The sequence below is a fragment of the Lissotriton vulgaris genome, chromosome 1_1 (assembly GCF_964263255.1).
Source record: "Lissotriton vulgaris chromosome 1_1, aLisVul1.2, whole genome shotgun sequence".
Classification (NCBI taxonomy): domain Eukaryota; kingdom Metazoa; phylum Chordata; class Amphibia; order Caudata; family Salamandridae; genus Lissotriton; species Lissotriton vulgaris.
The window spans coordinates 954,360,530-954,504,708 of NC_141685.1; the positions used below are offsets into that span (position 1 = coordinate 954,360,530).

At 44.4% G+C, this 144,179-nt stretch overlaps 2 protein-coding genes across 2 annotated transcripts; both read left to right on the top strand.

The window, feature by feature from the left end:
* The first annotated feature begins 1,025 nt into the window (after positions 1–1,025).
* On the top strand, positions 1,026–64,063 carry LOC147748266 (aquaporin AQPAe.a-like). The gene is made up of 5 exons (XM_086927599.1): positions 1,026–1,100; positions 42,874–43,230; positions 52,109–52,273; positions 62,641–62,721; positions 63,851–64,063. Exons 1-5 carry the CDS (start codon positions 1,026–1,028, stop codon positions 64,061–64,063), a joined length of 891 nt encoding a protein of 296 aa, XP_086783725.1.
* Positions 64,064–92,217: 28,154 nt separating this feature from the next.
* LOC147748267 (lens fiber major intrinsic protein) lies at positions 92,218–121,151 on the top strand. Its single transcript, XM_086959567.1, has 4 exons — positions 92,218–92,732; positions 104,063–104,227; positions 108,545–108,625; positions 113,841–121,151. The coding sequence occupies exons 1-4, from the start codon at positions 92,373–92,375 to the stop codon at positions 114,021–114,023; spliced, it is 789 nt and encodes a 262-aa protein (XP_086815693.1). The 5' UTR covers positions 92,218–92,372; the 3' UTR covers positions 114,024–121,151.
* Positions 121,152–144,179: the final 23,028 nt, after the last annotated feature.

The following is a 144,179-nucleotide window of genomic DNA, read 5'->3' on the forward strand; positions in this document are numbered from 1 at the left end:
CAACAGTGCAACCAGTCTAGTTTCTGCCCATGTAGGGGCAGAAAGCATGAATAGCAGCTGCCTAGAAGATACGTAGAAAGTACTCTGGCTCCAAGAACTACTAGCCGGAGAGCTGAGGCCTCTGTGCACTCTCTAGAAGCTTAGAGTACCCTGGCAGGTCTGCCGTGGGTCGATAGTTCTGTAAGTTTCAGAATCGAGCTCAGCTATGTTAGGTATGATTTTGCCAAGACTTTTTGATAATATATATAATATACTTAGAAGGGCTTTCCGCCAGGACTCTTCATCCTTTGGTTTGGTGTTGTGTCGTTCCATTGATCTTCCGCCCAGTCCAGCATGCAGCATGAGACATTGAGGTAGCCAACTTCAGCCCTTGGCTAACTTCACTGGGAGCGACCACATTCCGCTCTGTCACGAGAGCATACCTGCACATAAGTAGTTTCCTTCCTGCCAGGGTCTACTTTGAAAATGTGTGCTTTTTAAAGCAAGAAATATTTTTGTTGCAGCCTATTTTTTCATATGTAATGGCGAGAGTAGCTTCTTCAACTGCAGCGTTTTAAAAAATGACAAAACCGCCACTCACAAAGGCAAAAAGATTGGCAGCCAGCGCCACACATGTTGTCTTTGCCAATGCTTGTTTCAGTAAGTATTAACTTTTTCTTGCCTTTGTAACTGCGACGGCGGTAGATTCTTTGGGGCTTATTTACAAGCCCCTTGCGCCACTTTCGCGTCACTTTTCCCATGTTAAAAATGACGCAAAAGTGGCGCATGGGCCTTGTAAATCTGCCCCTGAGATTCTATCACTATTATATGTTACTGGCTCAGCAGTTTGACGCAGAGAATCATCGCGAGACAGGAGGGCTTGACCAGAGAGGGGAGGGAGAGTTGACGTGCGCGTGGAGCGGCGGCGGGGCACGTGCCACCGATCATTCTGCGGACAAAGCAGGCCGGCGCTTTGCAATAGCCAGCAATGGGGGCCCAGCACGCTTCTGCTGAGCTCTGCGGTTTGGACTAAAGCTAGTGACACAATGGACGCAGCAGAAGTGCTTGAAAAGACCAAACTGGACAATGGAAACTGGTGTCGAGTGAAGCTCGCTGGCCAGGTAGCTCCTGGGTTGAGCTCCTGTTTCAGATATCTTCTGCAGTCAATAAAGGAAGGCCCTGTAATAGAGATATGCGAAGTTTTGCAGCCCTCCTGATTATCATATTGGTTTTACTTCACCTGTGCAAAGTTTTTCAGTGCTTTGATGAGGTCATCGTCACTGCCACCCAGTGAAAGTCGAAAATGTATTCAATGGTTTTCTCAAGATGACCTTTTGCGGATTTTTTGTTTGGTACAAACTACGGAAATACTAGGAGAAGACCACTATGGCCCGGATTTACTAACCTTTTACGCAACGCCGTGCTGCGTTGCATGAAAGGGAGCGGGCAGAAATACTCCAAATTTACTAAGCTATAGCGCACTTCTGCTCTCTCATAGCGCTGGCGCACTTCGGGTAGCCTAACGCCAGTGCAGGCACTCTTACACCATAGTGCAAGGGTGCCTGTGTTACATGCAGGAGTGTTTTGTGCAGGAAGGGAGCCATTCCTGCACAAAAACAATCCTTAGAGGCAGGAACAGAGAAACAAGGAAGTAACAAGGAAAAGTGAAGATATTGTTCCTAATTATATCTCTCACAATTCAGCGCAACATTTTGACAATAACCAAGGCTTACTGCCTTTAGTAAATCTGGATTTGTGTCAAAATACATGGGTGGATCAATGGGGATGCCCATGCCCTGCACATGTAACTCCTACTCAACACAGTGTAGCGCTATGCTGCACAAGACGCTGCATTAAATTACTTCTTTTAGAAAACCACAAAAGACGTCGCAAATCAACCTTTGGGTGGCTTTGTAAATCTTGACTAGCATTTTGTTTCATGGCTGCAGCAAAAAAGTTGCTTCAATGCAAAATTTTAGTAAATCTGGGTGTAATTATGCCGATACGAGTCACTGAATATACCAATTTTAGCTCAAAACTTCCATTTGGATCTGAATCTGGATTACAAACCTGGCACAAATTGCACACCCCACAGTGGTTTTGCACACACACTTTTCATCAAGGAAACGTGGCACGATTTGTGCATTAACACAATGCAGATTTTTGATTGGCACACCTTGTTAGGAAGGAAATGTGCAATTACCACGTTATCCCCATTACAATGTTTGATACACTGAGTAATGTGGTAATTGCACACTTACTAACTACAAAACCCCACAGTAATACAAATCCTTTCATCAAATGTATGCAGTACCAAGTGCTTAATTTGAGCCGGTGGTTTCCGGTGCTCAGCATCGGCCCTTGATCGTCAACACAGGCACTTATAGCGCAAACTCGAGCCAAAGGTTTTAGACCGCTTTTCATGAGCACCAGTTAAGAGCACAGTCATTTTTTGTAGGCATGGGGAGGTTAAGTGATTCGCCCAGAATCGCAGGATGTTGAGCCTACGCGAGACTCAAAGCTAGTTCCCAATCTCCAAAGTCAGCGCAGCTCTGGGGCTGTTACAGCACATCCTCTCCCCATATGGCCGGGATGCCCGCCACCCCCTCCCACAACAATCCCCAAGGATGGGAGAAGTCGGACACAGGTTTGAACTTTTGGAAGGCGGGAGGGAGTCACCCTTCCGGCCGTATTTATTAAAATATGAAACAAAATTTAAAACATTAAATAAAAGTTTCAGAATCATGTACAATTTTCATTTATTACATTTCGATGAAGACATGTTCTTGGGCTAACCTTAACAGATCTCTAATACAAAGGTTTCCTAGCCGAGTCTAACATCCTGCAAATGCATACATTCTAAATTAAAATTGTACATCCTAGCATTAAGGGCCAACGGCAAGGTCTTAACCGGTGTCAGATCCCTACTACCAAAACTCGCGCCCTCACGGTGTGATTGGCGCATGCGCAGAGGACTCTACCCTTGTTGCCAACTGTAACTTCCCTTGTCGTGGTGGGGGCTAAGCATGGGCGGAAAATCAGTTTCGCTCGCGGATTTTGCGGATTTTCGGTAAATTCGCAATCCGCGAGATTCGCGAATCTCCCGCAAAATCCGCAAATCCGCGAGCAGCGTATTTTATGGCTTGCTCGCACTGTTCGCGTGAGTTCGCGGCTTCCCAGTACAACTTCGCGCCCCGCGAATAAGCGCTAAATTGCAGAAATACGATCTTAGCAAAACTGAAACTACTTACCAGGTTCAAAAGTTCAGGCTCATCATTAGTAGCCATTTCCTGTAGTGCTTCCTGAGGGGCCCCACCAGAGTTCAGTTGCCAGTTGCAACTATTATGTGACCCTGCTCTGAACCTCAGAATAGTTACACATATGCCACAAAGGTCCTGAATTACAGCTAAGGGAGACAAGCAGGAGCCAGGCTGGAAGTTCAAATCCATTAATCAGCCCCTAATTCATTATTGTCAGTTGGGGCAGGGCAGGTGTTGTAACTAATTTTGCAACAATGAAAGCACTTAGCAAGTGCAAAAGATCACTAATCAGGAAGCACTAAGGAAGCAGGTGCCAGCTAAAAAAATGTTCTGTGACACATTAATCAGCCCCAAATTAATTCAGGTCACTTGAGGCAGGGAAGGTGTGCTTTGCTTTGCCACAATAATGTACACTGACTGGACAACCAGAGGGTGCTGTGATGAAACAGAGGGTGGCATGGGTGGGCCAGAGGGTGGCATGAGTAGTCAGAGAGTGGCAGTGGTGACAGAGAGTGGCAAACACAAAAAAAAAAAAACGCAAATTCGCGAGAATTCGCGGATTTTGCGGATTGCGAGTTCGCAAATCCGCAAAATTCGTGAACGCGAGATTCGCAAAATTCGCCCATGCTTAGTGGGGGCCCCCTTTCCACTCAACGCCATCTTAAAGGTCGTCCGAGTTCCCGTGTGAGGTATCTGTAGGAAGGACAGCGTGGACTCCCCCCCATCCCCACACTCTCTATCCGCCGTCGCGGATATCCGGCCCCCGGGAAATTAGTAGGAGGGGCATCTAGCCGCCTCCCCCCCTGGGAGGGGCCTATGGCCGTCTCCCCCTAGGCGACCCATCCTTAGTGGGTGCCGCCTCCCCGTGGGAGGGGCCAATGGCCGCCTCCCCCCGGGCGCTCCCATCCATTCTGGGTGGCGCCCCCCTCAAGGGACCTTGAAATTACTGCTCACCGATCATGACCTTACCGCCCGACCAGAAATAAATACGACAGTTTGTTTACCTACTAAGGAAGGAAAAATTCTGACATTGCCTTGATGTGTCATCAACTGCTCACTCCTACAAAGAAAAACATTATCCTACAGGCAGAAGTCACATCCCTAACTTAAACATTCCTTTACTTTCTACAAAGGAAAAACAAACATTGCCATAAGGGGCTGGTGGGTGGGTCAAAATTGCTGCTTGTTCCGTCGAGGGCTCACGAGCAACGAGTGGGTGCAGCCTTCAGAGCACAGGAACAAGAGGACGCTTCTTCGGATTTCCGCTCTATTTATTCCTCTGCGGGAGGGCGTGTACCCTCCTCCGGTACGCCTACTGGGCGTGGTCTTCGGTGTAGGTGTCTAGGACAACCCCTCTTGGGGGGGAAAAGGCGCGCCCCGGCTATGCCGCTTCGGGCATACCAGCCGAGCCACGCCCCCCGCCCAAAATGGCTTCCCGGGGGGATCGGGGCACCCAACCATACGTTCAGGGGCACCGAGTGGTCGCCCCTTTCCATATGGCCGGGATGCCCGCCACCCCCTCCCAACACAATCCCCAAGGATGGGAGAAGTCGGACACAGTTTTGAACTGTTGGAAGGCGGGAGGGAGTCACCCTCCCGGCCGTATTTATTAAAATATGAAACAAAATTTAAAACATTAAATAAAAGTTTCATAATCATGTACAATTTTCATTTATTACATTTCGATGAAGACATGTTCTTGGGCTAACTTTAACAGATCTCTAATACAAAGGTTTCCTAGCCGAGTCTAACATCCTGCAAATGCATACATTCTAAATTAAAATTGTACATCCTAGCATTAAGGGCCAACGGCAAGGTCTTAACCGGTGTCAGATCCCTACTACCAAAACTCTCGCCCTCACGGTGTGATTGGCGCATGCGCAGAGGACTCTACCCTCGTTGCCAACTGTAACTTCCCTTGTCGTGGTGGGGGCCCCCTTTCCACTCGACGCCATCTTAAAGGTTGTCCGAGTTCCCGTGTGAGGTATCTGTAGGAAGGACAGCGTGGACTCCCCCCCATCCCCACACTCTCTATCCGCCGTCGCGGATATCCGGCCCCCGGGAAATTAGTAGGAGGGGCATCTAGCCGCCTCCCCCTAGGCGACCCATCCTTAGTGGGTGCCGCCTCCCCGTGGGAGGGGCCAATGGCCGCCTCCCCCCGGGCGCTCCCATCCATTCTGGGTGGCGCCCCCCTCTAGGGACCTTGAAATTACTGCTCACCGATCATGACCTTACCGCCACAGGCCGGATAGTTGACCGACTATCCGGCCCCCCCTACTCCTCCTAAAGGTCATGCTTCCTCAAACCCCTTAGCCATGCTATGAAGTCTCCTATGAGTAAATCATTCCCCTCCCTGGACAGGTGAACCCCATCATTCAGATACATGAGATCACCCCGAATACACCCGTGAGGAATGCTATGCAACTGCGAAGAGCGAAACAATTTACCAATTTTATTGTTAACCCTTTTTACCGAATGGTTCAGTGCTGACACCGAAAGGCCCCCCCGCCATACCTTCCTGGGAATCATGTGGGACCAGGCAATCGTGCACCCCGGGATTCTTCTAGCCAACCAGCTAACAGCAGACAAAATTTGTTCAAACAACACTCGTCTACCCAGCGTCACCAAGTCATTGCCCCCCAGGTGTACTATGACTACAGATGGCGGTGACCTTTGCCGCCCTAAGAGACCCTCAAAAAATGATTCGAATTGGTCGAAACAGAGCCTGCCCTTCCCATGGAAGGCCACTCTGTACCCGTATTCCCCAGCTGCGTGAGTCGTGTCACCTGCTTTGAACACGTCCCCGGCGCGCCTCACATATGAGTGGCCCATGACCCATACCACTCTCTCTCCAGACGGTGGTCCTTGACCGTTGGTCTCCTGGTGCTGGGTCGACTGCAAATCCCGCCCCGCGTGACAGGCTCGCGAAACTGTAATTCAAACAAAAGACAAGAAGCGTGAGTGCATGTCAATTGATCTTTACAACATGTGCAATCGCACAAACCTTTTGAAGCAATTCGAGGACCATCGTCCCAACTGTTTCACTTCCTCCGCACTCTGACCCCTGGCTGTCGCCTCAGTAGCAGCCCCTATCCTAAAGGAGTGGGTCCCAAAATCGCACGGGTCCATGCCCGCAGCAGCGATTGTCAGTGCTAGCACCCTCTGGAACTGAAACCTCGTCAGTGGGGTGCCATCCCTGTGCCTCAGCAAACTCCCCCCCCCATGTAGCCGCCCTTAGTGCCAAGTATTCCTCTATACACTTTATCAGGCAGGTGGGGACCCACGCGCGCGCTGCACGACAACACTATTTCCCATAGCCCCCTGGTCAGTCTTGGACCTGGCTATCGAGACCACCATCGAATCACCCCTAATTTGGACGTGATCCCTGCACAAGCCTCCCTCAACGTCTTTCTTATTCCTTGCGACCAGTTCGCTCACCCGCACAGCCCCATGGAATGCTAATGCGAAAGCTGCCCGGAACAGAACTGCTTCGAAATGGGAGGAGCACGTCTCGTCTAGTTTCGCTACAAGTAGAGACAACCTGTCTAAGCCAATCGGGCGCCTCGCATCTTGCTTGCGACCCTCGAGGCGCTGCCAGCCGCGAAGGGCCTTCTTAACCAAAAAGGAACCCGTCGGGTCTTTTATGCCATGCACCTGCGCCATGAATGAAATGGCCGCCCTATGCCTACTGGCCGTTGCCGCTGATCGGCCTTCTCTGTGTAGCGCTACCAGGAACCCCAGGAAGGATTCCTCCTGACCCCAGCTCTGACTCCCTGTCGGACCCAAAAATGTGCAATAGGAACGAAACGCTCCTTCGTATGCCTTCCTTGTCCTGGGGGCTAAGCTTGCTGCCACGAGGTCTTGTAATCCGGGGCACCGATTAGCCATAGTGCTTCGGGGAATGGTGCCGCCACTAGGTCCGCTGTAGGTAGATAACCCCTGAACGCCTGCATATGTGAGTGAGAGAGTGCATCAGCTGCATGATTCAGTACGCCTGGCACATGTTTCGCCCTGAACTGTACATTCAGTCTCATGCAAAGCAGCACAACTTCTTTCAACAATCTCAAGATCCATTTGCAGCGTGCTGCCTGTTGGTTAATGCATTCGACAACAGTCATATTATCAGACCAAAACACCACTGAGCGGTCCCTGAAGTCGTCTGGCCATGCCATCAGAGCAACCCAAATGGGGAATAACTCCAAGAACCCAATGTTACCTGTGAGACCGCTGGAGTGCCACCACGTCGGCCATGTTTGCGCCGACCATCGATTACCAAAGATGGCGCCAAATCCTACGCTCCCCGCTGAGTCAGTCCACAGACCTAGTTCATCTGAAGACGCTGGCGGCTTGTTCCACACGACTCGACCGTTGAAGTCCGCCAGAAATGCCAACCAAATGCTCATATCCTGGCGAACCTCTGCCGACAGTCTCGTACGGTGGTGTCCCTCTTTGAGACCAACCATAGCTTGTGCAATAGAGCGTGAGAAGGGGCGGGCCATTGGTATCACCCTCAATGCAAAGTTAAGCTGACCCACTGTTTGTTGTAACTGGTGCAGGGTCACTTTCTCCTTACCCAGGCATTGCGTCAAGGAAGCCCTAAACTTGGCCACCTTTTCCATCGGTAAACGGAAACATCCCTCCACAGAATCGAGCTCAATTCCCAGAAACTCCAGTGAAGTAGATGGTCCAACCGTCTTACCTGGTGCCAATGGAACTCCAAACTCCCTCATGAGGATGCAGAAGTCATGCAGCGCCTGCGCACATTTCGTATCGCCGGCTGCTCCCAAGAACAGGAAGTCATCAAGATAGTGCATAACATGCCTATGCCCTGTGGCCTCGGTGAATGCCCACTCTAAAAAACAGCTGAACATTTCAAAATAGGCACAAGAAATGGAGCAACCCATAGGCATGCATTTATCCATGTAATAACTCCCTTGAAATGCAAAACCTAGAAAGCGCTGATCCTGTGGGTGTACCGGGAGCAACCGGAACGCCGATTCGATATCTGATTTCGCCATCAGCGCCCCGGGGCCCAGGCGATTTAACATGGCCACGGCATCATCGAACGATGCGTACCGCACTGAACAAACTTCTGGGTCAATGGCATCATTCACCGAGGAACCCCTTGGAGCAGACAGGTTATGAATAAGTCTAAACTCCCCTGTGTCTTTCTTCGGGACAACCCCTAACGGGGAACAGATGAACTCCGCCACCGGCGGGCGATGAAAAGGCCCTGCCACTCGCCCTAAGCTGACTTCTTTTGCAATTTTCTTCTCTGCCACGCTTGGGTTGTGCTGTACCGATAACTGGTTTTTACAAAAGGAGTCCCCCCGAAAATCCCCCGCCGGGATGTTGAAGCCATGTAAGAATCCCTTCCTCAACACCCCAGCGGATACAGGATCAGGGTATTTGTTCAACCAAGGAGTCATAGCCATGATATCAACGGGTGTAGGCAATCGGTCACAACGTTCTACCTCACTCCTGCTTAGACCCTCCTTTTCCTCCCGTCCCGCTATTTTTAGATCTACATGTACTCTCCGGGTGTGAGGAGTTCCCACAGCCCGCACACGCATGCCGGAACCTACATGTTCCCTGCGGTCTGTTACAGTTGCCTCGATTGAAGCCCCAACAAACCCCACGCTTGCCTCCATTCCCGCCGGTCTTGGGCTGGTAATCCCCACCGGCGCCCGCTCGAAAGGGCACAGCGGGCTTTTGGCGGACGGACCCTGACCCGCTCCCGCCTGGCGAGGACGTACCTGCCGCCCCTGGCAGGAGCTGTTTGTGCCATGACACCGAGTCCAGGCAATCCCAAGTCAAAGTAGCATCGTATTCTTTCGCTTTCCGGAATTTCATATCATAACCTTTCCATTCTTCCCCCTCATACATTGAATAAAAATCCATAATACGATTTTGATAGCAAGTTAACTCAGTCATCAGCTCGGGTTTATGTTCCCCCATAACTGCAGTAAATATCGAAAAGGCCTTAATCCAGTTCGTTACTGTCTCATCAACCCTGAATTCCGCCATCTTGGCGCGCCATACACTCGGGTGCCACAAATCCTTCTGGGTTTCAGCATATTCCATCTCGCAATGGTCAGTCAATAATGAAAACATGTTAACATATTTGTCTCCCCATATTAACTCTTTCGTGGCCATCGGGATGTGCTGTGCCACCTTCTCCCGCCTCGAGGGTAATGAACCCTCCCCTGCCATTGGCAATGCAAGCTTACCAGGTTTGGCCGTTGTTCCCGCCGTCATCTCGTGACCAACTGCAGGTCCTACCGGTGCCACCTGTGGGGAAACAAGAGGAACATTCGCCTTTGCGACATCTCTCGACTGCCGCAATTGCTCGATTAGTAGTCTGGCCTCCTCGGCCGGGTCTCCAGGGGCCACTGCCCCCCTGCTTTTTTCTTGAGCCAAGCTGCCAACTGGATGGCCAATTCGGGAGGCATCTCCTCATCATTAGCGGGAGTAATCACAACCGGGATCGGCAGACCTATATCTGGGTTTGGTACTGGGTTGTCTGCCGGCGTGATGGGGGCGACTGGGGGTACCTCTGGAACCGGGACTTCCCCTGAAACCGCCCTCTTCTTGACCCGTTTCCCTCTACCCTCGGGGACGACTCCCGGCAAGGTCAGGCCTATTACCTTCTTAGGGTGACCCGGGTTGCTCAGTGCAGCCAGCTTTTTTTTTACCTCCGTCAAACCTTGACCGATCGATTGGACTTGTCTGAGTTTTCGGTCCATGCAAGCCATCCGGTTCGACAATAGGCGTAACACCTTATCCGTCTCGGAACCCTTTCCTGCTTTCTTGCCAGCCATGGTTCCGAGTATTCTGCTCCTAGTCGATCAACAAGGTCCTGGACTCTTCGACTCCAAATAACTGAAAGAGAAACAACAAGATTACAAGTTCTCAAAATTGCTGCTTGTTCCGTCGAGGGCTTACGAGCAACGAGTGGGAGCAGCCTTCAGAGCACAGGAACAAGAGGACGCTTCTTCGGATTTCCGCTCTATTTATTCCTCTGCGGGAGGGCGTGTACCCTCCTCCGGTACGCCTACTGGGCGTGGTCTTCGGTGTAGGTGTCTAGGACAACCCCTCTTGGGCTGGAAAATGCGCCCCCCGGCTACGCCGCTTCGGGCATACCAGCCGAGCCACGCCCCCCGCTCAAAATGGCTTCCCGGGGGGATCGGGGCACCCACCCATACGTTCGGGGGGACCGAGTGGTCGCCCCTTTCCACATGTAGGGTTTCATTTTAGTAGTTACTTCTAGGCTGGAGCATGCTGCTTCCTGACGAGAGCCCCACACATATTTTTTTGACAAATTAACCACTCAGACACTCACCCCCAGGCACAGAATCAAGACTGATTTGCATATAGCAGTGTCTGAACTGGGGTGGCGAAGTGAGCTAAAGAACGATGATGGATTAAACTCAGATCTGTGACTGGGGGTGTGTCTGAAAAGTTTCATCGCTCCGTCCATCATCTCCTTATGTTTGCTTTGTTCGCCCTAAGTTGGCAGGGTATGCCCAGACGTGGGTCCCTTGCACACTTTGCCACTGGATTCCAGCTAGTCTGGCTGATGAGGGCTGTTAACCCGAAACCGGTCCCAGTGTCGTAATTTGACGATGGCCGAGTTAGCGTTTAGCTGTAGCTACACGTTTTCTGTTTAAATTGGCCGTACTCGGAAACGCCATTTTGTGTGTTACGGCGGCCATCTTAGATCATGAGCGGCCTCGTGGCCAGCATGGCCTTTAGTCCGTTGTCCGTGCCATTGACCATTTGAGTTTGCCCAGCAACAGGCTATTTTTAGTACTGGTCAAGCCTGTACATGCGCAGTCCCCATTGACCAGTCACCCCTCTGGAATGTGCCGCCTAAACTGACCAGTGGGTTTGAAACCCTCCAATGAGCTGGCAATGTTCCAAAACATGACCATATATGTACATAATGTTCTGTCTCTTTGTGCCGCCTGTTCTTTTTATTACCTGTAAAACGTATAAAAGAGGAGGTCACACCGATGTTCGGTGTGATACTTCTTGCATTACCGAAGGCTGCTGTAGGAATGTACCACCACCCCATGGGGTTTTAATAAACTTGTTCTTTGCATTTTTCAGTTTCCGTGCCAACAGTTCTTTCGGTGTAAGTGGGTTATCTTCGGAGCATGTAGGCCTTGGGAACCCAATACCACAAATTGGCGACTCTGGTGGGACTCATCGGCGACTCGGATGCCCGAAGGAGAGGTCGTGACGAAGGTCTGGATACTCGCCATGGACGCGCGCTGCCACTGAGTGACCCGAGTCTTGGCACCCACGGTGTTTTTTCCTTTCCTTCCGATCTGACCTTTCAGGTGGCGCCGGTCTCCGACTGAGTCCTCGATTGTCCGTGTTGCTGGATAAAGCGCCGTTTGGCTGATTCGATTACAAGACCTTGGCAGTTGGAAACTGGACCTTTGAGGCTTTGGGTAAGATTTGTGATCGGTAAGGTAGTCTGCGGACGCTTACTGAAGTTCTATGATTTGTGATCGGTAAGGTAGTCCACGGACGCTTGCCGAAGTTCTATGATCTATGATTTTGATTTGAGTTAGCTAACATTTGTGAATTTGTGAATTTGTGATCTGTGAAAAAGTATATGTGTAGTGCACTTCACATAGGCAGGCATGTAGAAATGTTTCTCTAATTTAGTTTTTTTCCTTTGAGCGGCACATTTGTGTGAAGTACTGTAAGTGCCATTTTTCTACGGTATCGCGCTTTCGTGGTACCATTTTGAACATGCCTGTTTTAAGCACACTCCGAGGGATGTGCTGTCTTGGAAATGGTACCACAATTAGGTTAGCGGAAGCACAGCCGGCTCCCCCAGAGGGAACACCAAATAGGGACATGTATATAAAGCATGGCCTTCCACCTATAATGTACAGTAAATTATGGAATAAGTACACCAAGTCTGATCCTGAATTGCAATGGCCTCTACATGGGTCGTTCGATTTGCGAAAAGTACAGTTTGTGGAGCAATGTTTGTTTCAGCGAAGGTCTAGACAGAACATGTTTGATTGTGTGCGAATGTGGGAGAAAGCGGTGCGTGAGCGAATGAAGCGTGAAGTTGCCTTGGCGGACAAAGAGCAGCGCAAGGCTGCTCGGGATAAGGCTTTACAGCTTGAGGAAAAAGTGAGCAGGAAAAGAAAGAGAGGGAGGAACGGGAACGTAAATTGCAAACGACTGGTCAATTCCCTATTCGTCGACCGCTTTATCCTGTCCTTAATAATGAAATTGATGATTTTTCTTTACTAGATCGATCACCGCCTCCGTACGTTTCGCCTACGGCTCCACTTGCAGAATCGGATGATGAAGGACAGGATAAGTCGGGAAAGAAGGGGGTATCTGGTCTCAGGTTTTCGGCGGAGAGATCCGCGCATTTACGTAGTTGGGCTCGTAGAGTGAATACGAAGTTTGCTTCTCAGTCTGAAATTATTTCTGAAAGGGGTACCTGGACAGACCAAGAGTTATTGTATTTTATGTCCACTTTGGCAGACGAAGTTGTTACCTCATTTCGTAAAATTTCAGATACGCTAGAACCTAAGGATGTGTCAGTTCATCGTGAGAATTTAGAAACAGGTGTATTTGTTCTTGCAGATGTCGATGCCTTTTACAAACAACTGATCAAGCTGCGAGATGAGACTATCAGATTGCGGGACGAGCGGAAAAAGATTAAGGAGTCCGGGCTGGAATCCGACGGGCAGTCTAAGGAGTGTTCTGTCCGGGGTTCAGATAAGAGTTCTGCAATGCATGTTATGCCTATGCGTGAAGCTGCACCTTTGTATGTTCCACCGAAGGGGAAAGGTACAGATGATGATAGAAGGTCAAAGGATGCGAAGGGGTATTTTGTATATAATTGGGTGTATACGCCTTGGAATAGAGCGGATGTTATGGCGTTGAAAAATTCTCTACCTGACCTTCGTAAAAATCCGGCAGCATTCTATGAAGGGGTGGAAGGGGCTATTTCATCTTGTGTGATGACTCTGGTTGATATAGATTTGTTTTTTGGGTTAATACTTCCGCCTGACATGTGGAGACAAATTCGTAAAAATAATGATGAGACAATACTAGGGGGTACATGGAAAGAGATAAATCAAGCTGACTTAGAGAGGAAACCGGCATGCAAGCCTTGCCAGCTGATTTTAGACCTTCCAACGGCCATTTTGGTTAAATTAAAAACGCTCGTACCTTCTAAAAAGATAGATTGGACCATGTTAGCTTCGTGTAAACAAAAGCCAGATGAAACGGTTTCAGACTTTTTTACACGCTTTGAAGAGGCGTTTCACGATTACAGTGGTCAATCTTTAACAGACGATACAGGTCGGCATTTGTTTGTAGATAAGTATGTGGCTAATCTCCTGCCGGAGATTGCCAAACGATTGAAGTCGAGTGAAAGTTCCTGGGCCACGGCGACCCCTGCGTCTTTGTTGACTATGGCTCAGTATTATGAACGGCAGGAGTTGGAGGCTAAAGAAAGTGTTGATAAAAAAGCGAAAGAATTGAAAACGAAGGTGATGTTGGCACAGGTTCGTGGAACACAGGGTAGAGGGAACGACAGGGGTAGACGAGGTGGAGGAAATACGTCGTATGGTCGTACGGATATTGCGGAGGATCAATGTGCTTATTGTAAAGAGTTTGGTCATTGGGCTGAGGATTGTCCGGTACTACGGGAACAACGTAGCCAGCGTGGTCGAGGAGGTGGTAGGTCGCGGGGCGGTTATGCGGGGGCGAGAGGTGGCGGAGGTGATCGTGGAAGGGCTGAGCAAGGGGGCCGTGGCCAGGATGAACGGAATACTTTTGATAGACGGAACCAATATCAGATTTCAGAGGGTGAGAATGTGGAGCACCAGGATTATGTGCATGCATAGGACTGCGTAGGATGGGGTGCGGAACCAATTGAAGTGCCGGTAGATCAGGAAGGTCCATATGTAACAGCGGGCATTTTGGGTTCTACTGATCAATTCCTAGTCGACACCGGAGCTACTCGTAGCGCCTTGTCAAAGAAATTGGTTCCGAGGGCTCCCCTGTCTGGCGAAATGATAACATGTGTAGGGTTCGATGGCACACCCTCCCCTAGCCCTTTGTCTAAACCCCTTGCACTCTGTCTTGATAAATTTTTTAGTTTTGGCCAATTTTTGTTATCTCCCTATACCCCAGATAATATCTTGGGCCTTGATTTGCTTAAATATTTTCGAGCAACGATACGGTGCGCTCCTGAAGGGGTGCGGATTATCCTGAATGACAATTACCCTGACCCGAATAGGTTCTATACCATATCAGACATTCCCGCTTTGGCCTCTCTCCCGCGCACGTTATGGGCGACCTCAGACACGGATGTGGGGGAGATGCGTATTCCACCTATTCATATTACTGTTAAGGAGGGTGCCTCTTTGCCACGGGTGCCACAGTATAAGATTTCGAAGGAAGGTGAAATTGCCCTGACTCACATTGTCCAAGACTTGATTGCTGCTGGGGTGGTGGAAGAGGTTTCTTATAATGTCTGTAACAGCCCTATTGTCCCGATTCTTAAAAGAGATACTGATGACAAAGTCTATCGCTTTATTATTGACTTGAGAGAGATCAACAAAATTGTCATTCCCCAATATCCGGTGGTGTCCGATATTACGACCTTGCTCACACTGGTACCACCAACAGCCACGACCTTTAGTGTAATTGACTTGAAAAATGCGTTCTTTTCCATCCCTGTCCATCCTGATAGCAGATATTTGTTTGGCTTCACGTTAAATAATAAATCGTATAGATTTTGTCGTGTTCCTCAAGGTTACACTGAGAGCCCGAGTATCTACAGCCAGGCTTTGAAAAGACAGCTTGATTCCTTTGAGTTGCAATCGGGGGTCGTTTTGATCCAATATGTGGATGACCTTCTGCTTGCTGCAGATTCTTACACGCAATGTGAGGAGAGTACGATCGCGCTGCTTTCTTTTCTGGCGCAGAATAATCACAAGGTTTCTAAGAAAAAGCTACAATACTGTAGACCCAAGGTGATCTACCTCGGTCATCTTTTGTCTAAGGAGGGGCGTGCATTGACATCAGATCGTATTCAGGCAATATTAGATACACCAGTCCCCCGCACACAGAGAGATGTGCGCGCCTTCATAGGGTTAACGTCTTTTTGTAGGCAGTGGATTATGGGGTTTTCACACATTATCAAGCCTTTGTTAGCGTTACTGTCCAAAACTACACCAATGCCCCTTGAATGGACAGATGAATGTCAAAATGCTTTTGATCAATTGAGACAAGCCCTTTGCTCTGCACCCGTATTAGGTACACCAGATTATACGAAGATTTTTACATTGTACGTGCATGAGAAAGATGGGTGCGCGTTATCAGTGTTAGTGCAGACACACGGGGATAAGCAGAGGCCATGTGCATACTTTTCTGCCATTCTTGACCCTGTAGCGCGAGGGTTACCTGGGTGTTTCCGAGCAGTTGCAGCAACAGCAGTAGCGATACGGCAGAGTGAGGGAATAGTGCTATCGCACAAATTGTTGGCGTTAGTTCCTCATGCAGTAGATGCCCTGCTAAACCAAACAAAGACCCAATATCTCACGAGTGCACGGTTAACAGGATACGAGCTTACCCTGTTGGCGCCACATATCACACTAAAAAGATGTGCTACTCTGAATCCTGCCACTTTATTGCCCTATCCGGTCGAGGAGGGTCAGGAAGAAAAACACCATGACTGTGTTTTCCTGACCGAGGAACAGACAAAGGGTCGTGTTGACCTACAGGATATGCCACTTCCAGATGTGGATGGGGAACTGTGGGTTGATGGATCATGTTTGAGGCTGCCAGATGGCACAACTTCCGCAGCCTATGCAATAACGACACTTAAGACAGTGGTGGAAACAGCTAGAATACCACAGAAATCGGCTCAAGCAGCGGAGCTGATAGCCCTGACAAGAGCCTGCGAATTGAGTGCTGGCCTATGTGTGAACATATACACAGACAGCCGGTACGCCTTCGGAGTAGCACATGACTTCGGTCTACTCTGGAGAGAGCGTGGGTTTTTAACTTCTCATGGAGTACACATTATGCACGGAGAGTTGGTGCGTGATCTCCTCAACGCGTTGCTTTGTCCAAAGAAAGTAGCGATAATCAAATGTAGCGCCCATAAAAAGATCACTGATGAAGTAGGTCAGGGAAATGCCTTTGCGGACAGCATAGCGAGACAAACGGCTATGTCCCGAGCTGACTCCCCCATGTACGTGACAAAATCCCAAGCAGAGCGATGGAATGATGCTAGAGCGGAAATATTAGACATTCAGAAATCAGCTACTGAATCAGAACTTGCGGCATGGGCAACTGATGGGGTGCTAGACGAAGGGTGTTGGAGAAGCAAGGACATGGAGAAATGGAAATTGCCTGCAGCTTACTTGCAAGCGATGGTCCAGATGACACATGGGTTAGCACACGTGGGGGCTCTTGCAATTACTCGATTGTTAACGCGAGTTTGGGAGCATCCTGAGATTGCTAATACTGCTAAGAGAGTAGTACAGACCTGCCTGATATGTTTGCAGCACAATCCTGGAAAGGGGACCCATACTCCGAAAGGAGGGTTCGTTCCACCTTCTGCGCCATTCGAGGTACTCCAAATGGATTATATCCAGCTCGAGCGCTGCAATAACCTGAAGTATGTCTTAGTGGTGGTATGTGCTTTTAGCAAATGGGTTGAGGCCTTCCCCACGAAAGATAATACAGCACTGACAACAGCTAAGGTGTTGCTCAAGGAGTACTTCCCTCGATTCGGAATTTGCTAATTTTTGTGGAGCGACAATGGGCCTCATTTTGTCGGGAAAATTGTGGAATACGTGCTGAAGGGGTTAGGGATCCAACAGAAGTTTCATGCTGTGTTCCACCCCCAGTCGGCAGGTCTTGTCGAGCGGTATAACGCCACGTTGAAACTAAAATTGGCTAAGATCGTGGCGTCCACGTCATTGAAATGGCCGGATGCCTTACCGCTAGCATTACTCTCTCCTAGATCAGTGCCCCACTCTCGAACAGGCCTCACACCATATGAAGTGGTGTTTGGAAGGCCTATGAATATCTGGGGGGTGCCCAAGCCGCGATTGATACATGATGTGCTTTGTATAATGATGAACGATTATTTGGCACGATTAACAAATGATTTGCTTTCTATTCATCAACAGGTTCGAGAAGCGCTCCCTGACAACTCTACTGGAGAGGGCCATGATCTTCGCCCTGGTGATCATGTAATGATCAGGTCGTTTGAGAGGACGAATAGCTTGGAACCGAGGTGGCGTGGCCCCGAGCAGGTCCTCCTGGCTACTCGAACAGCTGTACGAGTGACCAACAGGAAGCGGTGGATACACTCAACCCACTGCCGTCGTGTCTCTCCTGATCTGGTGAATCCTGCTGTGTTGACCGACTTCCAGGACATTTTGGAGAAAGAAAAGAGCCCAGCTGTGACATCGGCCGAAGCTGAGGGAGCCTTCCCGGACCACACTGTTTCTGGACGAGAGTGTTATAATCTACGGCCACGATAAGAAGATTTTTGGGTTGTTTTTGAAACTGGTTGGTTACCGCTCCAGGTTTGTGAAACGGAAACCGGGAATTCCAAGGGGGGGGATCAGTTCTGCCAAGTGTAGCGACACCCGTCTTGGCCCGGAGAAGAAAACAACGGCTACCTCGGAGCTCAGCACCGTATTTTTCTTTTTTAGGTGTAATACACACATATGTACATTTGAGAACTTGTGAACTTTCTGAACTTTTTGAACATTTAAGACTTTTGAACTACAATTGAACTATGGCGTCGTCTGCATCACGGGATAAACGAATACTTGGTGCCATCCTTTTTGTACTAACGATTGTGGTGATAGCAGTAATAGCCTGGGTAGTTGAACTTGTGGTACCCGCACGTAAACATTTGCTGCCGACTACCCCGGCTCCATCTGAACATTTTCACTTCACCTTGCCTTACCATGAAGAACGGCACTGACAAACTTATTTGAACAATAGTTTTATTCAGATCTTGCATCATACACATAATATGACAAATACCTCAAATTGTTGGGTGTGTGGGATGCTGCCTGGGCACCAGAAGAAAGGGGGCACTCCACTCATTCCACTCCCGTTCTCACATAATGGATCCTGCAATGCCTGGTACACTTTGCTCTTCACTTTGAGATGGCCAACAAAAGAGGGGGTGCTTTTCCGTTTAAATAAAGTATGTTGCCACGACCGAGATGGGTATCCGCGAGCTGAGGGTACTCGATTTGAATGGGAGGAGTACCGCCCCGACAATATATCTGCCCCACGTGTTTACAGCAATCAACGTAACATTAATGTTTCCAGCTCACATGTTATAAATGTCATTGCCACAAAAGCTGATTTGTGTATACGTAATAAAGGCACGATTTTGGTTGGGAAAAGCGAATGTAATACCACAATAACGTTTGACAGCCCGAATGGTATATCGTTTGTAGCATCACGAAATACGTATTTTATTTGCGGAACGAAAGGGTATCATCAGCTCCCTTTGGGATGGTTAGGTACTTGCTATGTATCTTTTGTACTACCTCCTGTATTCATTGCCCCACCAATGTACCATAATGATTATATTTTGTACCATGATTTCATACTGAACCGTGTTAAACGTGCCGTTGTTTTAGATGATATCGACCAGACAGACACTGCTTTGCAACAGTATGTGGATTTCAATTTTGGACTGTTTTCCTTTGTTGGGGCTGCTCTGAATAGTCGGAAGATACGAAGACTGACTCGTGTAGTTGAGGCTGTAGCAAATGACACTGCTATTGCACTGGGGAACATTACTGAGGAACTTCAGATTTCTAGAATTGTTACGTTACAGAATAGGATGGTTTTAGACGTAGTCCTAGCCGATCGTGGGGGGACATGTAGAATTATCGGAAGCAGCTGTTGTGTTTATGTGCCTGACAATTCACCATCCGTTTATGATGCAATTTCAAAACTGCATAAGATAGCTGCGGAAATACATCCGGATAATGGAACTTGGACTCTTTCAGGGTGGTTCTGGTCAATGCTTACCACTTGGGGTTGGAAACTGCTAACGATTCTATGTATTATTGTGGGGATACTGTTTGGCATATGTCTATGTATTCAATGTGGTCCAGCTTTGTGTTCTATGTGCCTATCGGCTTGTATACCATCAAGACGAACTCTCGCTCATGACAAAATGATGCTTCATAAAGAAGTAACCCAAATAATGTTGATCGATATCGAAGATGAACACCCAGATTATGTTCACTATGAGGTAGCTTCAGCCGAACGCTAAAAGGGTCGTCTGTCGTAATTTGACAATGGCCGAGTTAGCGTTTAGCTGTAGCTACACGTTTTCTGTTTAAATTGGCCGTACTCGGAAACGCCATTTTGTGTGTTACGGCGGCCATCTTAGATCATGAGCGGCCTCGTGGCCAGCATGGCCTTTAGTCCGTTGTCCGTGCCATTGACCATTTGAGTTTGCCCAGCAACAGGCTATTTTTAGTACTGATCAAGCCTGTACATGCGCAGTCCCCATTGACCAGTCACCCCTCTGGAATGTGCCGCCTAAACTGACCAGTGGGTTTGAAACCCTCCAATGAGCTGGCAATGTTCCAAAACATGACCATATATGTACATAATGTTCTGTCTCTTTGTGCCGCCTGTTCTTTTTATTACCTGTAAAACGCATAAAAGAGGAGGTCACACCGATGTTCGGTGTGATACTTCTTGCATTACCGAAGGGTGCTGTAGGAATGTACCACCACCCCATGGGGTTTTAATAAACTTGTTCTTTGCATTTTTCAGTTTCCGTGCCAACAGTTCTTTCGGTGTAAGTGGGTTATCTTCGGAGCATGTAGGCCTTGGGAACCCAATACCACACCAGGATGCTTGTTTCCAGTCCAGGGAAGACATGGCTTGGCAGTTTGGGCTGGACTGTTCCCATGAGGCACAGGGTCAAGACTGATTTGCATATAGCTGTGTCTGAACAGGGGTGGCAAAGTGAGCTAAAGAACGAGGAGAGGAGAGGAGATGAGTGTCTGAAAAGTTTCAGCACTCCGTCCATCATCTCCTTGTGTTTGCTTTGGGGTGGCGAATTGAGCTAAAGAACCATGATGAATTCAACCCAGATCTGTGACTGGGGTGAGTGTCTGAAAAGTTTCAGCGGTCCGTCCATCATGTCCCGGTGTTTGCTCTTGTTGGAGGCCTTATGCCTGTAGTGATGGCCTCTGCAATGAGCATCATCCCAGGCATGGCCCATCTTGCAGGCTCCCTCAATGGGACTGCGGATCAACTGAGTCGTCTGACACTGAAGTACCAAAAGTGGGAATCCTAATCTCTGGTGACGGACATGATCTTCTCCAGATGTGATGCCCACACACGTTGAGATTGATCTAGGCAACCTAGAGACCTTCTCCTTCCCTAGAGACTTGACTGATGTTTTTCTAGCTGCCAGGAAACCTGCTACAATTAAAGAATGTATGATCCCATTTATAAATCTCAATAGCTATACAACTGTGTTGTCCTAGGCTTAAATAGCGCATTAGGACTAGAATAAAGCATGTCAGCACAACCAAGTCTTAATTTGTCTTCAAAGGGAAAGGTGATTTGTTTCCAGTCTGATGCTGAAAGGTCAGAGACCTCTGCTCGAGATCTTTTCTCACCAGTAATGACCGCCAAACTTCCCAAAGTGGGTATAGAGTACAACTTGGGTGACAAGGTAAAATGCAAAATCAAAGAGCGATCGGTCACATGCCATCAACAGCTTTATGAACAAAGCAAAATACCTTAAGAATGGACTGTTTAGAGATCAGAGGCCAGTGTAAGGTATGAAGGAAATGAGGAATTAAATAATGTATAGGTATCCCAAGCAAAGGCCTATACTGTATAAGCTGAAGTCTATCTCGAAGCTTATTGGGAAGACCAAGGTAGAGTAAGTTACAGTAATCCAAGCATGATAAGATCACAGCCTGCATTACTGCTTTGCATTTTTCAATAGGAAGCAGGGGCTAAACTTTACACAGAATATTTAACGGTATTCCGCATGCGTTTAGCATGCATACCTTTGAACGCCGTCATTAGAATGAACGTGTCTTTAACACAAATTCATTCAGCACACTTGCCTTAACTTAGGGGGGGCGCTGGATTTTGGAATAGTTTAGTTTATTATTCCAACTCCAGTCAGAGCAACAGTAAGGATGGTGTTGGACTTTAAATCCAACATCATTCCACCAATGTGCCCCCCAAAAGCAAGTCATTGTTACAACTTGGGCGCTGAAGGAATGCGGACTAATGATGCGTTTATTATATTGCCGGCGATGTGAAGGCACAGCGTCATCCTGGCTTCGTCCTAAAGGACGTTTACCCTTTACGCATCATTTGTAAATAGAAAAAGCAGTTGTAAGTTCATTTATTTATCTGTGTAGCAAATGAAATGGTATAATCAAAGATGCCACCTACATTTTCTGTTGGCAGTCAGGGGAATAGAGTTTGGATCAATCATTGGAGCCACCAGATTGAAGACTAGATGGAGGAGGGTCCGCCCAAAATTAGGACCTGTGTCTTATCATCGTTCAACTTTAAGGAGCTGTCTACCATCCATCTGGATACCTATTACATACGTGATATAAAATTGTCAGCTGTGCTCTGAAACTGTTCTCTAAATGAAATTATAATCTGTGTGTCATTTGCACAATACACTAGTTTGACTCCATGAGAAACAACGAGAGCAGCAAAAGGAACAACATACAAGTAATAGAGCAATGATACTGAAAGTACAGCAGATGGGGGACATGCTGCCCTCCCGACCTTTACATATGGCTTATTCAACTCAGCACTAACATTAAAAAGAAATTAAATAAATGGAAAAAAAGTTATTTAATGGTCAACCAAAGTTAAATAAAGGAGTAACTAAGGTGTCCTGCAATGCTTAACTATAGGAACACCTTCATTTTAATGACATCATGCAGCTAAAATGTAAAAATAAGATGAAGTGTCTTCAAAATTCGAAGAGTGTATTTAATTAGAGTGCAGAACCATTTCACCTTAGTATATCTGTTTATTTCAGAGCATTAAAAAATATTTCTTTCAAAAGTGATAGATTTCAAAAATGAGTTTAGAAATATTAATTTTCCCAGCCGCTCTTCCCCAACAACAATGCCAATAGTGAACTAAGAGGCAAGTAAGTTGTTAGGTGCACTCTTTTGGGGGAGCTGTGTTCCTATTATACATGAACAACGTTATAGTTTGTTAAATCAAAAGCGCACATCCTGAAGTCATATTTTTCGAGGTCTTCTCATATGTGATGATAATGAAAAAGGAGGGAAAGGGAAATAAAGCAATTGCTTAGGATCACACAATTTTGTCAAGAGGGGAAGCCAGGACTAATCCTAGGTATACCGGATTCACTCTGTGTAATTCAGCCACTAGATGTATATCCTTCGCTTCCACTACACCCACCTTACCACCAACTGCCCCCCCCCCCCCCCCCCCCCCCCAAAACCTGACGGCTACCCTGATGGCATCAATGTGGCCCTTGGTCAAATCACAAACCAAGTTTTTTGGCTTCTGGGAAATGTTTGCGGGTAACCATGTTATAGGGTATAGGCTCAGCGAAGTACTATGCCAACCCACACTCTCCTGCTCGTTGTGAGGAGCAATATGGGAGAATGTGGACAGATTGAGACAGATGAGAGAGAAATGATGCTAGCTAAGCTAGGACCTGCCATTGAATTTGAAGATGAATCAGATGCTGCAGTAGGGTGGTATGAGAAATAGTATCAAATTTGCGTTCAGGCCCAAAAGAATGAATGCATCTTTTCCAGCTTAATCCAGTGTTTTGCAGAGCAGTCCAGAGACAGAGAAACAAAATCTACTTGTGGGTTGCTGGCCAAATTTTTTCTCTTGCTACTCGCCAAAAGTCTTGATCCCATTCGAATATTGCCTCCTAGATATTCTGATCTTTCTGCTATCTTTTGCACAGCAGGTATTGACAGGAGCCATTTTTAGGTATGTGGCAGCTTTGTCTGCCTTCGTTCATCTTCTGGATCAACTTTCTCTGTTAAATTCTTTCTTGGAGGCATGTTCTTAAAAAGGTTTACTCTATTCTCTCTCATGCTGTTAATTGATCCATAGTCAGATATAAATCTGACTTGCACCCTCTTCATGGCTTCTCCATTTGAACCTTTGCACAGTTGTCCAATAGCTTCACTGACATTAAAAACTGTATTTATGGTGACACTAACGTTGCCGCATAGGGGCGGTGAACTTCAGCCACTCTTCCATTCTTCTCACCCTACCAAGCAAGATGAGAGATTGTATAGACTGTACGGTCATGGACTGCAGGATCAAATTGATAATTATCTTGTTGTGGGCTTTGCTGGTGACAAGAAGGGCAAAGTGGTAACTGTGAGAAGCTGGCCTGATATATAGTGCTCACCATTCTAGTGATCACTGTGTATCATACCAAACGACCCTTATTGATGATTGGTTGTAAGTCAACCTTAACCACATGGCTGCTGCGGGGATTTTTGCCCTGTGCTGCAAATTTGTTATTTTCATTATTCATGACGAGCTCAGCTCGTCATCAGCACACGACACCCGTGGGTGATGACGAGCTGAGCTCGTCATCAGCAGCGAAAGGGTTATAGACCAGCTATCCTAGTAGCATGGACAAGAGCAGTCTTTAGGCTAAACTCTAGAGGGCGTGTTAAGCCAGCTGTTATACCATCACATATACCCCTTGAACACCAAGTGAAAGGACACCACACAAGTTGTTATGAAAATAAAGGATATTTATTTATAACAAGTCTACCCTGAACTCTTTATGAGTCAGGGAGATAAGCACAATACAAAACTCTTAAGGAAATACTTCAAGTTGCACAATTTACACAAATGCCCGAGGGGCACGAAAAACCATATACTCTAGAAGTGGAATGCGAAATACTAGCAGGTAAGTAACAAGATCCAGAGGCTTCAGGATCGCTAGGACTACACTACTGAACCCTAAGGTTAGGAGCAGGAGGCCTAGGGAGATCGGGTGCAGAGTGTGCACTCTCACGCGGGATGCGGGACAAAGTCTATGGAGGCTAGTATTTCTAAAGTCACTGTTTCCGGACGAATCCGACTAGGTAGACTAAAAACGAAAAAGGATCTGGACACTTAGATAGTGAACCTACGTTGGAGCACCGAAATGCTCAGGTTACCTAGCCCAGGGGCCGTGGCTGCATAGGGTTCAAAAGACGTCGGGAATCCTCGCTGTAGTCTATGGAGCCTGAAAGAAGAAGTTGCTGGCAGGCGACCAGTGAAGATGTTCGGAGTGATCCAAGCCTGGATCGGTGATGGAGATGACCTGAAAGCAGAGGGGACTCAGTTCTTAATCACTAGCCAGTGATTGTGTGGGCACCAGGATGGCGCCGGATGAAGTCACCTCGACCGGGTGAGTGGGCGACGCTGGAGTCTGCTGTCCCTCGGACCAGGAGGCGTTGTCGGCGACCAGGCTGGAGGTGCGAGCTGTCCCACGAAGGTGTCTGCTGTCGGCGATGCTGGAACCAGGATTGGAGCAACAAGCCTTGGCAAAGGCAAGCCCACGCAGTGGAGTCAAGATGGCGTCTGGAGTGGACCAGGAGGGTCCGGGGTGCTCCTCTTTTGGAAGGGAGCAAGGGCCAGTCTGGAGCAACCAGACCAGCGGTGGAAACGTCGTGGTGCGTCGTCAGGAGGGCCACTAGCCAACGGGCAAGTGACCAGACAATGCGGTGAGCAGCAAAGAGCAGAAGGGCCCCACGCAGATCTCGTGGATGCTGGGGGGCGGGACTTCGGTGCTGGAGCTGCTCAGGGTTAGGGCTTCTCAAACCCCAAAGCACTCACTCGAGGATCCCTCGGCGGTCGTGCTGGTTAAGCATCGTGCAGTTTTGAAGATGGCCGGTCCCTCAGGTCTCGTCACACCCACGAATCTCAGCTGGGCTGATGATGCAGGTAGAGGTCAGAGATGCCAGGGAATCCGGGTCTCGTCGAGCTGGGCAGTCTTGATCCGGAGGATGGACTTACAGCAAACCGCGATGCTTAGATGGTGCCTGCGGGTGCAGGGTGGCTACTCCTTAGCCACAAGGGAGAGTCTTCAGAAATAGTCAAGAGTTCCTTTCGTGGAAAGTTCAAGATTCAGAATTATCTAATTTGGAAAGGGGGCCCGCTCCTACCTTTATTCTAAGAAAAGGGGCTGGCACGCGACTAGGTCCTGCCCATGGGTGGGACCAGGAGGGGGGTGGTTACACCCCTCCCCCTTGTCCGGACTTTCCCCAGCTCAGGGGCTGGTGTGCCCCTGGAACTGGTTTAAGCCGGCATATGCGCAGTGAGCACCGGGGTGCCACTTGCAGTCACCTTCCTCTCAGCCCTGCCTACCTGGGATACACAAAACCCTGTCTGGGATGGTGCTAGCACCGCCCCTGACAGGAAACCCTTTGTCCAAGCTCTCCTCGCTGGAAGGACTCCCAGCAGCAGGAGGTCAGACTTGTGTCTGTGGTGGCAGCATCCATTTTGTGATGCTGAGGCTCGAGTTAGCTTTAACCGGGGTTCACAGTTACATACATGTCGTGTCCCTCTAGAAGGGTGGAATGCTAACCCCGTTGCCAGAATTGGTGAGGGGTTAGTATTCCAATTCGTATGACACCTTACTCGACATGTTTTGATAAAGCGATACCAAAGTTGGCAAATAACCGCGAGGATTATAAGGCACTTAAGAGTATATGGTACGCGTTATCATGGAACAGCTATTAGGACTTGGTTCCGCAAGCTGCAAACGGGCTCAGCTCATGCCAGAGCACCATCTCACATAATTCCAAGCACTCTGCCTTCAGGATTGATAAGGCCTGCCATAGGAGTGACTGATAGGAATACATGTGTCCATTTTAGGGTTAGATATAGGAATACTATATCTAAAGCAAAGGGTGATTACACCACTTTGCCCCAGCTGTCGTGCAGCCAGTTGTGTCAGATTTGGATGGCCAGCCAGGGGTGGCATAATACATGCTGCAGCCCCTGGTAGGCCCTGGGTACACCTATGCCCTGGATACCTAAGGTATACTGTACAGGGACTGGTAAGGTGGCCCAGTACCAATTGGTAAATGCACCTAAGGTACATGTGTGTCAATTTAGAGAGGGAACAGCTAGGCTGTGGGTCTGATTAGCAGGCCCACAGCCAGGGAAAGTCGTAAACCAGTGAAGCAAAAAGCAAAAATCTGGGGTGATCATAGGTTTGCAGACCCTACTCTCCTACAGTAACTAACCACGCAGCCTCGCATGGAGTTGCTCTTTACATACAGATCTGCTATGCTTTGGTCAAGAAAGATCCTCCCGGTGCTACTTGTGCCCACTTCACAAGGGCTATGGCAACCTTTATTAATCTTATCAGAGGAATCCAAGTGGCTGAAATTTGCCAAGCAGTTTCTTGGTCTTCTTTCATACCCTCACAAAACTTAACTACCTCGTGCCTCAGACTCACAGTGATAGATACTTTGTCATGGCTGTGCTGCATTACTTAATTGGTTGATCAGCACTTCTAAATCTCCCTCCTGAGGTTTTTCTTTAGGGCTTATTCATAATTTGAGATATCGGCAAGAAGCATCAATTGGAAGAAATAGTTACTTCCCTTTGGTCATAATATTTCTGGCTGATAATATATCTTCCCACAGAATGCTCACTGCCCTCCTTCCTCTCCTGGGAGCTAGTGCCATGGCACGTAAGGTCCCATGGTAGGCAAGCGTATTTAATGCTGTGATTATCGCTGATACTAGTGCTCTCTTAGCCCCTGATTTAGTATTTGGCAGACAGGGTTACTCTGTCACACACCGGACCGATATCCCGTCCGCCCTATTACAGCTTGATTATATCCCATGACACTTGTAATACTGTGGATCAGATATCCGTCACATTTGTAACAGAGTAACCCGTCCACCAAACTCTAAATTGAGCCGCAACAAGAGTTCTAGGAACTGATGCCTAACTCTGGGAGTAGTTTGTGTAGTAGCGCTACGCATAGCGTAGTGCGGTAGTGAAAATGCTGTTCGCACTGATTGCACAATGCCGGATGCTTGTCCGCCATGTGCAATCATTGCAAACGGCATCTTGCACAGTGCAAGCGGTCGTTTTCTGCTGCTCGAGTATATTTGTACTCGAGCGGCAGCTTTCTCAACGCGGACTGGTAGTTTCTCATCGTGAGTGGTCGCGAGCATACGCGACCACTCACAATGAGAAACTTGACCTCCCCGCATTGAGAATCTCGCCGGGATGTTTATTTTCCATGCTCGCGAACGGCAACTTGATGTTGCTGATCACGAACAAGGAAAAAGTCTCACCGGGATGTTGATTTTGCTCGCTCGTGGTGGCCAACTTGACGTTAAGGACCACGAGCAAGCAAAAAATGCCTGCTACGCTATGCGTTTTGCACTGTGCTACGAGTAATTTGCGTAGTAGCGTAAACTACGCATGCTCCGCGGGTGTAGCTTAGTACTACGCCCAGGGTTACTTACCAGTCTGCACCATAGATGCCATGATGATATCACAGCGGTACAAAAGGGGGTGGTGATGGACGGAGCATCTGAACCAATCAAACACTCACACCCAGTCAACAGATCTGGGTTTAATCCATCACCATTCTTTAGCCCACTCTGCCACCCTAGTTCAGACATGGCCATATGCAAATCAGTCTGACCCTGTGCCTCATGGGAACAGTCCAGCACGAACTGCCAAGCCATGCCTTCCCAGGACCGGAAACAAGCTTCCGAGGACCGGTTTCTGGCATTTCAGCCGTCTTCAGCCCAACTTGCTTGAATCCAGTGGCAAAGTGAGCAAGGGACTCAAGTCTGAGCATACCCTGCCAACTTATGGCGAACAAAGCGGTACAAAAGGGGGTGGTGATGGACGGAGCATCTGAACCAATCAAACACTCACACCCAGTCAACAGATCGGGGTTTAATCCATCACCGTTCTTTAGCCCACTCTGCCACCTCAGTTCAGACATGGCCATATGCAAATCAGTCTGACCCTGTACCTCAGATCTGTTGACTGGGTGTGAGTGTTTGATTGGTTCAGCAAGCCGGGCTGAAGACGGCTGAAATGCCAGAAACCGGTCCTCGGAAGCTTGTTTCCGGTCCAGGAAAGGCATGGCTTGGCAGTTCGGGCTGGACTGTTCCCATGAGGCACAGGATCAGACTGATTTCCTTGGCGGATACAACTCTTTGTGGGGTCTGTTTTACATTTTCCTGCTTAACCCACATCTGTCAACAGTCCTGCATAAGGTGAATATGTGGACCAATGCATCTGCTACAGGAGGCCCAGTTTGACCTCATAGTGACAGGTTCAAATCTTGTCACTTATGCTTAGCCTTTCATAATTCCAAGGTAGATAAAACGAGTAACATTGAGTTAGGTAGCATTAAGCTTCTTTTATTCCGCTCCAAGATGACCCAGTGGGTGAACGTGCACCTTACAAATAAGCATGTTATGTTACGTCATCAAGTTGTCCATTTAACAGACACCTCTATCTTCATATGGCCTTACACCTGTCTTGAGGTTTGGCTACAATGAAATAATCTTCTGTTGTTCACAGTCCTCAGAAACTCATCTGGCCCACCGGACATTTCAACTGCGTCCCATGGCGTGGGTTACACATTTCCACACACACTCTACAGTGTGATTGAAATAGCTCTTTAAAAAGGACAGCTACATCTTGAAGAGAATATCAGAATCTACACACTACACTGTCCATATAACTGGACGGTCTTAAGGGTCATTATAACATTCATCATCATCATATAACTTTATTTCGATCACGAAGATCTCAAAATGATGATGATCATTATAACATTCACTTAAACTGGAATGTTAGCAGGCCCATTGCTTGCCACCGTCCCGTCAACACAAACGAAGGCTCAAGGAAGACAACCTTACACAACTCTTTTGAAATATAAGAATTGTGGGCTCTGTAGAAGTGTCTTGTTGTGGGAGGTGCTTCTGCGTGTATCTCAGGTAGTGGTGTAAACTGAGACGCGAGTGTGTCATCTGTGCAGGTGAGCGCACTGACCATACAGCACCGGGCCACGTTTTATTTACCCTTTTCTTTAGCTGTTATATTCATTTGTCAGTTGTAAGCCACAGCCACGCACGTGTACCACCTCCGGTTGGTCAATCTGTCACTCATGGCCCTAGGAATGGTGGTTTAGAACCTTTATATCTACATAAGCACGCAGCATATATATATATATATATTACCTACTGGCGGTCGCCAGTAGGTAGTTATAGTTAGGACCTAGTTTCCATAGGAAATCCACAACATTCTATTTGGAAATAACTTTGGCGCTGGTGGACGAATCTTCGTGAATTTCTCCAAGAAAATGGCCTGCTCGGTTCTGCTCCTTCCCTGAAAGTTTGGGGGTGATTCGTCAAGTGGGAGCTGAGAAAAAAGGGGATCCCAAAACGTGTTTTCCCCATTCAATTTTCCATAGGGACCTTTAGCCAGGGCTACAACCCGAACGGCTGAACGGAATTACACAAAATTCGACAGAGAGGTAGAGTTCTGTTCGCAGATTGTGCTTTTTTATTGAATGATGTAAATCCCTTCAGTAGTTTCTGAGAAAATTGCAAGTAAAATCATAGTGATATCTAGAGTCGGAGTTCAGTACACATACTGAAATCCGTTCAATTACGAGCACGAGCTGCATGCTGATTGGCTGTGAACTGTCTGTCAACACTCAAAACCAGGAAGTGTTGGTGGCCATCTTGTGCCTCGCTAGAACCGAGTCACAAGAAAACAGTAAAACAAAGTTGAGAAATAAGGGAAGGGGGTAGGGTAGAGATATTCGGACCCTGTAGGCTTGCTTAGGGGGTCGTATATGGATCTTTAGGCTCTATTTTTTATTTTATTTTTTTTAAAGAAAATTTGCGGCGTACGCGTATGTAAATACCTACAATTACGAGCAGGAGCTGCATGCTGATTGGCTGTCAATACTCCAAACCAGGAAGTATTGGCAGCCATGTTGTTTGTTGGAAGAGCAGAGTCAAAAGAAAACAGTAAAACAAAGTTGAGAAATAAGGAAAGGGGGCAGGGTAGAACATTTCTGAGCCTATAGTCTTGGTCTGGGGGTGGTACATGGATCTTTAGGGTCAATTTTTATAAAAAAAAAAATGGCGGGGTACTCGTGCATTACTTGTACGCGGTGGAAAAGGTGAAAAAAAGTAGAAGTCCGCTTTATTCATTACGTCCCGGGGGGGGGGGGTTAATTACGGGGGCAATTTTTCTGCATAAAGGGGGCTTGTAAGGTGCTCCGAGCACTGGGGAACGGCACTTCTCTGGTTTTATTTAGAAGTATGCGGGAGGGTTACGGTCCTACTCCCTGCAGTCTCTGGGAGCGGCACCCCTCGGGTATTTTTAAAAAATATATATGTTTTGAGCTGTCCCTTCCTCTCTCACCGTACACGTCGCGGGGAACGCCACCTTTCTGGGACAGTGATTTGTAAAATGACCTTCCAGCTCCGGGTACCTGCATTGTCTGGAGTTTTTTATTAATTTTGGGAAGGTGGGCTTGATAATACGTCCTTGTTAAGTCCTATAGAAGCCTATGTTCTGGTGCTATCATGGGGTTCTTTGGGAAATAGGAAGGCCGTATTATGAAGATCATTATCGCAGTTTTTCAGTTTCTTGCCAATAAAATGCCGATAAATTTAACACTGGTCCTTGATAATATGCACCTAAGTTTACTTGTCAAAAAAAGAGCAATGGTCCATATTATCAACAAAAGGCGATACATTATCGACGCTTAAGCAGCGATAATGGGCTTGATAATATATCCTTGTGAATTGCAATAGAAGCCCAGGTTAACACCAGAACCTGGGCTGCTATGGGAATATACAAGGGCCTAATATCAAGCCCATTATTGCCGCTTTATCTGCAGTTTTCTGTCGATAAAAGCGGCGATAATGTATTGCCTTATGTTGTTTATAATATGCTGCTTCGTTCCGTAAATGTATGTATATGTAAATGTAAATGTATAGGCATTTATATAGCGCACTACTTACCCGGAGGGTCCCAAGGCGCTTCGACCGCTGCGAAACCCTTCCTGGCTTCCCTGAGAGATGGTCCCTTAATGGTTATCTCCAGGGTGAGACCAGGCATCCCCGGCGGTCTGGTGGGGCCGTTAGTGAAGATGAGGCAAGCTAATGCCCAGAGTTGCCGAGTGTGATCGCTGATCAGAGTGGGCACCGAGGCGAGAGAATTATCAAGTCCGCTGACCCTGGTCCAGAAACCTGCCGCGCCGGGAATCGAACCCTGGTCCCAGGCCGTCCTCTGCTCTCGGGTCTGCCGCCTCTAACCAGTGAGCCACACTACTTCACTCCGTGCCCTGTATGGCATTTTGCGATGCAGGGAGCATTACGAAATTCGGGGCATTTTATCAAGGACCGGTGTTAAAATTATCGACGTTTTATCGTATTCGTAGCATATGCTGAGAATGATTAGCAGTAGAAAATATGGTGTGATCACTCTCTCACTGTCAAATCAGAGCAGAGGGCGCGCTATGAGAATAGTTAGAAGTGGTCACTTATTGGAGATGCGATTCAACTGTGTGGCTTATTGTGCGATGTTAGGCAATGCTTACATGATTACGGTAACTGAGCATGTGGTTTGAATAAAAAAAAGTTGTGTTAACTCCTCTGCATGGGAAGCTGGATGTTTCCATCTGGCTGTCGATTTCGACCTTGAAAGCAGAGTCAACCAATGAGTCGTATAAGAGCGCTATTGTCTCAAAAAGAGGTCGCTCTTACATCTGCTAGAGAAACATTTGTCCTTCATTTAGCAAACACCCGTACAGAAGTGTATGCTTTGTTAAATATAGACGTGTCGTAGAATTTTAGGGAGTTAATTTAGACTATCTTTAATGCGTCCTTGAGTAGGGGGTTAGTTAACTTTTTTAAAATTATAAGAATTGGTCTTGTGACTTCTGTAGAAAGTATATTTGGTGTCTTGTCGGTGTTTTTTCATTGCATTTTTTGCAGCATCTTTGGTGAATTGTGCTTAATGGTCACATTAGTTGCCAGTGTGCTTGTATTAATTTGTTTACTTAAAAATGGATGGACATCTTGCAGCAGACGACAATATTTCTCGGTTGTTGCTGGTCCGCAACCGAATGCTTAGTTACTATGGCGCACTGCCTCTTGCAACGTTGAGTGCAGTTTATGGATTATCGTTTCGATTCTCCTTTTTCACATGCGTTCAACCTGTGTTCCATTGCCTTAGCTGTGATTTCGACTGGGCCCTGGATTTGTGTCTTTGCAGTACGGTCTCTCCCAACGCAGATTAGGACCAGCTGATGAGCCCCTTAGTGGTTCATGACTTGCTGTGTTCTGGCGGCGGGATTATGGCCTTAGCAGTGACACAAGGAATAATGGGACGTTGGAATGTTTTTGAGCGGCGCATGACTTCTTGGCACACAGTTACATTGAAGATGACCCGAGTTTTCCTCCAATGGTGATAGAGGCTCAGGTCGTTGAGGAACATGTATGTTCATTCTCACTATTGAATTGGATGGCTGAAATGTTTTCAGATGAGAAAAATTACTTCCTGTTGGAGGCTGTTGCTACATACTGTGCTTACACGCTGTTGGATTAAGACTCTTTGATTTTTCTGCATATTCTTTATTTTTTAGCTACTGCTTTCTATCAAAGAGCGAATAACTTTTTATTTAAAATGTGAACTTGACTCTAGTTTTAAGTCTTGGAGAGTGCGTTTCTAAGTGGCACACGTTTATGTCACATGCTTTGATGAAGAAAGGGTGCCGTGGGGCTGAGGCTTTCACTCACACCCTGTTAAGTTAGCATGGGTTTATTAGAAGCTTACACACTATTTTTGCTTTCCTGCTCTGCTTTGCACGTGACACATATTTGTGATATTGTTTAGAGAAGGCTGAGTATTTTGTTTTATATGAGAATAATTTGGTATGCTAGATTTGTAAAGTGCCTCGCTAGTTTTGTGTGTATAGTGAGAGCATGGAACATCAAAGTTATCTTGAATACTGTGTCTGTTCAGAATGATCCTTGGAAGTTCGAGCCATAATACATATGTAGTTGTGGCCACCTTTGATACTTGCGCTTTTCATAATGCATTGTGGAGGCAAAGTTAAACACAGTTGGAGAACATTCATAACTTGATAGTTTGTGGAGCACTGAATGTGATCTATTACTGCTGAGTACCAGAGGTATGGGTCTGACAATGTAATCCTATGAGACTTTCTGTAGTTATAAACTAATCTGCTAGGTAGGGAGGGTGAAATGTAGGTATATTTTAAATTTATTTACCTTTAGTATTATAGGATGCTTCTTCCGTTTGTATCTTATAGAATAGTAACAATGGTGACAACCTTGTTTGTGATAATATGTTTGGTTACATTATCTAAGGTACTGTGCATGAAATTTTGGCGTTAGAAATAAACATTTCAAAGTTGCACGTTCTTTATTTACATATTGTATTGGACTGGTGTAAGAGTATAATGAAAGAGTGCTATTGTTATCCATGTTACTTCATGTAATCTAAGTGGCATGTTCTGGGTTGACTAGTCATTGGTGTTTTTGTTGTAGGGCAGTGGTTTCCAAACTTTTGACTCCTGAGGACCCCCCATAGAGTCACCACTGGAAGCTGGGGACCCCCAAGTAATTTGTAGGATTTAAATTTCAAACATTAAAACCGTAATTGTGAAAAAATTAACACATATGTGCACACAAAACAAATACTCAAATTACTAATGATTTTAGTGGCATATTTACAAGCCCCTATCACCATGGGAACATCACTTTCTGAGAGTTTTCTGTGGCGATAGGGACTTTGCATTATTTACAAGGCAACGTTAAGCCACTTAACGTGGCTTAACGGTCCCTTGTAAATAAGACTCCCTTTGACACAATGCTTAGCGTGAAAGCTGTGGGCAAGCGTGTTGTGGTGGGCGTTTCCTTTGCGACACCCATTGATTTTGACTCTGCCGCCTATTTACAAGAGCAGCATAAATGGGAAGCAGCGCCAAAATTAAGGCCAGGGAAAACCTGGTCTTAACTTGGCGAAGCAATGAGAAATGCTTCATTTCTCCTCGTTTTTGTAAAACGCCTTGGATTGTTTATGTTCAAGAAGGCGACCCTTCCTGCACATAAACAATCTTTAAAAAAAAAAATACATTTTGTAACTTCCATGTGTGATGCATTAAGCAGTACACATAGAAGTGACAAAATGACATTTCAATATTGTTTATGTGCAGGAAGGGGGACCTTACTCCACATAAACAATCTTCCTCTATTGAATATAGCACCAGTGCAGGCGAAACGCAGGGCTGCACCATATTATTGTAAATGTGGTGCAGCCTTGCGTTTCTGAAGTAGTAGAGTGTGTTGTTAAGCCAAGAAGGCTGGTCTGGAAAAGCATAAACTTAAGGAGTGCTGGTCTGGAGAAGCACAAACTCAGGATTTAGAACATAACACAGAGGTTAGCATTGACTTTAATAATAAAAATGTATTTCCACCCAAACAAACCTTTTTAGAAGCATCAGGATACTGAAACACTGAAAAGAAGCTTGTCACTAACTTGTACCTTGCAGTTTGCAAGCAGTTGTTTGATGACAGTTTTTTGGTCACTGTGCTAGATCACGATTGTCACTTATGATCTGCAGTGTAACAAAAAAATCTGTGTGACAAAAGCAGTAACCCACTGACCGATGCATATCAAATACTGTTTTTTAAAATGTATGGTACACTTCTTTGCAGTAGGCATATTAACCCTCTGTGTTACATTAGTTCAGTCACAGCTGTCACTGGACAAAACTCTTATGTCTCTCCAGCAGGGAACTCAATCACTGTTGTTATCTTGACATTGTTATTGTTCTTTGAAAACTGGTAATTAAACGAGATACTTTGCATGGGTGTTCGGGACCAGTTTGGGAAACACTGCTCTAAGGCGAAGAACGAATGAGTCACTGATTGCTAGTCTGGTAGGTTGTTTGTGTAATAAGGTGGGTTTTGGAACACCGTAATACACTGAGGTCCTAAGTCTTTATGCACAGTTTTGTGTATGAGCAGAATTCCTGGACCAGTAGTCACAACAAAAAGGCTCGATAAAGGGCTTGCACTTTGAATATGAATATAAAATAGAAGAATAGTTGATAATCACAGTTAAGGAATGCAGCAATTAGATGTGTGTATGTGTGGATGATGTGTGCATTGTGTGGAAGATGAAAATCTTGAAAAATTAGAGAGGTTGTAGAGTTGCAAACTTTCCATTTCTTTGTAAAGGAAGTGGGTGTTTAGTTTTCCAGTGTATATATATATTCACTGAAAAAACCATAGGTTTCAGGCAGGTTATAGTCAGGAATTAGCATTTTAAAAACTTTAGAAATTCAATGAAAAAAAACATAGGTTTCAGCCACGTTATAGTTAGGAATAAGCATTTAAAAAACCTTAGAAATTCACTGAAAAAACCATAGGTTTCACACACGTTATAGTTAGGAAGTAGCACTTAAAAAACCTTAGAAATTCACTGAAAAAAACATAGGTTTCACCCATGTTATAGTTAGTTGGACATTTCTCTCATACAAAACCATTGAAATTCCCCTGTTATAGTTAGTTCAGTTACATATAAATCACGAGCCCGCAGTGCACTGCTGATGACGTCACATATTACATCACTCATCACATGGTCAGTGACATCACTCATGACATCACTGATGACATCTCAAATGACATCACTGATGACATCACTGATGACATTATCCTTGTCAAAGAGTTGCAAACCTCCTCTCAGCGTGATATAACCTTTGATACACACATTGAAAAATAGAATGTTTATTAATTCCAACATCTACATACATATTCAGTCATTCACCAACAGTTCTATATAGTCACACATACATGTACTCACTCATCATATGTACTCATACACCTATACATACTATTACACACGATACTCATCCATAGAGTTACTGACACACATACTCACACATGCAAATAAACTATCAAACATCCATGTACTTGCATATATAGCTATACACACACCACTACACTTATCTTGTACAGAAACATACACATACTTATTCTCTTAAACAATCACTTATAGAAAGACATACTTATTTATATAGGAACTCTTCCAATCTCACACTCTCACACATACTCACGTATATACATCAATACTCAAATATACTAGTTTAAAACATATGTAGTTACTTATAAAGATACTTTTGAGACAGTTGTTCACTAACTAACACACACATACACACACTCATCCACCCATACAGTCCTGCACACATGCTGTCTTCAAAACATATACAAACAGTGAGTCAATCATGCATGCATCTGTGCGCTAAGTAATACTCCCCACTAAACCATACAGACACCCATACTGATGCTGAATAAACCAACTAATAACCTATATAGACACTCATGTATCTACTCACCAAGCCATGCAGCCACTTATACACAAAGTGAGACACTGATACAGATATTTAATGATATTTAAACATTACTCTCTAATACATGTATTCACTAAGATACACTTAATGAGTATGTTATACAATTAATTTTACAACAAAAAAAATCCATTTAGACACTTATTTACACATTTATTCTTCCATCGACCTTCAGATATACATATATAAAACATATTTCTTTCTCAGAAAGACACACATTCACTGATGTCATCAGTGATGTCATTTGAGATGTCATCAGGGATGTCATGAGTGATGTCACTGACCATGGGATGAGTGATGTAATATGTGATGTCATCAGCAGTGCATTGCGGGCGCGCGAGTTATAGTTAGCTGAACTAACTATAACGGGGGAATTTCAATGGTTTTGAAGGAGAGAAATGTCCAGCTAACTATAACATGGGTGAAACCTATGGTTTTTCAGTGAATATATATATAGGCACATCCGGTTTTGGCAGGTAATGGTTTGTTTGTCTGTTTGAGGTTGAAATGTGAAAGAGTTCCATGCTTTAAATGTGTTCACGCCACAGGGCACAGCGCCCATTCTACCAAATTGTGCATTGGCAAAGCCAATAGATCTGAGATTGGCCGTCAGCCTTTTGGCTTTGTCAATGGTAGTGTGCCAAGGTTTTTGAAAAAAGCTTTACTGTTAGGGAAGCTACAGGGCTCTCATCAATACAAAAAAACTAATTTTCTTAAAGCAAACTTTATTTGGGTACTAAGAGAGATACTTTGCGTGTGAGTGTGCTCTTGTGAAAGGCAGAATGCCATCACTTCAGTGAAAGCAGCCATTGGCTGGAATGAGCGGAGCCTTTCATTGCCCACTGCTGAATGCTGTAGTGGGTGGAATTAAAATGTTAACAACACAATAACTGGCTAATGGATGGCGAGTCCCTACTGAAAGCCCCTCTAAGTATATTTTACATATACTCAATAAAATCAAAATATCCCATCTAACGCCAGACCTACAAGTTCTCTTCCATCCTCCTCTAAAACCAGGGGCGTAGCTACCATTGGTGCAGCAGGTACAGTGGCACCAGTGCCCAGAGCCCTAAGTGGCCCGTTGAACCCTGAAAATTGTTGTATTTTACTAACCCAACAGTGAGCGAGGCCAGTTTCCTTTCCAGCAGCAGGGCTCATGACAGCGTTGCTACCCCTTGGTTCTGCTTGTGATCAGAGGGAACAGTGCTGTATGAACGTTTAAATAACCCGAAATGGTGACACAAAACATCCTACATGAGTGCGCTGACAGGATCGAGTCCTGGGAGGGCAGAGTAAACCTTTCATCCTCCCGGCTTTGATGCCATGAGCAAAAGACACATGAATCCAGTGTCAAGTGGTGGTTCAGTGGTGTGCGCTGTATGAGTGGTCGAGCTGTCACCTACATTCAGCATTCAAGTAGCTCACCCGCGTGGTGGGCATTAATGCTATTTTTAATGCACGCTCTGCGCTGCGCTCCCGGCAGCCTCTGCTTTCTTTTCATCCTTTTATGTGGCAGGCTCCTGAGATCAAAGACTAGAATGGGGGCGCCGCTCAGGTGCGACACAAGCGTCTCTGTGAAGCCACCTTTCAGATTCGCGGAGAGCTCGCTCCTTTCAGATTCAAATCCAGTGCCATTGCCATAGCAATGGGCCCCTGCACCCCCGACCACCTCTCCCACACCATATCTCTCCCCATGGCTAACGATGCTCAGAAACGAAGGGCCGAACATGGCTACTGTGCACGCGCTTCTTTTCTGAGGGGAAGAGAGGCGGCTTGCCCATTCTGTATCAAGAATTGATATGAGAGCAATATGGCTTCCGCTTTAAGCAGTGCTGCAATTGGACAACATTTACTCCAGGAGCCCATAAATTGGGGTCACGTAGTGGCAGGGGAAAGGGGCGGAGCCACACGGGGCAGAGCTTGAAAAGCAGAGTCGGACAGTCAATTTACACATTTATTTAAAAAAAAATCTTCTGCAAATAAACTGTCAACAAGGCATATGTGACAGTGAATCTGTTCTAAATTACTTAATAGTTCACAGAGAGGCTACATCTTAAAATCTATTGTCATGGTTAAGACACCTGTTGCAGAGATCAGTGTGTGCCCGGCAGTTATGAGGGGATTATAACAGTGGTATGATAACTCTGAGGTTAGCACCGCTCTGGGAGAGCTCACGGTTTTATCCAGGTAAAGTTTTGACTCAGAAGGTACCACAGAGGGGTAATGAACCTGACAAAGAGCACATAGTCTAACATGCAGATCACATATTTGTTTTTTATTTAGATAGGTAAGTGGATTGCTGCTTTTAACACTGAGATCATGTTGTTTCTTCCTGCTCATTAGATGCAGGCCTTCAAGCATAGCGCAGTGCTCCATTTACCTGCATCAAGGAGTCAGAAACCTGTTTAATAAATGGGCAAGCTCCAACTAAGGTACAAGTAATCAAGGAAATAAGGTGTCTACCCCACTTAACTTTAGGAACACATTCATTTTTAAAGACTTCTTACAACAAACAGGTAAATTATATGATAAAGCCTCTTAAAAAATCCAAACAGTTTATTTCATTAACATGCAGAAGCGTTTAATCTCAGTACTTCGGATTATATCATTGAATTGAGAAGTATTTTTTAAAAGAGCTAACTTTCAAAACTGAATCTTGAAACATTCATCCCACCTTCCCTCCTGACAACAGTGCCAATAACGAACTAAGAGGCAAGTACAATGTTCACGCTGCGCTAACATCTCACCCACCGTACTCCCATGCAAAGCCTCACTCCCGCCCTGCTGGCATAAGTATGGCCCTCGGGCACACCATAGACCATACTTCTTTTATTTATTTATTTTAAAGGTTTTATATAGCGCTGGCTAGACCCGGAGGTATCAGTGCACTTTACATGAGTATCAGACTATAATTGCAGGTTACATTGTTACTTAGGAAACCTAAGAAAGATATATATAAACGGCCAATATGTTTGCAGTGAAGTATTTAATTTGAGAGTGTAGGAGGAATAGAGATAACTGTTGGCCCCTGGTAACATTTTTGAGAGTACTCAAGTTGTAGATGATGGGGTGAAGAGGTAGGCTATAGGTGATAAGGTTCTGTTAGGTTGCAGGGATGTGGTTTAAAAAAGGAGACGTGGTCTATGAAATAAGGTGCAGAAATACAAAATGGAGTAATCATACGACCTAGAGTGGGCGATTTCAGATAGAGGAGGCGTGCAGAGGGTAGAAGATAAATAGAGGGTTATTCAGAGAAAAGAACAATTTAAAGTGCTACTGGCATTTTACAGTGTGGAAATTCATTTTTTTAAATAAAAATAGGAACCAATCATATTTGGTAAAGGGTGGTACCCCGGTAGAACAGGCTGACGGAGCAAATACTTTAGGAAGCAATAGAGTACTTCTACATGAATGAAACACCTCCCCTCTTTAATTACATCCTATCGGCTATTTATGCTTTCACTTCATAACCTGCACGGTCTTTTACTTTTGACACTTTCGTGTGGTATCACTGCTGCGTAGTTCATTGTACTAATTTTATTATCCCGGAAGAGTGAGATTGAGCCGACATTCCCTGGAGTCGAATCCGTTACATACATGTTGCACCGCGATGAACTCGACGCCGTGACGTCTGCGTTACCCTGGCGCTCTCCAGCAGGTGTTGAAGGCTCTGACCTTTCTCTCCAGTTCAGCGGTAGCTGCTTGCGCGCATGCGTTACGCTGACGCTCCACGCAAGGCCTCTGCGGCCCTGTACCATGGAAGACCCTCTGTGAACAAACTACAAATGGAGACTTATGCTGTGCATCAAAGTGCTAAGAGCATCTGGGGCACATATGATATATAAAGAATAGCTGAACATAATATGAAGGCCTGGGGTGCAATCCCTTTTCCATGAGGTGTCTGCAGGCCCCCTGCAAGTCCTTATAAAGCATAAGAGATGAGCCCCCCCCCCTCCTGCTGTCCGCAGTGTGTAGTGGTGCCAGGTGTTGCTGCTGGCTCCAGCCGTACTCCTTTCTCCACCCCCTCCACACGAGCTCTTTGTAGGTTTTCAAGTACCCCTCGGCGCCCCTCCTCCCTGCTTGCTCTTGATAGGAACAAAACCCACTCGCTCTTGGGCTGTGATGGGTGCTGGAAGGCGGCTTCCCTCAGAGGAGCCTGGCTTGGCAGAGCCGAAGAGACGATAGGAGATGTAACCCTTTCCATTAGACCACCCTGGTCACTTGGAAGGGCCACTGCAACGGCATTGACAATCAGATCAGAGACCTCTCCAGCAGGACCCTGCCGGTGAACCGCAAAACCCACACCACCCTCATACAAAGAGGCACAAGTGGAAACACTTCCAGCATAACGCTGCCAGTGGACGGCACCACCCACCACCTTCCCATGCCAAGAAGGATACTATTCAAACAAGGACTTGCCAGTGTTTGACTAGACCCACAGGTATCCTCTGCTGGACAGCAAAGTTGTAGACTTCAGCACGACCACACCAGAAGACAAGATCCATAGCCATCCCCACCAGCGAAACGGAGGTGCGCATTCTTGCACTATGACCCTGTCGATGGACACAAAATCCACAACCAAACACAAAAACTCTGAGGTGTAGGGGTTTCCAACAAAGCCCCTCTTAGACAACAGACTAACATTTGCACCTGGAGAAGAAAACCCTCAAAGAAGTCCAGTTCTGCCCAAAGTGTGGCACAGGTCATTCCCTGAGACTCCTCCAGTGAGCAGTAAGATCTTCTCACCCTCAGCACAGAAGAAGACTCATCCAAGACCCCCAGTAGCTGGCAGAGCACTTCTCCATCCGCAACAAATGAAGCAAACTCCTGTATCAACATCTCTCCAGGGGATGCAAGAGCCAGTGCCACTTCATCCCACGACTAAAGAGACACCACTTCAACCAGGACCTGTCCAGTTGACTGCAAGACTCACCAGAAACCAAGCTAGAGTTTGAGATCCTGCCACCAAGACCGTGCCTGGACCAGACCCACTTCCAGGCAGAGTCAGAGAGCGAGAACTTGTTGACGAGACACCCCCAGTGGAAAGCCGGACTCTATTTCATCCACTGCCAAGCCAACTAGACAAGCCTTTTGACCAAGACCACTCCAGTGTTCGGCAGAGCACAACTTCCTCCCCAGTGCACGAGCTGTTAGACTGGGGCCAGGATGACCATAAAGGAGGTGAGAGCCTACCAAGGGCCTTTCTTCTAGCTCCCTTTTTCTTTGCTTCTCAACTCTCCTCCATAGGAGCCTTTGGGGTTATCGCGGATCAAGCTCAGGAGATTTTGCATATTGCTTGTCAGTCCTAGTAGTTACTAGACAGTGTATTAGAAGGTGTCCGCCCTTCCAGGGTGCATAGAGGCCACATAGAAAGATTTAGGATTGGGCAGAAGTCCCAACAGTCCACAATTCACAGCTCGAGAAACGTCACCAGGAATCACTCTGCACGGTAATTGCCAAGAGCAAAGAATTGTTACATGATTTGACCTTTTGTACAACTGGCGTGTATTTCTAATAGGTATACACTCCTGTCTGTCTCTCTTCCATCTTGTCTTTCTTTTAAATGACTGTCAACTTCATTTTGTTGTGTTTTAGTCATGTTATCATCTCTTGCTCTCATCTCTTTGAATCTCTATCTCTGCCAGTCTCGATCTGTATCTTTCCAGTTCTGTTTCCAATCTGTGTCAGGCATATGCTCCCTAAAAGCTGGCAGAGTCAGCCATAAACCAGTTTCTTCTCTGAAAGGGAGGCATGGCATTGCCATCATCAAGTACATGCCCCCATAGTGACTCTCCAAGGTTAGTAGGGTTGGATTTGAGTCTATTCATTTCACCCTAAAGCTTCTCAAAGCCGCTGGCGCAGGTCATAGCGTGACACACCCCACGCTCTTAAACAGACATTGCAGTTTCACGAATCTCTGTCCTAACCACCCAGCTCGCACTCACCCTACCTTGCACGGATACTACTGCACTAGCTTGACTAGATTTCCAAAATATTGATATGACAAGTTAACCAGTCATGAAGGCCATTGGTTGACTACATCCCTACTATGCCCGTTATTCGCTGTTCTCCACCCCTCCAACTGACTGTACTACCACGTCTCCTCCACCCCTTCTCTTACAGGACCTGAAGAGCCGCCGCTTTTGGTGCTGTGTGCTGGCAGAGACGTTGGGCACCTTCATGTTCGTGGCAGTGGTTCTGGGGTCCTCGTGCCCAGGCCCAGGTTCTTCCGCGCCACCACCAATTTTGCAGGGTGCCCTCGCTGCAGGGTTCTCAGCGGTTGGGCTCATCCACTGTTTTGGGGACATTAGCGGCGCACAGGTGAACCCCGCCATCACCATGGCCTTGCTCTGCACCCGCCGAGTGGACCTCTTGCATGCAGTAGCCTATATGTTGGCGCAGTGCCTGGGCGCCACCTTGGCCTCTGGAATGTTCTACCTTCTAACGCCACAGGCTGCAGTCTCCTACCTTGTTACCAGGGTAAGTTGCTGCTCATTGTGTGTTTAATAGTCAGCACAATTACATATAAGAAGACCTGGTTTAATAAATACATACATAACTTTATAAGACCCAAAGCTAAATTGTTCCTGCTTAGGACACCCCCAACACATATAATTTATAAGTACTGTAGTAATAAATTCGAATTTGACCTTTGCACCTTAGTAATACATGTGTGAATTTTTGTTTGTTAGTACTGTTGCTCGAAATAGTATCTAATTGTGCATTACAAAAATCGGTTAGAAACAGGCATATATTGCCAACGTTTTATATGAAACGTTTGAGTTGTTTGTAGACACACAATTTTTACTCCTGTACTTTCTCCTATTACTTCCTCTTTGTGTATTTTCCTTTCTTCACTTGGGACACTTTGCACGATTTTCTGGAATGAATATTATCATTGTACCGTTTTGCCCACTTTGAATTAAATCCTTTGTAGTGAGAGAAGAATTGTGTTGGTCATATATTATATGGAAAAACATTTATTGCGTAAAGTGATTTTACTATATGTCTATTCATTTATATAAATGAGACCCACGAGAACCACAGTTCTTCGAAATAAATATAGGTTCGCTTAGGCAAATGGGTTGCTCTTGTCATTTGAGAACAATTCCTGCCGCATTCAGCAGCCTTTTTCCAGTGGTATCTGAAAGAAACCGTAAATTGTGACTTTTTTTCACAGATATTTGAATTAGGGGGAACCTTACTATTGTATTAGATATCCAATCATTTCTCTGACGTGCTTCTTTCCGCGCAGGGCGGGCTTTAGCGCTGTTGGCACCCGGTGCGACAATCAGTTTTGTCGCCTCACACCCTATGACTGCCTCCTGGGATTCTCTCACTACCACATGGCAAAAGTGCCTTTCGTCTCTCCATTCATAAGCTATTGCTAAACACAGCACCCACAAAGGTCAGTGCCCAGTGCGGCCGCACCAGGCGCACTGCCTTAAAGCTGGCCCTGTTCCCGAGAACCCTAGTCCGTTGCATCACACCATATATACAAACAGAACAGGGAGAATAATCAGTTATGTAGCTATTAAAAGTGCAGCATGTGCAGTGCCACTGGGGGGCAGAGGCGAGAGCGGCCCACTGCATCCAAATTATAGCATTTTTTACAACCAAGCCAGGAGATGGGCGTTCGGTTTCCTTGCTTTCATTGGGGCCCAAGGCACCCTTGCTAAGCCACGGAGAATTATACAACACAGGCACAGCACAGCGAGACAAACACAAGGCATTAATTACAGTGAAGGATTCTGCTTTTCATCTCGTTAGATATTGGCTGGTGCCCTGGTCCCCCCACAGCACCACACTTCCTCTGACCAGCCTTTGTTATAGTGTCACATCTTAAACCCCATTTATACATATGTATGCAGGGTATTTATATGGCACCAAGCTTGCTACAAAGCAGTGGGCGTTGAATATTGCTGTGGTATGGAAATTGAGTGCATTAGATGACCAGAGAATGGGGTGCAGAAGGGATGAAGGAAGCATAAATATATCTTTAAAAGATGGGCACCTCTTAAGTGGTATCGCAGTCATTTAAAGTTACACCAAGAACGTTGGACTGTTCAAAGAGCTGTGCCCTCTGGCCCTTCCAGAAGTGAAGTTGGGACTGAGCTTGCAGAATTACCCATTGTATTGTATGGTAGTTGTGGAAAGGCAATGGTCAATGGCGGACTCCAGTGACCGCACCTCTTAGCTGTGTTCCCTTCCTAGAATTTTTAGCCAAATTGTTTACAAGTGGTGTGCACTGACTGCTCCTGCACCTGCCGTTGCAAGATGCAAACTGCCAAGCAGATCAAAAGAAATCAAGCAAAGAATGGAGCGTGCACGACCCTAATCCTCGGTTTCAAGTAACAAAACAAGTAGTCAAGATGGTCTGATACTGCTATTTCGGCAACAAATTAATTCCTGTCTACACATAGACAACCGTCTCATGATTTTAAGCTATTTTGGACTACTTATATATCACACGCCCTGACGAAGTTCACCCAGATGAACGAAACGCGTTGGCTGAGACTCTTTGCACTATTACGAAAAATTGAATAAAGGATATATATTTGTTCACCAAAGGAATCTTGACTCTACACAAAACCCTCTTCCTTGAGTGCACCTGATCTTAACGGGAAGAACATAGGACAAGCTGGAAAAAGCGCGACAACGCTCCACATCCCTGTTGGGAACGAAAGATCAGCTGCCTCAGAATTTTAACCACCGGGATTCTTCCATACCTCGTCCGACTTGATGGACTCCCTTCTCGCAATCAGCAAAAGACCTCCTGTTTCATACCCGGCAGCCGCAACCCTCCTGGGGACCACATGATCTGTATGGTAATGTTATTTGCAATGCTCTTAAGTTGACCATATGTGGATTCTGCCTTCGCCGCTAAGGCACATTATTGTACCTGATGTGAAGCGCTCTTATACCCTTGGGTCGAACTAGCGCTATGCAAAACTTAGAATAAATAAATACTACTTGTTTTGCTACTTGGAACAGGGGATTAGGGTAGTGCACCGCTCCATTCTTCGCTTGTATGGTAGTTGTATTTATGTATAAGCTCTTACTACCCCTGATGAGGCATTGAAACACTTTATGGCCGGTAGCATGCTATTCTGAATCACCCAAGATTAGTGGTTAGTCCAGTGTTACTGGTTATTGGAATTCCTCTTTTACTTTCATAGAAACCATTCTATGCATTAATTGTAGTTTTTTTGTGGTAGATTAAGTTAATAGGAGTTAGGTGCGACTTTGTGCAAATAGTTGGTGCTGTGAGTAATTAACCTAGGTTAGTTATTGTTAGCTTTCAGCATTTGGTTTCAAAGAAGGAGAGATTGTGATCTACGGGGCAAGGTGTGGGCAGTTCTTAGAAATGCAATAGCAGAGGGTAAGGCGGACAGGCATGTGACAGAGTAGGCTACAGTCTGATAGAGTAAGGCATGTTAAAGATGGAGGATGGGTAAGGAGGGGGGCATTCGCTAGAAAGGAAGAGAGGGAGCATTCAATAGATTTCAGTCAAGGTGCATTTTCATGCAGGGATTTGAAATATAGTGGTAGAACGCTGTTTGGGATAGCATGCAATCTAAGGATGTAAATAATGTAGAAACCATTGATGTATGTCTCATGTGGGCAGGTGCTATATGTTGTACTATCTTCAGTGTTCCGTTTGTCTTTCAATGGTATTGAATAATTTTTTTCTTTTGATAGTTAACATTAATAGTGAAGATTATTCCCATTTATTTGACTTTGTACTCAGTTGTTTCTGATGTGAGGTACTGTTATGTTGAGTTTGACAAGTAAGATTTAGGGGAGTGAACCAAAGACACCGAGCCCAGAATTTATATTGAACCATGTATTTACGAACAAAATTGACTGATGTATCATATTGGAAAAAGCTAAGTCTTAACCATTCTGCTGGACTTCGAATGATTCTCAGTGGCTTTCATCTTTTAAAGTAGGGCATTCCATCATTTGGTGGCCACCATTAATTTTTTTCTTGTATGCTGGGATTATTCAAACATGTCTGAGTTGGACATATTTGGTGATTTCTGATTGAAGGAAGTTTTGCCCTTTATCACTTTGAGGGTGTTGCATTATAGCTTGAAAGAGGATCGTCTAGTGATTGGGAGCCAGTAGACAGCCTTCAACACAGGTGAGATGCACATTTGTATGTTTACATCAGACGTAGTCTTGCTGCTAAATTCTCTACAGCCTTCTTGTGATTGAGAGTTGAATGCCATGGTATTGTCTGTTAGCATAATCCAGTTTAAAGAGGACGTGTGACGTTGTTGCTTGTATTTTTTGAGAAAATCCAAGATGTGAAAAGATGCATCAACGTTTTTTCGGCCCGTGGGAAATTGATTTAGATACCTTGTCCAGTGGAGTATTCATGGAAAGCTCAGAAACAAAAAACAATGCCAAGATATGCACCTCTAGCTATTTTTGGCAGAACTCTTAGTTCATCCTGCCAGAAGGTAGAGGTCCATAACCTTTCCGTTCATCCCAGGCCAGTATTTTGTTTTTTGAAGCATTTAACTTGAAGTGATCATGTCATTCATTTATCTGTGGCTGAGAAACAGTTGTTGATTTTTCATTTTCCTATTTCCTTAGTGTGTTCTTATTTAAGAGTTATATGTGTGTCATCCACCTCATTGCAGCGGGTGAGTTCCAAGCTGTTGATTAAGATCTACTAGTGGTTTCATGCATAAGGTGAAAAGTAGAGGTGAGATGATAGATCCTTTCAGAACTCCTGTCTGTTTTTATGCTGTACGAATTTGATGAAAAAAGGGGGACATTAATCAGGTAGGATCTGTCATTTAGGTAAGAAGAAATCTAAGTAAGAGTGATTCCATCTTTACCAACTTCTATGAGTCCTAGAATAAGGTATCTTGGTATATTGTAAAAATCTCTTGCTTAGGCATGACATGGGCTGACTGGCAGATGGCATTTCCTCTTCAGCTCCAGTGGCACAGAGCAAAGGCCCAGTGAACAAGAAGCATTGGCTCAAAGCTGGGTTATCCAACATCAGTCCTGGATTAATGTCAGATTTTCAAGATAAACATTCACTGATTGGTGGCGGCCGTTTATATGTTATCCTCATCGACCTTCGGTTGTCATTTGACCTCGTCCCTAGGGAGACCCTGTGGCAAGTTTTGACTTGTATTGACATCTCAAACTATTTAGTGGATGTTAGCAGAAGGCTTCACATAACTAGTTATGCCCAGGTCAGGTGTGGAACCTCCGGAGGGCTGACAGGCCCTATTCCACTCTCTCGGGTTATGAGACGAGGGTGTGTCTTAGCTCAAACCCTTTTCTTGCTTTTCATTAATGATCTTTTGACCATCCTGGAGCAGTGTAAGCATGATTCCCTGAGCTTGGCTAGCAGGAAGGTCCCGGCAGTCCTGTTTGCGGATGATACCTTGCTGATCTTGAAGTCTCCCATGGACATTCAAAATCTGCACAATCAGTTTGGTGTCATCTGTAGGCAGAGATGACTGGAGATCAATACTAGCAAAACCACTGTCTTAAATCCCTGTCATAACACTGGGTCACATCCAGCCTTCAATGGTATTCTACTAGAGAGGTTTCACACCTTTGACTATCTGGGGTTTCCCCTTAATGAGTCTTTTGGTTAGTCGTTCCAGATGTGCAAACTTAGACTGGAGCATTATACAGGTGGCATCCTGAAGGCTGTGCAGGGCTCCAGCTTTCACCTGGTAACCCCAGCATTACAAATCTCTAACCTGTAGGCACTGGGAGGGGGGGCATTATGAAGTCAGAGACCTCTGTGGGCATGATAATGTAAATGACATGGACAAGGAGGATAATGGGGGCCCTTAGCTTTATTACTCTTTCTAGAGACAGGGGAGGGTGGTCGGTCCTTAATTTTCAAGTCTATTATTGGGCGATTACCTTGACACAGATAGGAGATTTATTAAATGGGGGAATTCTGGATAATTCTGATATATCAGATATATCTATTTATCGGTTAATTTATGGGGCAGAGGCAAGGGGATTTCTTTTGCGTCATATCGATTTTGCTTATTTTAAAAGGGTCAAATTTAAGGTTTTATTAAGTGCTTACCGGGTTTGGACCGCAGTTAGGAAAATGTTTGGAATAGGGCGTTTACATGTTTATTCTCCTTTTGCAAAGAACACCCTCTTCCCTGAAATAGTTCGAGATTCACTGTTTAAAAAATGGATGGGTAAAGGGGTTCACTGTATCGGGGATCTTATATCCGATACTGTAATAATGTCCTTTGAGGCCATAAAGGAGAGATATGAGGTAGAGAACAAACATTTTTTTAAATATCTACAGGTTAGGGACTTCCTAAGTAAAAGATCTGTGAATTGGTTGCATATCCCGTTATTGGATATGATCAATACGGGTCGGTCTACAATCTCATCCTCATATAAGTTGGTAAATGAGAAAAGGCTAGATGATTTAACTAAACATTTTGACAGGTGGCAAACAATTTTGCAAGCAGGACAGGGTGAGTGTGAGGATTCTATCTTGTATAGTCAAACAACGTGTATTTCTGCAAACCTGCAGGTACAATGCTTTAAGACCTGGTGTGATTTATATATAACCCCAGCTCGTATCTATAGATGGGGGGGGACCTCTGGGATAAACTGCCCTCGCTGGGGATTGCTTGCCGCAGATAGCACGCATATGTTTGCCACCTGTCCCAGTCTGCTTCAACTGAAAGTTAAAATTGAACAGCGCTTAAGACATATTCTGGGATATCCAGTTGTATTGACCGCCCAGACTATTATGCTGGGGATTTCTAACCAAGCTATGGAGGAGGCAGATCGTAAAATGGTCTTTGTCCCAATGGCTGTATTGCGGCTCTGTTTGGCCATAGATTGGCTTGAACCTATTCCCCCGTCAATATATGTCTGGCTCAGTAAATTATTATTTGTGTTTCATTGGGAGATCTCTGTGTTTAAGAGAAGGGGTAGAAGGCAAGAGAGCAAGGAGAAAAGATCTGGGGATCTTTAACTAAATGGATTAGTCGGGATGCAGTGTTATTATGATGAATTGTATGTTTTTTTCACGTTTCAATTCTTCGTTTTTATTTTTCTTTATTTTTATTTTTTTCTTTCTCAAGGGGATCCATCGGGGGGGGGGGTGATATAAATTAAAATTGGGTGTCGGATATAGTTTCTGTCTGTATCTTCTGTTTGTATTCCCGTCATACAGAGGAAGCTGTTATATTGTTATTTTATGTCTGATGCCCTAATAAAAATCATTAAATAAAAAAAAGGAAAAGGTGGATAATAATTCCCTATGACTTCTCAGCAATTTGCGGGTTAGCACCCCCCTTGTTCCCCTCCGGTTAGACCTGAGTATCAGCTCTCTTGTTCATACCATAAGACTTCGCCCCTGATGTATTGGAGGAGGATTTGACCCTTCGCCAAGCTGGTGCCCTACAAGATGAGCCTAGATTACATTTTAAAGCACGGTGGGGTCAATTAGATTCCTTGGTGATAGTACATCAAAAGTAGCTTAATTGAGATTGGTTGTGGGAACCTATGAGTACATACAGAATCCGCTTGCAGGATGTCTAAGCCTATACTAAAATGGATGTTTTGGAGGCACATAGATGAAGAGCTTCATAGGCTTGGGAGCGTGGACTCCTTGAACTCAGTTTTCATAGAGTTCAAGGATGCTCACTAACTGGAAGAGTACACGGATGATATTGAGCCCCTTGCTGCTAGAGCATTGTATATACCATTTCTGTTTGGGACCCTGCCACTTCAGCCATTTACAGTAAGATGGCAGCATCCCCTTATCGAATCTAAGATAAGTTGCCCCTTTTGCCCAGTATTAAGGAGACCGTAGAGCATGTTTTGTTCTTCTGCCACAGTATCATGTAACCCTGGGGGTAGTGAGCACAGTGGGGCTACGCGGAGGTCCACGCTGTCTCAAACAAACTCCGTGGAGCTCCGCTACACCAACCGCCTCCATCCCCCACTACTACAAGTAAGTAAACATTAAGTAAAAATACATTTAAAGCCAATGATACGGAGAGGAAGATGAGGACTGCAGCCAGGGGATGCCGCAGTACGTAGGTAAGTGGTTTTAAATGTATTTTTACTTAATGTTTACTTATTTGTAATAGCGGGGGTGGAGGTGGGCTGGCCAACTCCACTCGGCCCGCGGAGTGTTTGGAGATTTGACTTCTCCGCTGAACGTGGAGAAGGCAAATCTCTGCACACTCCGCAGGCGTTGCAGAGATCTCCGCCCGGGGTTACTGTAACAATGGGTTTGGATTTTGCTGATATTTTGCAAATTGGAAGTTAGGGACCCTAGATCCGTATTAGGAATATTAAGATTGAATACAGCCCACTCAATAGTCTACGCAGTCTCCCGGTTTTTACTATACATGTGAAGACGTAGACTAATATGGGTTGCTTCCCCACCAGTAGATTAGGTTGGGGTACTTGTATCCTACTCCTTTGTGTAATATGTAAGAGGCTGATATTGTATGACTGACAATTTTGATTTTATTAGGGATTTCCATTATTGGCTAAAAGCATGTTTTTATCTATTTTATCACTTGCAATATCATGATTAATTAAGTCCCACTTGCTACCACTATGGGAATGGTATGCTTTCCTAGTAGGGATTGCTGTGTTTTTACTAACATGGATGTTTTTATTCTTCTTGTTTATTTTATCCTCCTGTATTAGTATGATTGATCGTTGCTCATTTGCTGCTATTTCCTTAATAATGCTTTTAATTATGTTTTGCGATGCTTTTAATGTTTTATTTGTGCACTATAGCTTGTGCTTTTATGGCTATTTGCCGAAATAAAGATAATGACTGATTGATAAACATTCAGTAAATAAGTTCATTGTGGGTGCACCATATGTAAATGTACCTTACTCAGAAATCCTGAAAACCTATCATGGATCTGACCCTCTTTAGGCTTTGTGGGGATACCCCTTGCTTAAAGTGTTCCATTGCACTTGTGCTCTCTGATGTGAACCTCTGTGCTTGCCGTACCTAGGTACTAAAGCTATTGATGAAATGGGCCAGATGTGTGTCTGGATTTCTTGTTTTAACCTGTTGGGGAGAGATCCGTGAAGGTTCTATGCAGATTGCTCCTTATGCGGCAGATGTGACTGGCTTGCATTAGATTAGCCTTCTTCTGAAATTACTCAAGTTTAACATGAAGGTAAAAGCTGCTTCAAGGGCATGAAAGTTTCATCTGTAGTTGATACAAAAACTAGAGTGGGTTCAAGTACTTGTTAAAAGCCCTCTGTTAAGTTTCTCTCGTCTGAAGGCAGAGCAGGAACCAAGGGATGGAACCCATCCATGCAGGTTAATGTAGTTTGGTCTTTCTCTTGAACCCAGGTCAGCAGCGATGGCAATGCCGGGCAGGCTTTGGTCCTGGAGGTCTTCTCCACCTTTCAGCTTGCTTTCACCATCTTCGCTGTGGAGGATCACCGGAGAAGGGAAGTGGCGGAGCCGGGACCCTTAGCCATCGGGTTCTCCCTGACGGCAGGTGCCCTGACTGCGGTAAGATTTTCTTGCCACTTTTCAGAAAGCAAATCACAAAGGTTTGTTTCATAAATAGCTGTACCTTGCTCTTAGAAATTCGGAAGAAGTCAAAGTGCAAATCATGCCAACTCTAGAAAAATCTGTGTAGATCTTGCACGCAGCTCCTAAGCAACAGGTCTTGAACACTGTTGCCAAGAGGCTCCATTTCATCTGTGCAACATCAGGCAGGCCAGGCTTCTTAGTGTGGTGCTAGAATACTGGGTGTATAGTTGTATTGCACCTTTAAACTAACAATATAATTTTAACTGATATTATTAGTATTACTACTTATTTTATTTATTTATTTATTTATTTATTTATTTATAGTGTTTTATATAGCGCGGACAAGACCCGTGGGTATCAGAGCGCTTAACAAGGGAGGAATTACATATAAAGATAATAAAAACAATAAAAACAACAAGAGAGTAGTGAGGTAGAAGGCAATATACTGAATGGACGAGATTAAATATAAATATATTCATAATGGCTGCGCAATTAGCATTATGTGGCGAGCAAGGCTTGGCTAGTGTCATGGTAACAAACCATGCTCGTTGAGGTAGGGTTAGAAGGCGATCAAGTGCATATCAAGGATAATGAGTATAGATAAATCAAGTGAGGTAGAAGTTATATATAATGACTGTGACATATAGTTACGGTACCACATATAGGGATAAATAAATCAAGTGAGGTAGAAGTTATAAAGTATGACTGTGAGATATAGTTAAAAAGTTCACACATATAAGAGGTAGTAGTGATGTGTCAAGCCTTGGCTTGGGCACGGCATCAGATCATTGTTCGATAATGATTTTCCCATTTTCATGGAGAGGGGGGCCCTCAGTTAGCGTACTTGATCATCCCAGTGATCCTTGGGTTTCTCTAAGTAGGGTATCTACTCATCAAGTGGCTCTTCAGTTCTCGTTTGAATGTTACTGTATTTTGAATCTTCCTGATGTTTGGAGGGAGTGAGTTCCATATTCTGGGGGCAGCTCCAGAGAATGCTCGGTTGTAGGTCTTTTTCTTGTGGAAAAAGGCTGGACGTAATAGCAAGTCTTTTGCGCTTCTGGTTGTTCTGTTACCTCCTGAGATCTTAAGTTTCTTAGCTAAGTATCTAGGTGTGTTGTAGTGAACCGCTTTGTGCGTAATACAGGCCATCTTCATTTGAATTCTGGCCTCGTATGGTAGCCAGTTTAGTGCTTTCAGGTGAGGAGATATGTGATCGAATTTCTTCGTTCCCGTAATGAGTCTCGCCGCTGCGTTGAGGCAGGCTTTCAGAGGTGCTGTGGAAGTTTTTGGTAGGCCCGCTAATGTGGTGCAGCCGTATTCGATCCTCGAGATGACTAGTGATTGGATAGCCAGTTTTAGATCTGCCTCAGTGATAAAGGGTTTCAATTTTCTTAAATAGTTCAGGTGGAAGCGGGCGCTCTTGGCCATTGAGTTAATATGGTTTTTCATGTCGAGGTTCTTGTCTAGTGTAATTCCTAGTGATTTGGCTGAGTCAACTAGGGTCGGGGTGCAGTTTAGTGCTGTCACCAATTTAGTCCACTCTATAACTTCAGATTGGTTTCTAGTCGTTGAGATTAGCAGGAATTCCGTTTTCTGGGCGTTTAGTTTCAGGTGGTTCATTGTTAACCATCGCAAAGTACTCTTGAGTGTCTTATTCATTAGGTCAATGTCCTCAAGGGAGGCGATCTTTATGTATAATTGCGTGTCGTCCGCATACATATGATAGGATACCTGTGATTTTTGAAGGATCTCCGTGAGGGGTTCTACATATAAGTTGAATAGATCTGGGGACAGCGAAGAGCCTTGTGGGACCCCTATTGTGTTGGGGCTCGGGGAAGAGATTGCTTGGTTAACCAGGAATCGCTGAGTCCTGTTCTGTAGGAAAGAATTGAACCATTTCAGCACGTTTCCAGACAAACCCATCCTGTCTTGTAGTCTGGTCAAAAGCACTTCGTGCTTTACCGTATCAAATGCTGATGATAGGTCAAGGAGGATCAGTAGGCAAGATTGATTTCGGTCTAGTGCTTGAAGGGCGTCATCAACAATGTGTAAGATCGCAGTTTCGGTACTGTGCCCTGTTCTGAAACCTGATTGGCAATCGTCCAGTAGCGAGAATTTAGCGATGTGTTGACTTAGTTGGCCCTGCACGCATTTCTCAATGAGTTTAGCCAGTAGCGGGATGTTGGTCACTGGTCGATAGTTGTTTGGATCTGTATGTTTAATCTGGATCTGTCTTATGTTTAACAATGTTGTTTCTTGCTCCTATAATACTTAAAAACTATTGAATGTGCTAAATAAAGCAGCACAATACAAGTGCACTTGCATTTTTATGTCTCGCGACCTATCGATGTGCGCAAGCGCATCGAGCGGAGCGAGAATTCATGTGGCGAAAACATCTTCAAACCAAAGGGCTTTCAGCCCCGCGGTTTTCATGAAGTTCACGTGAACATGCACGCGCAGCGCATGCAAGCCAAGCCTCTCCCGCCCCCATCCGGCATCAGGCTTCTCCTCCCCTAGCAGCACTCCTCCCACACCAGCAACTCCCCCCTCCCACACCAGCACCTCCCCTCTCTCTCCACGCAATCACAGCCTCCCCCTCCCACACCAGCACCTCCCCCCTCCCACACCAGCACCTCCCCTCTCTTTCCACGCAATCACAGCCTCCCCCTCCCACACCAGCACCTCCCCCCTCCCACACCAGCACCTCCCCTCTCTCTCGGCTTTTCCAGCTCTTCCCTCCCACTCTCTCACTCTCCCGCCCCAACCCGACTTGTTCTTGGCGTCTCTTGCCAGCTCGAGCCTGCCCTAAGCACGGGCTCGTGTTACACACCCCTCCCTCGCACGGCAGCCAGACCACTTCCTAATTACAAGGCCGGTATGTGATTATTTTCGTTTGTTTACATTGGCAGATTTATAAAGCACGAGCTTGGCCCAAGGGCCCTGGAGCGCGGCCCATCAGCAGTAGCTTTCATTGCGCAAGACGATATTAATATGTTTTTCGAGGTACGAGGGAGTCCAGCGTTTAATCTCTTCCTTGTGCAGTCTCTTCCTACTGATCCCTTCTATATCCTCTGCCATGCCTTCGGTGCAGTCTCTTCCTTGTGTGCAGTCTCTTCGTACCAGCACCTCCCCCCTCCCACACCAGCACCTCCCCTCTCTCTCGGCTTTTCCAGCTCTTCCCTCCCACTCTCTCACTCTCCCGCCCCAACCCGACTTGTTCTTGGCGTCTCTTGCCAGCTCGAGCCTGTCCTAAGCACGGGCTCGTGTTACACACCCCTCCCTCACACGGCAGCCAGACCACTTCCTAATTACAAGGCCGGTATGTGATTATTTTCGTTTGTTTACGTTGGCAGATTTATAAAGCACAAGCTTGGCCCGAGGGCCCTGGAGCGCGGCCCATCAGCAGTAGCTTTCATTGCACAAGACGATATTAATATGTTTTTCGAGGTACGAGGGAGTCCAGCGTTTAATCTCTTCCTTGTGCAGTCTCTTCCTACTGATCCCTTCTATATCCTCTGCCATGCCTTCGGTGCAGTCTCTTCCTTGTGTGCAGTCTCTTCGTACCAGCACCTCCCCCCTCCCACACCAGCACCTCCCCTCTCTCTCGGCTTTTCCAGCTCTTCCCTCCCACTCTCTCACTCTCCCGCCCCAACCCGACTTGTTCTTGGCGTCTCTTGCCAGCTCGAGCCTGCCCTAAGCACGGGCTCGTGTTACACACCCCTCCCTCGCACGGCAGCCAGACCACTTCCTAATTACAAGGCCGGTATGTGATTATTTTCGTTTGTTTACGTTGGCAGATTTATAAAGCACGAGCTTGGCCCGAGGGCCCTGGACCGCGGCCCATCAGCAGTAGCTTTCATTGCACAAGACGATATTAATATGTTTTTCGAGGTACGAGGGAGTCCAGCGTTTAATCTCTTCCTTGTGCAGTCTCTTCCTACTGATCCCTTCTATATCCTCTGCCATGCCTTCGGTGCAGTCTCTTCCTTGTGTGCAGTCTCTTCGTACTGATCCTCTCTGTACCCTCTACCATGCCTTCGCTGCAGTCTCTTCCTTGTGTGCAGTCTCTTCGTACTGATCCTCTCTGTACCCTCTACCATGCCTTCGGTGCAGTCTCTTCCTACTGATCCCCTCTGTACACTATTATGCCTTCGATCCAGTCTCTTCCTTATGTGCAGTCTCTTTATACTGATCCCCTCTGCCATGCCTTTGGTGCCGTCTCTTCCTTCTGTGCATTCTCTATCTACGGATCCCCTCTGTACACTCTATTATGCCTTAGGTGCAGTCTCTTCCTTCTGTGCATTCTCTATCTACGGATCCCCTCTGTACACTCTATTATGCCTTAGGTGCAGTCTCTTCCTTCTGTGCAGTCTCTTTCTACGGATCCCCTCTGTACACTCTATTATGCCTTAGGCAAACACGCATATCCTATGGTATTTTAAACGTTTAAACACAGTTTGCCAAGATATTTTTAAGTTAACATGTAAATATAGCGCAAACTCGACCTAAAGGCTATCTGAGCGCTGAGTTGCGTCCCACGCAGACTCATTCATTTTGTTAGGCACCGGAGAATAAGTGATTTGGCCATTCACACGATTGTCTGCCTTGGAAGGATGAAAGGTGTGGTCAGGGTGACTGGTTTAGAATCGCACAGATTTCTTGGCTGGGCGGAGTTGCCAGAGAGATTATTCCTGTTTCAGACCAGCGTGGACACCAATCTGTTTTTACCTTAACATGGATTACAGAAGGGGCCTGTTTTTGCAGCTGAACCTGCACCTCACGCAGGCAGCCGTGCATTTCTTCCGGAGCCCTTACAGGCTGAAGCTTGCACGCCCGCTTTTCGGGCTATGTGTGTGTGCGCTGAAGTGAACTTTTACTTGGGTTGATCTAACAGTTTCCGACCAGGGTGTGCCTGCTGCTGCCGGAGGAAGTACAAGCCATAGCTAAAATGGCGAATAATATAATAGCATAGTGTGTATTTGTAAAGCGCACCTTTGCCCTCACCCCAAGGTGTCTTGGTGCTGATAAGACAAACATTTATTGCGAGCCAACTTAGTTTTACTGATTTTATCGACCTCATAAGGATGAAAGGCTCAGTGGATCCGCCTTCATTGGAACCTGTGACAATGCGGCGCGCAGAATGGCAGCTGCATTCCTCGTCGTGGATCAGGTTACTAACTGAACAGAACTCACCCCAGTGCTTTCTTTCAAATGCTTGTTTTATTTGCCTTGGTTGTGTTCTCGGATTGTTGTGTTTGAACTAAACACGCTTATCTATTAGTATTTGTAACTTTTAAACACAGTTTCCCAAGATATTTTTAAGTTAACTTGTCTATATACTTCCTGAATCCTCTTTCATAGCATAAGATGTACTAAGAAGATGGAAATGTGTCACGACTGCTGTGAGCTAATGCTTTTGTTGTAGTGCCAAGATCAGGACATATTTTACAGGCTGTCCAACATGCAATGGAAATGTACTGCAAAAACAACTATGATGAATTCAAAGCACGAAAATGCAACATTACAATGAGAATGACGGATAGTGTTGTAAATACTTCTGTCGTGCTATGAAGAACCTGTCCAAGGGCTCCACATCTGGCTCAGTATATAATCATGGAGAGCAAGTGATGATCAAATACAACAGTAACGCATTCATAATCGGCGGCTCATTTAAATGCTGTGTACTTTAGCTTTCCGAACAGACTTGATAACAATATTAATAAGAATATAGAGTACATGTAGTAATTTCCACCCGTTTACTATTATCACTGTACCAACATCGGCATGGCGCCTTCCTGCCACGTGTATGGTCTCTTATGGCTTTCAGAATCTACCCTGTCCGCAAGGTTCTGGGATTTCCTATTGATCAGAGCTCTGAAGCTCAAGTTTTAATGTGTTTTGTTAGTGGATCGTGATGGTGTATACTATGTGCAAGGCCATGTGCGTGGTAGGCATCAGTCGAAGAGCATAAATACAAGCAGTGGGCTGGCTCCTGCCGGTGACCGGCACCGGCAGACTGCAGTTCTAAAAGGAATGTGCTGATAGGGCACAAGTCCTAAAACAAGCATTGGCATAGCCAATAGGTCTCGCCCTTAGGGACACCAACACAGCACTCAGAGACACCACCACACCACTGATGTACACCACAAAATCAATCAGGGACACCACCACATCACTCAGGGACACCACCACATCACTCAGGGACACCACCACATCACTCAGGGACATCACCACATCACTCTGGGACACCACCACATCACTCAGGGACACCGCCACATCACTCGGGGACACCACCACATCACTCTGGGGCACCACCACATCACTCAAAGACACCACCACATCACTCGGGAACACCACCACATCACTCACGGACACCACCACATCACTCGGGCACACCACCACACCACTCAGGGACTCCACCACATCACTCTGGGACACCACCACATCACTCTGGGACTCCACCACATCACTCTAATACACCACCACATCACTCAGCACCATAACAGCATCACTCAGCACCACAACAGCACTGTCCTTGCTGGCTAACAACAAGCATTCCCATAGCCAATAGGACTCGCATTAGGAAAGTGTAAGCTATTGGCTTTGTAAATAACAATGCTATTAATTTATATATTTTCAATGCCAACACATATTAAAAAAATAATTGTCATTTACAATACCAATAGCTCACACTTTCCTAATGCGAGACCTATTGGCAACGCCAGTGCTTGTTTTCTTTTTCTTCGCCTACATTGAAAAAAGTTTTTCCATTGGGAAGCCCCTTCTCTTACGTTCCCGACTAATTTTGAAGTGCAGAGTGGTACGGGTTTTAGGGTTAGGGTTTTACTCCTGCCATTAACAGGTGTCAGTCTCTCATTGGATCCAGGCTGGGAATGTGCCTGCCAAATGTCAGTGAACGCATAGCATTGTGGTCGTTCACCTACTTAAGCTGGCACCCCTGCCCTAGAAGGCCCACAGCACCATTGTGAACAGATTTACTTACACATAAAAATGACACCGTAATGCAAGTAAACAATTTAAGAGTGTAAATTCACAATTTGCAATTACCAAATGTGATTTTACACTCGTGAATGAAAGCATATGTGCACCTAAGTTCATGTGAGGTGCTCAAAAACTTCTGGAAGTCAGACCCTGTTTCTTTAGAATGAAAGTAGTGTTTTTATTCTGTGTTCTGACAGTGCAGTGCCAACAGATCTATTGTCACGTGTATGCTTAGTGAGGGCTTTGGGTCTGCCCATATCAAGCAGTGGCTTTTTAACCAGCTTCTTCCACTCCCTGCTATATGCCATGCTCCACTGAGACAGCTTCTGCAACTCTGCATCTTTGCATTTATTTTCTATATTCACTGCTCTTTCTTGTTTGTCTACGTTCTCTGTTTTGTTGGTATTGACTTCTTTCACCCAGACATTCTTTCCACGCTCATTCTGTAATCACATCGATGCATTTTCTCATGTATTCTACTCTAATGGCTAATGTACTTAATTCACTCAACGGTAGTTGGTCTTTTACACATAGCTCCACTCTCATAGCGTCACAATTGCAAAACCGGTCTCTGATGCACTCATTATTCAAAGCGCCAAACTTGCAGGAAGATACTCATTTTTTGAAGATAGTCTGAGATAGTCTTCTACTGAAACTTCTCCACCTTGGGCTGTCTTGCTGAAAGGATGCCTTTCTAAAATGGCGCTAATGTGAGGGCGATAGAGTATAACTAGATTTTTTAAACACACTTCAAATTCATTGAGTCTGCCTGCCTCTTCTTGTTCCAAATCTGGAAGTCTTTCCAGCACCTTTTGACCTTTTGTGTCAAATCAGCATAAAAAGAGTAACCATTTACGCTCCTCACCCAAGTTTGTACAATAGGCCCTGGCATAATTTAAGAAACCCTTCTTCTTCTTTATTCATCTACTTGTGGCTGTCCAGGATGACTTAGAACAAAATGGCGGTGGGTGGCATTCTGCATACTTACGGCCCCTCCAACTGTGTTTTGAAAGCTCAACTAAAATGAGATGTATGTTTAAGAGTCCAAAGTACGCGCCATTGCAGTCTTAAGTTTGCAAACCTCCTCCTAGGAGTCAACCTAAATGTGTCACCAGAACTATAACCAAATATATTTTGTGCAAGGCAGCAACGTAAAAATTTAATAATTGAGTCTTGCACCCAGTCTACCGCTGAATGAACAGAGCTGTTCAAATATATGCCATGACTGTAAGAGTTGAGGCTCCATTTTAAAAGTGTGCCCGTCACCGTAGCAGTATAGGCTGTCTCCATAAAAGGTGTGCATAACACTGTATACGCCCTGACACCACACGTAAGCGCTGCCATATGATATCACCTGATAGGTCACCAAGCGTAATATTGGTGATATTTAGTTGTGGTGTGCACCAAATGAGCATCACTGTACCTCTCCATCATCACCTGACCAAAACGGTTGGGCTGCTTCCTCTGATCCTGAATGCCTAAGTGACTCCACTTGCATTCTTGCCAAAAGGGTTCACTGGTCATCTTGGGCCAGCAGAGTTTGCGTGTCTGGATCCTTACCTGCCAACCAGTGTAAAGTGGAGACGTAGTAACACTCTGATTTAACTCACCTGTGGCATTTTAGCGCTGTGGTTAACAAATCCAGGCAGGTGTTACTTTGTGCTTTTATGGCATATATAGCTTACACAGGTTGTAGTTGTGTTCCAGTCATTACTGCAATCTGTATACCAGGCCTATGCTGTCAGAAAGATGGAGGAATATCGGCTAATCCCAGATTGTGGTGAGGTGTACCAGAAACCCATATGTCACCAGCGTAAAAGATAGGCCACACGCAGGGCTTGAGGTTATGAATCAGGTAAATGTATTTCTGCACATCCATTACGTAGTCCTGGATCAATTGACTGCATTTAGAATCCTGTGGTTCCTTTGACTAAACACATTCTGAATTATGTATATATATTACACCCTTTCAACCATTGGCTTTTTTGACCAGCCTCTTTCAGCCACTGGCTTGACATTTTGACAATAATCTCTCTTGGTTCAGCCCAGAGAAGTATCTTTCCAAGTGTTTCCATTGAAGTGCATTTATGGACTATTTCAGACCTGCAGGCCACATAGCAATAGCATCCCCTTGATGTTTGTTCCCACTCCTCCCCCTTTCTCCTTTTGTGTCTGTTCCTGATTGCTCACTCCCAGCCTTCCACATTCTCATATGCCTTGATACCCGTTCCCTTCTGCACCTCCATCTTGTCCTTTCTCTGTGCGTGGCTTTTCGTTTCTTCCCTATCGCAACTCCCTCTCATGCCTGTCACCCCGCCCTACCTCATTGACCTGTGTTTGGCTCCTTGTTAACTTTGCTTATATTTCCCTCTCCCTCCTCTCTACAGACCCTCCCTATTTTCTGTGTATTTTGTTCTTCAATTTAATCACCTGCTACCTCCGTTCGTTCTTCCCTCAAACCTCCCCCCACCTTTCGTTGGGGCTTCGTTCCTCCTTCCGCACATACCCCTTGGCTGCTTCTCGTTAGTGTCACTGGGCCTGGGTACGATTTCCTGTTTTTTAAGTGGATGGCAAGGAAGCCTTTATTAATGCAGGCGCCCATGACATCCCATCTTCATTTTGCTTGGAAACCAAAAGCTGCCTGTATTTAAAACTCCCTTGCCCTCATTACAGTCCTCTTATGACTGTAATAAAGACACAACAACCTTCATTATAGACTGCCTTTCCTTTCTAAAGTGGTTCTGGTCTTCATGGGCTAATGATGTGTTGCCATGCGATTGTACATTACACCTAAACATGTTGGTTTTGCCAATGCTTGTTCGTGTGGGTTTTTCCAATAACCTCAATTTGGTGCAGAAATAGAGGCCAATAAATGAGTTACAAATAAAAATGATATTCTTAGGTAGCCTCCACGAGGCAGGCACAGATGATGTGCCCTCTTTGGCAGAAATGTGTTGGGGACTAGTCATATGGAAGTGCTACAAAATGGAATGCTGGGAAATCTTTCAGATGGAGAACAGGTTTATTGGGAGGTAATAACATGTCACTAACCATGTTCAGAAACGAACCGGGCAAGCAGCAAAAGAGGAGGAAAGTGGCTGAGACCAGAGGAAGGGCAGCAGATAGGCTTCTCATTCTAGACCATGGCTTTCCAAGGAAGGCACAGAAGGGGTGCGTGGATGCCAGGTTTTCAGGACAGCCCTTGACTATGTTACTGAGAAGCAGTTTGATTCATTGCGAGTAAATTAATTTTATAGAGGCTTTCAGGACTCAGATTGCAAAAGCATGTCTTCAGGGCTTGTTGACCTCCAACTTCATTTGTTACTTGTCTTTCCTTGCAGGGGAAGTTCTCGGGGGGCAGCATGAACCCAGCCAGGTCGGTGGGACCTGCAATCATCACGGGCATCTGGGAGCACCATTGGGTGAGGATCTGTTGTGTTGTAAAGGTCAAAGGCTGTGTGGAACAAGGTGCATAGTATCTGGAGGCAAAGCAGCAAATATTGTCCTGATGACAAAACACTATGTCCCTCATTACCGAGTCCATCTGCATTAACTAGTTCATGCTGAGATATCAATGGGCTTCCATCATCTCTACCTAGAACTAACAGTTCTGTATGAGCAAAGAAGTGCTGCTTGATCACACTTTGCTAGGTCTGACTACATGAGGGCTAGGCACCAATGATGAAGACAAGCCCCGACAGGATCTTTAATATCTGCATTCCCACTATGTTGCTTCTGGGAGGCGTCTCTTCTGGTTTTGGGACATGTCCTAACGTTTAGTAAATGCTCTATTCTGGTATTTACTTGGTATACCTTTTAATTTAATGTATGAGTTACACATGTTGGGTCCTAAGCTCCTTAGTTTGAGGGCATTGGGCCTAGAAGTCGGCTTTCCTCCCCCATACATACTTTGCGACTTGCTTATGAGGTTGTTTATAATTGATATGTAGCTATCTGGCCTGGTGAAGGGTCATCCCCAACTCAGGGTGGAACAGTTTACTGGGACCAGTTTTGGGCAACTCCGACACCCTTGGTAGGAAGCAATGAACAGGTCACGTGACTGGTTCCAATCACGTGACTATAAAAAGAATCATATGAATTTAATATAGATCTCATAACATTAACAAGCGTTATGTGACTTTCAGGTGGGTCCACTTTATTGATGCACGTAATACAGTTTTAATATTGATCACATTGCCACGTCAGAGGAATGTGGGATTGACAGGCTTCCAGGGCTTGCTTTAGCACTGGTGGCGCCCGGTGCGACAATCACTGTTGGTGCCCCCTCGTCCCATGACCGCCTCCTCCTAGTCTCTCACAACCACCTGCAGGAGTGTCCCTCATCTCTCATATTGCCAAGCACAGCGCCCGCTGAGGTTACATCACCCCCCACTACAGGTCAGCGTCCAGTGCGGCCGCACCAGTCGCACTGCCCTAAAGCCGGCCCTGCAGGCTTCAGAAATTGCACATAAGAGTCAGTTCAAATTTATGGTGCAGTTCTGGTGCTTATTGCCTTTCTGACGACATGTTTTTGTCCTCCCCCAAACTCAGGTGTATTGGATCGGGCCAGTTCTGGGATCCGTGCTTGCAGGGGTCTCCTACGAGTTCTTCTTTGCCTCCAGTGCCTCAAGAGAGAAGTTGGTGGCCTGCATCACCTGCAAAGACATTGAGATCGTGGAGACGGTTAGCATATCACGCTCCTCTCTTTCCACCGCTACACAGACCGCCATGCGGGCCAAGCAGGCCAGCAAGCACGACAACTGACGGAGAGCTGGGAGGCAACCGGAAGTGGCCGTCGGAATCCTGAGGCGCCACACCAAATACCAAAGCACCGAGATAACAGCGAAACAGTGGTTTACTCAAAAGCACCACAACAGTGATGCACCAGTAGGGCACATGGACTAACCCCGTCCAATAAAAGACAGAGTGGTAAATCCCTGGTGCCCAACGCACATCCCAACAGAGAGGCAACACTGAACACTGAAGGCTAAGGATTCATTGCATGCTACAGCAGAAACCCAGAGGTTCACTGGACTCACCGTGCAGAACAACAGAAAGCCTGCCAAGTACTGATTGGCCCAAGGCACACCACAACAGCAGAGACCTGCTTCCAGATCCTTGAGACCCACCGCAAATGACAACCAACAATCAGCGACACTAACTTCAAGCCAGTTCACAATAGTGGCAAGAAAAAGATCTAATGGCCCTTACTGACTGTCAGGCACCACAATAGAGAGACACAGGTGAATCCCAGGCAAGTAGCAGGCACCACAACAGATGCCTATTACGGAATCCTGGCGCTCACTGCCCACCATCAAAGACAGTCCTGGGGGCACTCCAGAGCCCACCTCAAATGACAGCTTGGAACAGGGGCGAATCCCTGCAACCAACCAAACTAGCCAGCACTGAACACAACAATGTAATGCCGAACAGTTCTGCGATGAAGGTGATTTACACCAATGGCTTTATCGCCCAGGCAGTTCCATAGGCCAGAAAATTCAACAAATTCTTCCAAGTCAACCGTAAATGTGAGCTCTGCAGAAAAATGCCCCTTCTGTCCTTTTAAGAGCCCTGGCTTATCAACAAAATACAAATGAAAGACTGGATGGGGCCTGCAAATCCACACCACAGAGTCAACATTGTGCACTGAGGGTCACTTAAACGGACCAAACTCACTTTTTTAGGCATATAAACTAGGATGGCTGATGGACCGTGACATCACTTTTTACAAGTTCATGCCTTTTTACCTCTTTTAATTTAGTATAATTCTGTACGATGTATATATAGGGAATGCAGGAATAACCATGGACAGACCTCTGAGTATTCCACACATGCGAACACTGCTCCGTGAAGGTATCACACCCTTCTCTGACCTGTCTTCTGCCATGAAAGGAAGAGCCCTCCAATGGAGAGGCGGGAGGTGGAGTAAGTCAGCTGGACCTGCATCCCAGGAGTTTTGAATGGAGATCATCTCCAGGGAGAGGAGGGTTTAGGGTGAGATGTGGGAAGCAATATCCTTGTTTTTCCAATCCATAACCTATATTTGCAAGGGAATTTTACGTTTTTTTCTTGTAGACAGAAACAAATTACCTTAATTCAGTAGAAAACACAACGTGAAGTACAGGCCACAGGAAAAACAAAACCAAGCCAATGGATCTCACCTTAGGGTCCTGGCTTCCCCAATGCCTTTTGGCGATGCTGTACATCTTCAAAAAGCTTTTTTTCCTGATGCTGTGCGGCATGGGCAAAAGTATAAATAAAGGAGCGATTGTGCAGCTGCCAGTTATGCGCCGTTTTGTAGGGTTGCACACGGGTGATTACATATGCATGCACCACCACGTGTGCGTACACCTACAAAATGATATAGGCAACTTTTTTTATTTACCAAATCAAGATGGATCGGGAAAAAAATGAAAATGAAGTGGCGTAAAATCATTTTTTTAAGGCGAAAGGACCAGCAGCATTTGCTGCCCAGCTCACCAAAAAGTATAGGTAAAAAAAAAAACTTGGCGCAGTATCTTGGATGATGTCATCAGTAATGTCATTAACAATGTTAGTTTGAGATGTCACAAGTGATGTTATCAATTATGTCATTTAAGGTGTCATGTGTAGTGTAATATGTGAGATTAAAAGCAGTGGCCCTCCCTCCATTCCAGATGTGATCCGAGGTCTAGGTGCCAAGGGTGAAATTTTCATGCCCAAAAAGTGCACCCGAGGATGGAGCACTCCCTAACCAAAGGACTAACAGGTTCGCTTCCGCGTTATGACGACTTCCAGCTTTGTGTGGCATCTAACTATCCCAGAGTGCACTATTCTGCCCATTCTCAGGATGTCTTAACCCTTCCTTCTCTTGGTGTGTCAAGCATGATAGCACACCCTTGAGGTGTTGCTACCTGAGGGCTACACACCCATGGTAAAAACAGTTTTGCAACTGCTCCCCTCACAAGCGCTTCTACTTGAACAAAGGGCAGCTCTTCTCAAGTGTGGTTGCCATTGCCAAAGGCGAGCATCAAAGGTACTTCCCCCTTTGATGCTCGCCTTTTGGGCTAATACCCTGTTTGGTTTCCTGCATCTAGGTGCCATATCTATGCCCAGAAAGTGCCATCAGGGCTAATGGGCTACCAGGTTCCCTCCTGCCTTATGACGACTTTCGGCTATGTGTTGCATCTAGCTACCGCAGAGTGCACTGTACTGCCCACTCCCAAGATGTCTGAACCCCTCTCTTGGTGTGTGGAGCATGGTTGACCGCCCTTGAGGTGTGGCTACCTGAGGGCTACACAGCCATGGAAAAATTATTTTTGAGACTGGTCTTCCCTCTCTGTTTCTGCTGCCAGCCCATCTACCTGAACAAAGGGGGTAGCCCTTCCCAAATGTGGTTGCCATTTGCCCATCAAATGCGGCTCCCCCTTTGAAGCTTGCCTTTTGGGCTCACACCATGTGTGGCTTCCTGATTGGGGAGGTGACACCTCTCCAAACAGCAGTCATCTATTGTTCCTGGACTCGGGATTTGTTTGCTCTCCTAAGCAGGAGGGCCTAGTATCTGAGAATGGCCACAGAGAAACTGGGCAACAGAGTGGTAACTTTCTAAATGTTGCTTTTTCTTGAGAGTTGCAAAACAGAACAAAGTGGCTAGCCAGGATACTTTAAATTGAACTTAGAAACCACACAGCCCATTTGTACTGCGTGACCAAGAAATTTGTTTAGCAAAACATTTATTTTCATTTGTAATCAAATTTCAAGAATTCATAAAAACATGTCTTCAAAGGAAACCACTGTCAAGAACAGTCAAGTCAAAAGCAAAAACAATTGTGTGCACAATAAATACGAAATATTCAAACATTAATACTGAATACTCAAAAAATTACATGACACCAAAATGCAACTTGAGACACAATACATACATTCTAAAGCAATTGTGATCAAAAAACATTACATAGAACATAAAGGGAAAAGCCAGTCCTTTGACTAAAATACCAGTGGACAGGCGGAACTAGAGATGGAATAAAACTGCCTGCCTGTCTCACAAAGCCTGTGACTGAGTATTTGATATGATTGCAAGCAAGGGCCCACGACAGTGGAATTAGTTGATCCCTAGCTGCACCCTTCTTTCTTGTCACGGGCTGGGGGTCAACGCGTTTCGAACCAAAACAATTACAGGTTCTCCTCAGGATGGGGACTGGGTATAGACTTCACTGCACCGTGAGCAAAGAGATTGCAGGAGTGGAGGTAGACTGTGAATCAAGGAAAACTATCTGTATAAGGTTGTGGAGATGTCAGGACACAGGGCGCCCGCCAAGCGGTGCACTGTTGTTTCGTAACAGAGTTCACATTCTTTGTATCAACTACACGCCGTATGCCAAGATGAACGGCTGTATTTGAAACAAAGCCGGAGAGTCTTTCGTAAGTTATTTTTGTTTATTTTGTTTCCCGCGGGAATAATTCAGCCGCACGGAGCCGGTGTGCACTGGGGATTTAATCCGTTCAGAAGCCGAGGGCGCTATGGGATATCTATGCCCAGAAAGTGCCATCAGGGGATGACTTGGCTACTAGCTAATGGGCTAGCAGGTTCCCTCCTGCCTTATGACGACTTCCGGCTATGTGTTGCATCTAGCTACCGCAGAGTGCACTGTTCTGCCCACTCCCAAGATGTCTGAACCCCTCTCTTGGTGTGTGGAGCATGGTTGACCGCCCTTGAGGTGTGGCTACCTGGGGGCTACACAGCCATGGAAAAATTATTTTTGCGACTGGTCTTCCCTCTCTGTTTCTGCTGCCAGCCCATCTACCTGAACAAAGGGGTAGCCCTTCCCAAATGTGGTTGCCATTTGCCCATCAAATGCGGCTCCCCCTTTGAAGCTTGCCTTTTGGGCTCACACCATGTGTGGCTTCCTGATTGGGGAGGTGACACCTCTCCAAACAGCAGTCATCTATTGTTCCTGGACTCGGGAGTCGTTTGCTCTCCTAAGCAAGAGGGCCTAGTATCTGAGAATGGCCACAGAGAAACTGGGCAACAGAGTGGTAACTTTCTAAATGTTGCTTTTTCTTGAGAGTGACACTAAATTTGACTCAGGCATTAAGTCAGGTTTAGTGCCACAATTAATTTGATACCTTAAAGTATCCATTTCGATGGTCCCATTCAGAATTTAGCACAGCTGGGGGGTCAGGGTGTAACTTGTACTTGCCTATAGGGCCACTGGTCTCTCCACAGTAAAAACAACACATTTGTGGATTTTACTATAAGGACACATAAGAACCCATAACATCTACATGTCCTACTTATTAATATATAGATCCCTGCCTTAGGGCTCTATAGGCCTGCCTTAGAGGTGATATGCATATAGTATTAAGGGAAGAGGGGATTCTGCCATTGATTTAAATGGCAACGTTTAATCCAGCAGTTTGAAACTGCTGTTCCAGTCTGAAGTGGCAGGCTGGGAGCCATGTTGTACTTTGTCACTCTCAGGGTGGCACAATCAATGTTGCAGGACTGGTAGTGGGGGGGGGGGCAGTTTAACTTCCAGGCCCTGGGTGCCCTTTGTACCATATACTAGGGATTGATAAGTAAGTTAACGGGTCCCAGAGTGAGGGTAGGATCACAGCTAGTTGCTGTCTGCCGAGCCCTACAGAGCAACTACCTTCCCCGTCAGGCTGTAGACCTCTTTACTAAGGGTCTTAAGCTACCGCCCAGTATAAGTCTACTAAGGCGTTACTATATATTTTTTGTCTGGTTACCATCCGATCAATCAGGAGCCAGACATCTAGTAGTGCACCACACTATTTACTTAGGTTCTGATGAAGTACCATGTTACTCGTTAGGAGCAACAGAGGCACAAAACATGTCGACACGTTTCACAGAGATAGCCCTCTAGGAACATTACATCCACATAGGGCATCCATGTACTTTTAATCAAGCTGGAACTACCTTGAACATTAAAATAGTTTTGATTAGGACTGCTCCAGACTTATGTTGACTTTCACCCTCCTTGAACTACCCTTGCCCTCTTACCCGCACACACCCTTACAACTTCATCAAAAAAAGATCTCCACCAAAAAGCCCCGTTTTACGGTGAGCCCGTCGGGCATTGCAGCGCCGGACGAACGAGGGGCAAAGCCCAATGATGAAGCATGACATCCTTTGGGGTGTGCGAGGGCATCACGAAGAAAGACTTGTCTTCCCCGTCCCCCCTAGGAACTGCATACACCTTGTAGCACATTGAGGTCTGGTTAGCAGGCCTCAGTGCAGAGTCGGAAAACCAACAGCATCAGTCCAAAACTTTGGGGTGGTAATGCAAAAACAGGCATTTTCTTATAACTGTTGACCCTGAATCATTCCAGGAAGTGATGTCCCATGACGTTAACCCTGATGATATCAAAGTAATTAGCATAGAAAAAGTTCCATGATGATTGCATGATTAACAACAAAACACAGACAAATGCCTATTCTAGATATATAATTCATATTAAGGTGTCCACATGATATGTCAAGGAAAACATTTACCAGATTTGTAGTAAGTGAGCAAATTGAGTTAGTTAGTCTGACATCTAAGGAGGGGCAGGATAGTCGGGGGAGGAGGGTTTCCTCTGAGAAAATGTTGAAAAATGGCTCTAATAGTGCATTTTTAATAACCGTTTTCACATAAATGTGTTAAAAAGCTACAGGCTCTGAAAAGACACTCATTAAATTTTACAATGCTTTCACGGTGTGCCAAACATATAAAACCTGAGAGTCCCCATGAGTAGACTCCATTTTTCTCTTTTTTCCTAAAGTCCTATGGGTGTCTCTATATGTAAAAAAATACCTTTATTGTAAGGACCAGATTTTTGTCTTGGGGGGTCCCTTTTGCCTAAACATTGCTACAATATTTAGTTAGGATTTTGCGCCTGCTGCCGTCCATGTGCAATGGGTGACCCTTATGTCAAATGTTTCATCCTGTATGCAGAGGACAGCATTTTGAGATGTATGCCCCCTGACATATGCCACAGCCCGCCTTCCTTATGCCAAGATGTTCTGCCAATATGCCAGCACAAGCATTTTGCGACAGGTGTTACCTATGCCAAGTTCCTCCAGTATACTAGTACCTGCATTTTTCCCACAGGTGTCCCATGCCAAGATTTACCTCTAGTATGACAGTACCAACATTTTGCCATGGGTGCCTCTATAAACCAAGGAGCATGCCAGATTTAACAGCAGACTTGCAAGTATAACAACATATTCTCACTCAAGTTCACTTACATTCAATTGCTCACACTCACTCTCGTTCACTCACATTCGCTATTACTCACTCATTCACACTAATTTGTCCTCATTCATTTTCTCTCACTTTTACTGACTCACTTATACTTTCTCACTCAACTTTTACACATGTGCGATCCCACATACAAACATACATGCTCACACCTACTCAATCTCTCTCACCCAAATTCTCTCAACCACAGCCACACACACAACAGACATTTAACAACATTTGATTTTACTTATCTAATATGCCAGTAAAGATCCTGTTCCAGATCCTACTACTCAACTTTGTATTCCAATAACAGTGAACGACAGACAACTATTCACTATTAATGTTATACAATTTAGCAGAATACAAGGATGTTGGAGCCTGATGCTGATATAGTGGGCCACCCCTGTGTTCCTGGCACTGATTTTGCCTCCTCTGAGGCCAGGGGTAGCAAATGCAGTGCCCGGGGTCGCAAGGGGAAGTCAAGGTCAGCAGCGGAAACACTGGGCAACCCCTAAATTGCGCTTATGATCACAACCCTTGTCAAGGTGAACCCTTAAAGTCACCAAATTAACCCAAGCTCAACACAGAGACATTTTAAGGCAATAGCAAAGTGGGCAATTTCCCAGGTCCCCCACCTTCCAAGTGACTCCTTGGCAACTGACCTTTCTCTCTATTTGACCTCTGTCTATTTTACTTCTCAATCTAAACCTCTCTTCCTACTGTAACCTCTAACTCTGTGTCTCAAAACCAGTGTCATCTAAAGGATTTTTGGAGTCCTGGGCAAGACATATTTTAATTGTTATTGTATGACTTGGTTCAAATTTTAAATATAATTTAGTACTGTTTAGCATCATGTGGGCTTGAAAAGGGTAATAAAATTCAAATGTGTTCCCTAAAGGGCCCCAAAAAATATGTTTGCTTGTGGCCTCCAAAATCCATAAAATGACACTGGCGCAACAACCTGGTTTTCTATTGCACAGAGCAGGCAGGCTTACCGTAATGCGATGTGTAAAGTATTTATGCAGTACCAAAACAGTAATGAATTAAAAATGCAACATAATAAAAATACCAAATCGAATCAGAATAATAGCTTAAAGGTCAATAAATGGAATGATATCAAAATTACAAAAATCCAATAAAGGGAAATAGAGATATGAGTTTTTAAAGTTGTATATAGAAATGGCGCTAAGAAGCTCAAAGTGCCAATGATTATTAATGTTGGGGGTAGACCAGAAACTGGGCGTAATGAAGCAAAGGTCAGACACACCAACCAGGTTTGTCTTGGTCAAAGATTTTACCTTCTGAATGTAGTCCTTCAAGTCCCAATTCACCACAGTAGTACACTTCTAAAGCCATCCAGGAACTTGGGGGGCATTTAGAGAATCGCATGGTGTCAAGCAGAGGCCAAGAGCAGGGTCCATCGCAGGACCAGTTGCCATTGGTAAGTTGGACATTTGCAGAAAAGGTCTCTTGTAGCTTGTGTCCCTGTAGCTTGATCAAGAGGTCAGCATTAAGACCCTTGGACTCCACTTTGTTGTCCTGACTGCAAGAAGGAGCAGGTCCAGTATTTCTGGGTTCCTCCCAGGCCACAGGCAGCAGGTCCAATCATCTTCTGTTCTTCCTACGATCCAGCAGTGTTCTGAAGTGGGAGCCTGAAGATGAAACATTTATGCCCGGCATAAGCTAGTGGGTAGGAATGACGCCTGGGCATGTATAAAACAATGGGTTAAAAGCCTCCCAGAGACAACCCTCCCCACTTTGAGCACTTTTTAAGATGGCAAAGTCCCTGGCCACCCTAAACTTGGGCTCAGAGGGCTAGGGGTGAGTGTGGGGATTGCACTATGGTAATCCTAATATCCTAACACTGAAATCCAGTTTGAGGCAGCAACTGTACCCACAATAAACCCAGAGACTTGAGTCTGGTAGAAAAAAAACAACATTCTCCAGCAACTAGACAGTGCATACACAAGAACATGTATTTGCATCTTTAATCCCTTCCTTTCAAGTGTGCCCTCAGTGTTATATGTAAACCCTGCAGACCAGTCAAGCAGGATTTGACAAGAAAATGCCTAAAGAATGCTTACAGACCCAATTCTGTATATTTTGTGAGGTTCAGAGGAGTCATCTCTACTCATTCAGGTCAGCCTATTGTTTGCTGTAACAAGGCATTTCCCACCCTTTTCACTCTATTCATTTGTGAATTACTGGTTAGCAGAGGTTGGAGGTCAAAAGCAAATTTAGCATCCAGGAACTTCAGGCAGGGAAAGGGTAACTTTCTAAAAGCCACTTTTCCTTAATATTTAGTAAAAATCAACTGACTTCCCTATTGAATTGGATTTTTAACAATTATTAAAAATAGTTATTTATGGTTCTAGCTAGTCCCATTGCCAAAATACAGTATTATTATATTAATCTGTACGCTGGTTTTCTACAAAGGACATTTAGGCTAGCCACAGTAAAAAAAGGCTATTTGATACCAGTCACTGTAAAGACATGTTCACATTACATTTCTACAAATCCTACTTTTAAATACTGTGCACTCTGCTTTCTGGCTTCCAAGACCGACATAGGAGTGACTAATTAAAATGTAAAAGGGAGATTGTGACCTGTCAAAGGGGTTTATTTTCACAGTGGAAACTGCAGTTTAAACCCTGCTACAGTCAGGCTAAAGTCATGTTTGCTCTGCCACTTTAGTGGATGGCACAATACATGCTGCAGTCTACTAGTGGCATTTAACTTCCAGGAACTGGGTACATCTTACCTTATACTGTGGACTTATAGGTAAGTTAAATATGCCAATTTGGAGTTTGCCGATTTGACCTTGTTAAAAGGGGTAACACGGGCACTTCACTACTGGTTAGCAAAGGTAAAGCGCAGAGTTCTAAAGGCAACAAAAATATAGGGTCCAGCAAAAGGGCAAAAAATACAGGGTGACCACGCAGAAAAGGCAGATTTCCTACAGTAAGCTAAAATCGTATTACTTTACATAACTATAGCATTACTCTAATCACTGCTTTTTTCACTGAATTTCTGAGGGTTTTTTAAATGCAAAGTAGGGTTTAATTACCATACCTAACTATAACAGCACTGTGTGTGAATATCTGAGGATTTATAAATAATATTCACCCAACTCCCTCAATAAGCGACGCTGGGACAAACCCCTGGCGTGGTGTTGGATGCCTGGCCTGGCCAGGCCTGCAACCAACCCCCCAGGGTTGGCGACCCACCCCCATGCACCACTGTCCCACATTTTTTCCCAGTACTGCAGTACCAGTCTACAGTAGGAGGCCCATGTTACCTCACAGGGGGCCAAGCTGGGTCCAACAGGAGTACAGCGGGATCTGTGGCACAAAAATGTATTTATTTTTTCATTGTTGGCTCCTTGTGGTGGGGGGGGGTCACGCCCGAAGTGGCAAGGGGTCAAGGTACTCCTACCCTGCCTCCTTATAACTCATATTTGATTCAAGATTTATGATATAGGGAGCAAGTCTCCAAGTCTTGAAATGGCAACTGCAACATTTCTCTTTATGTATATTTGTTATTTGCTTATTTTGTAAAAGAATGAGTGCCGGGGCCCAAAGGTCTGGCTCAAATTAGGCACATGGGCCAGCCAATAAGATTGCCTCAGTCCTGCGGGTCCGGTGCCACTTGCGCAGGACTGAAGGGTGCAATAGGAAAAGAAGCTCCCTCAGACAATCAGAATGCTCTTTTTTTAATTTAAATGTGCGGTACCACTGGAGTATTTATTGCGGGACTCCTGCCATTATCAGTAATTTCTCACTCACACTTCTTGGTACAGATCTAAATTTCTGCCAAATTTGGTGCAGTTCTTTCAGTAATTTTTCTGAATTGCTTCCCAAAATTCCAATTGGAATTACCATGGGATAAAGGCGTTTTTGGACCCCTTCTTTTTCTCATCTCCAGCTTGGCGAATCGCTACAAAACTTTCCAGGAAAGAGCTGAGGTAGATGAAATTATTTTCAAAGTTTCATGAATATTTTATGAACAGAGACAAACTTATTAGCAAAATAAAAACGCTCTTCCTATTGAAATTGTGACTTAACTACACACATGAATACCTGGGACCTACTCAGAGTTCCATGATTCCTTTTTTGCATAATTTTTGCAGCTCTCCAAGCTTGAAAGGGTATTGTATTGACTTATACTGGGTGCTTCCTTGTCTATGGACAAAGCTATACCTCATTCATTCCAAGTTGGCTTGGATAGTATTTTATCAATCCAAACAGTTATACCATGCCAGAAGTGGTGAAAGGCTTTTGTAATTTTTCAGCTTGGAGTTGATGGCAGTCGCTGATCCTTTGCTTAAAGACTTTGATCGATATATATATATATATATACATTTTTTTTTTCAAACAAGTTTTGTTTGATTTAGTAGATAAATCATAAAAGCACAAAAAAGAAATAAATCCACATAATTCTTCATAAAACATAATACTATTAAAAACAATAGTATCAACATTTATGAAATGCACATAAAATTAACAGTATCAAAATTAATTCAATATAAATTTCCCTTCTTCTTTCACTTGCTCCGACAGAGTATAAAATATCACAGTATTTATGTATCTAAAAGATGTTATAGTCTGGAATCTTAAAATGCAGAAACACGTCTGCTATCCATTATCCATACCTCTTTCTTATTACAATCGCTCCTTTAATAAAATTTTAAATTGCAGAACAAATATCAATAGAATCCAAAGAAAGGAGAAGTTAAAAAAACTTCTATATAAGATCCAGGGTGATATGCCCTCAACAGTGGTAACAGAAATGTGGCTCTGTCTGTCTTATACAGGGCATAAAACAAAACAAAGTGCAGAGTACTTTATTTTGTTGTATTGTTACATGGACACAGAAGAAGGTTATTTTCCAAACCACATTGCTGCAGAAAGACTAACAAATAGTGCACCAACTTTGACGGAACCTGGACAAATAAAATCTATATTGCGAGTTCATAAGAAAAGTAAGATAAAATTGTTGTTGAGTAGCCACTTACAGTTAAATAACTCAAAGAACTGCTAATTCAGTGATTGCAAGTGGTGAAAACTTGCCCTTGTGCCGTACACCATTTTAACCCCTTCCCTGCGGGGGTTTTCACCTCCTGTGCGGGGGGAGGGGGGCCGCCGTGCTAGTGACGAGCTCAGCTTTTCATGAGGCACAGCGAAGCTGCACTTATGACGAGCTGAGCTCGTAACGGCCACACCCATTTTTCAATCGTTCAGCACAGCGGGGAAATTATCCCCGCGTGCGAACGTTCCAACGGCCGTGACGAGCTCAGCTCGTCACGAGTGCACCTCACCCGTGCCTCATGACGAGCTAAGCTCGTCATTCGCACGCAACAGGTTAATAATACTTCTTACTTGGTGGGGCATTTTTAAAGGATTATAAAATAATTCATTCAAACCTAGTTCTTGAAACATACTTTTCAGATAGCTAAAACCATGGAATATAGTTTCAACATTAGGACATCGAGAAACAATCTGATATAATAGACCTTGTCAATTCTAATTCTGGGATAAGACAAATGTTCACCCAAAACAACAAAGTGGCAAGGCTAATAAGTCTGTCTTCAATGTGCTCTAAACCCAGTTCATGGTGAATGAAAAGGGTCGATGAACATATATGTATATATTTGAAAGGTAGGTACAACATAAAAAAATAGTTTAGTATTGTAAATGAACCTCATTTGTGTATTAAAATATATGCATCCTTGTTGTGTGTTCAAATATTAATAAAAAGATAATAAAATATAAAAGACACGAGTAGTAATTGAGAAAATATGAAAAAACGACACTGCGCATCACCTTATGTCATCCATACAAATTATTATATGAAGGCCGTATTGCTCACGAACCCTGTGTGTGATTGCAACGCCAGCAATTTGCAAAATTACTGGCTTTGCAATGTTCAAAAGCCCTTTTACAAGTCAGAAAAGGTTTTCCAACAGGGGAACAGGGTTTTGCTGCCCTTTCGACATCACAAATAGGAAGGAGTGGGAAAAAAGTATATGCCTCCTATTTACGAGTCGGAAACATATGTATCAACTGCCGTCACAAACGACTGATCAGTTACCGACTCACGAGTTGGGGTGCTAACTGATTCACAAAGGAGCAGCTGTCCCCAGTAGACAGCTTCTGCTTTAGGAACTGTCTCAGTGGCCCTGGGGGCAGCAGTCCATGGACCAGTGAACCACTGCTTGCTCCTCTTGTCTTTCCCAGTGGGAAAAATGCAGCACATTTCCCTTTACAGGACACAGATGCTTTTAAAATAGAATATTTACTTGTTGGCAGATGAAGGAATGGAGGTGTGCTTTATCATCAAGCCTCCCCCCAAATTTGCAACCTATTACAAGGCATCGCAAATTATAATCTGTTTAATGTAATATTTATTAGACAGGTAATTTTGCGACCCCTGTGATGCAACCTCTTAGTACTTTTGTTGCACTGTAAATTGCACACCCATTTGCAAACTAGTTGGAGTGAAAATTGCACATCCTGGTTTGTGAATGGATGCTTGTACATCTTCTCCGAGTGTCAGTCTTGAAAAGAAGAGTTGTTAGACAGATTAGATAAATCTAAACCCCCAAACCTCCATAGAGGCTAAAACCGTTTCTTTGCCACATTTAGGGCCCTTATTCTCCAGAATCATTGATTTGATTTATGACTATCGTTCCGATATCTGTAGAGTAGAGACCCCCTGCCATAAAGAGGACATTCTGTTTGTAGTTGCCACATGGATTAGCCCCCTTGTAGACTGCGGAGACTACTGTTACAGAGGGAGTTAATTCGTACATGAAATGGCCTTTTGATTCCAATAATCTAGACATCAGGGACCCCCTTGCATACACACGGGACATTCTGCTGGGAGCCTCCTTTCACCTGGTACAATATTGAGAGCTTTTTTTATCTTCCTCGCACATTTTTTATTTTTGAATGTTAATGTGGGGTTCCTGACTGAATAAAAAAAATGAGCAGAAAAACTGACATTAACAAATTATGAAAATTCTGGATGTTTCCAAATAAAAACTAATGACTGGGATGATATTCATAGAGACTTACACCATGGTGTCAAATGAGAAACACTAGCCCCATCCAAGCTACTCTTTTTCTGGTCTCCAGCTTTTATCCTAGCCTTTTCAGTAATAGCTGTGCTATTTATGCCATAAGACCTTTTTCGGTCAAGCCTAGCGCAGCGCGCATGCCCTGATCTAGGAAAAACGTCCTCTTGGAATCACTCTGGACTTTCCACACGCTTGTGCGTGGTTTTTTTCTGCATTATATCAATTGGTCTTTGCATGTGTCTTTCTAAAAAGACAGCACGCAATTGGGCAAAGGCGGCTGCATGTCCCACCTTTCCCAGTAAATGTATCCGCCCACGGCCTACGGCTTGCGGTTACGAGCAGGGGCGCCATCTGTTCGGGGTCGTGTCACCATCTGTTTTTAATTATCGGGTTTGCCGCGCTGCCGTGCTCACTCGCCCCCGCTTCTTTCTCGAGCCATTCTTTTTAACTAACCCTCCTTTCACATGCCACATGCACAAGCACAGCCCTGCCAATGCTCTGTTTGCAATGAGGAACTTGTGCATTCGCTGCCATGCTAGGCCCATTGCTGTTGACTTGTAGATGGAGGAAGGCAATCTCAACTTTAAGGCAAGCACCCGATTAATCTTATGTTTGACCTCACAACTGGAGGTTCGAACCCCAGCGCGTCTGCTCAGCCTTAAAAACTATTAGAGGCCAACAAACTAATTAACATTCATTTGGTTGGCAATAAACATCTGTTACTCGGCACCAAGATGCAGCATACTCCAGCGCCGCCTTCACTTGCACACTGGGATAACTCACTTTCGCCACCTTTCAATTCCGCTACTGATTTTATCTACTGTGCTCGCATTCTGATTTGGGACTGGTATTTTATCATGCAATCTTATCTTTAAGGCAAGCACCCCATTAATCTTATGTTTCACCTCACAACTGCAGGTTCGAACCCCAGCGCGTCTGCTCAGCCTTTCATCCTACTAGAGGCAAACTAACTAATTAAAATTCATTTGGTTGGCAATAAACATCTGTTACTCAGCACCAAGATGCAGCATACTCTAACCCCGCCTTCACTTGCACACTGGAATAACTCACTTTCGCCTCCTTTCAATTCGGCTCCTGATTTTCTATACTGTGCTAGCTTTCTGATTTGGTACTGATTTTGTACTGGCATTATATAATAGGAGCCAGCCGCGGCGGCACGCAGGCTGCCATCTGTTTTGGGTCAGGTTTCATTTCCAGATCTTGCCGCTTTGATTAGAAGGTGCGTGCCTTCCAACCCACCTCCACAAGAGTGCGCTTTCATATTCTCTAAAATACAAAGGAACAGAAACGAAATCAGTTACCGTGACATCTTACTTTTCAGCGGAATCGTCAGCACCGTCTAATGAGCGGGCCTGGCCAACAAGCCTATCCTGGAAGGCAACAAGCAGCTGCTACAGTAGTTAAAGCTCCTTAAAGGCTATTCATGTCTTGGAGAGGAAGGGAACGATCCTCGTGGGGTTTCAGTAAATAGCTAAATTGTGATACTTAACCGTTTGTTGACCGGATGGTCATGCTTCTGGTTAAACAAAACAGAAGAACGTTAGCAATCAGCATTTTACCCTAACTGTTGTGGAGAAAAACCAAACATCTACAGCAGGTAGACACAGCGTAACTCTACACAGTGCATCGTTTCGCTCCCCCACTTCAGAAATCTGCAAGCACTTCTCCTGTCATTCCTTTTTATTTTTTGCATTATGTAGCGAGAATGAAGGTATCAAAGCAATTAACATAAGGACTAGTTCCATTACAGAAATCTGCCCAGTGGGTGATAATGTGCTGCATGGCTAAACACTTATCAGTTCCCAAAGGCAAGATCTATTGCCTATGCCAATGCTTGTTTGCTCTGTTGTCAGTATTTTAATGGTTACAAATAAAGGGTAAACCCAAAATCCCTGGGACCTGGGTGCAAGACAGTATATATTACGGTGGTCCCAAAAATAAAACATCAAAATCGTGTCAAAAGAGGAGAAAAAATACAATAATATTCAAAACAAAGAGTCAAAGCAAGGCTAAATTAATGTTTCAGTGTAATTTAATCACACTGAAACTAGTTCGTATTTTGTCAAAAGAGTAAGGGTCGGAAGAGCCTACACATGCATAGGGGTCGAAACGTCAACGCTTCGCCAATGCCAGTCTCTTCAACAGTACTGACTTTACTGTGGACTTCTGTGTTACATGGCTAAATATGTACAGATGTTATGAAATGTGATAAATATCTTCTTGGGCGTTTGAACAATATATGCCTTAATATTGGATTGTGATAGTTTATTACCACCTATATTGCACTTACCTCACTACCTCACTTGAATCACCCTCGTCCCACGTTCCCCTCTAAGCACTGCAATGATGACGTTTTTACAAAAAATGTATGCTCTTTAATACTCTTTTGACAAAATGCTAACTAGTTTCAGTGTGATTAAATAACACTGAAACAACAATTTAGCCTTGCTTTGACTCTTTGTTTTGAATATTATTGTATTTTTCCCCTCTTTTGACACGATTTAGGTGTTTTAATACTGAGACCACCGTAATATATACTGCCAGCATTTTATAGCACATTTCTGCCGTTTGTATGATCTAATGGTACTCTTAGAGCAAAGAGCTTTTCTCATTGTTCAAAGCTTTCACACTGTTAGCAATACAAAGTCAGATATCTTTTTGCTGGATCTGTGTGACAATGGGTCTAATAAATGTATTGTTCAGTGTTAGATACCTGTGGTATAAAGGAGGACCGATGTGTTGCCCTATTCTGTCAGAGTTTACAGTGGTTTTAAGTATATGAGTGAGCGAGATGCATTACCTCCTTGTCTAACTACCCCACACAGTCCTTACACGTGAGATTTCAACTCCACCTTACAGACACTGTTCCATAGCTGACCAAGAAGTTCTCCCAATGTGGCCGCCATTACCCAGCTGCCAATAGAAAGGGTTAGATGTTGCACATCACTTCTTCATCATTACCAATTTTGAGTCCTGCCGTTTGGATTAACTACAGCATCAAGAGTTTTTACAAAGCTCTTAGCTCCATTGGTAGCTATTATTTATGCTAAAGGTATCCATTTACACTCCTAGCTTGATAATTGGTTTATTAGTTCTTCTTTTTCAAAGGCGAATAGCGATGTCACAGAAGTAAGTCACGTCCTGTGGAGTTATGATTCCTTGATCAATGTCGACAAATCCCATCCTAGCAGGCGCAGTGTTTTGCATGGACATAGGGGAGGTGTTTCTTTCCCTGTACAGTATAAACAGACTGGTGTTTCATTTGTAAGACCTCCTTCAAAGAACTCAAGCATCAGCAAGGCTGTGGCTGCTGAATCAGGGAGAGATTGCTTTGGCATTGGCTCTTGTGCCTTGGAGCCAACTTCACCTTTATCCAATTAGTTCACCAACTGTTGAACCATTGGAATACCTTCTCACAAGATTACGAGGCTTTAGTTCCAGTTGCTCCACGGATCCGGTTAGAGCTCCAGTAATGGATCACGCCAGGGCTCCTTTAGAAGTTAAATCAGCCCTCTCCTCTGGTTATTTCACCAGCTGCCAGCCAGAATGGTTGGGGGGCAGTCCTGGGAAGAATCAAAGCTCAGGATAGATGGTCTGTTCTGGATTCTCAGTGTTCTTCCAGCTGGAGGGAGTTAGCAGTAGTGCAAGCTGCTCTCGGGTGGTTTCTTCCTCTAAACAAGAATCAAGCGGTCTGCATTCAGACAGACAATCAGATTGTAAGAGCATATGTGATCAGGCAGGGGGGAATGGTTCCTTCTCTCTTTCAGATAGCCAAGGAGATATATTCTTGGGGAGACGTCAAGCTCCACTCTCTACGAACTGTGTATCGTCCAGGGAGGGAGAATGAGCCTATGTACTAGCTAAGCTGCAGATTTCCCTCGTTGATCTCCTTCGTCTTCCCCCCCCTAATCCTTCAGTAGATGGTTCAGAGGTTCGATTTCCATGGTTGGACCTCTTGTGGCGAGTGCTCCACTTCCTCAGTTTTGTTCTCTGATCCCATCCAGGACAGCACGGGCGATGGATGTATTGTCAGTAAGGATTGCCTTAGGATCTTCATTGTTATTTCCCTCCATTTCCATTGAGACCCAGAGTTATGCAGCAAATTCAGGATGATCATGCCAGGATTCTGTTGGTAGCCTTTGTGGTGTGCATGAGGGTCGTGGAAGGCGCATCTTACATGTTCTATTGTTGAACACTGGTTTGTGTGGAGTGCTTTGTACTGTTGTTGAGCATATTATTGCCAAGAGAATAGGACACCTTACCCCACATTTTTTACTCCGCATGGCTTTACCCTGCATTTTTTACTCTGCAAAAACTTTTACAACGCAAGGCTTTACAACGCAATTCGTTACAACGCATTCCCCATTCCAACGTAATTACTATTCTAAATCCAGGGGAGCGTTGCTTTGGGGAATGTTTGTAAAAGTTTTGCGGTCGTTACTTTGGGGAATGCGTTGTAACAGTTTTGCGGTGTAGAGCCCTGCGTTGTAAAAGTTATTGCGGAGTAAAAAATGTGGGGTAAACAAAGTTTTCCTTGCCAAGACTATGGCTTTGGTGTGGTCATGTTTGTGGGGAAGGTCTGTCTGGCATGCTCTTTTGCCTCTGCGGACATTGGTCATTTGAAAAGTGTGTCGTACCATTGGAGAGCATCACATTACCAACTATCCACCTTTAGCGATGTGTTGTGAGAATAAGGGAGTGGGGAGAACAGTCCGGTTCTTTCTGTGGTCTGTGAAAATTATACTTGTGTGAGGTGAAGGTTGCGCTGTTTGTTGGGTGGAACGCCTTTAGCAACTCTATGACTACAATGACAGCTTTTAATTGATTTCCTTTGTTTTTATCATTAATATTGTATCATGTTACAAGCAAAATATTAAAAGAATATTAAATACTACACCAGACTATCACATTTAGAACGTACCCTTTATAGTTTAGACCAGGGGTCTCCAACCTTTTCTGTAATGAGAGCTAATTCTGCTCAAGGAAAGTCCTGCCGAGCTACTAGCATATTTTCTCACTGTAAAATGCTAATGATGGGTATTAACATTACACTATGACCATCCTAAGAACGATTTATAAGTAGTAACTACCCAAACATTCCAGATGACGTTCTCAGCCAAATGCTAGGAAAACGTTTATTAATATTAAATGTGTGTAATCAAGTAAAATTCAAATCATCACATGCAGTGTGCCACAAAGGGTACTACCACAGCAGTAAGTCTTCCCAACGCAAATTGAGTTATCATTCAGCTAACAACTTTAGATGTGTTTTAGAATTGTAATATTTTGTCTTCATTAGCATATTAGTTTTTAAAAATACACATTTTTCTATCAAAACTACTTTCCACTTTAAGCAATCAAACTCAATTTTCCAAAAGAAAAACCTTTTCAGAAAAGCATAATTTTTTTTCTTTAAAAATCAGTTTTCATTGTTAGAAAATACACAGTCCCGAAACATCAGCTTTTCGTTTTCATTGAGTAAAAATGCCTCTGATGGACAAATTCTGCTTCAAATACCCAGAAACTGGAATCACAGGCCATGCTTGCGCATCATAACACTATTAATGTATCTGTTATGCCAATATTGCCCACCATTAAACAGGGGCTACCACTGTGCCACAGCTGAATGCCGAACAGACATCCGTTATGGACATTATTATGGGAGAAGTGGTTGCCACTCTGTCAGGAATGTCTAAAAGCAAGCCAGTCATGCTCTTACTATGTCAGTGATGGCAGCAAGTATGTAATTACAAGACATGTATGCCCAAAATAGTCATGGATGAAAATATTATGGCAATGGCACAATTATACCATGAACGGGCACAATACTCATGATGGGGACCAGCATACATATTTGGCAGCCCTTGACACTAGGAGTAGTTTTAAGGAACCAACACTATTTATTAGGGAAGGACACAATGTCACACACCCACACAAAAATGAATGTGATGCTTCTAATTTTCTCTGCCCTAGATGTATACTCTCTTCCCTTAGCTCTTTGGTTAATCATGCTCCCAACTAACACATTTTCACTCTAGTCTAGTTCTTGTAGTCACACACCTGGTCACTGCTGCCACTATTTTTTGATGCCACACACGGTGTGACTGATAGAGCAGGGCATATAACATGGCCAATCTCATTCTTAGGTAGATTTAAAGTGGATAAAGGTGGTTCATGTGGCAGACACATAGGCAAACACCGTAGCCTCCACCTGCTTCAACACCGTCCGCATACTTCACAAAACCTTTAAATGGATCCCCCCGAATCCAAGAAGACCGTCACCCATGCACTCGTCACCAGCAGGCTGGACTACCGGAATACCCTTTATTCCGCAATCAACAAATCTCTGCTCCACAAACTCCAATCTAGACCATCCAGAATGCCGCAGCCAGACTCGTCCTCAACATCTCACGACCACATCACTCAGCACCTACGAGACCTCCGCTGGCTCCCCTTTGAAAAAAGAGTGACCTTTAAGCTGCTCACATACCGGACCCCACTACCTCAACAAAAAAATCTCTCTCTACGCATCCAAGTGAAACCTCTGCTCTGCTGACCAGGCCTTGGACGAAATCACTCGCACCCAGAGCCAGAACATAAGTCAGATCCTTCTCCTACATCGCGGCCAATACCTGGAACGAACTCCCCCTCAACATCAGACGAAGCCCCACACTGAAAGCATTCAGGAAGAGCCTCAAGACCTGGCTTTTCGAATGACCGGAGCTGCCCAAACCCTGCCCCCTCCCCCCAGCAATTTGAGACCCTCACGGATGAGTAGTGCACTCTATAAATCCATGATTGATTGATTGATAGGCCAACAGAGTGTGTGTTTGAGTGTTATCAAGAGGTACTGCCATTGGTTTGGCTGTCTGTACCTCTTACGGGTAACGAAACGAGCAGTGCTACCTTCTTTAATATACACAAAATCCCTGAGATCGGATTGGTTTGGATTCACCTCTGAGAGCTACTTTGAGGGTGCTGGTGAGCTACCAGTAGCTCCCGAGCTACTGGTTGGAGACGCCTGGTTTAGACAGTGATTGCCAGAAAGTAGGATCCTTTAAATAGAAAAGTACTGTTTTATGTAACCAATTCTGTTGTTTCGTACATGGTAGATGCTATGGGATTGCCCGGCGCGCAGACATCTGTGTGCAATCTGCTTGTGATTCCAGCAGGTCAAACTCACCCTTTCATCCTTCTCTGGTTGATAAAAGAAATGTTATTGAGTTAAGGGATAGAAATACCTGCTTTATAGCTTTTAGAAACAAGCAGGGTTGGAGCAGTGGATAAAAAAAAAAAAAATCTATGTATTCATCAGCCTAAAACTGAACAAAATATGTTCCAGTGTTTCTCCTGAGAAATACTATACAGAAAGGGCACAGAAGCATAAACACGTGTAGTCGCAGATCCATGCCGTGATTCACGTGGCCTCTGTTGACGTAAACCCACCTGCGCCCCTCGCACCCTCCTTTCTGACTACACAAATAAAAGATTAGGAGGAACAAAAAAGATATGGCGCTCGGTGTTCTGCAGACCCGTTTTTCGCTCGTTCTATTCTGCTGACAACAATGGCGGACTGCGATGGCGGATTTCAGCTCTGAATGAAAGGCCCGCAGCAGCGTTCTCATTGTATGACATGAATATCGCCCGCGTTAGCCTTTACTTCATGAAGAACGCCCTGGTGCCCCCTCCACCGCCCCGGTACAACAAACTGGCTGAGTGAGCCAAAGTGGCAAAGTGCTGCCCTGACAGAAAACACCGGCTCGGCACCCGCACCCTTTCAGGGCCAGGCCTCTCGTGAAACGAAAGTGCTTTCAGAACATCTGATCACAAGGCTCATGTCATTCCGGGAAATCTGATCAGAAATTAGCAGAATAATAAAAATAGGTATCAGAGAGAGTGTGCAGCAAGGGGGTGGGAGGGGAATAATTGGCTCCCACATTGACATCTGACCTGTTGAGGTGACTTCCAAAGACCTCAACTCACCAACATGAAAGGGAAAATGAAAGTGAGATCACAGCCCCTTTCTTTTGACATAGCTGACACCACAGGGCCTCCAAGCTCCTTTCTTTTGACATAGCTGACATCACAGGGCCTCTAAGCTCCTTCACAACATTATTTTGTCGCTGAGACATTAGACTCACAGACAAGGAATGGAAACAGCAAGTACACGTGCCCCTTAAATTCATGTTTGCTTTCTGCCCCTCCAAGACGCTGGAGACCATCAATGGTAGTGCAAGGGGTACCAGAGGGGCAGGACAGGTGTGCCATCAGATGTCTGTCGTGACATCACATGAACTCCATAGCAGAGGATTTATCTGGCACAATGCAGGGCAGAGTTTGGTACTCTAGCACAGGACTCATAAATAAGGTCCGTCCTTGCCCAACCAATTTGGAGACACTCTTCCCGATTCACAGAATCTTGTGCACACCTAAAGGATGGTAAAGGAGCCACGTGGATCTGGGCCACATGTACAAGCACAGATGGAACTCACTAAACCAGTATAAGTGTGTGTTTGAGATGGAAAATTACGCCGACCGTCCTCATTAGGGGAAGCGTTTCGTCAAAATGAGAAAATCTTTTTCCATCTGTCAGAATAATATGGACAGGAAACACACGTGCAATTGTGCATTTTACCAACACCATTATACCTGAGGAATGAGCATCTGCGGACAATTTTCCAGAGAGGATCCTCGGGAAATCGGCACATTCCCAAAGTGCAAAGTCCAACGTGCATCTCTCTGCACAAGTCATGGGCATAAATCCACAATAGAATACAAGTTACTATCGGTTATGTCGAAACATCAACATTGTCGCCAAACTTCTTGGTTTCATTGTGAGATACCCAATCTCACATCATTTGTGACATTATAATATTCTGTGCCCAATAATATTACAATGATTGAAGGGGCCAGGTGTCATCTTGTCAGCCTATGACCACAAGCAGTAATTACAAAATGGTACATAATGATTTTTTGATAAAGGGAAATTACAATTATTTTTTGAATATATTGAAGGTATTTTTGAAGTGTAGACCTAACCGCAGAGGACAGGGAGCTCTGTACAAAGCAAAAGGATACGTAACCAATGTGATAATTGAGAGACATTCTAGTAATAGATTTTGCTTAAGTTCAACATAAGGTTTGTGCTGTCCTGCAGTATTTATGATTTCCATTATTCTTTAGAAGTTTTTGCCATCTGTGTTCCTTCTGCATAGCATTATCTGCACACGAGGTTCGAGGAACAAATCTGATGCCGTTCCCGTCATCAAGCCCATAAGCCCACATAATAGTGCCTCCCCCAATGCTAAGGAGACAGTGACAAGCAGGCGTGTTTTTTTTTTACAGAATTGATTTTAGAGTGCTTGAAAATAACGTAGTCCTGACGATAACAGGCTTCCAACAGGGCCATTCCAGCAGTATGACTGCTTGCTTAGCAGTGTAGAAAAGTCCCCTTGTGCTATGCTGGACATGTGATGACGCTGACAGAAATGGCTGTTGGTCGGTTAAAAAGGTGCCATTGTCAGTAGCAAGCCACAAATAGGTGACTATTTTCCTTCTGTTCCCTGCTACCCAGATTTAGCAACAACACTTAGATAGAGGGCCAGTGCAAAAACAGGAGAATATTGACAGAATATTGGCTGCATCGACTTAAAGAAACTAATGACAGGAAAGTTCTGACATATTAAGGAACATCTGCAGGTATGGGTATCTCTTCTGGGGTTCAAGTTTTACACAAGGACTCCATGTTGAAAGAATTTCCCATTGTTCACATTACTACGATGACAAAGAGAGACATCTATTAAGCCTGTTTTAGAATATTTAGTCCCAGCATAATTTTGCCCAAGCAATTTGCTGAGCTGGGGTTACCCTGCCACATTTTCAGAAAGAAATAATGTGCTAGGGCCGGTTCCATCGGTGTGAGATGCTCTCATTGGACCCCTTCTATGTGAGTCTTTAGGAGACACAGTAAGCAAGTGATCCACGTCTCGATAGCACCTCTCCCCAGAAGGAGACCCAGCAGAGAAGACAAAATGCAAAGGAAATACTCCAGAATATGATGTCAGCCTCCTCAGTAGAGCAAATTGGGCAGCCTTGTAATTAAAAAATGTAACTGGCTAACAACACTGTCCAGGAGTCCTATTCAGCAATTGTAACACGTCATGGAAATTCCTTCCGGACCTCTTGAAAACCCATATATAGGGTATTGTTGATCTCCAGGAAAGAGATTTGTCTACAGAGTCCATTACAATGGACATAAAAGAAACATATGTTAACCTAACATGAAACAATAAAGGTGTTGTTGTGTAATCTTGTTGTTGTGTAATCTACTGAAAGGTGTAGAAACTGTATAGAAATATATATTTTTTCCAGAACCAATTTACATAAAGCCGTTAAAAGTCGGCGGGTTTTCCCCAAGCAAGATAGTAGTTCCCCAGAGGCCAATATTACCAACAATGTGTGGATGTTTCAATGAAGATTTAGGAACAATAATTTGACTCTTACAGGAAAAATGTTCACACAAGAAAGATTGTGCCATTGTTAGTGTTGGGCGAAAAGGCATTGACCGCGAAGTACAGAGCTGTTTCCTGAACAAATTCAGAAATAACTTTTAAATAACTTCACTCTATACCCCAATGAGTCCCTAAAAGTCAGGGAACACAATATCCACAAATTCTCCTAGAATGTCTTCTAAATACCCCTCAATTATTTGGGTAATTAACAACTCAACGTTTCTAAAGGTATTGGGTTGGGTGACTCAACATACCTACTTTAATTTCATCTCTGGGGAATGGTTGGGTATTTACCTTTATTGATTAAATGCTAACGATCATTGGGTCTTATAGCTGTCAGCATAGTGGGAAACTTGTCCTTTATCTATAAGAATACATGAGTAACCAGAAGAATGAAAAGAATGTATTAAAATGAATGTGAAGATACACAAAGTAATGTACAAGAGAAATATTGACCCATAACACCGCCCAGAAAGGTGAGCCGGAATAAGTCTAACAAATATACAAAAGCATTGCCTCTGGTTGGAATATTATACTGTACTCTAATGAAGAAGGTTATTGTGTTAATTGGTATTAATTCTGATGTATTTGTGTTAATTAAAATACAATACAAGTTACAAAAATGTCTTATATTCTAAACTTTGATGAGCCTTAAGTACCAAAACGTTATGCTCCAAGTGAACGCTTGCCTTCACAATCCACAATAAGCCCCTATAATCCTGGAGGCGCACCCATTCTCAGAGTATGATCCTGAATTCAGCTACCACTGACCAATATTTCCCTGTAATACCAAATAAAGCCCAGATTTGTGAATATCACCTTGTCCTCAGTGAACGCCAACAGAACCCCGTCCCTTCTAAGCTACAGAGATCTCCCAAAGCATTATCTGAGATGAGCCTACACATCTCTAGATGACATCTGGGAATTGAAGGCAAACGAGGACAACACTCTAATGTAAATTAGTCTTGGTCGAAGATTAACTTTGAGGTACAGTACGGCGTGCTGCAGGGGCTGTACATTTTACAGTCACTTGAGCCACACTAGGTAGTAGAAACTTCCATTCCCAGCATAGACGCCATGCTCTGAACTCTTGTGCAGCCAGCAGTCAAGGCTGCTGTCAGTACAAGGTTTTATTCCAGACAATGTTGCTTTAACTTTTGGTCCTCAATATGTTTTGTTCTGTTGGCACCTCAGATTCTAGACAGGTAGACAAGGAAGAACAGGAGTGGCTGCCTACCACCGACACTGGCGCCACCAACAGACAAAAGCCGAGGTTGTTGTGTCTCCAAAGACAAAGACCAGGAAGTGGTTCTCCAGATTCCTAGTAGTGTGGACCCAGTGTCAGGATCACACAGCCCTCAGGATGGTTAACTCCTAGTTGGACCCATGCTTCCAGTGACTTCTACTACTTCTCCACAGTGATCTTAGTTTTTTAAGTCATGATGCTACATAAGGTTTTAGTTCTGGAACCTAGTTAGAAATGTGTTAATTACACAACCAGGATTACCATTGTCTTGTTGTTCTAGCGACGGGTGTCAGGTGTGTCAGCAACTGCTCGGGCAGAGGCGAACAAGCTGATAAGTTGATATCTTCTTTCTCAGCTCCTCCTTTGGAAAGAGTCACACACCGCAGAGGGGTTTCCTATGTATCTGGAAGAGTTCCTGGCAGAATGTCCCCTATTCCCAATCAAAAGGACTGGGTTGACATGGGACTCATTCTTTCCCGGCACATTCAGCCTTTCACAGCTCCCCATCAACGAGCTGCACCTCCGGCCAGATACCAACACCTACATATACAACGTGACAGCACAGAAAATCAGATGGCGTAAGCCAGTGGCTCTTAACCTTTTGACCTCTGTGGACCTCCACTTAATCAATACTGAAATCCAAGGGCCCCCACTGAATCATTATTTGAATCTGGGGACCTCTAGTAAGTCATTATTGAAGTTTGGTGACCCAGGTTTAAGCAACTTTGATTATTTTGAACCACAAAGGAAAAACAAAAAAATCTACATTTTGATTTTTTTAGGAGGTTGGAGGTTGGAGCTGTTCTAAATTCAATTGAGGCATCCATTGCCCATATTATATTCTATTGGATTCACTTGCACTGCTCCCACGACTTGCTAGGAGGATGGCAGCTTAATTTTTAGCCCCCAGTTTCAAATTTCCTTCACATTGACAGAACATTTTAAAATAATTAGTTTTAGATTTTACTTACTAATTTATATAACTCTTAATGATCTGTTCATACTAATTCATTCTCTACGTAGCCGCGGACCCCCTGAGCAGGCTTAGCGAACCTCTAGGGGTCCCTGGACCACAGGTTAGGAACCACTGGCATAAGCTTTTCAGTTTTTTTACCTCTGAACATTACATTCACGCCCCGTTTGCCTTGAACTTTACCTAGAGGGCATCTTAAAACTACTCTGTCAACTTCAGCAACCAAACAGCAGAGCATTTGCAGAACACGCTCTACAGGTAATCTGTGTCTATCTTCATTAGTAGAAAGGGTCTGGGAAGTTCTCCCACGAAGATAATCAGAGGCACCAAAAAGTGGTCCAGTTCTTGAAAAGAAGCCATGAGGCCAGGCTTGAAGAGAGTTCTATGGCCATAGATGAACAATACAGCTTTTCGGATATTTTGTGGCTGTGAAGTTGCCATCTCGGTTACACGGTTATGAAATATCTTTGATAAATTACACATTCAGCAATTACTATGCAGGGCAGCAGTGATCTTGAAACCCATATGCACAGAAATTGCATCACATCCATTAACGGCATTATGTAATTCACAGGAAGGATGTAATTCCCATGAGTTTAACAATTTTAACCAATAAGAAGTCTAAAAAATATTTTTCAAGTGCTATTAAAAAAAACACACAACGTTGTTATTGATTCTGTCGTGATCATCTGGGTACATTTGCAAGCCACTGGGCCTTGAAATGAAGCATTACGCCACTGGGACCCGCTCCCTGACGCCGCCTGATGTAGTAATGGGGCCCTAACATGAAAGCAATTATTTTTCATTACATTCCATGTATAGGTGCCAAACGGTACAAACTAGTATTGTACTGAGAGTCGCTTTGTTGAGAAGAGTCTGGGTGCGGGAGTCAGACCCACCTATCTGGAAAGTGGCACTTTGTGTGTCCATAGCAGGTCACATCAGCACTTCTCTGGAAACTGAGCGCTTTTTGGTAGAGCTTATATATGAATATGCTGGCATATATTTAAGACAGGGAAGTGGCAATAATGCTCTAAATATACTTCTAAAGTTTACACTCTTTGTTAAATAATATTCTAAGCGTTTTTAAAAGGTTTCGGTGCCCCTTTCATAAATGTTTTTTTTAATCTGCGATACTATTCACAGAATTCAGCGCTCTTTATAACAAAATATGTGCCTTTATAAGGAGGTCTGTATTTCCTGAAACAATTCTGTGCTTCTTGTTTATGGAATTCTGTACAAGTCTTTTAAATAATTCAACACTCAATTTTTTGAGAGGTCAGAGTTCTTTAACGCATACTGCGCATCTTTTCAAAGTATTCTGTGCATTATTTTTAGGGAAATAATGGTAACCCTACCTAGAATAATATGCAGCTGCACAAGAAGGATTCATCTGCAGAAAATAGAACCATATCGCAAATTTTTCTACAAAAAGTAGAGTCCCGTTCTACACATATCTTCACCAAACAGAACTTTTCTCAAGTCTGCAAAAGTCCAGCGTCAACTGGCAGCCTGGAATTCGTTTGCAACTAATGTATCCCACATGCTTCAGTGGTTTGGATTGGGGCTCCGCTGTCCGCTCGCGAGAACTAACAGGCTCTACCCGGGTGTCTTTAGCGAGGCGCGCGTGGTGCCTTCAAAGGCTTTACAGTTGGACGGCCCGAGGCCTGATCACAACTGACACACTGCTTTATAGTCAGAGGTGGGTGGGTAACTGAATCATGCACGCCTGCCTCCCTGGCAGTGAGTGGGTTAAACTCAAATGCTGTTGTAACCACCGTCCCACCCCCAGAGAGGCACGTGTCACATCCCCGGCCTGTTATAAATGCTCGCCGACACTCTAAATACAAGTTGGGGGGGAACACGTCGAAGAAGACTGTCGCTTTCTTTCTCCACGTCTGTTTTGCTGCAGGGTACCCCCCCTTTGTCTCTAGTTTCCTTTTTTTGCCCCCCTTTCGTTTATCCTTCTTTTTTGCAACACACATTCTACTCCCTTAGTTGTCTTAAAGGCATCCCAAAATGTGGGAGTTTCGCTCGTCCTCATTTTGGCGGGCGGTGTTTGCGGAGTTCTTTGGAACCATGTTCTATGTCTTCTTCGGCCTTGGGGCATCACTCAAGTGGGTTGCCGGGCCAGTCAATGTGCTCAATGTGGCGTTGGCCTTCGGCCTAGCCTTAGCCACCTTGGTCCAGGCCGTGGGCCACGTAAGCGGTGCCCATGTCAACCCCGCTGTCACCATTGCCTTCCTCATCGGCTCCCAGATGTCACTCTTTCGGGCCTTCTTCTACATCGCTGCCCAGCTTCTCGGAGGCGTGGCAGGCGCCGCCGTGCTGTATGGTGTCACCCCTACCGCCATCCGGGGCAACTTGGCTCTCAACACGGTAAATATGAAACTACTGGCGCCTGCGCTACTGTCGTTTCAACAAGAGGAAATTCTGGGATGCAAATAGTTTTGAGAAGGTCTACTGATTAAGCAGTTGCCTACGGAAAGTGGAGACTTGGGCCCAGAAAATCTGAAGCGCTGCATTGCGCGAAGGGTAAAACAATGCTTAGTGTTGTGTTTACGAAGAGAAGAATGCCAATAAAGTAATTAGCACTGTTTACTAAAAAGAGTAGCTTTTGATTAACACTTAGCATTGCACCATGATGCAAAGTGGAGTGAGTGGTGTCTTGCATGAGAGTTGTACTCAAGGGCAACCTCCAGAACATATTTCTTTGCATACATAACAGAGGCTTGGCGCTACACAACACAAAGCCGCTTTTAGATGCGTCCATTGTCAACTTTTCTTTCCTTAAAAAAAGTTTGAGTGGGACAGTTAATTTACTGTGCAATTTGCGCTGCTTGGCATCTCATTGCACACCTTTGAGTCACGCAAGCACTGGCACAAGCGAATAGTACATCTTGACCTTTGTTTTTAGTTCCACCTGTTCCATTGACCAGATTCTTTCCTCTTGGGAAAATCAACGTTTTTCTTATTGCCTTACATGCCCCAAATTTGGAGCACTGGCAACCGCATGATCACAACATTTTAAGAATACTAAGGCACTCATTTAGAGTCTATCAATTTTGGCTTGCTCAAACTCTAGCGGTAAAGATCCTTGTAAAATCGACTGGAGTATTGCACCTCCATATATCTTTAACTTCCTGCTTATCAGATACGAAGATTGCAACTGATCCAGAATTACTCTGCTAGAATTGTGCTGGGCCTTAAAGCTCAAAATCATATCTCTGTTGCTTTATGACAATTTTAGTGGCTACCAGTGAAGCAACAAATGTTATTCAAATCCATGTGATTGGTTCATAAAGTAGTTTATAGGCCTTAGGTTTCTCCTTTACGCACTATATTCAAAAGTCGCTCACTGAGATCAGCTAACCATAAACTGTTAAAAGTTCCTAAATTTGGCCGCAAGGCAGTTGGCGGCAAAGTATTTTTTGTAATGGCTGCTAAATATTGGATTTCTTAGCAATTTCAGCTGCGATCTGAAACAAGTCTTGTGAATTTTTGTAAATTGCTGAAAACGTGGCTTTTCCCAAGTTACCAGTAGGGATTCTATAATCAATTATCTGTCATATTTTACCGTGGCTCATGTGCAATAAAACGTGGGTTCTCTAGCACCAAGATCCCCTGTTTAGTTTTGTGTGTCCGTTGCACCTAACAAATCTCAATAATAATAAAAAAAGCAATTTTAACAATCTGAGATGCAGTAAAAACCCCATTACTCGATGCAAATAAATAAGTGAGTAAAATCCCAACGGAAACATTCTATCAATCAGCAGGTGTTACCACCCGATTCAACGGTGTGCTCTGAATTGGGACCTATCAATTAAAAACTGCGTAGACCTACTGGGAGTATAATGTAAGGCACATCTGCATGATTTTGAACGTTATAATGCTTTTGCGCAAACCCATCATTTTGGTATAGATCAGCAATTGATTGAATGCTTGCAAACAAAAAGGGTAAAATATGTATATTTTTCTCCATGAAATACACAGAACTCTAGACTTAAGTCATAATTACCATAACACCACCTTCTGTAGATACATTGACTTGCCTGCCATCATTTTGGACAGAAAATGCGTACAGATTGATAATTGACAAAAACAAAATATATCTATTGGTTAAATCCTACAATTGGTCCAAGTAACGGCACAAATAAACCCAGAATTTGGTACATTTGAGTGAGATTGCTAATAGAGAGGATTTTAATTATTTAGAATGTTTAGGTCTCGCATTAGCCAAGACCTTTTGATTTTACTAAAATTATAATTATTTAGATAATATAGATATACTTATAGGGGCTTTCCTCTGGCCATCTTCTTGTATTTGCCTGTTGTGTCGTTCACAATTGTCTCCCACCCACTACTGCATGCAACATGGGGCAATGGGTCAGCCCACAACACCCATTGGCACCCTTCACTGTGAGTGAAGGACGGTATTCTGCTCTTTCACAAGAAGCACACCAACACCAACAGTAGTTCCCTTCAATTTCAAGGATTATAGCAATATGGTCTTTTGGAAATCAAAAATTGTTTTGCTTTTAGCCACGTTTTTTTTTAATACGATGAGGGCGCAGCAGCTCTCCCAACAGCAAAGCTTAAAAAAAATGCGATAGCATGCATAAACAAAGCCAAATGGCTGGCAGCCAACACCAGACCTATTGGCTTGGCCAATTATTGTTTACTGCTGTATCATCTAAGTCTCATAACCTGCATGCTTCAATAGTCATTGCATCTTTACGCTGTTTATACAGCACTGTTTATGGTAGGCCAAATGGTGTAGTGTTTCGGATGCAGCTGTGCACGATTCTAATGCCTCAATTACAAGTACTGAGTGAAAGTCCAGTATGTGGGATGATGGGGATTATTAGATGAATCAAAATTCCAAGTTCAGCAGTGTGGATCGCATTCCAGCAACTTCCTTCTACTGGATTTTGTCAGGAAAACCTGGCTAAATTTATCAGGGGAAATAAATGGACAGAAAAAATGCAAAACATCTGGCAATCGGAGCAGTAAATACAATTTCTGCATGTTATGCTTCATTCCAACCTGAAAAACCCAGAATAGTAGGTGTTCACTGCATGCAGTATTATATTATATTATATTATATTATATTATATTATATTATATTATATTATATTATATTATATTATATTAGTATTATATTGCCCCTTTCCTGCACAACATGTAAATGAGGTCTAATCATGAACATATCAAATGTAGTAGTCGCTGGTCAGCCATGTGGATATCATAAGGGACTGTGGCAGGCACACTACAGGGTAAACACAGCCGGAGCTGAGTTCAAAAGACATGTTTGACGCAGGTTATTTAGAGATGATCAACTTAGGACAGGCTATGTTGTGAGTAGGTATCAAGGGCACGCCAGTCGAGCATGCAGCACTGATTAAGTAGGACCCAGGCTGCACTGCGATCTGTGCTTGAGAAGTGTAGATGTCCAAGTCTGCTGAGGTTTGGCTCTTCCATGGAATTGTAATTTTTATTTTAGATAAGCATAAACAATGGAGGTGTTAGCTTCCATAAGAAGCCATTATCAGTACCGGTTTTAAAATTCGGTTATTCACTATCAAGGGACGACTGTTATACCACCCTCTTCCCAGAAGGTTGTGAGTTGATGATTGGCGGTCCGCTGTCGTGCTGGCCGTACCTGGCCTCTTTCGAGACTCCACATACCCAGCTTCATTGTGGGAGTACATGTTTAAAATATAAATATTAGATCAAGAGGAGGCAGGGGTTTCAGAGAGTGCTGAGGGAGGTGACAGAGCACCAGGTATTGCCTGTTTGTCTTCTTTTTTAATATTAGGACAGGTGGCGAGGTTGTTATTTGTTATGGAGGATGTTGTGGAAGGGTGGCTGGACGCCAGGTATATTTTGTGAATTTGGGAGGCAGTCGTGGATACCAGTACAATGGGTAGGAAGTTGAAGGAGGTGTGGTCATGTTGCGTCTGGCTTCCCCAGAACTCCTTTACCCCTCTATCATAGGATCAGTTGCACCAGGGAAGAGAGGTTGTGGGGCATACATAACATAAAGTTGTAGATGAGTGTTTGGCAATAGCTTGGATTTTTCCACCTCAGGATTCTAAGAAAAAGCGAGACAATACAAGCCTGCTCTAATCTTTTTGATGTTACCACAAAACAGTTGACCTAGATATTGGCAGCTGCCCATATAACTCCACATGGCTTCCACCTGGGGGTGCCTACTGGACATTTTAATCAGCATGTTGAGATAGTAACATGGCGTACATGGTATAAAAAAAATAATGAAAATAGATAATACATAATGAAAACAAATATGGCTGATTTAGGTGATAAGAGAAATAGGTGAATCAGGCCAGAGTTGAAAAGTATCAAAATAACTGAACTAAAACCAATATCTCGCTGTATTCTTGACCAATTGATCTGATGGTGGCCTCCAAGGAAAGTTTCAAGTTATATTGTTACTTTAGTCTTATCCTCCTCTTTCATTCTCTCCTTTCTGCCTTCCTCTCTCATGCTCTGGGCCAAAGTGTGATATTAAAAAAGAATCTCTGATCTCCAAAAATCATTGTTGTTGTCCAACACATACAACCAGCGGCACAAATTAAGCATAGCAGACCCACTGCATCCCTTCTCCAGCTACGTCCCCAAGTTATCATTCTGGACACGTAAAGTGAGGGGCGAGAAGAGGGTCATGGGGCAGCACTAAATTACAATAGAGAGCGGCGGACAGTCGTTGCGGGTATTCTGACGTCACCGTAGTTAAGACCAGTTGCCAGAAATATGATCCTTGAATAATGGCTTCCTATGGAAAGCAATACACTGTATACAAAATGAGTGTTTGTTTAGTCTTCCCATAACACCTACACCTCTGATCAAACAAGGTAATAAATTACACAATTACAAAAACCCTTGTTTTGAAAGCACTCCTTTAGACACCAGGGAGATTACTAATTGTACACTGGCCAAAGCGCTAATATGCTTCCAGTAATATGTCTCTGTGCAACTCCTTCAGAACACCTTGCAACACTATAAGCATGCAGAATTGCCAAAATATACTTCACATAGTCACATGAGTGGAGAAAGCAGTGTGCTTCGAATGGTAAGCACTAGAAGTGTATTCTCTCTCTATGGTGGTCCCAGAAGGCCTCAAATCTAATGTACTCTACGCAGGTAAATTGCACGGATGATCTCAAACGAAGCAATCCTATGGTCTGGGGCAGGTCTCTGTAACATTTTCTATACTAAGAGGTATTTATGATCAATAAATATCACTGTGACCTACTAACCCAGATTATCAGTGTTACAAAGGTGATCACCTTAGCAGAGCTTAATTTGAGCCCGTGGTTTACGGAGCGTGGCAATAAATCGCCAACACAGCACTTATATTGCGTACTCAACACAAAGGTATTGGTGCGCTTTTCATGCGCAACAGTTAAGGACTTATTCATTTTTGGTAGGCATTGGGAGATTAAGTGATGTGCCCAGAATAATAGGATTTTGAGTCTACGCCGAGCCTCAAACCTGACTTCCCAGCTCCAAAGTCGGCAACTCTGGCCGTTACACCACATCCTCTCCCCACTTGTAGGATTTCATGGTTAGTAGTTGGTTCTGTATAGGCGGCGCTAATAGGAGTAATGAGCTGGTGCAAACTGACTCCTGACGAGAGCCCCAGCACTTATTTTTTCATCAATTATCCACTGCAGACAAGATTTAATTAGTGGACACAGCATGTACAGATACTACTAGTGATCTCCTCAGTTCCTCAAGGAAAGTCACCAGCAATAATATCAAAAAAAGATTTATCAATTTTAATGTTGAATGCTTCTGGATCATATGACAGTCATATACACAATGCCCACGGCACCTAAGAAAGAACGTCAGTAATAAAACTCCCCAGCAGCATTAATTACCATTTCAATATCGGCCTGAAATATTTTTTTTCTGCAAACATCAGCCATCAGTTCTGAGAATACACACACTTTACTTTTAAATAAATCATTTTAAATTTTGCAAACATATGAAATTCAACGAAACAAAAGCTTTTCTTTTACCTAGGATAGGCTGCACACTAGGGGAGCTGTTTAGGGTTAGCTCTAGAGCGACTCAGTAGAAACCCTGGACTCGGGGTTTCTTAGTGCGAATGCGATGACTTGGTGCATTGGAATATTGGGGTCACCGATAAGAGGAACAGAGCCAGAGTTTGTCTCTTTTGGTTGTGATGCAGCTGGGTCAGCTCTTTCCACCACATCTTGCACTGCAGCTGCTGCTCCTGCTAAAGAAAGGCCCACTTCTATACTAGAAAGCACATAAATTAGAATTTCGGTAAACTGAGTCTTCCTCTTTACGAGGATCTCTGCTTGGCTCAGAGGGCCTGAGGACTTTAGAGGTGGGTCGGTTCAGTGTTTAAAGGGAGGACTCTTTTAAATTCGGAAGGTAACCCAATAGGACAATGTCTTTGGGTATTCTGAGGCAAATAAATCATGGTCATTCTTGGATGCAGATACCAGGCTGTGACATCTCTTCTAGACTGGGAACTGAACTGTTATTAATATTAGTCTAAGAATATAGGGAACATAACTTACATCAACCCTGGAACATGGTGTCCTGGACAGTGACTTCACTCCAGGCGCCTCGTCACAGACTGTAACTCCAGTCAGCGAAAATGTTACACCATGAAATGACTCTGGGAAACTGGTTTCAGACATTGACATCACTCCAGGCAACTGGTATCAGGCTGTGACATTACTCGAGGAAGCTGTTTTCAGACTGAGATAAAACTCCAAGAATTTGGTGTCAGACAGTGAAAGCACTTCAGGAACCTGGTATTCAACTCTGACATCACTCTAGTAACCTTGTATCAGACTGTGATATCACTGCTGGAAGCTGGCATCAGTCAATAGCATCACTCCAGGAAATTGGTACCAGATCGGGACATCACTCATGGAAACTGATATTGATATTGACTATTATATCACTCCCAGACTTTATATTTAACTATGACATCACTGCAGAAACCTGTTATCATAATATGACATTACTAGGCATCACAGCGGAAAGACAGCCGCAGACCTTGATGTCATTTGGTCAAAGTCAAGTTGTTAATTCCAGGAATGAGACATAAGACTGTGACACATCGTCAAGCAAAAAGGCAATTGAGGTCATATAGCAAATTCATTCTAAGCCCCTAACACCTCATAACGCCTGTTGTCAGACTGTAACATCACTATGGAAACCAGATGTCAGTCTCTGACAGCACTCCAGAAACCAGATATCAGACTTTGATGTCAGTCCAGGACCCGGAAGCCAGATTGTAACATCACTTCAGAAACCACATGTCATAGTTTGACATCACTCAGAGAACTTGTAAGTAGGCTGTGATGTTGCTTCAGAAAGCAGATATCAAACTATGACATTATCCACAGAACCTGCAGTTAGACTGTAAAATTACTAAAGAAACCGTATATTAGACTTTGACATCACTCCAGAAAAATAGATCTCAGACTCAATCCAGATATCAGCCTCTGGAGTGGCCCCATGAACCAGATATCAGACTTTGATATCACTCTAGAAAAATAGAGATCAGACTCAAGCCATATATCAGACTCTGGGGTCACTCCATAAAGCAGATATCAGATACTGACATCATTTCAGAAAGCAGATATCAGACTTTGACATCACGCCAGGAACCTGTAGCTAGTCTGTAGCATCACTTCAGAAACCAGACATTAAACCAACCATATTCCAGGAGTCTGTAGTTGGACTGGAACATCACTCCAGAAACCATATATCAGACTCTGACATCACCCCAGAACCTGCAGTTAGACTGCAACATAACTAAAGAAACCAGATATCAGAGTCCGACATCACTCCAGAAAAATAGATATCAGAACCAAGCCAGATATCAGCCACTGGCCTCACCCCAGGAACCAGACATCAGACTCTGACATCATTCCAGGAATCTGAAGTTAGGCTGTAACATCACTCCAGATACCAGACACTAAACTGAAACCAGATTCCATGAATCTGTAGTTACACTGGAACATCACTTCAGAAATCACATATCATACTTTGACATCACTCAGAGAACCTGCAGTTAGACTGTAATTTTACTCTAGAAACCAGATATCAAACTATGACATTATCCCCAGAACCTGCACTTAGACAGCAAAGTAACTAAATAAACCAGATATAAGACTCTGACATCACTCCAGAAGCCAGATATCAGACACAAGCCGGATATCAGTCTCTGGCATCACCCCAGGAACCCGTAGTTAGACATAACATCACACCAAAAACCATATATCAGACTCGGAGCAGACATAGGACTTTGACATCACTCCATGAACCTGTAGTTAGACTGAAACATCACACTAAAAATCATATATCAGGCTCAGAGCAGACATAGGACTTTGACATCACTCCATGAACTTGTAGTTAGACTGTAACATCACACCAAAAAACATATATCAGGCTCAGAGCAGACATAGGATTTTGACATGACTCCATGAACCTGTAGTTAAGACTGCAACATCACACCAAAAACCATATATCAGGCTCAGAGCAGACATAGGACTTTGACATCAGTCCATGAACCTGTAGTTAGACTGTAACATCACACCAAAAATCATATATCAGACTCAGGGGAGACATAGGACTTTGGCATCACTCCATGAACCTGTAGTTAGACTGTAACATCACACCAAAAAACATATATCAGGCTCAGAGCAGACATAGGATTTTGACATGACTCCATGAACCTGTAGTTAAGACTGCAACATCACACCAAAAACCATATATCAGGCTCAGAGCAGACATAGGACTTTGACATCAGTCCATGAACCTGTAGTTAGACTGTAACATCACACCAAAAATCATATATCAGACTCAGGGGAGACATAGGACTTTGGCATCACTCCATGAACCTGTAGTTAGACTGTAACATCACACCAAAAATCATATATCAGACTCAGGGGAGACATAGGACTTTGACATCACTCCATGAACCTGTAGTTAAGACTGTAACATCACACCAAAAACCATATATCAGAATCAGGGGAGACATAGGACTCTGTCTGACATCACTCCAGGAACCTGTTCTCAGAAGGTGCCATCACTCCTCGACCACCATACCTGACAGTGATAGGACACTGCATCCGGTATCGGCCTTAGCCTGCACAACCGAAATGTCGTTAAGTATTTCTATGACAAAAACAAACTGTGTTTAACAGAAAATTATAAAAGCACCATTAAAATCCGCCAGAAACGTAGAAGGACTAGAGAAAGTATTACTTTAGGAATCTGAAATTACTCGATCCTCACTCACTTTTGCACAAAGTACATGCCAAAGTGCAGGGGTTTGTTCAGTAACAACAGCGCAAACAAGTACGAAATCCATAGGAACGTTAAAACGTAACACATTTAAAAAAATGCCATTTCCACCTTTCATGGGGCACCAGACGAGGAGGAACGCGGCATAAAATGGTCTGTCAGCAGGAGACGCCTGCTTGTTTGCAGCTGAAGCAAAAGTAGCGCGAGCGCGACGCACAAGTAGCGCGAGCGCGACGCACAAGTAGCGCGTGCACACGTAGCACTAGGCACGAGTGTTTGTCTCGTGGGCACGTGATGACGTGTCGGGTTCCAGTTCTAGAATCGAATCTCCAGACGAACGACATTGTACAACGGCTGGACATTGGATTCCGGTGCGGGCGTAGGCGGACCGGCCCTTTGTATGTATATGAATAAAAGAAGAATTAATGAACAGTACACTGCTCAGACAGGCTTAGTGTGAGGTGAGGCGTGCCGCGTGCCTAATGCGGAGCGAACTTGCTGACGAAGCGCCGGATTTGACCACAGAACAAATATGACAACAACAGCTGCCTGTGACACCGGGTGTCTGGTGCTCAGGGCCTGCATTGACCATTTAGCTCCTAATACTGGGATTATCCTTCCTCTAGGCACGCTTGGTTTTGACAGGAGATGGGACTGAGGCACGTGGTGTGTGCGTGTTCGAACAATAAAGTCGGTCAGAGCGAGGAGTAGAACACAGGCTGCTCCACAGTCAATAGCTTCAACATTAGGGAGCATCTCTTCTCCCAAGCATGTACGTCAGGTCAGGTTTCTTCAACGAGAAAGTCTGGGATAAATCAAAGAGTAACTCATACTCGCAGAAAAATATTTGCGACTTCGGCCTAAGCCAGAGAGGCGTGTCCCGCTCTCTGAAAGCAGAGTGGGGCTGCAGATGTGCAATTCGCATGTCAGGCTTACATCCGGAATGGCTGAGAAAGGCTGTGCTGGATGTTGCAATTAGAAGACGGAGTCTGGTATATCAAATTAAAGATTACGTTTATTATAATCAGCCCCACACCTAGTGCGGTGCGTAGGTCAGTTAAGCAGTTTCAGCAATGACAGTTGGGTGACAGGGAAAGGACGGACAAGAGTCAGTGTGGAATGTTGATGGACCAATAGGAATGGTGAGGGAACAATGGGTGCTCTCGCGGAGGAGAGCTGGGTTGACACCACTTGCTTAGGGCTCAAGGGAATTACAGAACTAGGTTACAACACTGGAGCCAACCATAGAGGGACACACATGACACCTGACTGTCTGCACCAAGGCTAACAGCTCTCGCAGAGGAATTGGTGTGCCAAGAAAAGGCTCAGTTTCACAACAGGCCAACCTGCCTCAAGTAATGAATTTGTTTGTTAAAATGCGAAACTATATTTCCCTATTAATTATTTATTTAAAAGGAATTGCTTCATAAATGCATGCTAAATATTTACTTGTTTTTGATAGGAATGTGACTAGTTTTTAAAGTGTTTATGATAGATTTTAGTAGAAGTGTTGGTTTGTGGGTTGGATATTACAATTTAACTGGCATATTAATGGAAATGTGTCCAATCATTTAAATTAAATAAAACATTAAAACAAATACACTGCTGTAGATGTATTGTTGTACATATGTATGTGCGCAGTATGATGTGTTCTTGGTTTTATAACGTATGCACACTCTTTTTTATTATGCCTGTCACTTAATCTATCCTCCCATCTCCTCCAATTCCCTGTCCTCCTCTTCCTCCTCTGCTCTCCTTCCCTTCCCACACTCTTTCCTTTGCTTTTAATCATTTCTATATTTTCTTCTTTGCCACCTGCCTTGTGGGATCTTTCTTAGAATGGCAAATACACTGTGGCCTGGGATTGTGGATGAATGGGATCATCCTGTACCAGCAGTATAAAAATAATTCAAAAAGTGAGGGTCACAGTTGTGTTACATCTTGCTTAGAATTCTGGCCCTTGAAGTTCAAGCCATGTTGAATTTTGTTTAACATGTTACGCTCCCTCGCGTAACTGCACAAATAAGGGGTCATACCAGGTGTGGTTCACCCTGGTTATCAGCTAGGAAAAGGAGCTCTTGGATTGAAGGACACTTAATCATGTTTCAGGTGAGTCAGGGGTGTAACACAAAATAATGGGGCTTCTTGCAGAATGTGATGAGGGGACCCTGAGTCTCCCATATCTCTTAGCTATACATATGTTTTGGGCTCAATGAGGACCCCATGATGGGTTGGGTGCCCCTTGAAGGTTAGGCCCCGACCTGTGCTGTAGGGGCTGTACGAGCCAGTGTTACACCCCTAGAGCGAAAGCAATGCTGCCTAATAGCATGGAGAGTCTCATTGCCTAATTGAATTTTGCACCTATAACCTTCTCCTCCTTTTTGTAGCTACACCCCGGAGTAAGCGTGGGCCAGGCCACCACGGTGGAGATCTTCCTCACCCTGCAGTTTGTTCTGTGCATCTTCGCCACCTACGATGAGCGCCGAAATGGGCGGCTCGGCTCTGTCGCCCTCGCCATCGGATTTTCGGTCACTTTGGGGCATCTCTTTGGGGTAAGTGTGGTGATGGACCAATGCGGGGAGGAGCTTATAGTTCTGTGTAACTTGATAGATGAATTTTATGTGGTATAAGCACAACTCTGCAAACAAACTTCTCTGGTGACCGGAGAGACCTAGAACTGCCTATGCCCACACCTGACATTAAGTTAAAAAAAGTTAGATAATTGCTGCTCTCATAGAGATGGGTCTCCGGCAGCTCTATGAGGTTTACGCACAGTGTTTATATCAAATATATACCTCTATTGTGAGTCACACACACCTGTAATGAAAATGGAGTAGCCTAGAAGACCTGGAGGAAGCCAGAAATACAATGTGACCGTCTGCTTTTCCAGAGCAAGCGTGGATAGTGAGTTTCATTCAGGACGTTGTGGTCCTCTCCTGAAGTTCACAAGATGTGGGCTGTGCGGTGTGCATTTTCCCTCTGGTGGTGCTCCATTTGGAAGGACTGTGGTGTTTTCCAGCTGTGAGTCTGAACTGTGTTGTTAGGGACTGAAGTGTTCATTGTGTTGTAGGTTCGGATTTTATGGTCCTCCATCTCTCACCCATGTGAACCAGAAATATGTCAGTGTCCTTGTTGTACGGTGTTTTTGACTAGCTGATTTCTTGTGTGAGAATTGTTTCGTTTTGCTGCCTATGTATTCTGGTGTATCTCTATTCCAATGTTTCCATATCCCAATTTCTTCAAGTCTACCTGTACTTGTCTCTCCTTTTCTCGTGTTCCACAGACTTCCCTAAGCCCTTTTCGCTCTGACTCTGCTTCTTTCCTGACCTTCTGCAAGACTTTTCCTCTATCTGGGCCTTCTTGTCCTGGAGTCTCACTGCTCTTGTTCATCCTCACTCCAAATCACCACACCTATCCTCCCAGAGAAAATTGGTCTCACTCTGTATACTCACTTGGTATAATACAGGGCTGGTATGAACGCATTTTCCAGAGCTGCTTCTAGCTCTCGGTCCACCACTGTAGTGGAGAGCTCCACAAACTGTCCCCATAATACCCAAGTCACCGCACAATGTAGGCATACAACAAGCAGCTGGGAAGTTTGGTGAGAAGGTATTAAGCTCAATTAGAGCCACAATCCGTATGCATCATAAACGTGTCCCTTTCTCTGATACACATAGGCACAATTTTCATGCCTTACCAATATTTATAAATTGCCATTTTCCTTCTGCTTCTTTCTCCATGCTTTCCTTTTCTCGCGTTACCTTGCTGCTAATGATTCTCCATGTTCCCTTGATGTTTAATCTTCTTGCTCTCTAAACCCCAAGTCACCCTACTAGTGTCTGTCTATGACTCCAGGACTCCCAAAAAAGGATCTTCACCGTTACTGACGCTAAACCCCATGCCTTCCTGACCATGCATCTGATAGTTCTTGTACCTCCAAGTTCCTGCACTCCATTTCCTCTAAGCCCCAGCTTTTGGTTACTCCCTGTTTCAATGTCTTCAGGTTTGGTGGCCCCGCATTTCCGTGGAACACTAAGGGAATGGGCTGAATGCTTACAAATGTGTCAGCCACTTTTTGGAGCTGTATTCCAGTCCATCATTTTGTTGTCCACGCTTCCACTCCAGACAGGAACTGGTCATATGGAATCAGACTTGGTCCTGCTCGAATAGGAACACTCCAGCTGAACCACCAGGCAGTGTACTCTCTAGAGGGTAAAAAAACCTACCCTAGATAGGTTTCAGCTTTGTCGGGCTTCTTGAGCACGATGCAGCTTGAGTCATGTGGCACTGTGCGACCCAAGTAAAACAACATCTCCATAGCCGAAGTTTTCGTAGTCCAGTGACTTCCCAGTCCATTGCCTCACTGTTTATGTTCCATGCATCTCAGCCTCATATTGATGTTATTGAGTTTAGGATGTAAACGTGTTCTTTTGGTACCTGTAAGTAGCTGTGCAAGTGCGGTTAGGTGTCACTAACTATTATAGGTGTGATCACCTCAAAGTGCCATTTAAAAGGTCTTTCTGGAGACTAGGGGTTCCTGCACTGAGCATAGATAGAAATGGAGTAGAAATGAGCAATGTTCTCTTCCATAATTGGGAACCGTGTCTCTCAGGTTTATTTTTTGCAGTCTTGTTACAGACAGCAACAGCTGTCTGTCAGGGAGACAGCATTGTACACCACACTCAACAGAGCCAATCCTTGTTCAAGATTAGATGGCTTTAGTCCTTTCCTTGTTCCTATTTGTTGCTTTTCTCTCTTTCTGTGCTTGACCCACCTACAGGAGCTTTTTGTTTCCGCCATCAATAAATTATTCACTTGTGCAAACAGAACCACATTTAAACGAGTTTGCTGCCTCTCAATGCATCATAGTGGTTGCTAGAAAAACAGCTGCAGAAATGCGGAAGATATATCAACCTCGATCTTGACAGACATTGAAGACTACAACAACATCGATCCTCGCAGACATTGATGACTACTTTAAACAAGCATTGGTAATGGCAATCGGTCTCACTTGCATGTAAAGGTAAGCGAGACTGACTGGCATTGCCTATGCGTGTTTCTTTCAGAAAGGCCTGGTGTTTCGGTAGGTACGACTTTATCGTAGTGTCTGAATGGGCTAGTATGCTTACAACTTTGCATGAGAGAGTTTTCGTCTTAGTTCTGGTATGCGCTGTGCTTGATTCTGAGGGTCTTGAAAATCACTCTGGACAACTGTCATCTAGTGTAAGGTTCGTCGGACAGGGGAAACACCTTCCTCAGGTCAAATGTGCAGTACATTCTTGCTGCTACATTTTTTTCGGTAAAGGTCAAAGGCCTCAGAGTTCATGTGCATACCTTAGGCACGTACAAATCCGTGAAACCAAGGCCAGCAGCCGTTGGGAAGAGGCTGAGCAAGCCACAGTCTGGCTTAGTGTGGAGATGGGAGAATCAATTTAAAATACGTTATTGATGTCTAGCTCAAGAGTGAGATCTAAATCCAATGTCATGTCAAGCTTTCTATCTGTCCAACTTGTTAGCCACAGAAAGGGGCTATAGAGTGGTCCCTGCTAGGCCATCATGTTTGACAATGAGATATATTCTAGTTCGAGGTGGTTTCTTATCATGCAGTGACAGACTCTGTGGAGACAGTGTGGGAGAGTGCGGATATTAGAATGTGGTGATTTGTTTACTCTGATAATGATTGATCTGTTTGCCATTGGACTGAGTGATTGTGGCATTTATACGGAATTAAATAAAGTAAATGTATACTTACCTATATATACTTTCCTTCTCAATATTTTGGTCCTCTATATTTTGTCCCACAGTATTATGACAGAACGAAATTTTGGAGACGATATTGTGGTGGAATATCCTTCCATAATTCAAACCTATTCCAAATGAACTCAGACAAATTGGCTCCTGGTATGATTTTTTGTCTGAGCAAAGACACTTGGATATTGATTTACCCAAATGCCAAAGGTAACGGAGTGACACCCACCGCCTTTGACCCTTGATGATATCTCATTGTTGACCCTTTGACCCTACGCTACTTGACATCCTGCTATTTACTGCTCAGGGACGGAAGTATCGATAGTGCAGCAGGTGCATTAGAACCAAGTCCCAGAAATGCAAGGAGCCCTCCTCTGCCTCCCAGTTATAGCTGTATGGGGGCCCATGTTCCTATGGTATTTGCTTGGTCATGGCATCCTTCCTCTGTCACTGTTGTTGCTGACGGGTTAGGAGAAGAGCATGGAGGTGAAACTCTAAAAAGAACACATTTAAGTCCTGTTAAGTTTATTTCGCTGCTTTCATGCCTCTTCGGCAAGGGTTCAAAAGGACAATCCATGGTAGCACCTTCTACCTATGAATACCTCTGACTGACGTCAAAAGCATGCAGATTTAATAAGGTGTATGCAGGGCACTGGGCAAGTAGAACATTATTTGCGCAGATAGCTTAGCTGGCAGCAAAACTCTGAAAATACCAATTGCGTACCTCTTGGTAGAACCATGTTTATATAATTATGCCCAGAAAGCTTGGTCTGAGTCTCTGCTAGACGGATACACTTTGTTGTGTAACTAGATCTCTAGATCTGGACATGTAACCACAGACCACTGCCTCTGGAAGGCAGTTATGGTTGAGGCAAACTAACATCAACTGTACTTGCCGTTCAGTGGCACTATCATCTATTACATTTAACAAATCAGTGTATTCTGGAAGTTGTAGCTTTGATTTCCTTTAAGTGAACCAATATAATTAGCACACATGACATCGGTGGTTTGTGAAAGGCAAGCATAGGACTGTAAAGGGTAGTGTCTCAGAGACATGGAACCATCAATCACTCTACCATGGATAACTCCAAGTGAGCTCACCATGTCTGTCTTCTTTTCAGATTTATTACACCGGAGCTGGAATGAATCCTGCGCGGTCCTTCGCCCCCGCCGTGCTCATCAGAAACTTCCACAACCACTGGGTAAGAGGCAAAGACTCTAAAGACAGAGAGAGATGGAGTTGGAATCTAGAGACAGAGAGAAATAGATGAAACCTAGAGCCAGAGAAAAGGGGATGGAATCTGAAGACAGAAAGGGATGGAATCTAGAGACACAGAGAAAGGGATGGAATCTAGAGACAGCGAGAAGGGGATGGAATCAAGAGACAGCGAGAAAGGGATGGAATCTAGAGACAGCGAGAAAGGGATGGAATCTAGAGCCAGAGAAAAGGGGATGGAATCTGAAGACAGAAAGGGATGGAATCTAGAGACACAGAGAAAGGGATGGAATCTAGAGAAAGCGAGAAAGTGATGGAATCTAGAGACAGCGAGAAGGGGATGGAATCTAGAGCCAGAGAAAAGGGGATGGAATCTGAAGACAGAAAGGGATGGAATCTAGAGACACAGAGAAAGGGATGGAATCTAGAGACAGCGAGAAGGGGATGGAATCAAGAGACACAGAAAAAAGGGATGGAATCTAGAGAAAGCGAGAAAGTGATGGAATCTAGAGACAGCGAGAAAGGGATGGAATCTAGAGACAGCGAGAAAGGGATGGAATCTAGAGACAGCGAGAAAGGGATGGAATCTAGAGACAGCGAAAAGGGGATGGAATCTGAAGACAGAAAGGGATGGAATCTAGAGACACAGAGAAAGGGATGGAATCTAGAGAAAGCGAGAAAGTGATGGAATCTAGAGCCAGAGAAAAGGGGATGGAATCTGAAGACAGAAAGGGATGGAATCTAGAGACACAGAGAAAGGGATGGAATCTAGAGAAAGCGAGAAAGTGATGGAATCTAGAGACAGCGAGAAGGGGATGGAATCTAGAGACAGCGAGAAGGGGATGGAATCTAGAGACAGTGAGAAAGGGATGGAATCTAGAGAAACAGAAAAAAGGGATGGAATCTAGAGACCGCTAGAAAGGGATTGAATCTAGAGACAGCGAGAAAGGGATGGAATCTAGAGACAGCGAGAAAGGGATGGAATCTAGAGACAGCGAGAAAGGGGTGGAATCTAGAGACACAGAAAGGGATGGAATCTAGAGACAGAGATAAATAAATGGAATCTAGAGACAGAGGGCAAGATAAAATCTAGAGAAAGAGATGGAATCTAGAGACAGAAAGGAAAATATGAAATCGAGAGACAGGGAGAAAACCTAGAGAAAGAGTTGAAATCTAGAGACAGAGAAAGAGATGGAATCTAGAGACAGAGAACGGCGTGGAAGGAAGAGAGAAAGAGATGAAACCTAGAGCCAGAGAGTAATCGATGGAATATAGAGACAGAGTGAAAGGGATGAAATCTAGAAACTGAGAGGAAGATATGGAATATAGAGACAAATAGAAAGAGATGGAATCTAGAGACAGAGAGAAAGAGATGGAATCTAGAGACAGAGAGAACGGGATGGAAGACAGAGAGAAAGTGATGAAACCTAGAGCCAGAGAGAAAGGTATGGAATCTAGAGACAGGGAGAAAGGGATGAAATATAAAGACAGCGAAAAAGGGATGTAATATAGAGGCAGAGAACAAGATTAAATCTAGAGAACGAGATGGAATCTAGAAACAAAGAGGAAAATATGGAATCTAGAGATAGAGAGAAAGAGATGGAACCTAGAGAGAATGGAATCTAGAGACAGGGAGAAAGAGTTAAAATCTAGAGACAGAGAGAAAAGGATGGAACCTAGAGACATAGAAGAAGAGACGTTTCCTTTTCAGCACTACACGTTCTGCTCCGGGTTAAGTGTGCAGTGTATATTGCTATATTTCTTGTTGCTAACTGATTCTAGCCATTCTCATTATAAACAAAGGCGTTGAAGTATTCTAATGTAGGTGTTCTTTCTAGCCATACAGTTTGCTTTGTAGGCCTCGACATTAGTAAAAGGGCCTTAGCTTTTAGGCCTCACTTCCACTAGAGACTTCCCCACCACTCGTTTGATCCTACTTACAGCTGTGCCACAATCGACACTCATGCACCCCAGGAAGAAAGGGAAGTATCCTCGAGCTTCTGGTGCAACGCTTTCAGTGCTGAATTGGTAAAATAATAAGTGTTAGGCCCCAAAGTTTAACTCGGAAGCCCACAGACATGAATTTTGCAGGTTCTTTTTCATACCTTCTTTCTCCCTTTGTGAATGTTTTCCTTCTTCTCCTTTCATTCCCTCCTTTTGTGTTTTATTCTCTTGCTCTGGATCAAAGCCTATTGAGAAAAAATAAAGGCTGGTCCTCAAAAATGAATACCAATGGGCCCTACCTGCACCCACCAGCTCAAATTAAGCACTAAGGGCCAGATGTAGGAAGGCAAATACCGGTCGGTAACGGCCGATTTCGGCCGTTACCGACCGGTATTTGAAGATGGAGATGTAGGGGCATGTTAAAATACAGATTCGGTAATTTTACCGATTCTCTAAAATAACGAATCGGTAAAATTACCGATTCTGTATTTTGACATGTAGGTAGCACTGCAATCAGTGCTACAGGGGTTTAAGAATTCGTTATTTACCACCAACTAGAAGTTGGTGGTAAATAATGAAGACCCATTAAAAAGCATTTTTTTTTGTTTTTTAAACAGTGCCATGTTGCAGACATACATGCCCTAAGGGCATGTATGTCTGCAACATGTGCACCCATGCACAATTGAGGGGTGCAACAGGATGTCAAAGTGACACCCTGCCACCCTTCAATGTTTCCCCAAATTACTGAATCGGTATTTACCGGTTCGGTAATTGACATTCATTCCTATGGGCCTCCAGGCCCATAGGAATGAATGGCAATTACCGAATCGGTAAATACCGATTCGGTAATTACTGAATCATACCGATTCGGTAATGAAATCGGTAAAATTACCTAAATCCCGATTGCCAGTTCTTAAATACCGAATCGGTATGATTCGGTATTTAAGAATCGGTAATCTGGGATTACCTACATCTGGCCCTGATTGCCTTCCTCGCATCCTCTTGGTTGCATATTAGTCACTGGCCATTTAAAGGGAAGCAGCTTTACCCTCTTTGAGAACGAACCAGGAGTATGTGTATTCCAAAGAGAGGGGTTGTCTTGTTACCTACAGGTAATCTTCATTACATCGAGTGTCAGTCTTCCTTGTCACCGCCCTGCATTTGGCCCACCAAAGGTCCTCCGTTAACACACCAGTGGCGTAACGAAACTTGAGGGGGAGGGGGAGCCCTGAAAAATACATGGAGGGGCCCCAATGCTCCGGCCCCAGTCAGGAGCTCTCAGACCCGGGGCCTGCAGCCTAGGCAGATGGGGCCCCCTAGAACTGACCCTCGTCCCAGTCCGCTGGGACTGCGGAGTCTATTGTTACGCCACTAAACACATCCCTACCATTCATGATCTAGCTTGCTACTGAGTAGGAGCCCGGAAGAAGAATCAACTCTTTTGTATTGATGGAGCTGAAAAAGAGAAACACGTTTCAAAACGTTGTAACAGAAGAACTTTTGGAGGGAGCAAAGGTGTTTCTCGGCTCTATGACTGAGCACTGTGGTGAGGAAAACGGACAAGGAGAATAACATTTTTTCCCCAAAAACTTCACAGAAACATTGAAAAGCGTATATGCGAATCAAAGAACATGAGCTAGGTAGGTGCCAGAAGAACTGTTTACAGTGTCAGTGACCATATAGGAAGGTTCCCATTTCACCAGTTGATCCTTACTGATATCTTAAGACCGAAGGTGGCTCCTACACCAAACTGAGATGATAGCTCCTCTACTCAGCGACAGCCCTTGTGTAGGGATGTTTCAGGCCCTCTCCACGCATGTAGATATATACTGAAAAATTAGAAACGTGTCTTGTAAGGTCCACCTATGAAGCAGGTTTGACGAACATCATAATGTGAGCTTGAGCTTAGATCCTGGCTCTGAAATGCTCTTCCCTAACAGCAATTCATATTTTCTTCAGAGTTGAACATTGCCCATCCATCCTGCTTATATTGTTTTGGTATATACTTTATAGATTGTTGAGTAAGTAGTTACTCGTTTGTAAAATGCAATGTATATAATGCTTCGTGGAGTTGACAAGACCACAAAATGCTCTGATTTCTATCAGCTTCGTAGACGGCCTTTAAGTGTAGGGTAGAAAAAGTGTACTGTGGGCCCCAGTACGTCAGCAGGGAGAAGTCAGTTTTAGTCTTTATCCAGGTCCCCCCATCTCTAGGCCAATCAGTTGTCTCTGTACCTTGGTAGTCCTAGGTCAGAATTAGGGATGAGGAGCCGAATTTAGAGTTTGGTTGTAATGGAAATGTCTCTGTTTTGTGGAGGAAGGGTTTGATGGGAGAAGAGTCTGCTGGCCGAATTTCCTCCACCATAAATGGTACAGATGGAGGTAAATCTAGCTGCAGCCTCCCGTCGGATTTATCATCCATCCGCAAATTAGGGGATTTTTCATGATCACCCAACTTTAAACCAGATCCTAGTTCTACTTGGAGAAAACGACTGAACTGGAGGTCCCCCTGCAGACTCGCATGAAATCAATTACTGTCTGAACCTCTGTAGCGACTCGACACAGAGACCGAAGTACTGCAACAGATGATAGCCGAAATTAGGCTTTCACTGAGACTAATCTGTCACCAGTAAAGAAAACCTTTGCTCATTTTGCCCCAGAAGGAGAGACGGAGATAACTCTTTCAGCGTTTTCTTCTCACTCACCTGCTTTTTGCACGTGATCTTAATTCGCTCGCTCCCTGTCCTCTTTCGACTGTGTGCGCCACTCCCTTGCCTCCAAGCTAGTGCTGCAATGTAAACGTCTTAATATATACACATGCACATCAAGACTGGTTCTAGTGGGGGACCAGAAGAGCCACCCTCCCAACCCCAAGAACAAAACAAGCAGCTCGGCCAATGTCACTACATCCTGACCTGCTGCGACCCCTGTTGCTGTAGGGCTGGGATGCGCCACCCAGCTATGCCAGTGGACCTCAGATCTAACCTGAGGCACCCACACTCATCAGCACACAGTCACATCTAGAGAATGTTGTTTGTGATTATAAAAGTTGATTCAAAAGACCCAAATATGATCTTGGAAACTACCTGTCTCTGTCTAGTGTTTTTATGTTGCATTTGCAGAGCACAAACGTAGCCCTAAGTTAAGGTTCAGTAAACTCACTGTCTGGTAAAAAGCCTTTGTTCCTGGCACAAGGGTTGGGCAGAGGAGACCAGACTGTCCACTTCTAACTCTGTTTCTCACTCTATCTCTTACAGATATACTGGGTTGGCCCCATCATCGGAGGCGCATTGGGAGGCATCATCTACGACTTTATCCTCTTCCCTAGGATGAGGGGGCTATCGGAGAGACTTTCCATTTTAAAAGGAGCCCGGCCAGCCGATCCAGACCCACAGGAAGCCACGGGCGAGCCTATTGAGCTGAAAACACAGTCCCTTTAAGGACTACAAAGAAGACACTCGTCCCTTGACCTAGTCACCTACCCACTCACTCATGCGTTCATCTAACCAGGCAGCTGCTCCGCCACCCTTTTTTCCTGCTTCTCTCTGGTTCCTTCCTGAACTACGAACCCAAGAGCGGAATCACTTCCTCTGGAATATGGGGAAATCCCTTGGGACTTTGATTTTGCTTACAAGATGTGGGCATTGTGTTTGTGAAGACGTCAACCAACATTGTGTGTGCTTGAGCTGCCCAACAACTTGCGTGGACAGACAGGGGGCATGGTAAAGCAGATCAGGCCTATATCACCTTAGGGCCAGGCAGCTCATCAACAGTGGCAGAATGTGGCTCTGTGTATTACTCATCTGCCAACCTTTGGTTAGGTATTTTGAAGTCCCACCCCTATCCAGCATGACCCTAAACTAAAGGACGCACCCAACACATTTGATGACATGACGAGGGTTGGAGTAAAATTATGCTACACCAGCTCCACAAAATCCACACCTAAAGTCTCCTTTCCAGTGATGCATTTTGCAAAGTTTCGCATTCGTGCCACCGCACATACCTGAAATATATCAATAGTTAATGTTATAAGCGAATGAAACTTTGTTGTTGCTCATCACGCTTCCACCTGCGTGAGTCTGAATGGCACTGACCCATACAGTCTGCATAATTGACACATGAATTTAAATCTTGTTTAATTTAAATGGGAACCTAACGCTGGAGTTTTGTTTACATTTTTATCCTCTATGTTTAAACCTCTCCTGCCTACTTTTTTGCAGCATAGGTTTCCCAGAGTGAAGTTTATCTTCCCTCCCTGATTTTACATTTGTGGCTAGACATTTCAGCTAACTTCAAGTTTTGAAGGTCTCTGTTCCCAGTAGTTCCAGATCGCTGTTACCGGTTTTGTGTCTTTATGGTTACTATCTAAGCCTGTGGACTTGTTCGAACAATCGAGAGCTCCAGGGCCTCACTTCCCACCATGCTTTTCGGTGAATGAATATTAACAGACATTGGCCAACACATCCATGGAGGCATGCAAGAAGATGGTTTTCCCATGACTGGCCATTCTTTGATGGCATCATGGTCTACTTTACGGCCTGAACTGGTCACACATTTCTGATGAGATCACAGTATGTCTTCAAGGTTCAACAAGTCTCAGGATGATGGCATCATAATCTATCTTCATTGCAGAACTGATCACTCAATAATATCACCCTAGTTTTGAGGTTCAACGGGTCACTCATTGACGACATCACAGTCTATCTTCCTGCATCACATGTCCACGAAAATTATAGTTTAGTATTTGTGGTGGTTGTGTACAAACCTGTAAGGACCTGTCTTCGTAGTGATGATCTCATAGCCACCACTCTTGGATGACCTGGCCACAATATTTTAGTATTATATTTTGTCTGTTTTGTTGCTGTGGTGGAAGTAACCACGCACTGTGATAACATTACTGTCTGTCATTCTGGCATAAGGCAGAAGTGATTAGAGGTTGATGATGCTATTTTGGTCTTTTTTCCTGCCTGAAATGGTCAGACAGTAATGGTTTCAAAGTCTGAGTTTGTTTCTGGTAGTCTGTCTTCCTGTATGAACTTCTCGCAATGTGTTGACACCTTTGTGTGTCTTCTTGTCTTAATGAGTCATACAGTCATGACATAACAGCCTGTCTCTATGGCAGTGCTACTGACCGGGTGAAGCTTCTTTTGTTTTTCCTCCTTTCTGAACTAATCACATAGCAATGACATCATCATCAGTTTTACTTTCTGAATCATTCGCACAGTGATGACATCATAGTTTGTCACCTGGCAGAACTGGTCAAACATGGATGGCTCTTTAGCATGTATTTTTACTGGGCTCATAACAGAATATTGACACCGTAGTCATTCATACGTGCTTGACTGGCCTCACTGTGATGACACAATACATTGTTTTCCTAGCAGAGCTAGGAGAATAGCTATGAAATCATGGCCTACAGTCTGCCTGGCTCAGCTAGCCACAGAGTGATGATGACTACAGTCTGTCCTGAAGTCTAAACTAGCAGCATAATGATGACGTCACAGCGTTTCCTTGTGGAAGACCTTGCTGCATTTTAATGACATCACAGCCTGCCTTTCTGGTCGAAATGTCAGATCATGCTGAGATATGTAATTCAGCTCATACCTTGCGCTACCTTTATCTCCAAACTTCGCATTCAGGGACGCTGAAAAAAATTGCTTACCTTCGAGAAGGGGTAATTCACCTTGGTTCTCGCCAGTACTCCTACATTTTGCCCACATGCTTGTGAATGTCAGTGTCCCTGGTTGTCGCAGGTGAATCTTCAGGTTTTGCGTTAAATGGCGAGACACTCGTGGGAGATGTCATGGCTACAAAGTGAGCTGATGTGCTGATATTGAGTGGATGTCCTGTCTCATGAAAATATTTCCAACCCATGTTATTACTAGAATACTTTATTTGCTGTGTGTGGCACAAAGAGGATTTTTTTTATTTTATTTAAAAACAAAACAAATGAACAAAAAAATACTCAAGAAAGAGCTGCTGAAATTATTGGGGAAGGATCCTTTCAGGGGTCAATGTCTCATTTTCTCCTAGGCTGCAAGGAAATTATTTAGTTTGTACTATTCAATTGATTTTTTTTAAATGGCCAGTGAACGATGATGATTGACTCCAGACAGCCTGAACGCCAAGGACTGTTTGGGGCTCACTACTTCATGCTGCTTATAAGGGTACCTTGATTTACTGGGCGGCCATTGAGTTCTCTCAACAGGAGAGAGTCCCTCGATTTAGGCTTGTGTGTGGCCTGTCATATGATGGTCAGATGAAACGCTATTTGAAAATCAGTTTTGTTTACAATAGGTTTCAACGGGGTCAAAATGGCTGAAAAAGAACCAGTATACCGCCGCCGTCAGTCACCGCAAGCAGGTGACAAATCGGTTCTGATTGAGATGGATTGCTCTGTGATCAACAGTAGCTTTGTTATTTAACTTAGAGATCGAAACCACTGTACATCCCTTCCTAATGACACACCTTTCGACAAAGAATTAATTCCTGCCCAAATATGACATAGGAGGTCTCACAAATCATGGGATATTGAGGAGGGGGTGGGGGCGTAGAAAGGATTGTAGGGACAGACAGACAGCAATGGTTAAAATGTGCAGCTTCTTACAATGTACCAGCTTTACCAGGGTGCCCTTTATTTTATATTTTTTTGTAAAATGTAGTGAATACCCCCTCCTTCATTTTAAACCTTCCAGTCTCTGTAATACATTGGCCATTTTGTGGGCCCGGTTTTACTGATGATGGCATACCAATTGATGGCTGCCATGCTGCATCAATAATTAGCCTATAGAGGTGGGAAGTATCTTGTATATGTAAGCAAAAAGTACTATTCCACGACAGATAGGACATTCATCAAGTTTGTGATAGAGTACCATGTTTCCCATACTCTAATTAAGGTCCATACTCTACCAAAATATCGATCTTACATAAACATCTCCCAGCAAACAAGTAATCCTACTATCAAGTACTGCCCCAAAAATGCTAGGACTGGAATTAGAGTAGTAAATTAACCCAGCGCTAAAACATGCAGGTTGGATTTGGACATTAAATGCACTGCAACCATTTTTGTAGAAAGATATTTATTTAAGGTCGAGATTTTAGTGCTCTAGATCTTGCAGCCTATGTTTTTGCAAAATATGTCTTTGCATTCTGTCTTTTTGGATGGAGCATATAAAATGAGCTGATGACTATAACTGTGAATTCATCAGCAAAACCAGGCTCACAAAATAGTCATCACCTAACAAGCACTGAAAGATCTAAAACCCAAGTAGAAGCATTAGAATAGATTTGAAACAAAGTCCAAAATCACGTACAACTGTGGGAAACAGACATCAAAAGGTGCTGTACAAAAATGTATATTTCTGTCAATTGTTTGACCCCTTTAAGGGTGGTCTTCGCTGTGGGAGTGGGTCATCATTTAGTTCTGCAAAAGAAAGGCCAAGAAGGTCCTACCATAACATGTGGAACGAAGAATGTGTTACTTGTGTTGAGAGAACTAAGAACCTTTCAAGTGCCACAATTTCTCTGTCTGGACTATAGACCAGAGGAGACGACATACTTTAATCCTGGCTTATCTGGTTAGCCATGGCAATGTAAGGAAAAGCAGAAAAACATATAGGTGCCACACTAAGAAAACAAAAGTATTTCAAGCGCCAAGTTGGAAGATACAATTCCTGTTATACATTTAATTTCTTTCTAAAACATAAACTCATAGATACTAACATGAGAAATACTGCCTGACAATAAGATTCAGCACAGAATTAAGTGTTTTCTCATGGCAAAGTTACACAAGCATGAAGACCCCTCAAATGTTGGGTTGACATTGACAGACAATTTTCGCCATTCTCAGGTGTACATGATATTTGAGAAAGAAAGAAATGGGAATTGGATACCCTTTTATGTGTGGCTTCTATTTGTATTTTATGTTTCTGAAGACCGATAATCTCCTCCACGTACATGTGGGACAAACACATTCTTGCATGTTTGAATAGTGCCAATGCATTTCTATCTGAACATGTCATACATGTATAGGTAGGACAAATTTATTTTACATTTACAAGCAGGGCCAATGCAACTGTGCATGTAAGCCAAGAATATATCTATTGTACAGACGGGGTCAAGAACATCTGTCTTTAATAGGTAGAACAATGTCTTACTTGAAAATGTTAGCACACTTATTTCTTATCTAGAATTTTATGAACAAAACATCTGGTACATGTTGGACTAAGACATAATTGAATACTTAGGTAGTACGAACTTCATCTTACTTTTAGGGGATGGTATGAGATTTTCCTATCGGTTGGGCCAATGGAGCAAACATATTTATTCATTAAGTTATAGTTAGGAACTTTATATCCGTTGAGACAGGCATTGGTATTCCTGAGATGTACAGATAACCCACACCCGTACATATAGACACAAGAAAACCTGAGCTGCAGAGGTAGGGCTAATAACTTCTCAGGAAGAACCAAAACAATCTTATCTGAACACAGATTCAGAAACATCTAATACACATCTTTAAGTGCTCATAACACCTTGTCTGTACAGGCGGACCCAGAAATGATTTACTTTTTCAAGAAGGGCTAAGATCTTCATTTTACGAGTTGCAGCAAAAATGCCTTACTTGTGAAGGTAGTACCAAGTCCTTCATACCATTCTTTTTGTGACCAAGAACATTTTACCTGCTTATATGAGGTCAAAAATGTCTTACATGCACAGGCAGTGCTAATACTCTATTATCTAGAAAAGCAGGCTTAGCAACATTATATCTTTGAAGGTACAGCCAAGAACTTCTACCTTACAGGTAGAACCTCGAACGTCTTATCTCTATTGTTGTGGTCAAGAACCTTTACATATGCAAGTAAATCCAATAACTTTTTACTTGCACAGTTAGGGTTAGGAGTGTCTAAACTATATACATATGGACATTTTTAGAGAATATCATTGGCTAAATGTTCACTGACAAAAATACTTTGTCAAAAAAATCGTTCACAAAAATATTGCCACATTTGAGTAATATAAGAAAATCTATACCTGATGGAGCTATAATCTTGTAAATGTTATGTAAACCACGATATTTGTAGCAGATGTTATTTTTGTTACCGGAATGTCGACATACAACCAAAAATTGTACCAATAACTTCTTACCCAGGCATAAAGACTTGTAACTTTTCCCCCATTCTGGTTGAGAAATTAACATCTGACTGGCTGTACAAGAAGAGCGAAAATCTCTCAAAAGATGTGGAAAGCTGGGTGATTTTCACGTGCACTGATAGGGCCTAGAACATCCTATCTGTGCAGGTAGCACTCAAAATGCCTTCTCTCAACAGGTAAGGCAAGGGCTCTCTTTCTTGTGCAGAGAAGGTAAAATAGTCTTTCTTGTTCAAGTAGGGATAAGAATAGCTTTCCCTTATAGGTGGGTCATGTGGCATTTTAATTCGGTGGTATGACCAAGAATACCAACGTCTAAGGACTTCTCTTACCTGTGCAAGTAGCCACAGAACTCCCTACCAATATAGTCAAAGACAAAGTATGTGACCTGTAAATGTAGGACTAAGTACCTTTTACCCGTACAATTACGTTCAACTATGTCTAACCTATTCAGTAAAAAATAAGCACATATTATCTATACAGGTAAAGCCATGAACCTCATATCAGTAAGTCCAACTATTTCTTAGCTGTACATATAGGTACAATAACCTCTCAAATGAATAGGTAGGTTCAAAACGTTTTTCACTTGTATTGGAAGGGCTAATAACCTCCTCTGTTTCAGATTAGCCAAGGACTTCTCTCCTTTACAGGTAGACAGAAGAAAATTTTGCCTGTACAAGTGAAGCTAAAAATGGCGTGCACTATGAATATTGAAACCACAATATCGATGGGACACAATATCGAGGACAGAATAATAAAGATAAAATATAGACAGATAACTAAGTCTAGATTTTCTATACCTAACTCCAAATATATGTACCTACACTGTACATATATCTTCAAGGCACATAGATGTGGAGTTACAAATAGTAAATCTATACTGCCCTATATGCATTTACCTTTCGATATTTTGCCTCTCGTTATTCTCTCCTCCATATTCTTGTACCATTATATTGTTGGTGTTGATATTCATTAATACACCCATCAAAAATGTCTCCTCTGTTCCCATCCCATCAGGATCTTTACACCTCTCCATGTAGGACCAGTAATAACCTACGAGTAAAGGTGGAGTCAAGAAGCCCTGACCTTCTCAACCATTTATAATTCTGCCTCATGTTTAGCTACTTGGGCCTAGCAAGGGCTATCTACTTCGATGTGCTCAGTTTACTCAATAAAACGCTGCTGTTGGTCAAGTTGTAAGCAGCCTCCATCTCTAGGAATGCTTTTCTTTCTCAGACATTTTTGCCATCACGTTGGGAAACGTAAACGGGGCCCATCAGGGTCACTCGTGGATAAAGTTACTGTTATTAACAGATAAAAAACATATTTAAATAAGTCGTGGATTTTTGTGATTAAACATTTTTCTGCTCGGATCTACGCTGACAAAATAAAAAGTGTAAAGATGTAAATATTGTGAATCTGAGTTGTGTCATGTGTTCTTCTCTGCTTGAACCTTGGGCATTGGGTAAAGACACATGGACAAAGTGGTTATTGGGTCTGTATGCACATATGTAAACCCTTTGTTGCATTAGCTTCCAGGTGTATAATTAAGGCATGACGTGATACCTCACTTGCCTTAGAATTTACAGAATGCCTCCTGGGGTTGTGAAATAACATTAATTGCCTTGAGTTGCATCTAGGACCATTCATTTACTGCATACCACCTACATTCCTAGTCACTAGGCCTCATGATACAGCGCTGTGGTGCAATACACATCTAAATCACTTCACAACCTTTTTACTGCTTACACCACAAATCTTTTCTTTAGGACGTACCCCCTTTCACAAGGCCACACCCTGGTCAGTAGCTCACACTTCCTGTGCTTAAGCCATGTCATCTGTCATTCAGCCATATGACCTGTTCTCCAGTATTTGATCTTTCATAGATTCACATCATTGATTCATTCCCTGTCTGAAGAACCGGGCCTAGAAGGGCCTGGCGGCGCAGGGCACGCCTGAAATCTCCACGTTCACCTGCCTTGTTGTACAGAGGCACGGAATACACTGTTAGCGTAGAAAACCAAATTTATTAGCTGCAGCTATGCACAGTTGTCCCAGAAGTACACCAATAGTAGGTTCTCAGGAGACTGCCACTTCATTCTGTGGCTAACAGTCTTTTATAACCATATACACCCACAGAAAAACACCCCCCATGCATCAAATATTAGCCAATAGGAAAACATTCAAAACAAGGCACCATGTAACCAGAACGTCCCCCTTGAGTCGTGTTCTTGCCCAACCCCATAAGTCAATCAATGACAGCACCTATAGGTCAATCAGTAATGGCAGGACGTGTTTGTGTGCTTCAAAGGACAACTTGAGAAATAGGATAATGCAGGGAAAGAATACCGAAGGCCAACAGATAAGATAGGGCAGGGAAAGAATACTGAAGGCCAACAGATAGTTGGGAAAAGGATTAGTCAGTCTAGACAAGGATTAGTTAGTTTGGCTAGTTCCTGGAATTGGCTTCACAACAAGGAAGGGGCGGGTTATTTGACACGTAGCAGTACAAAGGGCAAAAACACTCGGTTTGCCAAGCTACCTGAGTGAGGGCAACACAAAATGGCGACGGAATACAAATTGGTGTTGAAACTGAATTACCTCAGACCCTCCTTTTGCCATTACGCAGGCAAAACACAGACTCCCGTTAATCTGAGTCAATGTCAATAGCCATGAGGTCGTCAAGCTGTTGCTGCAACATCATTTTCATATTTTCTGCTTTCTGTGAGACAGGTCTTGAGACACACATGGTGGCACAAAGGCCGCAGATAGCGGGACCACATTGTAGACAGAGGCAACATGAAAAGATAATGGCCAAAGTCACTCCAATGAAAGTCAGTACCTTCCGTCCCCATGTGGACAGTAATCCCCAAAACCATCCTGTCAAAGACCAGTTTCCTTCATCCTGGTGGATGGACTCAGCGATCAGGTGCAATTTAGAGATGGCCTGGTATACTGTAGGGGCGTTGTCAGGTATGTAAATGCAACAGCTGGATCCAATCAATTTACATACTCCACCACGGTCAGCAAGAATGATATCTAAAACCATTCTGTTTTGTAATGTCATAAGGAGATCCGCCTGAAGCTCGGCTGTGAGGTTACTCAGTGCCCCCACAGTTTCGTCTATTGTTGCCTCAACAACTCGGATGAGGTGCCTTATGTTTCTGCTATTGGCCATAGGGCCCCAGAATGGGAGGAATCCTTTAAAAAAGTCGCCTCCCTCTTGTCCTGCTGTATCTTCTGAATCAATGACGCCTCTGCTGTACCTATTTCTGTGATGTCCTGAAGGGGCGATATGTGTCGGAGGGAGGAGAAAAGCCACGTAATATGACCCTGAGAAATTAGTTGGTAACCATGTATAGGCCCTGTCATGGCAAACGAAATATGTTCCCTGAGATGCCACTAACGGTGGAGAAGTCTGGGATGCATAGGTATATGTATGTGCACAAGAGCTCTTTCCCAATTGGGCCTTAGCATTCTGACCATTTCCTTGGAGACACAGGTGGCCTCGGTGGGGTACAGTCCATATGGGCGGGGATCTCTTTCGTCTGGCCCTATCTGTAAGGCTAGTAACGTAACGGGTCAAGTTCCAGCCAATGTATGCCCGTCGTTCGTCGGCGGGGAACTCATTAATTTTACTATAATATTTGGACATAGCCCATATTCCCTTCACCAGAGGGTCATGACTAACATCAACCCCACCCCCATATGGACCAATAGGGTGCCGGGGTTGGTTCTCGTAAGCATTAGAGAACATAGATGTATAAGCCCAAGCGGACCCCTTCAGGGAAAAAGGGAAAACTAAATATGGCATCCCTTTATCCGTGGTATGGGCCAAGAGTCCACAAACCCAACAATCGGTGGTGTTGACCACCAATTTATGTTGGTGCAACAATTGAATGAAGGAATTATTGAAATATTCCTTTCTCCTACTTTGCTCATGTTCTGGTAATGTATGTAACTGGTGCGGGGAGGCAGTGGTCCGAAAAGGCACTGGATGGGAGGTAGGTGTAGGTGTCTGCTGCATAGTGTAAGTAACCCAACCCACACAAGCTAATATAATACATAAAAAGATTAAAATACACAGTTATACCACATCTATTATGCAATAATTTGCAATATTTCTTCTTCATTTTATCCTTCTTATCATTTCTCTTTAGTATAGCAGAATCCATCCTCTGAATGTTGCTCGTGGCAGTCTTCCTTCTTCACTCAGCTGTGATTATCAGCCGTCCTATGACACTGCAAGTCCCGCAGGCCTATTGCCACTACTCGGGTCACAAACTAAGACTCTTACCACGACCCTGCAACCTAATTGGATGGTCAGTGTCACTGAAAAGTGCAATCAAAAGAAAAATTCTCAATTATCTCTAGCCACTCTAGGCCTCAAATTGTATCTCGTCTTATTTGGCACAGTCTGGTCCTGAAAAAGTGTCTCTGGATTGGTCGTGTTCAACCTGAGATGTGGTGGTACAGCTTCCTGCAAAACGTATTATCCTCTTTCTCAGATCGAGTCCAATCTAGGCGTGCATTGCTAAAAGGTACGAATCGGGGGACCCTTTCACCTTCAAAATCGCCAATACCTTCACGGACCCACTGGTCATAAGGCAAAGGCAAGGGTACCTTCTTACAATGCTCACCGTGGATCCAATTTTTCTTTCTGACCACCTTCACAGCTGTGTGTGTTGTCAACAACACTTGACAAAGCTCATTCCAGCGAGGTTCCAAATTCTTTGATCTCTGGAAATTCTTGATGCAAACCCAATCACCGGGTTGTATGGTGTGGCCAGGATCAGTGGAAGCCTGAGGCAAGGCATCCTGTACCTGTTGATGAAGGACATGCAATTTAGTGGTGAGGTCATGCAAATAATCCATCAACAATGGATGCTCTATCTCGGAATACTTCTTTGGCCTTGGGACTCCCCAGACATTTGCTGGGCGTCCAAATACAACCTTGTAGGGACTGAGTCCCATACAGGAATGGACAGTTGTTCGAGTAGACAGACGAGCCAAGGGTAAAGCATCGGGCCAGGCAAGACCCGTGCTGGCCTGTATCTTCGCGAGCTTGAGCTTGAGAGTACCATTATAGCATTCCACCAAACCTGCTGACTGAGGGTGGTTTGCCGCATGAAATTTCTGTCTGATACCAAGACCAGCACACACTTTCTGCATTATCTGACCCACAAATTCACTTCCGTTGTCACTCCAGACGATTCAAGGCAGGCCAAACCTCAGGAAAAACTCCTTCAAAAGGACTTTAGCCATAGACAGAGCTGTATTATCCTTTAGGGGGTAGGCCTCTATCCATCTAGAAAAGGCACACACCACCACAAGGACATACTTCAGATTATTACATCGCTCCATGTGAATATAGTCTATTTGCAACACCTCAAAAGGATACGTTGGGGGAGCAAAATGACCTGCTGAGGTTGGTGTTCCCTTCCCAGGATTGTGCATCAAGCAAACAATACAGTGCTTAACCAGATTATCTGCGCATTTAGGGATCCCAACATTCTGCTATACAGGGGCCAGAAGTTTGCATATCCCTTTCGCGCTAATGTGGGCTGGACCATGTGCCATAGTAACTACTGGAAGCACATAGGCATCTGGTAACAGCCAGCGCTGATGTTCCGACAATTCTGTCCAACACCCTGTCGCATCCAACATCCCTGTACCCTCTCTCCACTTACTCTGTTCTTTCTCTGTAGCCTCTACCTGGATCATTTTTACACTTTTTATTGTGTCCTCACACATCCCTCCTTGTCTGACCCATCTAGCAGGGCCCGCAACATACATGCAACTTGTAACATCTCTGGCTGACTCTTTAGCTATCTGATCCGCAAAAGCATTTCCTCGACCCACATCATCAGTAATCTTCTTATGCGTACTACATTTAACAATTGCTATCTGAGTGGGCAACGTAACTGATTCAAGAAGGTCATTTACCAACTGGCCGTGCTGTATCTTAGTGCCGTGGGAGGTGAAAAACCCTCTTTCCCTCCACAGACAGCCAAAACTGTAGGCCACTCCAAACGCATACTGGCTATCAGTGTACACATTCACTCTTTTCCCTTCAGCCAATACACAAGCTCTAGTCAGAGCTATCAACTCAGTTTCCTGGGCTGAATTGTGCCTAATGCGTGCTGTTTCCACAATTGTGTAAAAAGTAGTGACTGCATAGGCCGAAGTCGCCTCACCATTGGGGAGCTTGAAACAAGAACCATCCACCCATAGGATCCCATCCGGGTCCAGGAGTGGAGTGTCCTTTAGATCCACTCTACCTTTTGTCTCCTCCTCTGTGCGGAGGAAACAATCATACTGCTCCTGAGTACCTGTTTCTACTGGGATCGGTAACAGCGTGGCTGGGTTTAGGGTATTGCATCGTTTGATATGTACGTGGCTGGCCAAAAGCATCAGCTCGTACCCTGACAAGCCGGCGCTCGTAAGGTGCTGAGTCTTTGTTCTATTTAGGAGGTTATCTACTGCATGCGGCACCATGACAATAAGAGTATTATCCAGTACCAATCCAGCAGACTGGCGAATGGAAACTGCTGCTGCTGCTGTGGCTTTCAGACAACTGGGCAACGCCTTGGCTACTGGGTCTAGTGTGGCCGAAAAATAGGCACATGGGCGCTGTTTTTCTCCAAATTGTTGCGGTAAAACTGACTAATGCGCAATCTTCTCTCTCGTGAACGTAGAGTGTGAAAGGCTTACTGTAATCAAGAGTACCTAACACAGGAGCAGAGCATAAGGAAGTACGTAAGTCAGTGAAACTTTTCTGACATTCCGCAGTCCAAGGGAGAGGTTGGGGTGTATCTTTGAGAGTGAGTGCCAACAGAGGTTTCACTAACAAAGAAAAATTTGGAATCCACTGTCTACAATAAGAGGTAATGCCCAAAAAGGCACGCACCTCCCTTTGTGTATATGGTACAGACATTTGAGCAATTGCTTGGATATGTTCTGGGGTCAATCGCCGTCCCTCCTTCGACAAGAGATGACCTAAGTAGGTAACCTCTTGCGACAATATTGCAATTTAGAGGGTGAAACCTTGTGATGAAGGTCAGACAAGTGACGTAACAGTGAAATAGTAACCTGTTTACAAATGTCCTCAGAATCAGCAGCAACCAACAGATCATCTACGTATTGAATAAGGGTGGCACCTGGGGGCAAAGTGAAAGCATCGAGCTGAGTTTTCAAAGCTTGACTATAAATGGAGGGACTCTCACAATAGCCTTGAGGTGCACGCTTGAACCGGAAGCTTCGGCCTCCTAAAGATAAGCCGAAAATATCCCTACTTTCCTCAGCAATGGGAATGCTGAAGAAAGAATTCTTAAGATCGATAACAGAAAACCAAGCAGCTGAAGCAGGTATCATTGTCAATAGGGCAGTGATATCTGGGACGACAGGGAATTGGGGTACAACAATCTTGTTGACCTCCCGGAAGTTAATCACAAAACGATAAACGGGTGGCTGAGAAGAGTCAGTACGTTTAAGAACAGGTAAAACAGGACTATTGCATACATTTCCCCTTGTCTCTTCAACCACGTCTTTCTGAACCAAATCATAAATAATAGCAAAGAGAGCTCTTTCACCATCACTGGAAATCTTACACTGGGGAATGCGAGGTAACTTAACATTGGATTTGAGAGTGACGATGTAGGGCGGAATCTGCAGGAGGCCTACATCATTGGGGCCTGTAGCCCAGAGGGTGGCAGGAAGGGAGCGCAATTCAGGGGGGAGTTGGTCTTTAGACAAATACGCCGGAGAAATCAATTTCTTACCTTAAGTGCGGTGTACACCACAAGGGGAACAATGCAATGTCACGTGCAATCTTTTTAACAAATCCAAACCTAACAAATTTTCACCACAACCAGTTGTTAAAATAAGTGGAGCCTCCAAATCATAAGGACCTATTGAGATGGGCAGAGGGCAAGAAACTGGGTTACGAACTGGGGCGCCAGAAAATCCTACAGAAACATTTGTTAAGCCAGACAACGGTGCCCCAGGGAGTTTAGAGTGGATGATAGAACTCTTCGTTGCACCAGTGTCCAATAGAAATTGCTCTGAAACACCTAGTGCAACGACTTCAACATAAGGCCCATTTTGGTCCACTGGAACTGATATGACTCCCTCACTTTGTCTATGGCTGTCCTAGCTAGTATGAAAACCTTGACTCTCATCCTCAGTATAATAATCATCATTGTAATAATGGGCAGACTGAGCATTCTGCTGATCAAAATAATTCATGGAGTTTTGAGGGGGAAAGGAACGCTGGTCTTGAGATGATGTACCTCGCCCCTACCCCTGGGTGTTGACTGGTAGCCACCTCTGCCTCGCGGCCCAGGCATACCACCAGCACGCTGCAATAAAACCGGGCAACTATTCTTGAAGTGACCTTCCTCCTTACAATAAGCGCATTGATTTGGACCCAGTGGGGGCCGAGGAACAAAGGGCTCAGGTTTTTGCAACAGCTTCTGGAATTGGGGAGGCGGCTGAAACTGGCGCTGAGCAGGGCGAGGGGGATAAGCCTGTTGCAAAAGAACTTTTGTTTTTAATTCCTTAGTCTTCTTATCAAGTTTGTCCTTTTCCTCTTTATCCCTATTTTCATAATACTGAGCAGTAGCCAATATCTGAGCAGAAGAAGAAACGGCCCATGAACTTTCGGAATCCTTCAGTTTATTAGAAAGTTCGGGGAGCAAATTAAACACAAATTTATCTTTAAACAATCGTTGGCCACCTTCCGTGCTCATATCCTGACCACTGTGATCAAGAAACGTCTCCTCAAATCGAGTAAAGAAGTCGGAAACGCTTTCATCTTTCTTTTGCTTACAGGCAGCTAACTTATCCCAATTAACTCGCAGAGGGGGCATCATAGTTTTCATCAAGGCAATGATCCTAGCGGGAAGGTCTGCAATTAAAGCATCAGGTTTAGCACCACCCACTTGGAGTCCATCTGCGGCAAGGATAGCAGCCCAATCACCCCCCAATTCTTGAGCATGGTCTTCTTTCCGAATCCTAGCCCATAATGGTTGTGGGGCCACATTTCCCATCAACATGTCTATATCGGCTAAATTCATAATGCATGCATCAACAGTCTGGGACAGCTCTTTATAATAACAGGAACAACTTAATAATGATTCAGTTATCCTTTGGATACAGGGTTCAATTGTTTAATCAACCCTAGAGTGATATGTGCAAAAACATATGTACTAAGCTTATGAACAGAATCCCTTGTATCCACCTCTTACCCTGAACTACTCATTGCCCAAGCCTACAAGGGTCTATTGGGTTACCCAAAATCTCTTCATACTTTATAATAACCAGCAGGATTTTTACGGGGGTCTGGTAAGGATTGTTTGAGGGCCAGAACCTTAGATCTTTTCCAAGGAACATGTACCCATACACGTTGAAAGTGAGCAGGTATACCAGGAATATTGCCCTGGGGTGCAACCGCTTCTCTCCACACCGGGGGAGCCTCTCTCATAGGATAGTGTTTCAGTTTCCTTTTAACAGAAGGATCGGGTTCAGGCAGAGACCGGTAGGTGAACATTGTTCTAAAGGTGACAAGTGTCCTTACAGCATCCTCAACCTCAGCACCCACAATTATCCCTTTGTTAAAGTCAGCCTGAACATCTAGCAGACCCTGGGGAGCTAATCCTAATCCCATGTCCTCCCACTCTTGTCCAAGAATGACACACATGGTATCAAAAGCATGTCTTTGCGTTGGCGCATCCCACTGCTGGAAAGTGTCCATGATATCTTGTATACCATACTGGGGACCATTCATGATCCACTTGCGGGCAAGGAGATCTAACGCATCTCGCTCTTCAGGACCTGGGAGCTGACTACGGGTCTGCCTACGAGGAAGAACAGGAGTCATGTTAAACAACCCAAAGAAAGGGGACAAAAGACCAGAAACGGTGTCAACCATCCGCTTACGAACTGAGGGGGAATTCGACATAAGGACAGGGGACAAGGTATTAGGCGGGGCAGAAGAGGGGGTGACAGGTATAAAGGGAGTCTGAGGCAAAGGAGGTGGCGGGATTGACATTACCGGAAGGGGCTGTGGCAGAGGTGCAGGGACCGGCTGGGGAACAACAAGTGGCTGAGCGGGTTGCAATAGTAGGGGTGTATTAGCACCCTGTGCATAGGGCGGGGGTTATCTCAACAGGTGGGACATTAAAGGATCCTTTTCGGGGTCAACGTCTTTGTCTGCAGGGGAAGTTGGAAACACCGGATAACACTTATCTATTGCCATACGATGTTGTCTATCTGAAACCTCAATCGCATAATCAGTCTCATTGTCTTTAAACTGCTGGGCAGCCTGTATAACAGTCATGCCCTTTTCCTTCCTATCTCGTTTTGCTTGTTTAATTTCTTTCTGTTTGGCTTCCTTGCACCAAAGGCGAAAGGAGTCAAACATAGCCGGCCGGGCTTTTCTTTTAAACAATGTAGCTTCCAAATTATCTAATATATCAGGCTCAAAACTACCATTCTGTGCCCACTGCAAAATGCCATCTTTTCTCGTATAACGGATCCACACTTCATTAAAGGTGATGGGGCCTACACCATGTTTAGAATAAAGCTCATAGGTGGGAGTTCCAGCCAGAGGAATTGAACAAGAGTCCTCCAGTCGGGAATCCCTATCACAACAACAACAACACCATCTTCTAAACTTACTGAAACCAGGCATCGTTATTTCACTGGCTTCTTTACAAACATCAAGGGGTTAATCAATCAACACAGTGTCGCAGGGATTCCGTGCTCAGACAGAACTGTGCATAGAGGTTTGGAACCTCAGTGAATTAGGGTGTGCCAAAACTCACCTTAGTACCCAAAAATCCCCTACCAGACTAGCAATCAGTGTCTCACTGGTCATCATAAACTCCCAATGCTTAGACAAACCAGAACATGGACGTAGTACACCTCAGGCAACGTGGAACACATGAACACTCTTTCGTTATACAATCATTTCAATCCAGAACTAGGAGTAAAAGAGGACACGTGCATATTTGAAATGTTTATTCACTAATGCAGTGTTCTCAAACGCAGTATCTTAGCTAATACAAGCAAACATATTATAAGAAACAAAGTAATCAGCATAGTCACTAGTCCATAGAACACAAACGGTGACAGCATGGTGTTATGCTAAAATGAATAGGGTTTAACAAAACCTAATTCTCACCCTCCCTAGCTAGTATATTATATTATATCTAAGAAGGTCTCTTTGGGTTTTAGCAGAGCGGCCCCATACCTCAAGATCCTAGTGGTAAGGGATCACATCATCAGCAACCAGCTTTTCTGCATGCGAAGCACCATCAAGTGTGTTTGTATGCTCTTGTGCAAAGCAATATAAAACGCGCCTAAAGCCAGAACTTGGCTGCAGCTGCATGTATGTTATGTCTAGGAACGTGCGAAGATCAGTGCTCACAACAACCACTGTGTTGAGATATCCTTGAAGATTTCTGCACTCACTGTACAGACACAGCTCGCCAAACAAGACTGATATCAGAGTAACAACATATTATTCTTGTATGAATCAAAAACATTCTACTAGGCTCAAAGCTAAAGCATTGTGTCGTGTGCAAAGCAGCAGAAAGGTAAAATGGCGTTTAAACTCCTAAAAAGCTCATGCTAACTTAACACAGCATACAGGCTATATATATCTATATGACACCCTCCCCTGATCCGAGCACGTATCAGATAAGATAAAATAAGATAAGACAAAGGACTCAATGTTGAAAGCAGAGTTCAATAAAATATTCAGTTCGAAATAGAGTAGGTGAGGAAAAATAATTTAGTCCGCCCAAAAATCCAAAATCTCACCAGTATGACAATGTAATGTCCACTGTTAGTAAAGCCAATAGGTCTGATATATAAAAAAAATGTCCATCATAATTCTGAAAAAATTTTGATTGAGAGAAAAAATTATGACATCAAAGGCCACAACAGGAGTCAGCCTAAAACTGAGTATGCGAAATAAGCAGCAACCGCTTCCAAAAGGAAGTCACTGTTATCATCCGAAAATAACTTAGCCATCCAATTCAATAGTGAGAAAGAACATACATGCTCTTCAATTACCGGAGCCTCTAGTACCATCAGAGGACAACTCGGTGGGTTTTCAATGAAGCTGTGTGCCAAGAAATCTTGCACCGCTGCGAATATATTCCAACGACCCAGAACTCCATGCATCGCTGCAAAGGCCTTAATCCCTCCGTCAGAACAAAGCAATTCATGAGTAACTAAGGGACTCATGAGATGATTATAATCCACTTCAGGAGACACCAAATTGCAGAGACACAAATCCAGGGCCCAGTCGAAATCACAGCTCAGGCAATGAAACACAGGCTGGACACAGGTGAAATAGGAAAATCGAAACGATAATCCATACGATGCACTTAAGGTGGCAAGGGGCAGCGCACCATAGTATTCAAGCATTCTGTTGCGAAACAGTGCTAACTGCTCCTGCTCGTCTGCGAACACAGGACGGGCATCCATTTTGAATAAAACAAAATAGCAACAAAAAGCCCGCAGCCAGCACCAGTAAAACGGGAAATCCACAAATAGGCTGGAAAAGATCGAAAGGAAGAAAGCAGGAATGACTCCAAATATCTTTTGGAAAGAAGTTACTAGACCACTGCTCACTACTTTAAAAAATGAGCCAGCCCCGAAGTGGAGGACGCGTTAAAGATTGTATGAATCAGCTCACCGAAATGTAAAGGAAGGTCAGTATTTAATAAAGCATGCACTTCTGTACGGGTGTTAGCTACGTGAAGGACAAATGTTTTGCGAGCAGATGTCAGGGCAACTTCTTTTTGTGACAATAAGTCTCTTATTCTGCTCATCTTATTGAACTCTGACTTCAAGGTCGGAATTCTCGGCCAGATGGAAACATCCAGGTTCCCATGCGTGGGTGGATACAACACATTTTTACAGCAAACCACACGCTCACTGACTGTTACAACATAAGCTATGCCTTTCAATAACCCACAGCAATCTTCATTATTTAAAAGTAAATTTCCCGTTTGCTAATAAAGTAAAAGTAGGGACAATAGCGGGCACAGGTATACCTTTCAAAACACATGCTAAATCAGGGCGTTCCTGATTACAAGATCCATGCAAATGTATGTGTCTACACAATAATGAGTGAGCTGGTGTTTCCGTACACTCCTCCCCTTTAAGATAAACCTCCTTTCCATCCCTAAGGCATCTGTAAGTGAAAGGGAGCGACCAGGCTTCATGTAAATAGGAGCTACCAAGAGGCTCGTATCTACCAATGGCAAAATATTTCATGCAATTTGTAAACTGGAAAAGCGCAAATGGTAAAGTTATTAACCCGTGGATAAGCCACTAAGCAGCAGTGGCCTCTGCCACTGAAAAGGGCAAAGACTCCAAGTGTTCAATGTGTAACATGGAAAATGAAGCATCTCTCATTGAAAGCAAACGTTGTTTCTCCGTTAAATTAAAAGGGGCAAATAGAGATGTGACATTAATGTAACTCCAAGGGACTTTTCCGTTTTTTAGTGTCTGCAGGGTCCATGCAAACTGCATAATAGAACGCAATTGATTTTGACCATGGTATAAAACAGACACTTCATCCTGTACAATCTCAACAACAGATGACACAATATTATCTAATGTATAAATGCGGGAGGAAAGGGTGTTAATGCTGTTATCCACTACTGCAAGCACTTTTTCCAAATTAGCTTGATCAATAGCCCTAAGGCGGGTAGCCGCTTCAATCTGTGATGTTTTCCAGAGTTCATTATAAACGGCATAGATCCATCTTTTAGATCTACCTTTAGCCGGGCCCTTTATGAAGTCATTCAAGTCAACCTCGTCAGTCAGTTTAGATCAGAGGTCTTCAAACTTTTTTGCTCAGAGCCCCCCTAAGTAAAATGTTTTGAGGTCAGACCCCCCCCCCACAATTTATGGCAAGAATTGGGATAACAGGAGGGGCATCGCTGCGTGCAGGGGTCGGGGCTTATGACATACTTTCAGGAGTACTTTTTCTATAGCTTATAAACCGCACTAACTATGAGATTTATAAAAAGCAAATGCATCAAACAAAAACATGTATTATCCCAAACATACTTATCCCCATAATTGGGGTGTTATAAGCCCCTGACTCTCTTGGACCCCAAATGCAACCACACCTGCTGCACTAATCATAAATGCAGTTCTGAGTAGCAGACAATAGCCTCTGAATCTTTTACCCCTTCCCCACCATGACGGACCATCACCTCGGTCCTAATGCTAGAAAGGAAAATAAGCTACCATGCCCTTTTTTTAAAGGTACACAGACTTAATTGTGATGCAGTGGGCCCCTGAAACTTCTTGACCCCAGTCCAACCTCAATTGCTTCCTTAATGATAACTAGCAGTGGCCGCTTACACACCTGGCAGCAGGTCCGGCTTCACTAATGAATGGCCCTTTTAAAAAAAAGAGACCACTTATATTGTCCCCTTCTTTGGAGTATCTCTCTGAAGGAGCTGTCTCTGCCCATTTGGAAACATAAAAATCAGCCCCCATACAGTGCACCCTATTATGGGCATTCTCTTTGACAATATCTAGTATCTCAATCCTTTCCTCTGTCTCATAGACCATTACTGTGAGGCCCCATGTGTTGAGAGGATTAGGGCTCTGCATCTGAATGCAACCCTGCTGGCCTTCTACCTGCCACCCATGGACTCCGCTTTCACAAAAAAACTGCCCCATAATGGTTGATGCTGACTTTGAGGAGACTCTGCCTGAAAGTGAAAGGTGTCGTGGTAGTGCAAAAAGTTAATGAAGAAACCAGCCTTCTTACCAGCCATTAATTGATTAAGTCCCTTAAAATCAGGGCAACAGGAACTATGGGTTTCTGCAGCAGCAGCGTTTTCCACATAATTATTAAGCTGTTATTACATTATTTTATGCTCACTTAAATGACTGTGAAAACACAAAACCCTTTGTATTGTATTGTAATTTCATTTACATAGCGTTTGCTACCCCTGGTGGGGTGTTGAAGTGTTTTTTTCGTCGAGTAGCACGCTACTCTGGAACCCATACAGCATTAGTGGTGAATTAGTATAATTAAATATGAAAGTAATTTGAGTGGTGGGCTGTTAGTCAGTGATTTGGATTGAGAAGGATAGCGAAGGGGTAGAAGAGGGAAAAAGGTTTGTATCTATATAGCGCTAGCTACACCTCATGAGGTGTTGTAGTGCTTTTTTGGCAGTAGCATGTTCCCCTGCAAGCCATAAAAGATTACTGGTGAAAATAGTATAGTGAAATATGAAATTAATTTGCGTGTTAGACATGTTACTCTGTTATTTGGATTGAAAAGGATAGTGGAGGGATAGAAGATGGAAGGATTGAATTTTTTTGTTTGTTTTTTTGTTTTGGAGCTCATAGCAGTAGGAGGCTAGGTATGAGTAAAAGGGAGATGGAGGGGTATGAGGGCAAACACATGCCCTCACAGAGAACGCACTAGTCCACCAAGCCACCAGACCCAGCATTGCTTTCCGGAGGGAGCGATTTGCATTTCACATATTTCTAAATCCACCAATTCTCTACCCCCCCACCCCTCCAATCCACCGCTCCCCCCTGCCCCCCCCTTGCTAGCTTACTCGTGGCAGGAAACAAGCAGCAGTTACCCCGGTGTGCACCCAATGTGCGCCAGCTCTGCCACTTCCAATGAAATACACAGGTGAGTGTGGTAAAACCACCAAGGAAAATTCACACTTGCTTAGTTTGCATTCAGATGTGGGGCACTGAAAAAGGCCTGGTGTTGATTACAGTTTTAGAAGAGCACCTACAGAAGGTGGTATTTAATTTTACAGAACATTCAATATAATGTTACTCTGTTTCGGTCATAAACAAAAAAAAGAAAACATATGACATGGTACAGACACTGGTGATACAATCAGCAAGCGCTATATAAAACTTTACAAATAACTAAATAAATAAATAAGTTGGAAGCTTTGGCATATGAAGAAAGAAGAAAGCCGGTAAATATGTAATATTCGTTTTCTACCAGCAAATTCGTATGGTGGATGCAGCTCAGTTTACTCAAGTCAGTAATTTTCTAGGTTAGTTTAATCACACTCCAATTATTCCATGGGTCAAATGTTTTCTGTCACGAATGGAAAACCTCTGGCACACATTTAATTATTTTTGGCAATAATCAAAAAAGAATATTTCTTTCATTTTGAAGAGCCCAAAATAATGCTCACAAATTAGGGCAATGAGGTCCCAAACAAAACGCAGTGGCTGGAATATTCTTCTTATGGAATAACAATGTTCCAGACTCTCATGAAATAACCGTAGACACATTTACTGAAAGAAACAGACTGTTTTCCAGAAGTTCAAAATGTGTTATTCACATGCAGCCACTGACTGTGGGCCTGCTCACGCCCTCCAGTGATGGCCCTCTGGAGTGACACAGAACATGCAGATGAGGCCTTGGACTCACTGGTGAGTGCTCTTCTCACGACATGCAGGGCATGAATCTGCTCTAAACAGCTGCACCACATTAAGGGGCACCAATGAAGAGTATTAGATGCTAAATAGCTTGTTTGGATAGCATCCGCTAAACAGACTGCACCTCTGTGACACCTTCGAATTTCTCAGACCCCTTTTAACTACTACATTACACTACAATAGAAAAAAAAATAAAGCACACAGAGCTAACATTCTACCTTTTTCAGAGCATGTCAATACAAAAATAGCCTACACCGCTACAGCTTGGAGGCTAGATCGGGCTTTTTTTTTTTTAGCAACCTCTTGACCCTGCCAGCACCCTCACTGACCCCCGCCCCCACGCCACTCTGATCGCCATTCACACTTCTCGGCTCCAAGTAAATGAAGACAGCCTGGAAATGCAGCAAATAAACATCGCTGCACTTCCAGGCCATCTTCATTTACATATACTTGCAGAGGCATCTGCGCCCCCCTGGGAACCCATCGGCGCCCCCCCAGGGGGGCGCGCCCCACAGTTTGAAGACCTCTGGTTTAGATAAATGCAATTTTACTGACGCCAATGTAGAGTGTTTGAGCCAATTCTGACACAATTTGCCTACTGAGTAAGTGGTTACAGAATGGTCACTCTCAAAACGGGGATCTACTCTGACCTGTGTAAAACCTTCAGCCAGGCCCAAAAAACGATGTTGGCACGAATCTGCACTTCTGTGCCACATCAACCAACCCTTGGGATCCAAACTGGATATGTTAAAGGATGAATTTAGCAAAAGGGTCTGCAACTCTCTAATCGAAAATTTAGTTGAATTTTCCCAACCCAAATATTCTTCCAAATCAGGGAAGGGAGGAGCATTTAATTTTTTAGAAGTAGCCAATCCAAAGCATGTTGTCTGCGAGATGGTAGAATTCAAAAACAACATAGGATTTGGGATGAGACATGCACGGTGCAAAGCGTCAGAGCCTCGTACCTGCCAACTTTTAGAACCCCAAACTGATTTAAGGTCAATAGTTTCCTTCCACAACTCGTAGCCACCAACAGCTAGCTGGTCTAGGAAGGACTTCGAATACAATAACTTAGTATCGGTAAGTCTAACCTTGGACATGGATTTATCTGTTATTTTAAAATAAAATGAAGCAGGATTGGACTGATTAAAGTCAGTAAAATAAGTGTACTTTTTCAAAAATGTGTTTGAGCTGCCTCTTAAAGGAGCCGGACAATGTTCCCATTGGGTATAATTCACAGTACCTCTCCTAGAATTAGTTTTATGCAGGAAGTGATTGCCAAAATGTTGGAAGCAAAACAAATCACCATATTTAGCAGATTCTAAATATAAATCTTCAGCATCAAAGGCAGCATAATACTTCAAATCAGCAAACAAAGCCTCTACGGCCTGAACATCCCAATCATCAGAACGTATGTTTTGTTGAACCACATCCCCCATGTTAACTCTAAGCACATTAGGAACATTAATAACTTCATTCGGGCCATGGATTTGCAATTTAACTGCATCCCAGACTATTCCATCCAGGACAGGCCACGCGGAGATGTTAACAAAGGCCAAGTCTCTTTTCAATCTGTGGGCTGAATGTGATGAGGAGTGGGGAGCCAATGTTCCATTCAGATGTCTAATGCATATTCTCTCCTCGACATAATGTCCATTTATAAATCAAAAAAAATAAAACACAAAACCAATTGACATAAAAAGATAGAGAGCAAAAAGCCCCAGCCAAATTTAAGTCCAAGGGGGAATCAAAAAATGTTTTTGAAACAAAGTCGCGTAGGCTCTCAGCCTTGTGGGCTTCCCTGAAGTATGTGAAATAGCGTCAAATGAAAATCTGGATTCTGTGGCTAAACGAGTTTGCAAATCAGGCATCGATAAGTCAGTTGGGTAGGTGTAGTCTGTATCATCAAGGCGAGTACCAGGTAAAGCACTCAATAAAAGACTTGAAACTGCAGGCATCTCAAGGGCCACCTCCAGTGCACGATCCGAAGCAGTGGCCAAAACAGAATTTCTCACTATCGAAGGACATGAGACTGCCGGTGTCATGCTAAGAAGAATCGGCCACTCTGTGTATTTTGACATTGTCAATGGAGATATACCTGTTCTCTTTACGACCTGGAAGTGGTGGTAAAATGACTGTTCTTGTGCCCTTCACTCCAAGCACAGGAACCGGAGCACGGTATGAGGGACCAAATTCCTTTTTGTTATCGATCTTCTCCCGAACCAGTTCTCCAACTTGGGGTAGCCAGCCAACTACCGGGATCTGCAACGCATCATCCGAGGTGGAGAGCAAATGTTCCTTTGCAAGACTGTCTCTCGTCTCTTGTAGATTCTGTAAAACATTGAATGTTCATCTACGTCAAAGGAGGCAGCCGAACCAACCGTGTCTAGACGGTCAAGGTCAGGGACATACATCTTGATACCAAAGAGAATTTCATATGGGGTCCGCCCACCCAGAGACCTTCTAGGGAGTTTATTAAGAGCACGCTGCATGCCATTAAGATGGGCCAGCCAGTTTCTGCCAGTGCCTATAACTCGAGCTGTCAGTGATTGCTTTAAGTCATGGTTCATTCGTTCCACAACACTATTACCCTCAGGTCGGTATGGAGACGAAAACTTGACTTGGACCCCCATCGAAGTCATGGCATCCCTATACGCCTTAGAGGCGAAAGCAGGACCCTGATCCGAATGGAAGGTACCACAGGCAAAAATCCCTACAAAGACACGCAAATCCCTGATGACAGTCCGTGAATCAGCGCTGCAATGAGGCCAGACCCATACAAAGCGTGTGCATGAATCAACTGCTACTAAGATGTACTTATACGCAGTATCAGAAGAAAAAGGACCGCAGTGATCTAAATAAACACAACCAAACGGTTTATTAGGAATGAACAACTGTGTTTGGGCCGACGCGTAGCAGTTGAAGGCTTAATCTGCTGGCAAATGTCACATTGAAGGACATATTCACCCGTCTGTTTGTACAGTCCCCGCCACCAAAAACGTTGTTGCAACTGAGACACAGTAGCTGAAACGCCCGCATGCGCAGACGCAACTCCTTCATGGGCCGCTGTGATCAGTGAATGTCTGCAATCTGAGTTGGGAATCAACCTCTCCTCAACTTCAGGAATTTTCACATAAGGAACCTTATCGGGACTTAAGTGGTATGTGTACTTCGAAGGGAACCCCGTAGGATATTTACCTCCCTTCTCAGTGTCAGCAACAGCCGCCAAGATATCATCATCAATCTTACTTTTGGACCGTGTCACTGCTGCAACTAAATATGTCGATACTGCTGATTTCGCTGCTTCATCAGCAAGCGAGTTGCCGACAGCGTGGACTCCAACGCGCTGGTGACCGAGAGTATGAATTACAAACACGAGTGGCAACTGCTCTTTAAGCTCAGCCACTCGGACCCAGATAATTTTATGTTTTATTGTGCTACCCTTGGAATCACGAAAGTCATTCTGAATACAAAAGAACAAGTTCTCATTGTAAGACTGGACACAGTAGTAAGAATCACTTACGATAAGTGTTGTCACACTAGGATCAGCGTACTCCAATGCAAGCATCAGAGCACGAAGCTCTGCCAATTGTGCGGTGCAGTCCCCTAGAGTCTGCGTGTGCACGACTCTGGACTTGAACTCATCGTTCACCATGGCACCTACCACAATGGCGCATGCGGAAACGTAGGCATGTTTAGAACCATGCGCAACCTGCGCTGAACCATCAGTGTATATGATGCAATGGAAATCCTCCAAAGGCCAAAAGCCAAAGGTGCAGGATGAACAAACTCATATTGCAAAAACTCCTGCGACCGTAAGGAGGCATAAAAAATGAACGTGACATCCGGAGACGCCAATGATGCAGCCCATTGTATCCACTAAGGGTGCAAAGCTTTTGAATTCAATACACTGGCTTTCGTAACTGCCTCCAAAGCAGGACACGGGGTAACAACCAACATGCGTTTTCCCTGTGACAGAGCGCGTTCCTTTAGAATCGCCATCTGCACAGCCGTCAAAACTTTCTCCACAGTGGAAAATCGCATTTCAGCCAAAGTGTACAAGTGCGACTTGTACGCAATAGGTACTGTATCTCCTTCGTTAAAAGTAAGGTATGTGAAACCCACCGTCCCAGGGATTATTCTTATCACCAGGTTGGATTGATTATCACGAGTCAATAAGTATTTAGAAGCGAGCAGATCAGCCTGCAAAGATTGCAGTACAGCTGAGTGCTCAGGCAGCCAGTTTGATTTAGTAAAATTTGGTTGTATCAAAGCATACAAGGGTTTGATACGCTGGGCATATTCAGGTATGTATGTCCTCCCGAAATTAAAAAATCCCAGCAAGGACTGTAATTTTTTCAGAGTTGTCGGAGCGCGCAATTGTGCGCATTTCTCCAAGAAGTGAGGAGCCAATCCTCGTCCTTCATTGTTGAGCTCGTAGCCCAGGAACAACACTGTGTACTCTGCAATGTGCGATTTCGCAAAGTTGAATTTGTAACCGAAGTCCGCAAAGCTACAAATTAAGCAGTCAACACGACACAGATGCTCCCACAGTTCATCATCCGTGAGATAAATGTCATCCACATATGAACAAGCATGTGGGTCAACCCTCTCTAAGAGAGAGACAATGCGGACAGCAAACACTCCAGGACTATTCTTGTAGCCCATCGGTAAACGTTTGAAATGTTTTTGGACACCACCCCAAGTAAAGGAAGTCCATTGGGAACTAAGACCATCCAAATGGTGGGCATAAAAAACGTTGAGAAAGTCAAGCGTGGTTTTAAACCGCTTACGCATAAGACTATCCACTAAAGCAGAGCTGTGTGTATTCTGTACTGCACAGGTACGGCAATGCGAGTTTAAATGCCAGTAATCCAAAACCAAACGATATGAACTGTCAGGCTTGGTTACAGTAAAAAGAGGGTTATTCATTGGTGACACACAAGTTTCAATTATACCCTGATATTCTAATTGTTCAAGGATTTCCTCAACGGAAGCCTTCGCTTCGCGCTTTATGGGATATTGAGGTTGAGGCTGAGGCATATACCGCAAAGGAATCTCGTGGTGAGGGGAAAATTTATCCCATCCACAGTGAGTCCGGTACAGAGCCGGCGCAAGGGCCTTAGCCCACTCTTCTGCAAAATTCAGCGCATGCTCCTTCGAGACCGTGTGCGCGAAACTAGGGAGTATCACCTCCTCCCCTCTTGGAGCTGCGAGCACAAAAGGTGGGGGCCAGTCAGCCTCTGCTAACAAAATGTCATAGGTAGTCGTAAGATTCTCCCAAAATACCCCTTCTATGGTACGTTGAATGTCACCTTCAATGAATAAGACTATTTCATAGAGTCTGTCAGGGGGAGCTACTCTAGTGTCAGATGTCTCCACAACAACATAACGGTCAGACACTGTCACCTTCAGTAGTGGACGGAGGGCCTCTCGCACTATGGTAATCTCCGCTGCGCTGTCCAGCAAGGTCAGAGCCCATGTCTGATTCCGAAGCTGGGTTCTCACTATCTGTGGCATATCTGTGTGCTGTTAAAGCAGCAACTTTCTTTTTCTGAAACTGGGGTCTCTTCGGTGTAGACTCGTCCTGCTTGCCTTTACCGTCTTTCGGGCAGGGCTGGTCGCGTCCTTGCTGGCCACCCCGACCACTGCCGCCTCCTCCACCACCGGACGAAAAGGCAGATGACTCCTGAAAAGAACGAGGAGAGCTTTGGTCAGAAACCTGAAAACGATCAGGAGATTTAATCATCGCACGATCGCGCAAGTCATAAACACGTTCTGTGGGTGCAGACAATGGAGACGCAGGACGAGACTCCTGTTTCTGTTGTTGTTGTTGCTTTCCCTGTTTTTGTTTTTTAGGCCAATTTTGTTTTTTGGACTTGGGCTAGTCGTCGGTCTCCGACTTCTCCCCTTGGGGTTGTTTTTTCTCTTTAGTAGAAAAAGGCTTGAGACCCCTACTATTGCGGCCCACTGTTTTATAAGGCGCCACAATAATCCTCGCCAACTGCCGGGGTTTTTCGGCATCGGGAATCGCCTGCAAAGCATTGGCAACCTGAAAGTTCACCGCATCCCCTTTGACATTCGCAAGTATGAGATCGGAAACCACATCAAAGGTGCCACAGAGATGTATACCCAATTCAACAGCAGCCTCCAGTCCGTGTTCATCCTGAACACGTTTAAGGACCGTCGGCAGGACAGTCATAGACGGAGTGCCGTAACACCTCGCGTAGACCGCCGCAAACGTTTTTCCCCAGGTCTCACAGTCACCGATTTCGGGGGTCAAGTCCTTCGGTAAGCTAATTGTCAGAATCCTATGTTTTTCACCAGGAGACGTGTTAGGAAATACAGCTTCCAGCTGGTCAAACTTCTCGGCAAGCCAGAAAGGAAATTCATCCTGTTCTTGGGGACGCTTGCCCATCACAGCGTTGACCATAACGGGACTGAGCTTCATTCCGCCCTGTCCGGCAGGAAGTGCCGCACCACCCGGGGCCCCGCCCGGGAGATTGCGGGTAATGTATTGCACTAACGACTTAATCACGCTAATTGCGACCACATGTAGTCGTCTTAACTCAGCCACGTTACATGCTCCGTGCTGAGGATGAGGCGTAAATCCAGCCAAAACAGGCCAAGTTGCGCCTGGAATGGACAAAGGAACTAACCTCGGAGCTGATAATGAATGGGGTAGGGCGCCATTAAACCAAACTCGATGCTGCCAAGTATCAATAGGAATCTCCTGTGCCCTATATGGTGCATATTCTGCTGGGACAGCTGTGGGAGTGTATGTGCCGAACACACGAGTATTTGCATTCAAAGCTGGGAAGGTCACCCATGAGTAGAAGATCTCATACGGGTAAGCCACCTCTTCACTTACTACCAAGATCACAGCCATACCATCTTCGGGGACATTATAAGTCTGTAAATGATTGCGCACCGCAATGCGGCTATGTTGCGCAATGTCCACCGCAGCCATAGTGACACAGAAAGAATAAAGGTACAAAGGAAACTTTGTAGCACAACTTAGTAGTAACTCAATGAAACCGTTTTAGAAAGATTCAAGCTTGAAAGGACCTATACGAATACAGGTAGGTTTGTCCGACACTACAGTTAACCGGAAACAATAGTGAAGGGGTTAAGGACTGAACGATGTACTACTCAAGTATCATACAATAAGACCACCAACGGTTGGGCGCCATGTCGCAGGGATTCCGTGCTCAGACAGAACTGCGCATAGAGGTTTGGAACCTCAGTGAATTAGGGTGTGCCAAAACTCACCTTAGTACCCAAAAATCCCCTACCAGACTAGCAATCAGTATCTCATTGGTCATCGTAAACTCCCAATGCTTAGACAAACCAGAACATGGACTTAGTACACCTCAGGTAACGTGGAACATATGAACACTCTTTCGTTATACAATCATTTCAATCCCGAACTAGGAGTAAAAGAGGACACGTGCATATTTGAAATTTTATTCACTGATGCAGTGTTCTCAAACGCAGTATCTTAGCTAATACAAGCAAACATATTATAAGAAACAAAGTAATCAGCATAGTCACTAGTCCATAGAACACAAACGGTGACAGCATGGTATTATGCTAACATGAATAGGGTTTAACAAAACCTAATTCTCACCCTCCCTAGCTAGTATATTATATTATATCTAAGAAGGTCTCTTTGGGTTTTAGCAGAGCGGCCCCATACCTCAAGATCCTAGTGGTAAGGGATCACATCATCAGCAACCAGCTCTTCTGCATGCGAAGCACCATCAAGTGTGTTTGTATGCTCTTGTGCAAAGCAATATAAAACGCGCCTAAAGCCAGAACTTGGCTGCAGCTGCATGTATGTTATGTCTAGGAACGTGCGAAGATCAGTGCTCACAACAACCACTGTGTTGATGTATCCTTGAAGGTTTCTTCACTCACTGTACAACACAGCTCGCCAAACAAGACTGATATCAGAGGAACAACACATTATTCTCGTATGA

Bases quoted from the DNA above. Each gene is read 5' to 3' on its own strand.
- LOC147748266 (XM_086927599.1), top strand. From the start codon at position 1,026: ATGGACGCAGCAGAAGTGCTTGAAAAGACCAAACTGGACAATGGAAAC. The intron at 43,231-52,108 runs GTAAGTTGCTGC...TCTTGAACCCAG, and splicing joins TCTCCTACCTTGTTACCAGG to GTCAGCAGCGATGGCAATGC. The intron at 62,722-63,850 runs GTGAGGATCTGT...CCCCAAACTCAG, and splicing joins GCATCTGGGAGCACCATTGG to GTGTATTGGATCGGGCCAGT.
- LOC147748267 (XM_086959567.1), top strand. From the start codon at position 92,373: ATGTGGGAGTTTCGCTCGTCCTCATTTTGGCGGGCGGTGTTTGCGGAG. The intron at 92,733-104,062 runs GTAAATATGAAA...TCCTTTTTGTAG, and splicing joins GCAACTTGGCTCTCAACACG to CTACACCCCGGAGTAAGCGT. The intron at 104,228-108,544 runs GTAAGTGTGGTG...TCTTCTTTTCAG, and splicing joins CTTTGGGGCATCTCTTTGGG to ATTTATTACACCGGAGCTGG.